This window comes from Carya illinoinensis, chromosome 15 (genome assembly GCF_018687715.1).
Source record: "Carya illinoinensis cultivar Pawnee chromosome 15, C.illinoinensisPawnee_v1, whole genome shotgun sequence".
Classification (NCBI taxonomy): Eukaryota; Viridiplantae; Streptophyta; class Magnoliopsida; order Fagales; family Juglandaceae; genus Carya; species Carya illinoinensis.
In genome coordinates this window covers 468415-612593 of record NC_056766.1, presented here as the reverse complement: position 1 = coordinate 612593, position 144179 = coordinate 468415, and the positions used below count along the sequence as shown (strand labels likewise).

The 144179-nt window shown below is 35.4% G+C and overlaps 10 protein-coding genes and 2 long non-coding RNA genes across 19 annotated transcripts in view; 5 read left to right on the top strand and 7 right to left on the bottom strand.

The window, feature by feature from the left end:
- Positions 1 to 4286, top strand: part of LOC122296449 (serine/threonine-protein kinase STN7, chloroplastic) — a 5016-nt gene extending 730 nt beyond the window's left edge. Inside the window, exons 3-10 of the mRNA XM_043106178.1 lie at positions 357 to 479; positions 628 to 726; positions 1449 to 1617; positions 1719 to 1812; positions 2804 to 2897; positions 3005 to 3061; positions 3397 to 3810; positions 3969 to 4286. Of these exons, the coding sequence (XP_042962112.1) occupies positions 357 to 479; positions 628 to 726; positions 1449 to 1617; positions 1719 to 1812; positions 2804 to 2897; positions 3005 to 3061; positions 3397 to 3810; positions 3969 to 4130 (1212 nt within the window). The 3' untranslated portion in view covers positions 4131 to 4286. The remainder of the gene's footprint in view (positions 1 to 356; positions 480 to 627; positions 727 to 1448; positions 1618 to 1718; positions 1813 to 2803; positions 2898 to 3004; positions 3062 to 3396; positions 3811 to 3968) is intronic.
- A 1108-nt stretch (positions 4287 to 5394) lies between these two features.
- Positions 5395 to 11250, bottom strand: LOC122296451. Its single transcript, XR_006238528.1, has 2 exons — positions 10875 to 11250; positions 5395 to 6528 (listed from the first exon to the last, which is right to left on the bottom strand). It is a non-coding gene; the product is annotated as an uncharacterized LOC122296451 (long non-coding RNA).
- Positions 7308 to 7870, top strand: LOC122296450 (small polypeptide DEVIL 4-like). Its single transcript, XM_043106179.1, has one exon. The coding sequence runs from the start codon at positions 7531 to 7533 to the stop codon at positions 7669 to 7671; it is 141 nt and encodes a 46-aa protein (XP_042962113.1). The 5' UTR covers positions 7308 to 7530; the 3' UTR covers positions 7672 to 7870.
- A 394-nt stretch (positions 11251 to 11644) lies between the features above and the next one.
- Positions 11645 to 16549, bottom strand: LOC122296512 (SUPPRESSOR OF GAMMA RESPONSE 1). Of its 2 annotated transcripts, none has more exons than XM_043106280.1 (6): positions 16267 to 16549; positions 14994 to 15135; positions 13452 to 13638; positions 12879 to 13381; positions 12099 to 12497; positions 11645 to 11990 (listed from the first exon to the last, which is right to left on the bottom strand). In XM_043106280.1, exons 1-6 carry the CDS (start codon positions 16272 to 16274, stop codon positions 11934 to 11936), a joined length of 1296 nt encoding a protein of 431 aa, XP_042962214.1. In that variant the 5' UTR covers positions 16275 to 16549; the 3' UTR covers positions 11645 to 11933. The 2 variants fall into 2 exon arrangements, with proteins under 2 accessions (XP_042962214.1, XP_042962213.1); XM_043106279.1 differs by lacking the exon at positions 16267 to 16549 and adding an exon at positions 15960 to 16018.
- A 39764-nt stretch (positions 16550 to 56313) lies between these two features.
- LOC122295621 (leucoanthocyanidin reductase-like) lies at positions 56314 to 60828 on the top strand. The gene is made up of 5 exons (XM_043104692.1): positions 56314 to 56739; positions 56867 to 57007; positions 57087 to 57324; positions 59823 to 60026; positions 60260 to 60828. Exons 1-5 carry the CDS (start codon positions 56530 to 56532, stop codon positions 60514 to 60516), a joined length of 1050 nt encoding a protein of 349 aa, XP_042960626.1. The 5' UTR covers positions 56314 to 56529; the 3' UTR covers positions 60517 to 60828.
- Positions 60829 to 61102: 274 nt separating this feature from the next.
- LOC122295620 lies at positions 61103 to 71159 on the bottom strand. 5 transcript variants are annotated; one of them, XM_043104691.1, is made up of 15 exons: positions 70797 to 70927; positions 69645 to 69729; positions 69403 to 69493; positions 69222 to 69306; positions 68783 to 68852; positions 68317 to 68386; positions 66785 to 66854; positions 65412 to 65457; positions 65084 to 65333; positions 64794 to 64999; positions 64615 to 64689; positions 63579 to 63639; positions 63315 to 63395; positions 62163 to 62242; positions 61103 to 61475 (listed from the first exon to the last, which is right to left on the bottom strand). In XM_043104691.1, the coding sequence occupies exons 4-15, from the start codon at positions 69283 to 69285 to the stop codon at positions 61397 to 61399; spliced, it is 1152 nt and encodes a 383-aa protein (XP_042960625.1). In that variant the 5' UTR covers positions 69286 to 69306; positions 69403 to 69493; positions 69645 to 69729; positions 70797 to 70927; the 3' UTR covers positions 61103 to 61396. The 5 variants fall into 5 exon arrangements, with proteins under 5 accessions (XP_042960625.1, XP_042960621.1, XP_042960622.1 ...); XM_043104687.1 differs by lacking the exon at positions 69645 to 69729 and having other exon boundaries at positions 70716 to 71157; XM_043104688.1 differs by lacking the exon at positions 69645 to 69729 and having other exon boundaries at positions 70797 to 71156.
- Positions 71160 to 76590: 5431 nt separating this feature from the next.
- LOC122295618 (transcription factor bHLH30-like) lies at positions 76591 to 79181 on the bottom strand. Of its 2 annotated transcripts, XM_043104686.1 has the most exons (3): positions 78921 to 79181; positions 78093 to 78795; positions 76591 to 77211 (listed from the first exon to the last, which is right to left on the bottom strand). In XM_043104686.1, the coding sequence occupies exons 2-3, from the start codon at positions 78660 to 78662 to the stop codon at positions 76738 to 76740; spliced, it is 1044 nt and encodes a 347-aa protein (XP_042960620.1). In that variant the 5' UTR covers positions 78663 to 78795; positions 78921 to 79181; the 3' UTR covers positions 76591 to 76737. The 2 variants fall into 2 exon arrangements, with proteins under 2 accessions (XP_042960620.1, XP_042960619.1); XM_043104685.1 differs by having other exon boundaries at positions 78093 to 79181.
- A 22316-nt stretch (positions 79182 to 101497) lies between these two features.
- LOC122295442 (aspartyl protease family protein 2) lies at positions 101498 to 103570 on the bottom strand. The gene has a single exon (XM_043104459.1). The coding sequence runs from the start codon at positions 103200 to 103202 to the stop codon at positions 101850 to 101852; it is 1353 nt and encodes a 450-aa protein (XP_042960393.1). The 5' UTR covers positions 103203 to 103570; the 3' UTR covers positions 101498 to 101849.
- A 461-nt stretch (positions 103571 to 104031) lies between these two features.
- Positions 104032 to 105041, top strand: LOC122297824. The gene is made up of 2 exons (XR_006238902.1): positions 104032 to 104177; positions 104700 to 105041. It is a non-coding gene; the product is annotated as an uncharacterized LOC122297824 (long non-coding RNA).
- An 8508-nt stretch (positions 105042 to 113549) lies between these two features.
- Positions 113550 to 115934, top strand: LOC122295816 (transcription factor TCP12). The gene is made up of 2 exons (XM_043105074.1): positions 113550 to 115190; positions 115559 to 115934. The coding sequence occupies exons 1-2, from the start codon at positions 113990 to 113992 to the stop codon at positions 115588 to 115590; spliced, it is 1233 nt and encodes a 410-aa protein (XP_042961008.1). The 5' UTR covers positions 113550 to 113989; the 3' UTR covers positions 115591 to 115934.
- Positions 115935 to 126718: 10784 nt separating this feature from the next.
- LOC122297667 (coiled-coil domain-containing protein 130) lies at positions 126719 to 130280 on the bottom strand. Its single transcript, XM_043107803.1, has 7 exons — positions 130262 to 130280; positions 129089 to 129151; positions 128920 to 128999; positions 128418 to 128526; positions 127935 to 128094; positions 127517 to 127680; positions 126719 to 127396 (listed from the first exon to the last, which is right to left on the bottom strand). Exons 1-7 carry the CDS (start codon positions 130262 to 130264, stop codon positions 127061 to 127063), a joined length of 915 nt encoding a protein of 304 aa, XP_042963737.1. The 5' UTR covers positions 130265 to 130280; the 3' UTR covers positions 126719 to 127060.
- Positions 130281 to 136681: 6401 nt separating this feature from the next.
- Positions 136682 to 142535, bottom strand: LOC122297171. 2 transcript variants are annotated; one of them, XM_043107123.1, is made up of 11 exons: positions 142089 to 142534; positions 141901 to 141987; positions 141423 to 141599; positions 141080 to 141168; positions 139992 to 140080; positions 139776 to 139879; positions 139597 to 139693; positions 139449 to 139524; positions 139135 to 139249; positions 137194 to 137725; positions 136682 to 137015 (listed from the first exon to the last, which is right to left on the bottom strand). In XM_043107123.1, exons 1-11 carry the CDS (start codon positions 142336 to 142338, stop codon positions 136922 to 136924), a joined length of 1710 nt encoding a protein of 569 aa, XP_042963057.1. In that variant the 5' UTR covers positions 142339 to 142534; the 3' UTR covers positions 136682 to 136921. The 2 variants fall into 2 exon arrangements, with proteins under 2 accessions (XP_042963057.1, XP_042963058.1); XM_043107124.1 differs by lacking the exon at positions 141901 to 141987 and having other exon boundaries at positions 142089 to 142535.
- Positions 142536 to 144179: the final 1644 nt, after the last annotated feature.

Below are 144179 nucleotides of genomic sequence, written 5' to 3'. Positions count from 1 at the left end.
ATTGTGTTTGATGTAATCCTCTGTCAAAACTTATTTTTTATCCTTTTTTTTATTTTTTTTAACTTGCCCTTCTATTTGTTTTACCACACAGATAAATTCAAGTCCAAAATAATTGAATTCCGCTGTTATTAATCACATAGTGTGAATCATGATTTGAGTGTGTAATTATGATCTTATCAGATAGTTGTGTCAACTTCTTTGCTTTATCAACAATAAGACATTAATGTGTTTGGCATTCTCTTATGAGGGGACACTTGAACTTGAACTTGAAATTTCATGGAATTGAATGCTGAATGTATATTAATGGCTTTTATTTGTCAATTTAAGGAAGATGACTTTTTTTTTCCCCTAAGCAGAAGGAAGGTGACTTGGTCTTGAAAAAAGCTACCGAATATGGTGCAGTGGAAATTTGGATGAATGAGCGTGTTCGAAGAGCTTGCGCAAATAGCTGTGCTGATTTTGTATACGGCTTTCTTGAGGTGTTGTTCTATTATGACTACTACTACCACCATATGAATTAAGGGTATCATTATCTTTATAAAATAAAAGATATACTTTCGAACCTCAATACTGCAGAAGCTGTTTTTGTTTAATCTTGTTATTGCTGTTGTCATGAAATTGTTCCAGAATTCTTCAAAAAAAGGAGGTGAGTATTGGCTTATATGGCGGTTTGAAGGGGAGGCCACACTTTCAGATTTGATGCAAAGTAAAGAGTTCCCCTATAATGTTGGTACTTTCTCTCATCAGCCATTTCATATTTGTATATTACACCCACTGTGCTAAGTTCGAGAATTTACTTTCTCATCAGACAAAGCCAAATGCCTGGGGTATTTATGTCACCTGTTAAAAGATTTTATGCAGAACAGAAAATGTGAAAAAGCTAGATCCTATTCTAGCTAGATTTAAACCCTTAAATCTTCAAGAGACTCCTTGAACCCATTAGGAACTTTTTATTGATAAGGCTTTAGAAAGTTCCATTTTGCATGCGAGAGACCAGTACACGGGAGACCAGTGTAAAGGCTCTGCAAAACTTGGTTTCAAAGTGAAAATATTATCCTAACTTATATGCTTTGATTCAACCGGGAAAGCCTAAAAACAATGAAAGAGTATAAAATATAAAAATCTGGAGTTTACATATACATATCATAACTTAGCAAAAGATTAGAACTAACCGTCCCCCATCAGGAATATACTAGAACATCAATTTAAGTCTGCAATCAGTGAGCAACAAACACTTACAAATATTCTTTCGTTTCCATAACTCGATGGTTTGATGGTCCATATATATATGTGTTCTTACATATCAATTCCTGGAAGCTTTTATTTAATGCTTAATGTGACTAAGATTAAGTAGCTTCTGAGTTTAACTTCAGAAATTCTTGTAGATTGTTTCTGTCCATTTTAGCTTTCCAATTCCCGTGTTTGTGATGGTTACATAAAAATGTCAGGTAGAAACTATGATTCTTGGAGAGGTCCAGGACATGCGTAAGGGTATAGAAAGGGAGAATAGAATCATACAAACAATCATGAGACAGCTCTTATTTGCATTGGATGGACTTCATTCAACTGGGATTGTGCATAGGGATATTAAGCCACAGAATGTTATTTTTTCTGAAGGTAATAGTTGCGTGCATTATTTTGCAATTAGTCAGTAAAAGGTTGGAAAAATTTCAGAGATAACATGTTCAATTTGGATGTTAACATTAAAACTTTAATAGGTTCTCGTACATTCAAAATAATTGATCTGGGAGCTGCAGCTGATTTGCGAGTGGGCATCAATTATATTCCAAAGGAGTTTCTTCTAGATCCAAGGTATCTTTGTTTCTGTCAATAAGCTACACATGTTACTTGTTTTATCTACCAAGAACTTTCCATGAACTTTACACTAGAAGTTGGTTATTGATAGTGCGGTTGATTCTGTGAGTGGAATGCGTTAAGCCCAAGGACAGAAACATGCACATCATTTCACAAAGGAACTGGTATTGATTTGTAGCAATTTACATTTAATTGACATTTTCATAGGAGGTAAGAACTTTACAAGGTGAAAACAACCTTATATTGACTCAAAGGTCATGGACTACTGGACTATTAGACAGACTTATTGTGTTTAATTTTCTAAAATTGAGTTTGTTAACTTGTTCAACCAAAACGAAGGTGCCTATTAATTAAAATGCAGTTTTATTTATTTAATCTTTTTTTCCCCGATATTTTTGAGATTTGGGGTGGAGGGAGGAGGGGCATACCATGAAAGGGGGTCATTTTTTGTTGTATATTGCACTTTGCAAATATTTCTAATAAGTATTCAAAGAAATACAGGAAACAGGTAACATATTAAATTGAAATTCCCGTATATTATCAGAGAGGGATGAAGATAAACTGATTGACTCAGTTAATTGCTTTTTAAAACGTGATCAAATTATTTCAAGCCCTATGGGAAAGATAAATTGGCAATAATGGCTTATTATATACGAATGGATGTCCAAATTCCCTGATAGTATGGGGATAAAATATTTCCAATTCGGTTGGCCAGTGAGGGCCGGACGACTGGTCTGAAAATTATTAGATGTTGTTAGAGTTGAGCAGCTTGAAAATCAAGTGAAAAATATCGGTTACTTTTCTCATCTTTTATTGTTTATGAGGAAACAAAACGAAATTAGGACTTTTGCTCTGCCTATACTTGCTGTCAATTAGGTTGTGACATGCTTGAAAAACTTAAAAACTCAGTCCAGAATTATTTAGAATGTTTACTTTGGTGTCTTTTTATTAAGTTAGCGACAAAGTTTTTTGGCTCTTTCATTTTCAGATATGCTGCGCCGGAGCAATACATCATGAGCACACAAACTCCATCTGCACCTTCAGCTCCAGTGGCAACTGCACTTTCCCCAGTCCTATGGCAGGTGCATACTAACTCTCAACGTCTCCAAAGTAATCTGTCATTTTACTGGCTTTCTTTCTGAGAGAATTGAGCTGTCTTTATTGGTTCTGATTATATGTCCTTGAACAGATGAATTTGCCTGATAGATTCGATATCTACAGTGCTGGTCTGATATTCCTCCAAATGGTGAGTAAAAAATACTGCTGAATATTCCCGGATTTGACTTGATACATAATAGTGGCCCATGATGAATAATAAATGGTTTGTGAAAAAGAGCAGCAGGGCCTTGCCTAATTGTGGCTTGTGACACTCGTGAATAACAGGCCATAGAGAGTGTTTTAAGGTTGCCTTCACCTTACACATCTAAAGGTAGCAGAATGCTTGTTCAATATTTTTCAAAGTCAGATATCCATCTATGGCATCTATCAACGACAACAATGACAATGTGACTAATTTCATCTACAAATATCATCATGAAGAGATTTTTAGCTGTCTGTTCTTTAACAGTTTTCATCTTGTAGGCATTCCCAGCATTGCGCTCTGATAGCGGCCTCATACAATTCAATCGCCAGTTAAAGAGATGTGACTATGATTTGGTTGGATGGAGAAAAAGTGTAGAGCCCCGTGCTAACTCTGAACTACGAAGGGGATTCGAGTTGTTGGATTTAGATGATGGTATAGGATGGGAACTTGTGACTTCAATGGTCAGATACAAAGCACGACAAAGAACCAGTGCAAAAGCTGCTTTAGCTCATCCCTACTTTGATAGGGAAGGGCTATTGGCTTTGTCGTTCATGCAGAAGCTGAGATTGCAATTCTTTCGTACAACACAACAAGACTACGGGGAAGCTGCCAAGTGGGTAATCGGGCTCATGGCAAAATCAGGGACGAAGCGGGATGGTGGCTTCACAGAAGCTCAGCTTCAAGAGCTCAAAGTCTGTACTGAAATTATATTGCTAGTAGAATTTACACACATTATCATCCACTGCGCACTCATTTTACAGAAAACTCAAAAAATATATTACACTTGCCAACACTTTTCAAGACATAATTAAGATATGCGGTATAAAGCTAACATTATTCTATTATGCAGAACATTGAGCCCAGGAAGAAGGCAAGTCCACAAAGGAATGCTCTTGCATCAGTTCTTCGACTCCAGAGGAAGATTATTAGAACATTGAATGAGAGCATGGATGAGCTTAACCAACGTAGGAAGAGCCTGTGGTGGAGCAGATGGATCCCCAGGGAGGAATGAAGTCTGCAAAAAAAAAAAAATATATATATATATATATAGTATTTTTTCCTTCTTTTGTACATCCGTACCGAATATCTTGTGGAATAGAGCGATATTTTACAATGAAAGAAATTAAATGGAATCTAATGAAAACATGTCTGGAATCTTTTGAACTCACATCTATTCACCTGCTCCATGGATCATAATTCTGCTGAACGTCATTCAATGCAGTACTGAAATAGCAAAGAAGCATCAAGCATGCTTGTCTTTTACATTAGTCGAGAAAAAAATTGACACGAAACTTGTGCCACATGCCTTGAGGTTCCAGTGGCCGGCTTTGGAGAATAACTTAAACTTTTCAATTTCATATTTGGAAGCTTTATTTTTTCTCCCAAGAATTGAATCATACTCTTTGCATTCAAAAACAGGAAAGTGTCCTTGATTATACATTTGAAGGAGAATAGAGGCTGTCTTCATCATTGAGAAGTGGCATTATTTTAATATTGACATTAGGCCTTTTTTTAACATTCTGATGAGCAAATTCCGACATTTCCTAACACGTTCAGTTGTGACTACTTCTAATCTTGGAATGAACATGTCAATTTCATTTCATTTTTCTTCATACAACCTGCAACTAAAGATCAGGGAATCATCATCGCCAGAACATGAGGATCGATCATAATGCATGTCAAAAATCGTTCAGAAGTTGATAACAATTAAAAATTTCTTCCAAAAAAAAAAAAAAAAGACGGTGCAACTTGGATGGCAAAATATCAGAAAGGCAATTGAGTTTCGATTTAGATACGAAAATCTTTTATAATCTCGTAAGTCATAACCAGCAATGCCATTGCTGGCTATATAGTCTTCTTTTTTTTTTAACCTCTTTCTGTTTGGATAAGTGCTAGTTATATGGTCAACGAGCAGATACAATCATATATATGTGCGCGCGCGCGTGCTAATTAACAAATTGTTCGTGCACTGATGAAGCTGTAATTAACTCATCATCCATGTTGCGGTTTATACAAGAAGATTCCTGTTAAGCAAAGGTTAGCTGTTACTAATATATGTTCATTAGTACAGTGATGAGGCTGTAATTAATCTGCTCATAATCCTATGTATGATCGACGCGTTGCGGATTATATAAGATTCCTGGTCAGCAAAAGTTGTCAAAGAGGCAAAGCTACTACGTGAGGAGGAAGTGGTGGAAGCAGCATGAATAAGCACAGCATGTGGGAAACGAAGTTCCTTGGTAAACAAAAGCCAACAGCAAGCATGGTGGAGAAGTTAATAAACTAATTGATTCAAAGCTTCCTGATGACATAAAAATAACAATTTGTATGCATTGAGTCTCTCACAGGCAATGGCATTGTAAACCACGAGACCTTCACGTGCAACTCTGACCTCCTTGTCCAGTACAACCAGACCATTTTTCAAAAGTATAAACAGTACAATAAACCCAGCATTAGACACTCCAAACTAAACCTGGGGACACACGTTCATCAAAGGGGCATTTCTTAGATTAACTTTATCACCCTTTGTCTCTAATCTAGTTGAGTTCCCAAAGCTTAGGGTGTCTCGCACTCTATTACACATATATTATTGTCTGCATTCTGTAAAAATAAAAAACAAAAAGGGTTTCGTGCAGATGCAGTAGCCTGGCATGCTTATGCCCCTTAACCAAAGAAAATTACACCAGTTTATGGAAATTGTGTTCGTATACTTGAGTGTGTGGTTCGATCATTTAGTCAACTTAATCATAATGGACTCAAATTCGGACAGACTAAAGCATATCATGATCTAATAAACTCAGGGACTTGAAAGATGAAATCAATCTTAGAAAGCAATATATCCTATAATTCAGAATCTACAAGACAACTAAGATCATGTGTATGTGTAATTAAGTTAACGAACACTACATATAGCATCTTAAAATCTTGTCTACTCTTTAAAAAAGGATGGAAGAGCAAACACTGGGTGCGCCTAATTCTATTTGACAGCTTAAAACCGTTCAAAGAGAGCATAGAAAACACAACTTCTTCTTTTTTCCCAATCAGAACAAGGATTAATGGAAGTTTGTGTCCTGATCAGTAAACGGGTGGAACACGAGACAAAGCAAGTGGGTGTTTGCTTGGATATTAGTTAAGTTGGATTTAACAGTATATAGTAATAGATCTGCGAAGCTAACTTCTTGTTTTAAAAATTAGTGTTACTGGTTTGGTCAGATTTTACCATATTGTTAACCCCAAGGCCCTGGAATACAAGTCGGAGAGAAAGACACAAAAGTTAAACATTGCTTGCCTGCAAACTTCAGTGCAGCCCGATTTAAACGCAAGCATTCAAACGTACAGGTATACTTACCACGCTTAATTCTGCTTGATATAACTATAAGAGAGCTTCCCAATCTCAGAAGGAACCATACCTATCAAAAACAAAAATCTCAGAAGGAACCATGAAAATGCAACTTCGGTAAAAAGCTACAAGTTCTACTCATAGATATCTAATGAATAATTGGATGAAGCTCAAAATTATTAATGAAGAATTCAAGCTTTTTCATTGGCATGATGTGTGCGCAGCCAAAATATCTAAATATAACACTTGTTTCTAAGACGTCAATCGCACCACAACCATAATTCTTATGTAAACACTTCGAATATGCTATCATATCCGGAATATGGTTCCAAAACAATATTATCCTAAAACCACTTAAACGACATTTTGTAGTAGAAACCTTGTCAAAAGCCTACTTCTTTGACCTCATATTAGTTTTTAAACTTTTCTGGAAACGGTTAACATCATTCTTATGTTGGATTCAACTGAGCCACGCATGCATCATACTGCCGTTTTAGGTGGATCCAACAAAATAAAATAAAGATAAATCAACAAAGAGAAGCACTAAAAAAGGGTAAGGTTTTTTCCTGTATCAAGAACAACAAAACATAATGCAGATATTGAAGGCAGCTAATAGACTACAGAAATTCGGTGCCTTGTAGAACCAAAATGGCCGACCCATTTTGCTGATGGGTAATGCCTACACTAACTAGGATATGAAGGAAAAAAAAATTAGGATGTGGAGTGTGATACTGTGACATAGCAAAGAGAGAGAGAGAGAGAGAGAGAGAGAGAGAGAGAAGGGGGGGTTGGGATTGTTTTGTATTTTCCTTGGTGTTGGGGTATGGATTCTCAAGTGGGGTTGGGGCCCATTTGGCATTGTCTAGTGGGTTTGGGGGCACTGCACGCCCTTTCATGCCCCATCGTTGGCTCTTTACTCGACCAACATGAGCCAAGACCACCTCCTCCACCCTATATAAGAACACCTTCCTGCACTTTGAGACCAACACACAGAAAAGTTGTTGCTCACTCTCAAAACAAAAAGGAAGAAAGAACTCCTCTGCGTTCAAAGAGAGACAGAAAAATCTAAGAGATGAAGATGAGCAGTGCGACCATTGGAGGATCCAAGAGAAGGCTATCTACTAGAGGACTTGGAGGGGTCCTCAGAGAGCAGAGGGCTAAGCTATACATAATCAGGAGATGTGTAGTTATGCTCCTTTGTTGGCATGATTGAAGTCCCCAGTCGGAAGGGCCATAAAGCTGACGAATTTTCTTTCTTCTTCTTCTTTTTCCTTATTTTCTTCTATGGTGGAGTGTAAATAGCAGCGGCGGATATTATGGGGAAGTTCAGCAAATTTTGTATCAGTTTGGCCTCAAGTGCTAGATGTATATCAGATAACATGAAAGAAGCTTAGATATTATATTTCAAGCAATATAGTTTGTGATGTTCTTTATTCTTTTCACCCTTCTTGTTATGTGCTTTCCCCTATATTTAGTATGGCAGATTAACAATGCGCTCACATGATCAATAGGAATATGGCCTCAAATTTGGTAGTTCTGCTCTTGAAGAGTTCTTATTGTTTCATTTCGACTGGGATTATGCCTAGACCGTGCCACTTTTATGCAATATTTGACCACTAAGAGTCCAAGACATGGTAGGATCCTTAATGCTTCCCTCAAAGATCAAAGCAAACTTATTTTTCTTAATGACCAGGGCCTTAAACTTGAAAGTTTTGCTCTTGAAAAGTTTTTCATCTTTTTAGTTTCATTTAGACTGCCTATGTCATGCCAATCATTGTAAGATTTGACCACTAAGCCATCATAGGATCCCTAAATCCAAAGCTCAAGGCAACTTATTCTTGGAGTTCTCTTTTTTCTCTTTATCCCACACTTTTATAATTTGTTTGAATCTTCTAAGAATTGTTCAGATTCGCAAAAGGAGTTTAGTGAAAAGTATTACCAACTGAACTCACAATCATAGAATGATTTTATCAGTCACCAGGACTGACAGAAACAGAGAAACTAGCCTCCGTGTTAGTGAAGGTTTTGTTGGGGGGACAATACTTATCTAATTGAAAGCTGTTGTTCTTTATTTCTAGGGCTTGAGAACTATACTACTGCGTGTGGAGATAAGGTATTTTCTGCCGGTGTCTTGTTAAGAAGTTTTTACACTAAAAATGCAGTGCATTAACCTTTACTAATGCCAATGAATATCTCAATTCTCTCTTCAAAGCTAAGAAGTAAAATGAACTGCATAAAATCACACACACACACACCAAAAGAAAAACGCAAATTTTCTGTTCGAGGGTCACAACCATTTATGATTTGATAAGTGATGTAGGCCCATTAATCATTTGAAGTGAGGTCTAGGTGTGATAATTGTACAATTCAAACTGCTCAAATGTAAAATCAAACTGTTTGTTTGCCTTTCTCTGGTACTGTTAGAAAGAATGGTCCAAAAAACGCTTAGACAAAGGAAAAGTATTATAGTTAGAGTACTTTGAAGTTGTATTCTAAGTATACTTAATGACAAAATTCCATCTAAAAGTGACCACTGACCATCCTATGTGTGTGTATATATATAGCTCTTTCAACTTCTTTTTCATTTCTCCAAGCTACCAAGAAGAAGTTTGCAAGAAACACAAACCTCGTCCAATTAGAGACAGACCGTTGGCCAATCACTATCATAAGCTTATCTTCGACCTTCTTGTCTTCAACCAGACAACATTAACTCATTTTCATATCATTATTTAACGCTAGCTAGGCACTGTCTTCCAGTTTTAAGGCGATTATTAATTTATTATTTAAAAAAAAAAAAAAAAGGAGTACTTATCTAAACACGCACCTTTGGTTGAGAGGGACAACTAGTTAACCTTAGTGGTCAAAACTCAATTTGTGGGGCGGTTGAATTATTGTCTACCGGACCCACATTCATGTGCGCCACCTGTACGGTCGAGATGGGCCTACATGCAAAACTATTCCCCTTTGTTTTGTTCCTGCTCTTTCGGCATGCACAGATGAGAAATCCATGGGGAAGAGGGCGGTGGAAATGGCACGTACTTTTGATTGTGGGTGAAAAAGTTGCAGCAGCTCTGCTCAATTACTCTGCTAGTACAAAACTGAAACGCAGAGGTGCGGTAGGTGGCTTCAGACGTGCCAAAATTGTGGCAATCTCTTAATGGGGGTCCTCTCTCAGCGTGTGATCACACGTTTCATCAATGATTCTCTCTTCTAAAGGAGTGTACAGAAATCTCAGATAGTTTGTATCTGCCTTCGGTTCAGTCATTTAGTACACAGTACAAGTTGATATTTTTATATTTATTGATAACATGGTCTGATAACTAGTCAATATCTGTAGCGTTTCCTTAAGCTTAATTTAGATTAGAAATGATGGAAAAGTGGAAAACAGAAACGGAGGTGAATGGTCAAAAAGGCAGCCTTATCATGCCCACGTGCGCCTCCTAATCCACAACCCCACCACATCGGTCAGATTCAATATCAGTCCAAACATTTGGGCCCCCACCTGACACACCCCTCTGTCCTCCAATAATGTACAGCATGAATGCTTTCTTCTCCTTCCCTAACCCCATCCACCTCACTGTTGAATATTGATTGGGATAACTCAATGTAAAGTCACTACTTTTTTCAAACACAACAACATGCATGGGCTTCATCAAAAAAAAAAAAAAAAAAACAACATGCATGGGCGACCATAAGAACTTCTTCTTCACTTAAAATATTACTTAAGGCTTATCATTTCATTTTTTTTTAACATAATTCTCATAGACCATGCTGTTGGTTTGGCCATTTGAGGTTAATTTAATGTTGTTTAAGTTTATTTTTTTAATAGCAGAATTGGTTTACACATCTCCTAATGAATGGGAGGATGATTTATAAGTATGTAATTTTAATAGATAGGATAAGATAGATATTGTTCTAATGTTCTTGTAGGATTGGTGGTGTTTCAAACCCCCAAGAACAGGACATGTGTTATCATATGTTGATAGAGAAAAAGTGAAGAGTTCAGATAAGATAACTATAATCATTGGTATTACTGTTCTGAAACTTCAAACCAAAACATTAGTATGGTATCGGCATAAACTTCGAAAAAGAAAAAGTCGAAGAATCAGAATGTCATTCACAACAAAAGAGTGAGAAGATATTTGCTGAGTTCAGTAAATTATGATTAGATTCATTGTTTGTGCCTGAATTCAATCGCATTTTAGTTAGAGCCAAACTGGCCAGGGTGTTGAGGTTCTTTTGTCTGTTCTTTAGTTGCATCATGGCATCCTTAGAAAGACCATGGCATTACTACTCGACGCTTTTAGAGCATACCATGGCCCTGGCTATGGTGCTGTTGCCATGGGACAAAGAACTTGAACCAGGACTTTTATGGCTTATACAACTAAAAGGGTACCCTACAGTGCCTATACTTACCTAGCAAAGCAGCAAGGGCACTCTCCTGCAACATGCTGCCAGGCTGCCAAGAAGGGCCCGATTTTCTGGTTACCAAGGACGGGTCTTCATCTTGGTTCCCCACAGGCAATCATGCTGCCCATGAACAATACACAAAGCACAGCACCCACAACCTCTGATAGACTGATAATCTGGCGAGCTATGTTGCCCTCTCAAGTCATTGTCAACACCAGCTCGTGTGGCCTGCCCTGCCCTGCCTCGTATGTCTATAGATAGTACTGTTTCAAATATCCGAAATCCAAGCTGTGCTGCTCATTGACTCATGCATGCTAATGTTTACTTTACTGTCAGAGTCAACACGCTCCAAGGTGGTCCACAGACTAGAGAAATATATTGAGCCCAAGAAAGAGGAAATAGTCAGCCGAAGTTGGACAAAAATATATGTCAAGCAAGCTTAGGAGTCTAGGCCCGAAAATAGACATCTAACATTCTGGTGGGCTGCACCGAAGACCTAAAATCCTTTCCTAACTCCAATTCATCCCTCCCAAAACAAAATGAGTTATAATATGACATAACCATCAATTCTCGTGCAAGTAGAGCTGACACTTACGTATTACCGCATATGGTCCCTGAGTAATCAAACCGTAATTTTGATCTGTACTGAAACATTATGTATTACTAGAGCAAAACGGTAGTCTTGCAACCATAGATTCAAAACGCTAGAAAAAGCTATATTATGAAAACTATTATAATCAAGCCTTGGAGCTAAATTTGAGAATAAAAGGAATCCAGATAGAACCACTGCAACTTTTATACCGTTTAAACAGAACAAGCATACCATACATTGATCCTTTCTCAAACACCGGTGTAATTACAGCGTGGGTTATATGACAGAAACTTCGGCCCCATGAATTACAACGCCATTTATCCAACCAAAAACCATACTTCGCCCACGAAAAAGATATACACTCCAACTTCTACAGCAAGGAATTATACTTCCGTCAAAAACATGTTTAAGGTGGAGTGTTAACAAAAAGTCGCCACAAAATTACAGTAAGATCAAAAATGCCCAAAGCATATTCAGTCAATCACCCTGCTCCCACCCCAAGCTAGAAAACTTTCTTGCGATCCAAATTCCTACAAAACCATTTGAAAAAAGCATTGACATCAAATTATGAGCAACCAAACATCATAATTTGACTATTTCAACAGAAAGCAAACGAGATGGCAGTGGAGACAACATACAAGCTGGCTCAGTCGAAATTCTGGAGGTGTATCAAGTTCTATGTTTGCGAGGGCAAGATTTTGGCACTCCTCTAGATCCTTCTTTAAATCCTCCGGTCCTAATTGAGCATAATCAGCTAGACGGGGCTTGCTCTTCCCTGCTCCATCATTCCAATTTCCATCCCTATTTGGAGACTGGCTCTGAAGTAGATCATCACAAAGAGACAGCCCTTCCACAAGTTGTTGAGAATCCAAAAGATTCTGCGACTCACTGTCCCACCATTTTGGATCTTCCTCAGCATAAACATCATTATTATCCACCACTTCATCAGCATGATTTTCTACCTTGTGTTGATCATCATAATCAGGCTTTTCATGTTCTGGTTGAACCTCATTTTCTATGCAAACAGTCTCAGCATGCTTCAATGAAATATTTTTTTTATAAGTAAATGCTTCAAAAAAAAATTAAAGATGGGAAACCAAGTAAACATCAGTACCTTGTTTTACATAGGCATTTGTGTTAAAAGGCAAAAGGTAAATATTTTCATCAACAGATTTATACTATAAGTTTGGTTGTGATCAATCGGTGCATTATCTCAATTCTTCCAGAAAGAATCTTTTTTTTAATTGCACGTATAGGGCCCAAAGTATAACTAAGATTGGTATCCACTGATAGAACACAAACAACTCTGACGCAATTGCGGAAAACATGAAGCAGCATATTTTCATGAATCATAACAAAAAGCAAATGTAAGTTCCATGCTGCTAGGAGAGGGAGAGAGTGAAAGTGGGGTGTTCTACCTGGGCATCAGGAACCGCACGAGTAACAGGAACATCCAGCCCAATGTCATAATCTGAACAACGCCTTTCAGCACGAGGAGGGTCAGGAGTCATGGACTTGGGTGTGACAGGATCCACTTTTCCAATCATTGACTCAATGCTTTCAGGGAAATCTTGGTCAGTTTTATCACCCTGCTTGACTTGCTGCTGTTGCTGATAAAATATTTTAGAGATAACATACTCCCCATCCTTTTCATCTTCACCAGTTCCCAAGTGATATTGATGCATAACCCAGTTAGTTTTCTCAGGTTTACCTCCTCTGACCATGCTCATGTACAGAACCATGATTTTCTTACACCCTCTTTGAACCCCATCCAAGATCACTGGTTTGGTTCTACCGGTCTTGTGCCAGCGGACATCACCAATATCATCACCATGAATCTTTCTACGCTTTCGGGTTCCCGTATTGTAGGCCTTGATCGCTCTATGAAAAAAATGACATACACTTCCATCTAGCTTGACACCTAATACATTTAAAAAAAAAAAAATTATAGATAATTAAATAGAAAACCAAGCAAAAATCAACCCACTGACCTGGTAAATTCTGCGGGTGGGTATAACAGATTCCATCATCTTCTTCAACAGTTGGGATAAACTCATCAATAAAAGGATGGGGCTTTACATCCCTGACTCCACCTTTTGCAAGTAAGTGCCAGATGATCTCTTGATCAGATGGATCAAACTTCACACCTCTAGGTAACCCAGGCCACTCTTGAACAACCTAAAAACAAACAGAATTCAAATTAAACAACAATCCTGCCTATATTGAAAAGTGTTGAAAATAATGTGAACCAAGTGAAATTCAGGTTGGGACAATCAAGTTGTATTCACAATAACATACAGTGACTAGTCAACACCAAGAAATTTCTCAGATGAAAGCAGCAGGAGAATGCCATGGGCACATAACAACTAAGCCAAACTTTTGGAAGAAAAAAAGGAAAGACTACAATATCAGCAAATACACGGGACAAATCTTGCAGCTTCTATCAATTTGCTATAATTGTCAGGTCGATGTTGGTCCAAGTTACTTAAGCTATGAGCATAATACTAGAAGGATGCACTTTATAATCCACTGTATACTAGTAGTAGACTTGCGCAATGTTTGGGGATCATTTAGTTATTAAAAGAAAACTAATATATGTAGTAGCTTAATGAAGACAAAATTATGAGTGATCAATACAGGAACCGACCATTACAACATTTATAGAGAGAAGATGGGAGAGAAATGGCTGATTGACATGGATGAATAATCATTAAATTCAAATGCATGTTTTGTTAGATAATGTAATAGCAAATGGGAAACGCTTAGACACATTAGAAATATTAAGAGAATGTCAGGAGAAGCACCAACCTCAAATCTATGAGAAATTACAAGCAAAGCAAATGTGAAACTAGTTCTCCACACCTACCTTGTGCATGGTTTGTAGATTGATAAACAGTACATACTTACCCTGTATATAGTTATCTGCCCAATTTGGCAATTTCTGTAGTTTCATGTGCAAAAGGTAAATGTTAAAAACAAATCTGCAAACGCACTTCAAATTCATACGTTACATATCAGTCCTATAGTTTTCTTTCTAGTCATTTTCTGAAGTGTTAATAAAACAGGCAAATACTACATAGTATTATTTCAATTGATTTGTAAACTTTCACCAACTAGACCTAAAAACTTTTATGGAACTTCGGAGTCGTCAAGCAATATTTCATTATCAATTATATTGCTGCATCCTAATCAGCCTGCATAATTAGATTGGAATTAGTTTCTAACATATGAGTAGGTGAATTAAGCAAAACAAGCTCGTGACTCATGGAAAAAAAATGTCGAAAAAGAAATAATGTTAACAATCCTTGTAAACAGCAGTAGGCACAGCATTCAATTAAATCGTTATATTTTCAACAAAACTGTAAAATAAAACTAAATAAATAGGATCTCGCTTTCAGCCTGCATCAATATCATATGACCCGTCCACATGAACTGCAATTACCAAGAACTAACTCCTAAAACTAACATCTTCTAGGAATTATCGATTAGAACTGATGATAACATTACATCACAAGAAAAAATAGAGATTATACATCACTGTTGTCAATTGTAAACTGGCAATTGGGACAAGCTCTTGCAGGGTTGCTCTTCCATGCAATTCTTTCAGGATGACAAGTTCCAGATGCACTCTTGATTTTTGTTGCAATTCTATTACTGTCCATCAACCATGATGGTCTTCATACATAACACAAATTAGTAAAACAAAATCATGACTTATTTCTAATCATAAAACTAGAAAATCTAAACAATACTCAAAGTGTCTTTGAATCCAGATCAATGTGAGATCAGCAATCCCTCAAGTCTATTTTTAAAGCACAATGAAGATAATAGTAGAGAAATAATCGATGGCAAAAGGAAAAGATCAAGAAGAAATAACAGCAATGAAAAAGAATGCCATTTTGTAACATTACCGGTTTCTGTCCACATGTTATCATCACTGTAACTATTTGCCAATCATTCAGAAACGCATATCAAAGTAGATCCAAAAATGCCCCATAACAAAACACCTCAAGATCACATTAGCAAAACTTGAGGCCCTCACAAAGGCAAACCAATATTTATCTACAATGAAAAGTATCGGTGTCTACAAGCAGTGGTATCAAAATTTTTGATATCCACAGAAGAACAAACCATCCATCTAAAAATAAGGGGCATAACACAAAATTCTGAAAGCACAAACATTGTGAACACAGGCGACATGACAGTAAGAAGTAAATAAAAATACGAAAATAAACAAAAGTGCCATGCTAAGGTAATTAGAATGATCATGAAGAAAAGATAGGCAACAACAATAACGTATGTTACATGGAAATATCCAGGCGCAAATGATTATAAAAATTTTTTTCCCAACCTTCAATTTTTTTTACTTTCTTATTTTTTCTCTAGTCGGTAGCCCCTAAACTTACCCCCAAAAAGGATTTCCGATAGTCAGCAGATATATTCATATGGGAAGGTAAAAAAGAAGGAGAAAATAGCATAGATTGAAATCAAATACCCACATATAAAAAATCGCACTTGTCCCTGGTGCCAAACACAACATCATTCCTATCTGTAGCTACTACGAGCAAATTGATATTAGAAACAAAAACCACCGTCAAGAGGAAAAGTTTAAATGTCCTGAATAGTGCCAAAATATAACATCCCCTGTAGGAATAACAGGTTAAACTAGGTAACTCGGACAAGAAAAGAAGTAAGAGCATGAGATTCAACCTTTGCAGACTGAATGCCACTCTTGTTAAGACTTATTTATGAGTTCAGAGTGTGTGTGTGTGTGAGAGAGAGAGAGAGAGAGAGAGAGAGAGATACCCTGCCATTGGAGTGCGGAGTGGAGTGGTGGTGATGAATCAAGCAACTAAAAGAGATCCAAAGACGATAGATTTCGCTCTTCTCCGCCTCCTGCCGATGAAAACTACAACTTCTGTAAATATAAATAGAGAGGAACTCACCTCCCACTTTCGTTACATACGTATTTATATCATCCCAAGTTTTCTACAAAGAATAATCTGGATTTTGAAATTCGAATTGAAACCATTTTTATTTTAAAAAAGCAACAGTGAATAATGAGGAAGACGGTGGAAATAATAGTTATAAATTAAAAAATAAAAAATAAAAAGAGAGAGTGCGCCACTTCGACTTCCGGTCGGAGTGGTCGTGGGGTATAACTCTATCGTACGGGGAAGACTTCTCTCTCTCTTTTTTTTTTGAATAAATTTAAGGTCAACATGTATACCTTTATTGAATGAAAAACTCTACTTTCCTAGAGGATTCACCGAATTTTTTTTTAATTTTTTAATTTAGTAATTAAGTAAGAATTTATAAATGAATATGTGCTCTTTTTTAAATTTAAATAGTGAAAAAAAGTTTTTAAAAAAATTCTTCAACTAATCGGTAGAGGATCTATGTAGAAATTCTCTATAAACGCAGCAATATCCTTATTGAATATATCAGAAAAATTAAGTTAATCAATACAATACTTTTCCCTAAGGCTAGTATTAGTAACATGTAAAGAACCTTCTTCTATCCATTCCCTTTTCTCTACCCCTGTTAGAGCAGTTTTGCAAGTCTATTGGCTATATTATTAGTCTCTCTATATACAAACTCTGTCAACACTACATCAGCACGATTCATTGCCTTCACTACAACTTGCGAGTTCCCTTCAAGCACAACCTTTTCCAAACTCAGCTCCAAACAAAGTATTGTAGCTCTTCGGAGAGCCAGAGCCTCTACTATACAAGCCACTTCCTAGTTCTCCTCAATAGAGCACAAACATGCCAGAATTTTCCCTTGATCATCCCTTACAATAACCCTAATCTCCACTCTCTTCATATTGGCATCTTCTGCATCATCCCAGTGTAATTTGACTTCACCTACTAATGGCTTCTCCCATTTTGTAGATTCCCTTCTCGAATTTTTGAAATTTACCCCCTTCTAAAGGCAACTGAAGTTTACATCCTTGTATTCCACTATCGCCTGCTTTGCAGCTTTTACTTATTGTCTTGGATCATCAAACCTATTCTAAAAAATCAAAGTATTTCTCCTCATCCAGATCCTTCTCATGATGTAAGCCACAAGTTCCACCTCATCCCTATCCAACTTCTATTGCATAATATTCCATAACTCATCAAAAGAAAGCACAATATTGCTCCATTTTTTCACTAGGCTCTCATTTTTTGCCCACACATCAATAGTAGCAAGGCACCTCCATGGTACATGGATGACTGTCTCAACCTCTATTTCACAAATAGGACATATCTTCGAGTCAATGATTTGTTTCTTAAACTAATTAGCCTTAGTGGGTAAGATTTCGTGCTCAACTTTTCATAGAAAAAACCTCACAACTCCCTGAACCTCCAAATCCCACATCTGCTTCCATAAACCAGTCGGTTCATTCTTCCTTGAGGCTTCCCCCACCACCCTCTTCACTCTCTTTACCAAGATAATAAACAGATTTAACTGAATATCTACCATTTTTCACTAGACCCCAAATCATCTTATCCTTCACCCCCTCCCTCCCCCCACCTACTCAAAGGTATACTACAAATCATTTCAGCTTCCACTTTGTCAAAAGTGTCATAAATCAAAAACCTATCCCAAGAGGCAGTATTAGAATCAATGAGTTGGTCTACACAAGTATCATAATGTAGATTCTTCAAAGGGGATTGGACCTTGAAAGAACTAGGGACAGGTAATGTAACAGCCCGCTAGAAATTCAATTGTGAAATTTTTATTAACTTTAGGAACCTCGTGAAAACCCTATAAGTTTTCACGAATCCATTAATCGTATAGGTTTTTGTCTAACTACATAGTTAGTGTTATTATTTACTATGGTATCAGAAGTGTGTTTTTGATTATTGGAGATAGTTAGAAGTGTCAAAATGTATTATGGTTTATGCCATTAGACTCGGAGGGCTATTTAAAGTCTTATGGCGCAATAACATTTTTTCATATTTTCGGACAAAACGTCTGTTCAAAACTGTAGATATTATTAGATAAAAAGAAATATCTTGAGGTAATTTTCATGAATATTATTGGGTAAAAATATTTTGAGTTGATTTTTATAGATATTATTAGATAAAAATATCTTAAGTTGATTTTTTGTAGATACTATTGGATAGAATATTATGAGATAATCTTTTATAGATATTTTGGGTAGGAGAAAACTACACTCAACTCTCAACTCCAGCCTCATCTCTTCCATATCTCATCCATAAGTATCTCCAGCCACCTCTCCCCACGAAAGTATCTTCATTTACACTTTCCATTGAAAGAATATCAAACACTCTCTCTCGGACAGCTTTTAGAAGGTATTTTGCACGCCAATTTCGAAGCTGTTGTAAGTGTTTTATCATAAAGTCTCCTTCATATAAGTTGTTCCTTTCTCCAGTCAAATATTGTATAAACTATAGAAAGGTCATTCTGGGAGGTAAACTGGAGAATATGTTATAATTTGGAGTTTTTGACCAAGCTAATGGATAGATATTGGTCCGAAATTTTTATGGAGTATTGTTAACATGTATATATGATTATTGGTTGAGGATTTTTGCATGATTAAAGGTTTTGATGAAAGATTTTCGTAGATTTAGAAACTTAGAAACTGGAAGAAGAAAAACAGTTTTTGTTTTGAGAAAGTTTAACTCTTTGGTGGTCTAAACCTATTCTAATGACTTTAATAATTTTATTGGAGGATTCTAAGTATCTTATATACATGTTATATTATTATTTTGAAGATATTTGATGTTAGTTTCAAAGATATGAAATTTTATGCAAAGAGATATTCAGATAAGCCAAAGTGTGGATATTCTTGGCTAAATTTATGTTTTGGTTAATTTCTAACCATGTGATCTTGAATTAGAAGCTTATATATGTTTTAGGACATCTTTTTAAACCATGTAATAGTTTGGTTTGAAGATCATATATTTATAAGTCATAGATCAAGAGATTTATCAAAACTAGTTGAGGAAAAAGTTTCTGTTTTTGGACTAAGTGTAAAACCAAAAACTCCAAATGTTATTTTGTGATTTTGGTGACTTTAGTTTGATGATTTAAAGCATGGTTGATGTTAGGATGATATTATGAATATGTTAGAAGTAAGATTTGATTTTTGAAATTCTTGGAGATGTTTTGATTTAAGGTCAAAACTTGTGATTCAAGTGCTTGGATCTTTTTTACAAAAAAGTTTGGTGTTGATTATTAGCTTTTTCTAAATGGATATTTTAAGTATGGTTTTGAACTTAGGATTGGAAGATGTTTGTTGCAAAATTTTGGTTTAAGCATGAGTTTTGAAGTTGGAAGGAATTGCAACAAAAATCAAGGGAAATGGCCTATGGATGTTTCGGCCATAGTGTGTTTTCCATAGTTGTGTTTTGTTTTAAATTTTTCTAAGTTGATATTTAAGTTTAGGACAAAATTTACATGAGGAATGTAAATTTTGAAAACTTTTGAAATTAGTATGCAAAATCCTTAAGTTATGGGTAAAACGGTCATTTTCCCACATGTAGAGAGTAAAATGAAAATTTTACTCTTTAAGTTAGTATTTTCCATATTTCAAATATTTAGTGATTTAGTTCTAACTTTTAGAATCACTAATTACAGTTCCTCGTGGTCGCACTTAAAGTTTTATAAGAAACGCGGAGATCGAGGTAAGTTAACTTTTAACTTACTAGCAGTCTACTGTGTATGTGTGCTAAGTAAAAGAACTACAGTGTATATATGTGTGTTATCATATATGTCATGCCATGCCAAATTATCACGTAATTGTCTATTATACAGAATTTATTCTGTCATCAATTTTTATCTGTTACATAATATATTCTGTCATGTATTACTGTACCTTACAAGTACGTCATACTAAGTATGTCATATATTACATGTATGTCAAGTCATGTAATATTCACTGTTGTAAGTATGTCATGTTAAATATGTTGTCTATTATATGTTATGTCATGTTACGAAATGTTTTTATCTTAAGTTGGTCATGTATTTCAAGTTATATTCAAGTCACGTTATGTTACGTCAGGGCTTCAGTCCTTTCATATTCCAGTCACGTTTCATCTTGATTACTTATGTATGGGGTCACAACAATTATGGCGCATACACTACGTGAGACACAGCATTTGTGACACGTAGAATACATGGGGCCACAACAACTGTGGAGTATGTATTTAAGCAGTTAAAGAATAAGTTTCCGTAGAATACATGGGGCCACAACAACTGTGGAGTATGTATTTACACGTAGAATACATGAGGCCACAACAACTGTGGAGTATGTATTTTTCATGTTAAGTCAAGTTTATGTAGAATACATGGGGCCACAACAACTGTGGAGTATGTATTTTTCATGTTAAGTCAAGTTTGTGTAGAATACATGGGGCCACAACAATTGTGGAGTATGTATTTACATGTAGAATACATGGGGCCACAACAACTGTGGAGTATGTATTTTTCATGTTAAGTCAAGTTTCAGATCAAGTTCATGTCAAGTCAAGTTCAGTTCATGTTTCAATTTAAGTTATGTCAATTATGCTATGTTGTACGCCAAGTTATGCTTTAATTACTTATGAATTTGATTATACATTTATGTTTTTACTGTCATGCATGCATCATTAGCTTGTGTGGAAGTTTTTTGTTAACTTATTGAGATTTGTAATCAAATCTCACTTTGGTAGTCCCAACTACCATTCCCCCCGAATGGTAGATCTTATTACAGGATCTGAAGGAGAATCAGGAGCTGATCAACTAGACACAGTTGACTAAGCGACGGTGCAACGTCAATGTTAATATAGTAGTTAACGTAAATTACTACTTGTACAATGGAGTTGCATCTTTAGTATTTTTTGGATCATAACTATTTTGGACTAGTGTTGTGATCTACTCAATAGGTCTTTATGTATGAAGTATGTTTTAAGCATTTAGGATATTTTCAATTTGGTGCTTAGTATTGCTAAAGAAAAAAATTATCCGCTGCGAATATTGCATAATGTTAGATGCATGTTAGGAACATTGCATCTTATATGTCATGAACGGGGGCAGGTAACCTTATGTTGCATATCTCGACGCTTCAAATGTTCGTCCGATCCCAAACGGAATTTGGGGGCGTCACAAGTAACCACCTATTTTGCAAGATTTTAATAGTCTTACCATCCCCTACTCTCCACAAAATACCATCTTTAAAAAGGTCTATAGCAAACCACTGGCTCCTCCAAATAAAGGAAGGGCCATAGCCCAGTTTTGCTTCAGTAAGCTTTCCCCTTTGAAAACACTTCTCCTTCATTATCTTTGCCACCAAAAGAGAGGAAGAATTAAGCATCCTCCAACACTGCTTTACTAACATTGCTATATTGAAGACTTCAATATCCCTAAACTCCAATCCCCCATCTCTTTTGGAATCCCCAATTTTCTTCTAACTTCTCAACTGCACTTTTTTCTCTTGCTTGTGCCCTAACCACAATTTAGCCATAAGTGATGAGATCTTTTGTTTGGTCAGCTTGAACACACTCATAGAAAAGGTTGGAATGGTTTGAACCATAGCTTTCAACAATACTTATTTTCCAGCTTGTGAAAGAAACAAGTTCTTCTAGTTATGTAACTTAGCCTAAACCCTTTCCTTAACAACTTTGAATGTATTATACTTTGACCTTTCAACCATAACAGGTAGGCCAAGGTATTTCTCATAAGATCCACACACAGGTACCCCTGCTAGACTTTGAATTTGTTGTCTCACAATTCTTACATTGTTGGAGCTGAAGAAAATAGTTGTTTTCTGCAGATTTAATTATTGTCCTGAGGCCTTGCCATATCTCTCCACTAAACCATGTATTTTGTGCCACTTATCCATTCTAGCTCTCCCAAAGATGACATAGTCATATGCAAACAGAAAATGACTTACCCGTGTTCCTCCTTTGGCAATTGCAATCCCTTTTATCTCCCTTTTATTTTCAGCCACATTAATCAATGAACTAAGTCCCTCTACATAAGGGGAAGTAGGGTCCCCTTGTCTAATTCCTCATGTAGGTTTTATTACCTTACCAGACTACCCATTCATAAGAACCGAGTAGGTGATAGAAAAAATACATTGCATAATCAAGCCAATCCACCTTTCACCAATCTCATTCTCCTTATCAAACTCTCCACAAACTTCCACTCAAGCCTGTCATATGCTTTTGCCATGTTCAGCTTTAAGGCCATACTCCCCATCCTCCCCTTTTGCCTAGTCTTCATCATGTGCAAAGCCTCATATGCAATCATCACATTATTGGTTATCAACTCCCTAGAATGAAAGCACTTTGACTGCTGGAAATTAGAACATGAAGCACTTTCTTGAGTCTATTTGTCAAAACCTTTGATGCCAACTTATAGATGATATTACAAAGGCTAATTGGCCTAAATTCACTAGCCAATAATGGGTTCTTAACCTTCAGAATCAAGGCTATATATGTGTAATTAATTCTGCTCCCCAATCCCTCTTCACCATTAAAAAAATAGAGAATAGTTTTACACACACTCTTCACGTACTGTGCTCTAATAGGCCTAGTAAAAACAGGCCCAATATCCATCAAGCTCTGGGGATTTCAATGGTGCCATTTACTTCAAGGCAACCTCAACTTCTTCCTTAGTAAAAACTCTTTGTAGCTCCTCATTCATGGCAGGTGTAACCCTCGGCATTAATTCTCTCAAACACTCATCAATGGCTTCCATAGTGGGACTAGCAGTTTCAAACATTTTTAGAAAATACCAGAAAAATACCTTTTCCATCTCGCCTTGCTCAAACACCACCCTGCCATTAACATCCTTAATTTTTTTCACCCTATTCTTATTTCTCCTTTGGCTAGCACATGAATGAAAGAATTTTGTATTCTTGTCCCCCTTTCGATTCCAATTCCTCTTGGCCCTCTGCTTCCATTTTAGATTTTCCCGTTCTAGTAGTAATCCCAGCTCCCTTTATAGGTCTTTAGTAGTTATAGCATTGTGAGGGGCCTCATTTTCTTGTTCCTCCTTCAACCTTTCTGTTATTTCTTTTATAAGTTTCTTTGCATTGTGACTCTTTTGAGAACTCCAATGCAGTAACTCTCTTTTACAACTTAATAGTTTTTGCTGCACTTGCCCCAACAAATTCTACTAAGCAATTCTCCTCCTCCACACATCTTCAATAACAGCCTCTCCATCTTCCTCAAGGATCCATTTAACTTCAAACTGAATATTCTTCTTCCTCTTTTATCCAGTACGCCACCCTTATTCATACTCGACAAAAGTGTCTTATGGTCAGATTGTCTTGCTGTTAATACTTCTACCTCTTTATTTTTAAACATCTCTGACCACCTGCAGTTAGTCACTGCATTGTCAAGCCTTTCCTTAGTGTGATCTTTTGAGGATCATTTCCGAATTGTTTGGGTATGGTAGGAACGAACCCACTCGACTTGAACTCGTAATTCAACTTCCAACCAAATATAAAAATCCCCTTTCCTTTAGAATATTGATGCTACCGCCACTACCATCACCATGAGCAATAGCAAATATAGTTGTAAAATATATCGAAAAATCAATTAACCAGGTTGAATCTATTGTCCAATACCAGTTCTCCTATTTAGCAAAACCAGTGTTAAAAATTGGTCTGGTTCTATTTTTGTTTTTAGAGCACCAATTTGAACCAAACCGGACCATTATATATATTATTTTTACTTTTTTATATTATATAAAAAAATTTATATAAATTTTATATTATATTATATGTTAAATTGCTAATTAATATAATATGAAATTCTAAAATCTTATTACTCATGTTTACTAATATTATAACATAAAATTAATATAACATTTGATTATGATATATAACATAAATTAATCTTATAAGTTTTAATATAACATTTGAATTTTGATATAACATATAAAATTTAATTTTATAACATAAAACTAATTTAACTTTACTAATAACATAAAATGAGAGATATGGGTCAATCACTTGCTAAAATTTTGTTGGAGTATGTTTTGTTTATCCATGAAACTTGAAAAACCAGACCGGACTAGATCGAAAATCAAAAGTTCTGGTTTGGTGGTAAATCGTTCTAGTATCAATTCTTAAATTTTTAAAATTGGTATATATTGGTTCGTAGGGGTGTAAACCGATACATTCAGTTATGTTTTGGTCAAAGACTAAAATTGAAACAGACTACTTTATACATGTTTAAAATCACTCGAACTGGCCGATTATGGGAGAGAAAACTGTTAGAATCGGTTTCGGCTAGTTTCTGGTTGATTCGCTGATTTCCAGTTGGTCACGCAACCACAAATATAATGTTACAAACCAAAAAAAAAACCAAGGTCCAAAACAATCAGTAGCATATTGCGATCCCTGATCGGTAACAAAAGCAACAAATATGGAAAACTTCAAAAATATACTACATATTCATTAATTTATATTGTAAAATTTCATAATAAACAAACTCAAAAAATCAAAATCATACCAACATACAGACATAGAGATTCACCAAGAGAGAGAGAAAGAGAGATCGAACGGGAGCTACAAAGATAACATTAGGCCGAGGTGGATCTCACCGGTGGCATGAAAGAGTAGAGAGGATGTGCGGTTGTCGGCTTGTGCATACCACATGTGTGTGTATGAGAGAGAGAGAGAGAGAGAGAGAGAGAGAGAGAGAGAGAGAGAGAGAGAGAGAGAGAGAGAGAGAGAGAGAGAGAGAGAGAGTCTAAAAGAGAAACTAGGAAAGAGAGAATCGAGAGAAAGAGAAGGAAGGGAGGGGGTAATAAATCCTAAATCCAAATGATATTGTTTGGTGTACTAAACCAAACGACATTGTTTCATATTATTATTTTTCTAAATCTCAAGTGTAAAATGATGTCGTTTAACTCACTTAAATTAAATGTCGTCGTTTTACATAAGATATTTATATGACTATATATATATATATATATATTTGCTATCGGCCGATTCGATGGTTTGACATTGTTTCAAACTAGGACTGAACCTACCAACGTTGGTTTTAGAAGATTCCTACCACCAGCTGATAGATTCTCCACCTATTTCAGCCAGTTCCTAACTCCGGCGAGCAATTCCCTCCACTGACAGTCAGCCCGATCAGTTCTTGTACACCCTTATCGATTCGATTCTTAAAAAAGTCTAAAATTGGATTGAATCAAACTAGTTACATCCTTAGTAGCAGATCTAAGAACTTTTGCCACTGACCTAGTAACGATCAAGAAGACAAGCAAAACAACAAAGTCAATGGCCCCACCACCACCATCAAGTTCACTTTGAAACCTAAGTCTACGAAGCTTCTCAACTTCGTAGACAACTAGGATGCTGAAACCCCCTCTCGCTCTTCCTCCTCCTCTTTAAAGCGCTCAAGCAAGCCTTCCTCCTCCTTTTTCTCTCACAGAGTAACCTCCCTCAAAGATTGCCTAGCCCACTCCATTCCCTCTGTCTCCAATGTCCAACCTAGGTCAGCACTTACACCAAAAAAACTCTCCTCAAGCTCCAAAAGTGCACCCGAAATCTCGCCCCCTATCGCTACACCTCCTCCTCTGAGCCCTCTATCGTTCTCAAAGGCTCGCTCAAACCCCCTTCATCCACAAACGACCCTCAATCTCTCAAACCCTTCCACAATCTAACGACCAACCAAAAAAGGATGATGAGTGAAAAGATGCATGACAGGCCCAGACTCTACTCACTTCCTTGGAAATCGAAAACTGATGGATTCACCCAAGTCCTTGTTGACTCTCAACAAGGCTACCATCAATGCCATCTGCACTAAGAGGAAGCGCCTTCGCTAATCGCGTGCAATTGTACCCAATTCTATATCTTTGGATGGTGGCAACAACCATGGTTAGGTTGAGGGCTTGAGCAATGAGGAATTTTGGAGCAAAATAGTCATGTTTGGGGGGGGAGAAGAAGAAGAAGAAGAACAAGGGTGTGTTCGAGAATGATGATGTCCTCGCGAGAGGGTATGTGTGTGAATTTCGCTAAGGATAGTGGCGGGGAGGACAATGATGGTGAGGAGGACAAGCAAGAAAATATATGGAAGTAAGAGCATTTTGTGAAGGTGTTAGGGAAGAGAATGGATGACAGAACTAGTAGAGACGTTGTGGGTGCTAGTGTTTCCATGGTTAAGAGTTTGCAGTGGTAGTAGCAGCACAAGTCTGCTTATCTGACAAAAATGCCAAGTGGTAGTAGGACCATATAATCGAACTTAAAAAAGTTGGAGACCATGATTCAAACAAACAGGTCCTTTAGAAATCAATGGGGCATTCTATGCCTCTAATTTTTCTGGGTTTCTTTCAATAAAGGCATGTGCATGTATGGACCTTCAATGTCAAGGAGGCAGTTGAGTTCCTCGTGCTCTCCCTCTTTGTGCGATAATAGCTTCATTTTGAGTTGTTGCCCATCATGCATATGGTTCCTTGGAATTTTGTAACTTGAGGCTAAATGTTTGAGCTTTTGCTATATTAATATCTTGTCTTTTCCTTCTTTCTTTGTTGGGACAAGGGCCGAGGTTGAGTGAATGTTGTAAAATTTGAGAAGTTGTAGTGTCATTCTTTTGATTGTATTACAAAATCGAAATGCAATCATCAACATAAAACAAGCGGATTTTCCTGATTAGTATAATGATTATCCCCTTAATCAGGCATTTCAACCAAGATCCAAGAGAGCTAACAAAGTTGTGCTTTGAAAATGATGGAATCTTTGATTTTTCCTCCGCATGAACCCTAAACTTCGTTTTATTTTTCAAGCAAGAATTTCTTGCATGTAGAGTGATAAAAAAGGATCACACTGACTATATACACTTTTTTTTTTTTTTTTTTGTGGTATTCATATATATTTCTCATTCTATTTAGTGGGGGATTCAGTGTTGTGGATTTGGCCTTCATGTGATATTCTTATATAGCCTCAATTTGCTTGTTATCAAAAGAGTCCAGATTGATGTACGAGTTTACAAGAACATACACTCGTAAACTTTGTTTTGAAGAATGCTTGATCTACAAAAAAAATTATAAAATTGAACTTACAAATTTGCATGGCTTGATATATACATTAGATTGTTAAGTTTTTTTCAAATTAAATGAAATCTAACTTATTACATCAAATCAAGTCAATTTCTAAATTTATTTTTATAAGATCTCTTTGTAGATATAGTATTTCCCATTTGGTTTCTACAATCACTTTTTAACTATAAATCCAAAACAAGACTATGCAGTTTGAAAGTAATTGGGTTGTCCTTATTGCAATTCTATTAATTTGTCACCAACTTAATTCGTGACTAAATATTTTGCATAGTTGATTGCATAGTTGTCGATGTGCATAAATATTTAGCGTTGTCAATTGTTTTTTAAGAAGATGGATGGTACCCCTAATTTTATTAATAGCCTTCCCTTATGGCAGAGGAATACCTTTTACAATCGGTATAAGAGTTTTGAATGTTATATAAATCTCAAAACCAAAGCTCTTGTAAAAACCTTTCATTCTAAGGGGGAAAAAAAAACTACTATTTACATTAATTGTTCCGAAGTATCTATATCAAAAATAAAGCAAATGTCCAAAGAAACTATTTCCATCTAAAATTTGGTAAACCATATTTATCAATAACAAAAATTCTATACAAATTTTTAGGTAATTATAAAATAGAAGAGAAAGACAAAGTAATACCAGAAGCTCCAAGATTAGCTAATCCGGCTACCACACCATGACCTTCTCTGTATGTATGTTGCACATCAAAACTTAAAAACTTGTTAAAGTCAAGTATATCCTCCCAAATAGTCACATACCTGTTGAGGGTTTTTTCCAATTTCTATACCAATTAACTATTAGCAATGTATCAGACTCAATAATGACATCATAAAAATGAAGTTGGTAACACAAAGAAATACTACTGTTAACTGCAAAACTCTCTGCAAAAATATCTGTGACAACCCCCAAATGAATGGAGAATCCATGTATAAACTGCGCACAGTGATCTCGAATAACACCACCACAGCCAACAAGTCCAAGATTGGCATTTGAGACCTCATCAATATTAAGTTTCATTCCACCAATAGGGGATTCAGCCAACGAATTAAACTAAAATTTTTTAATTTAGTCTTCAACAATGCAATTCTCAAGAAACTTAAAATAGAAACATCATCCAACCTTTTGATGCCCCTTGATGGTTTAATCATTATATTTAATTCAAGCAACTATTTTACAATTTTTCAAATAATGCTTTAAGTAGGCTTGATTATACCTTCATATTTGGCTAAGTTTCTTGCTAGCCACAATTCTTAAAGTATTAAATAGGGCACTGATTTAGCAATTATATGAATTTGATTTGTCCGATGGAAAACCAACTACCAAGTTTGCAATTTATCTCTCTACCCAAAGCTAAAAGATCTAAGACACCAAAAATCTATGAGAAGTAAGGGTGAGATTCAGCCAGTCTGGACTAAAAAAACTAACCGGATCGGCTTCTTTTGGACCGAATGAATTCGGTCTAGTCCCCAATCCAGGGGTTTTTCACCCTGGACTGGACCGAACTAGATCGAATGAAAATATAAAAAAAAATTATTTATATAAATAATTGTATATAATTAATTATTAATATATCACAATATTACATAAGTATTATATTCTTTAATGTATAACCATAATATATAGTACTAGTATATATTAATATATTAACATATCATAAGAGTTATAGTATATGTATAAATTTATAATAGTATTAGTATAGATAACTTAATATGTTAGTATTAAATCACTATAACTGTGACGCCCCCAAATTCCGTTTGGGATCGGACGGACATTTGAAGCGTCGAGACATGCAACACAAGGTTACCTGCCCCCGTTCATGACATATAAGATGCAATGTTCCTAACATGCATCTAACATTATGCAATATTCGCAGCGGATAATCTTTTTCTTTAGCAATATTATGCACCAAATTGAAAATATCCCAAATGCTTAAAACATACTTCATACATAAAGACCCATTGAATAGATCACAACACTAGTCCAAAATGGTTATGATCCAAAAAGTACTAAAGATGCAACTCCATTGTACAAGTAGTAATTTACGTTAACTACTATATTAACATTGACGTCGCACCGTCGCTTAGTCAACTGTGTCTAGTTGATCAGCTCTTGATTCTCCTTCAGGTCCTGTAACAAGATCTACCATTCGGGGGGAATGGTAGTTGGGACTACCAAAGTGAGATTTGATTACAAATCTCAGTAAGTTAACAAAAAACTTCCACACAAGCTAATGATGCATGGATGACAGTAAAAGTATAAATGTATAATCAAATTCATAAGTAATTAAAGCATAACTTGGCGTACAACATAACATAATTAACATAACTTAAATTGAAACATGAACTGAACTTGACTTGACATGAACTTGATCTGAAACTTGACTTAACATGAAAAATACATACTCCACAGTTGTTGTGGCCCCATGTATTCTACGTGTAAATACATACTCCACAGTTGTTGTGGCCCCATGTATTCTACACAAACTTGACTTAACATGAAAAATACATACTCCACAGTTGTTGTGGCCCCATGTATTCTACGTGTAAATACATACTCTACAATTGTTGTGGCCCCATGTATTCTACACAAACTTGATTTAACATGAAAAATACATACTCCACAGTTGTTGTGGCCCCATGTATTCTACGTGTAAATACATACTCCACAATTGTTGTAACCCCATGTATTCTACACAAACTTGACTTAACATGAAAAATACATACTCCACAGTTGTTGTGGCCCCATGTATTCTACGTGTAAATACATACTTCACAGTTGTTGTGGCCCCATGTATTCTACACAAACTGAATGTACTCAAGATGAAACGTGACTGGAAAACGAAAGGACTGAAGCCCTGACGTAACATAACGTGATTTGAACATAACTTGAAATACATGACCAACTTGAGATAGAAATATTTCTTAACATGGCATAACATATAATAGACAACATAATTAACATGACATACTTGTAATGTACAGTAATACATGACAGAATATATTATGTAACAGATAAAAATTGATGACAGAATAAATTCTGTATAATAGACAATTACGTGATAACTTGGCATGACATGACATATATGATAACATACATACATCCACTGTAGTTCATTTACTTAGCACACATACACAGTAGACTGCTAGTAAGTTAAAAGCTAACTTACCTCGATTTCCGCGTTTCTTATAAAACTTCAAGTGCGATCACGAGGAACTGTAATTAGTGATTCTAAAAGTTAGAACTAAATCACTAATAATTTGAAATATGGAAAATACTAACTTAAAGAGTAAAAGTTTCATTTTACTCTCTACATGTGGGAAAATGACCGTTTTACCCATAACTTAAGGATTTTGCATACTAACTCCAAAAGTTTTCAAAATTTACATTCCTCATGTAAATTTTGTCCTAAACTTAAATATCAACTCAGAAAAATTTAAAACAAAACACAACTATGAAGAACACACTATGGCCGAAACATCCATAGGCCATTTCCCTTGATTTTTGTTGCAATTCCTTCCAATTTCAAAACTCATGCTTAAACCAAAATTTTGCAACAAATATCTTCCAATCCTAAGTTCAAAACCATACTTAAAACATCCATTTAGAAAAAGCTAATAATTAACACCAAACTTTTTTGTAAAAAAATCCAAGCACTTGAATCACAAGTTTTGACCTTAAATCAAAACATCTCCAAGAGTTTCAAAAATCAAATCTTACTTCTAACATATTCATAATATCATCCTAACATCAACCATGCTTTAAATCATCAAACCAAAGTCACCAAAATCACAAAATAACATTTGGAGTTTTTGGTTTTACACTTAGTCCAAAAACAGAAACTTTTTCCTCAACTAGTTTTGATAAATCTCTTGATCTATGACTTATAAATATATGATCTTCAAACCAAACCATCACATGGTTTAAAAAGATGTCCTAAAACATATATAAGCTTCTAATTCAAAATCACATGGTTTGAAATTAACCAAAACATAAATTTAGTCAAGAATATCCACACTTTGGCTTATTTGAATATCTCTTTGCATAAAATTTCATATCTTTGAAACTAACATCAAATATCTTCAAAATAATAATATAACATGTATATAAGATACTTAGGATCTTCCAATAAAATTATTAAAGTCATTAGAATAGGTTTAGACCACCAAAGAGTTAAACTTTCTCAAAACAGAAACTGTTTTTCCTCTTCCAGTTTCTAAGTTTCTAAATCTAAGAAAATCTTTCATCAAAACCTTTAATCATGCAAAAATCCTCAACCAATAGTCATATATACATGTTAACAATACTCCATAAAAATTTCGGACCAATATCTATCCATTAGCTTGGTCAAAAACTCCAAACTATAACATACTCTCCAGATTCACGCCCAGAATGACCTTTCCATGGTTAAAAATACTTTTGACTGACCAAATGACCATGGAATGATACGAAAAATACATCTACAGAAACTAGACTCAAAGAGGAACAACTTATATGAAGGAGACTTTATGATAAAATACTTACAAAAGCTTAGAAATGGGTGTGCAAAAGAACTCCTAAAAGCTGTCTGAGAGAGAGTGTTTGGTATTCTTTCAATGGAAAGCATAAATGAAGATAATTTCGTGGGGAGGGGTGGCTGGAGATACTTGTGGATAAGATATGGAAGAGATGAGGCTGGAGTGAGAGTTAAGTGTAGGACTCTCTTACCCAAAGTGAGAGTTAAGTGTAGGACTCTCTTACTGGAGTGAGAGTGGAGTGTAGGACTCTCTTACCTAATAATATCTACAAAAATCAACTCAAGATATTTTTACCCAATAATATCCACGAAATTAGCTTAAAATATTTTCTAAATGTGGAGTAGACTTGGAAGAGTAAGGTGGTTAAAATCTTTCCATGTGTATTTTAAATCTATGTTCTTAAGATATTTTCCAAATGTGTATTTTGCTTAGGTGTCATGATCTCACACCTTGATTTCCTTCACAATTCCATCTAATGGTTTCTCTTTGTGCTAAGTATCTAATACTATTCATTATGTGTGGTTAAGATCTTGCCAAGTATCCAAATAAAATTTCGCTAACCTAATTTGGACATTTCACACTGTGATTTTGAAAACACTGCGTTTAGTACGTTTACCGAGATTACTATTCACTCCAAAAATAAACGTAATAAACTTAGTACTGAAAAATCTTAAATATTCAATTAAGCTTAGTGGTGTAGACTATAATGTATTCTGATACTTCTAACTATCTCAAATAATTAAAATCGCATTTCTGGCACCATAGTGAGTGATAACACTAACTATGTTGACAGGCTAAAACCTATGCGATTAGTCGATTCGTGTAAACTTACGGAATTTTCACGAGGTTCTTAAGGTCAAAAGAAATTCCACAATTGAATTTCTAGCGGGCTGTTACAATAACTACATAGAGTATTATTTAATATAGCATTACTAATTTATCACTAACATATAGTATATTAGTAATACTACTAGTATAGTTAATAGTTATAGTATTGGTACTAAGTCTATAACTATATATATTTAGAGCAATGTATTATTATATTCTTTAATGTATAATTATAATATATAGTACTGGTATATATTAATAATTGTATAATTTATTATGCAATTTTCATTTAATAAGTCATTTAATTTTAATTTAGTATTTTAAATAATTTTTTTATTAATCAATTAAAAAAATAGTTGGACCGACTGAACCGAACCGGTCCATAGGGATGTTCAGTCCGATCCGGGGAAAATGTGCTCACTCTTAATGAGAAGTGATGTCATACTATGATGCCTCCAACCTCTGCTTGAGATGGAACAAAGCCTTGGAGCGTCGGGATATACAACATAAGATTACATACCCCAATTCATGACAATTAATAAGCAATGCATCTTAGTATGCAACTAACGGTAAGCAACAATCGCAACGAAAAATAGGGTGACTTATAAAAATTTATGCCAAATTGAAATAAACATCCCAATAATATTAATAACATTAAATTCAAACTTAAGGATATGATTTCTTTAATACAAAATACTTAGTCCAAGTTCCATGATTAGATCAACTCTTTCATATGCTCTGAAGTATGAAGAGTCAATACTTATGAGCATCAAAATTATATCTAGTCTTCACTCAAGGTCTGGCTCCTCTTCAACCATCTGTATCCAATGGTCCATCTTGTTCATCCTCTACCAGTTTTTACATAACTTCTATCATTTCAGGGGAAATGATAGTGGGTTCATAAGGCTAAGATTTACTTGAAATCTCAGAAAGTTAAACAACTAAATTGCACAGAGATAAGATATGCATAGTTAACGATAAACGTCATGAGATGCATGCAATGATATGCTGAAAAAATCTGTATTTTGTCTCATATCTAGATTTCTCAACATTTTTCAGAAAAACTTTAATGCATATTTTCTTTTAGAGAACATTTTTCACTTTCTAATTTCAAAAATATGATATTTCAAAAGCAAACATTTCATACCTCATTGCTTTAAAAAACATAATATTTCATCATTATTAAAGTCATCATTAACATACGTATGGTAGCAACATGGTTCCCCATATGCACCATGAGCACCTATTGGTGACTATAGCACAACTCATATTGGCACTACGTCTTTGTCTGTAGACATCGTTCTCAATGCATTAATAATATAACATAACATCATAACATGTACACTTACCAACCTTAAGTGTCATAACATTTGATTTTGCTTCGGCATTCTTTAAAAAGAACACATTTAAAACATGTTGACTGTTCTTTGTTAACCTAAGGAATACCACTCCATTTTTACTCACTCCAAAATGGACAGAAGAGTTCCACTAGAATATTTCCCGATCCTAGCCTTTGGGGTCGTAACAAAATATTATTTTCATGCTATGCTTAAAAATTTTAGTTCATGACAGATGTATATGCAACAAGCTTTCATGTGAAAATGATATTTATATGCAATATGCTAAAGATGATAAAAATGTCATACGTCATGTAGGCAAGTAGTCTTATACTCAATGTATCATATAACATGATATTTTATGCTCAAAATGATAATTAGAACATAAATGCGGCATTTATTAATAAATCATAAATAACTTACCAAGATGTAAGTTAGAGGTCAACTTACAAATTTCTCGAATTTAGAGAATTAAAGCATCTGTAATCAAAGTTATGCTAAGTTATGATTTGAACCTCTAAAGAAGATGTTCAAAGTCAAAGAGTTCAAAAACTTAGTATTTATAAAACTACCCCTTATATTTAGCAAAATTATACTAAGATCCTAAATTTTCACTATTTGCATTTTGTCCCAAAATTCACCAAACCTCACAAACCTCAAAATTTCAAAAATTAAATTACAACTATGCCAAAACTCATCAACCCATGACATGCATCAATGTGGGTTTATTTGTGATTTCAAGCCTATAGCTTCTATCTATGCATGTGTACTCAAATTCATCAAACGCCAATAGTATTTATAACCTTGGGGATAATTAAAACTTATGCATTAGGTCATACAAATTCATTGCAACACTTGAACATGGCTTCAAGTCCTTAATCCTTACTAAACCATCCATTAACCATATGCATGATGTTTCTAGCTTTCCTTACCCAAAGATCTTTCAAAACTTAGTTAAATCATGCATTTACATTCTTATCCCAATCACAAGACTTTTCTAAATACACATTATTCAAGTTTAGGTAAAATAATCAAAACTCCATAAGTTCAACATAAAATAATCAAAACCGGAGCATGCTAGATGATTAACACAAGATAGAATTAAATTCTATTATGGCATGCTTCCAACCTCGAAATTAAACCTTCAAAATCATTCCAAGATATTAATGAATCATATAAAATCATATCAAGTCATGCCATGACTAAAAATTTAACCCAAAGTAATTTATTTCATCAAAACATCAAATTTGAGTCGGTTTGACATTAGCATGCTAAACCTTAATTAAAATCAATCAAAACCTCATTTCCATGCCATAAATTAAAGTCTAAGAGCATTGTTAATGGATTATGCAAATGCAAATAACATGGATAATTTGGTTAATAGAAGATGAAAATGACCTACATTGGATTATCCAAATGTAAACCAAGATGACTTTCAGCTAGAGTAAACTAGCTCTTGTGATTATATTTGATATTTATTGTAATTTAACCAAAACATTAAAAAATTATTTCTTTCTTCCATAAACACTCTCTCTCTTCCTCGATATTATTTCTTTCTTCCATAAACACTCTATCTCTTCCATATATTTGATATTTTATTATTATTTTGGTTAATAGATAAATAATCTAATGTGAAAAAAGGTTTGAAGTGGAATAATCAAATGTAAAATCATGTGATATTATGAAAATTATGAATTTACATTTGGATAATTTAATATGAATGATCTAATATATCATTCTAACACTTAACAAAATATAGGGCAAGATTACTTACAGAAATCGTAGCCCTTAAAGCTCCCAAAACAAGTTCAGTTAAGAACTCTTAAGAACTTCACTCAGTTTCACTGTATTGCTCACTGAGGGAGAAAAATGCTCTCAAGACTTAAGAGAATGATTGGAGGAGAGATGTGGAGAAATAAGGAAGTGAGTGAGGTATTTATAGGCTTCAAGAGGGGACATTGATTTTGGTTACAAGGAAGTGAATGTGAGTGATGGAGGTGGGAGGTGGAGTGCTTGAGTGCAAAATGCCAAGAGTGACAACACTTGGTTCAGTTCAATAGTGGTCTAAAGTATCATAATTCATGATGTAAGAGGGATAGAAGACGTCCATGGGTGCAGGGGTACTTCCTTGATTTAGATTTTTGAAATAAAAATCCACAAGACAAGCAAGCTAGCTATAGCCAACGGTTTTGGGTTTCCTTCAAATTTGTCCAAATTTCTTAACCTCTTTTGTCCCATTCTCTTGGTCTGATTTGAGAGCATTATGACCATAATTTGAAGGATTTTCTAAGTGAGGAAGAGAGGCATGAGTTGCTGCCATGTGATCATGCTTGAGCAAAAAATGAAATGGGCGAAATGAGTGATGGTTCAACCAAGTGATTGCAAGTGAGTGCCTCTCTTTGAGCAAATGATCGGTTGGGCTGCTTTGGGGAGATAATTGGGTAAGCTAGCACTTGAGTACTTTGAAGCACTTCCAAGGGACAAAAGAAAAGGGAGGTGGCGAGGGGCATTGACCAAAATAGGTATAGAAAATTGAATTGAAATCCAAGGCCACTCGATTTGGTTTCAACTAGGCTTGTAATGGAATTGGTTGGGTTTCTTGGAGCCAATTCATCTAATACTATAACTGAACTAAAAGGGTTAAGGTGAGGTGTAAATGATGAAATTGACCTTGAGTAATGGTGTAAAAGGCATGGGTAAGGGTGTAAAAAAAAATAGCGAACTAGTAAACTGGTAACCTGGACCGAACCGAACAGGTGGGTTTGGTCCGATATCGAATTTGGTTTGATATCGATACCGGAACCAAACCAGAACGGACCGGTTTATATATATATATTAATTTTTTATATTGTATATAATTTTTATATATAATATATAATTATACATAAAATAATTTTGTATTATATGATTAATTACTAATATTATATAGTGCATATTAATACACTATAATATATCATTATAGTTGTTGCCCAGATGACTAACACAATAGGGGGGTGAATTGAGTTGTATTAAAAAAATAACAATTATAAATCAAATATATAATATAAAATATAAAAAAAATATGAAATAGCAATAAATATAAAGAGTAAGGGTAAGAGAGAAGCAAACTCAGTATGTTAACGAGGTTCGGCCCCACTGCCTACGTCCTCGCCTCAAGCTACCCCTTGAGGATTCCCAAATTCAATATTTAACCTCCTTCAGGTGGAGATAGAAACCTATTACACCTTTAAACAACACCGCTACAAAGGATCCGTGTAGAACACCCTCTACACTTTCAATCACCTTACACGTGGTGATTCAACTATTTTCCGTGTAGAACACTTTCTACACGCACAAGGGTTATACACACCCTTTTTCTAATACAAGAGCTGATAGTTGGTATGTTATCAGAAAACAGTCCTCAATGAGTGAAATAAGAACAATACAGCGCAAACTATATCTCTCAAAATGAACAGGAATTAAGGCTCAAAACTTAGAAAAGAGAGAATGAAAGTTTTGAATGAATGTTGTATGCTCTGGATGTTGTAAATGTGAAACTCTCAAATGATCTATTTATAGGCATATGATGTAACAGCCCGCTAGAAATTCAATTGTGGAATTTCTTTTGACCTTAAGAACCTCGTGAAAATTCTGTAATTTTACACGAATCGACTAATTGCATAGGTTTTAGCCTGTCAACATAGTTAGTGTTATCACTCACTGTGGTGCCAGAAATGCGATTTTAATTATTTGAGATAGTTAGAAGTGTCAGAATACATTATAGTCTACACCACTAGGCTTAATTGAATATTTAGGATTTTTCAGTACTAAGTTTATTACGTTTATTTTTAGAGTGAATAGTAATCTCGGTAAACGTACTAAACGCAGTGTTTTCAAAATCACAGTATGAAATGTCCAAATTAGGTTAGCGAAATTTTATTTGGATACTTGGCAAGATCTTAACCACACATAATGAATAGTATTAGATACTTAGCACAAAGAGAAACCATTAGATGGAATTGTGAAGGAAATCAAGGTGTGAGATCATGACACCTAAGCAAAATACACATTTGGAAAATATCTTAAGAACATAGATTTAAAATACACATGGAAAGATTTTAACCACCTTACTCTTCCAAGTCTACTCCACATTTAGAAAATATTTTGAACTAATTTCGTGGATATTATTGGGTAAAAAATATCTTGAGTTGATTTTTGTAGATATTATTAGGTAAGAGAGTCCTACACTCCACTCTCACTCCGGTAAGAGAGTCCTACACTTAACTCTCACTTCGGGTAAGAGAGTCCTACACTTAACTCTCACTCCAGCCTCATCTCTTCCATATCTCATCCATAATTATCTCCAGCCACCTCTCCCCACGAAATTATCTTCAATTACACCTTCTAATAAAAGATTATCAAACACTCTCTCTCAGACAGCTTTTAGGAGGTATTTTGCACGCCAATTTCGAAGTTGTTGTAAGTGTTTTATCATAAAGTCTCCTTCATATAAGTTGTTCCTTTTTGAGTCTAGTTTACATGGATATCTTATTTGCTCCATTTGAAGATCATTTGGTCAGTCAAATATTATATAAACTATAGAAAAGTCATTCTGGGAGGTAAACTGGAGAATATGTTATAGTTTGGAGTTTTTGACCAAGTTAATGGATAGATATTGGTCCGAAATTTTTATGGAGTATTGTTAACATGTATATATGACTATTGGTTGAGGATTTTTGCATGATTAAAGGTTTTGATGAAAGATTTTCTTAGATTTAGAAACTTAGAAACTGGAAGAGGAAAAACAGTTTCTGTTTTGAGAAAGTTTAACTCTTTGGTGGTCTAAACCTATTCTAATGACTTTAATAATTTTATTGGAGGATCCTAAGTATCTTATATACATGTTATATTATTATTTTGAAGATATTTGATGTTAGTTTCAAAGATATGAAATTTTATGCAAAGAGATATTCAAATAAGCCAAAGTGTGGATATTCTTGGTTAAATTTATGTTTTGGTTAATTTCTAACCATGTGATCTTGAATTAGAAACTTATATATGTTTTAGGACATCTTTGTAAACCATGTGATGGTTTGGTTTGAAGATCATATATTTATAAGTCATAGATCAAGAGATTTATCAAAACTAGTTGAGGAAAAAGTTTCTGTTTTTGGACTAAGTGTAAAACCAAAAACTCCAAATGTTATTTTGTGATTTTGGTGACTTTAGTTTGATGATTTAAAGCATGGTTGATGTTAGGATGATATTATGAATATGTTAGAAGTAAGATTTGATTTTTGAAATTCTTGGAGATGTTTTGATTTAAGGTCAAAACTTGTGGTTCAAGTGCTTGGATCTTTTTACAAAAAAATTTGGTGTTGATTATTAGCTTTTTCTAAATGGATGTTTTAAGTATGGTTTTGAACTTAGGATTGGAAGATGTTTGTTGCAAAATTTTGGTTTAAGCATGAGTTTTGAAGTTGGAAGGAATTGCAACAAAAATAAAGGGAAATGACCTATGGATGTTTCAACCATAGTGTGTTCTTCATAGTTGTGTTTTGTTTTAAATTTTTCTGAGTTGATATTTAAGTTTAGGATAAAATTTACATGAGGAATGTAAATTTTAGAAACTTTTAGAGTTAGTATGCAAAATCCTTAAGTTATGGGTAAAACGGTCATTTTCCCACATGTAAAGACTAAAATGAAAATTTTACTCTTTAAGTTAGTATTTTCCATATTTCAAATTATTAGCGATTTAGTTCTAACTTTTAGAATCACTAATTACAGTTTCTCGTGATCGCACTTGAAGTTTTATAAGAAACGCGGAGATCGAGGTAAGTTAGTTTTTAACTTACTAGCAGTCTACTGTGTATGTGTGCTAAGTAAAAGAACTACAGTGTATGTATGTATGTTATCATATGTGTCATGCCATGTCAAGTTATCATGTAATTGTCTATTATACAGAATTTATTCTGTCATCAATTTTTATCTGTTACATAATATATTCTGTTATGTATTACTGTACATTACAAGTACGTCATGCTAAGTATGTCATCTATTACATGTAAGTCAAGTCATGTAATATTCACTGTTGCAAGTATGTCATGTTAAATATGTTGTCTATTATATGTTATGCCATGTTACGAAATGTTTCTATCTCAAGTTGGTCATGTATTCTAAGTTATGTTCAAGTCACGTTATGTTACGTCAGGACTTCAGTCCTTTCGTATTCCAGTCACATTTCATCTTGAGTACATTATGATGTGTAGAATACATGGGGCCACAACAACTGTGGAGTATGTATTTAACTACAATTGTGATGCGTAAAATACATGGGGTCACAACAACTGGGGAGTATGTATTTTTCATGTTAAGTCAAGTTTTTGTAGAATACATGGGGTCACAACAACTGTGGAGTATGTATTTTTAATGTTAAATCAAGTTTGTGTAGAATACATGGGGCCACAACAACTGTGGAGTATGTATTTAACTACAATTGTGATGCGTAAAATACATGGGGCCACAACAACTGTGGAGTATGTATTTTTCATGTTAAGTCAAGTTTTTGTAGAATACATGTGCCACAACAACTGTGGAGTATGTATTTTTAATGTTAAGTCAAGTTTGTGTAGAATACATGGGGCCACAACAACTGTGGAGTATGTATTTAACTACAATTGTGATGCGTAAAATACATGGGGCCACAACAACTGTGGAGTATGTATTTTTTATGTTAAGTCAAGTTTGTGTAGAATACATGGGGCCACAACAACTGTGGAGTATGTATTTAACTACAATTGTGATGCGTAAAATACATGGGGCCACAACAACTGTGGAGTATGTATTTTTTATGTTAAGTCAAGTTTGTGTAGAATACATGGGGCCACAACAACTGTGGAGTATGTATTTTTAATGTTAAGTCAAGTTTGTGTAGAATACATGGGGCCACAACAACTGTGGAGTATGTATTTACACGTAGAATACATGGGGCCACAACAACTGTGGAGTATGTATTTTTCATGTTAATTCAAGTTTCAGAGCAAGTTCATGCTAAGTCAAGTTCAGTTCATGATTCAATTTAAGCTATGTCAATTATGCTATGTTGTACGCTAAGTTATGCTTTAATTACTTATGAATTTGATTATGCATTTATGCTTTTACTGTCATACATGCATCATTAGTCTGTATGGAAGTTTTTTGTTAACTTACTGAGATTTGTAATCAAATCTCACTATGGTAGTTCCAACTACCATTCCCCCCGAATGGTAGATCTTGTTACAGGACCTGAAGGAGGATCAGGAGCTGACCAACTAGACACAGTCGACTGAACGACGGTGCGTCGTTAATGTTAATATAGTAGTTAAATTACTACTTGTATGATGGAGTTGCATCTCCAGTACTATTGGATCATAACTATTTTGGAATAGTGCTGTGATCTTAGTTATTCAATGGATCTTTATGTATGAAGTATGTTTCAAGTATTGGGATATTTTCAGTTTGGTGCATAGTATTGCTAAAGAAAAAAATTATCCGCTGCGAATATTGCATAATGTTAGATGCATGTTAGGATTATTGCATCTTATATGTCATGAACGGGGGCATGTAACCTTGTGTTGCATGTCTCGACGCTTCAAATGTCCGTCCGATCCCAAACGGAATTTGGGGGCGTCACATATGAGACTTCATATTCAAATTAAAAAAGATTCATATGTCAAAGACAACATCATTCACTTTTTCAAAAAATTCAAATAAAATGTTCTTCTTTTTCAATTGTCAAAGACAACATCATTCATTTTTCAAAAACTTCAAACCTAATATTTTACTTTTGGCATATGACAAAAGGAGCACACTTTTCTTTTCAAACAAATCAAACCTAATCTTTTACTTTTTGCATATGACAAAAGGAGCACACTTTACTTTTCAAAAAATTCAAACCTAATCTTTTACTTTTTGCATATGTCAAAAGGAGCACACTTTACTTTTTAAATATTTCAAACAAAACTATCTACCTTTTGCATAAGTCAAAAAAAGCATCAATCACTTTTGAAAATATTCAAACAAAACATGCACATGTGAAAGATGACAATCAATCATCTTTAATATTTTCAAAATTCAACCCTTTAATCAAGGTATGCACATGTGAAAGATGACAATCAATCATCTTTCAAAATTTTCAAATTTAATTTTCAAAATATTCATGCACATGTGGAAAATGTATTTTAATGCTTTATGATAAAATATTAATTTTGAACTTTAATCCTAATTTTGAATTTTTAAGAGATTTACAACATTACTCTATCACTTTAATGTGAACTTGTTCCCTTCTTGCTCATACTTGTTTCCTTCATGTGCTTGATTCCATTGTGTAGACAACTTGAGATTAAGACTCCTTTATTCTTTGAATTCATTTGTTATTATCAAAATCCATGTGTAGATATATAATTACACAAAACTTGAAATCTTGGGTTCAACAATAGTCTATAATACAATTATAATATATATTGTGATATACTATAGTATATTATCACTATAATATTATATACAATAATATACTATATTATATACATTATATAATATATAATATTGTATATTAAAACTGAAAAATTGGACTGAATTGAACTCGAACCAGTAAAATTGGAAGAACTAGTTTAGGGGGATAACGGGTGCTGAATCGATTCTTAAAAATGCAAAACCGGTTCATACTGATTAGGTCTCAAATTTTATCCAAAACCGGATCAAGCTAAATTGATTACACCCCTAGGTGTGGGCCAAGGAGTGATTTGGTGCAATGCACATGAAGGTGCACCTAGTTACCGATTGGTGATGACTTGGGCATTGACATGGCTTTGCTTCTATTAACATGTGTTGGATCAAGATTAAACTTCTAAATTAGTTTAAGAATAATGCAAATCAATAATAAAATCAATAAATTTCAGATAAAAAAAAAATGTGGGAAATGATTTGAAGAAAAATTATGCTTAAAATATGGTTTAGAGGTCTCTAATCATGTGTAAGTTTATTAATATCCTAAACTCAAGTTTGAAACTTAATTATGGTCAAATGGGAACCTTAGGGGTGTGTGACACTTCTTGGACTTAAAGGAAATCAATGGTATGGTGCATGTTGGCTTCAATTGGAAGAATGAAATAAAAGAAAATGCTTTGGGCTTCAAGGGTTGGACTTTTGTTAGGCCATTTGTGCAAGCCTTGGTTGTGGATTATTATATGGACCTTATGTCCAGATTTGTGGGGCCTATCTATGTCCTCAAAGGCCTACTAGGTTGGATCCTAATCTTTTTTGTCACTCCTTAACTGGGCCAAAGTCTTGAATCTTACTAAGTTAGGCCCAATGGCCTTATGCTTACTTGGTCCTAATATCTTGGGTCTAATAAGTTAGGCCCATAGTCTTGTATCTAATAAGTGAGGCCTAAAATCTTATGTCTTTAAAGTTGGGCCTAAGGCCTTCATTCTTACTAAATTAGGCCCAATGATTTTATGTCCTTTACATTGGGCCTATTTTCTAGCTAGTGTCTTCCAAGAAAAGCTTAAAATTTTATATTTCCCAAGTTGGGCCTAAGGCTTTAGTGTCTCTCCTAAGCTTTTATACCCAAAAAGCTTGCGCCCATAATAAACTAATTTCTTGGACCTTCTCTAAATCTATCAAATATTTAACTCAAATTACCTAGCTCAATAATGTGGCAAAATCTCCAATATACCACTTGTCATTCTAACATTGGCCTCTACATTTTCTCAAAATTAATTAAGTACTAAAAATTCTCCGAAATAATACTACTAAACCAATCAAGATCGAAAAATTTCAGTTTTTTCGAAATCAATATTGCACTAGAACCTTAATAATTCTAACTAAACCCAAAGTATACAATCATCTTGCTAACTCAAAAGCTCAAAAACGTTCTTATTCTCAAATGGCCCAACTCCTAATTAACTAGGATTAAGGCTACTAAGGTCAAGGCCTAATGAACGTTTTAGGCGAGGTGTTACACATACAAACGTAGCAAAATCACAATCAATAAAAACATGTAAATCAAACTCTACAACCTCACAGCCACAACTACACTTAGAAGCCAAACTTATGCCACATTTTTAAATATTTATGTCCAAAGCTACCCCATTATTCCACAATTTCCATACAAAAACAGAAATTTTCAATTGAAGATTCTTACTCCAAATATATTTAGCAACAGAAATCGAGAATGTTGAGTTCTAAGAATGTTCCACGCTGACTGAGTAGTGAATTTACCATCATTTGGATGCTTCTAATATCTATCATCATCATGACCACTTCATAGCTTCATTTGAAAACTAAGAACATGATGCATCAATATAGGATTTTGAAGAATTTCAAGCTTGTCTCTCTACCAACTAGCTGCAGAACATAAATCATTTAATCTTAGATTTGGTAAATTGACAAGAAAACCCAAGGTGCAATGGACCCATTACACATCCAGTTATCATGCCAAAAATCGATATTACCACTTCTAATATTCTACTAAATTTTAGATTGTATGAATATCAGATATACACATATATATCTCCAAATATGAGAATGCCATGGTCTTGCTGAAAATTCTAAAGGTACAGACTTAGAAAAATATTTTTACCTTATATAAACTTCCCAATGAGAGGTTGAACTTACTAGATTCCAAGCAAGTTTGCATTGTAAAGATTTTACAACATCATATAAATTCCATATGCTCATACCACCCTCTTCCAGAGGTCTACATATCTTTTTCCAAGAAACTCAATTTTTTATTAATGCCCTTCACTTTCTCCCCAAAAGAATGATGTAAAAGCTTGTTGAATTAAAGCCAACACCTTTTTTGGAGGACAAATTACATAAATAATATGAACAAGAATGGAAGACAATACTGCCTTAATTAAAGTTAACTTCCCTCCAACAGACAACAATCTACTTTTACAACCAGACACCTTTTTTTTTTTTGCTTTCTAATTTTAGCAAAAATAGGATCAAACAACTCGATAGTCAATCTTCCACAATAAAGAGTTGCTCCCAAATGGGTGATAGGAAAATTACCTTCCTTGAAACCAATGGCTCTAGCCACAATCTGCCTCCTGGCCCGAGTGCAGATTTGTGCATAAGAAATACACTTTTTTGTAGATTAATTCTCTACCTAGATATTTGCTCATATTTGGAGATAAACTCCATTAATGAATCTAAACTCCTTTTGGATCCGTTAGAAAAAATCAACAAATCATTAGCAAATAAAATATGAGATATGGCAAAACAACCTCTTGGAACCTTGCAAGGAATGAAAAAAAAAACTCGTGAAGCAACTATGACAGCCCGACCCTCTGCTTAAGACTTATTCACTTAAGATAAAAGAGTAAGGCGAGAGTGGATCCCCTTGCCTCAAATCTATGCTAGAATGGAAAAAACCTTCATAAGCTTCATTAAGAACAACAAAGAAAAATGGGTAATGCTGCAAAAGTGAAACCATAATGGAATTAAAACCAAGTTTCAAAAGAACTTTTGACAAAAAAGACCATTTAACATGATCAAAGGCCTTAGCCATATCCACTTTTAATATAACATTTCCCCCTCTAGATTTTTTTGACAAACTGTGAGTAAGTTCTTGGGCAAGAGCAATGCTTTTAGAAATAAGCTAGCCCTCAACAAAAGCACATTGCTATGGAGAGACAAGTCTAGGCATCAAAGCTCCAAGCTACCTAGTTGAATGAATTTTAGATATGATTTTGTATAAAACTTGGCAATGGTTTATTGGCTGAAAGTTAGCAGAAGTGACTCGATCATTTACTTTGGGAATCAAAGTAATGAAAGAATGCTGAAAAGTATTAAGAAGAGACCCTCTTCAAAAATCCACCACGGCATCCCAAACATTATAACCAACAATGACCCAACAACTAGAGGAAAAAATTGAGGTAATGTGAACAAATAACACATGAATTTGTATTAGTTTCATTTGACCATTCTCCTTGTCAATAATGGATACGTCAATTGATTTGATATGGATACATCAATTGATTTGATATCTTGCGCAATTGATATATTGAGTTTTAGGCTCAAATATCTTTCTTCTGTAATAAAATTATATCATACTGGTTGAGATCCACATTAAGTAAGATAATAACATATTAATTCTCTTAGTATACTTCTTGATTAGGATTTTCATCTTCTTAGTGTTGTGCCTCTAGTTTTGGGATATCATCATATAGATATGTAAGGGCATACTTTTATACCACTCAGCTATGTATTCCCAAACTTTGAATCATATAAGTAAAACACATGATTTGTCTTGCCAACCAATATAAAATGATTGTTCTCATACCATTTTCGACATGTATTAATAAGGATAAAATATCCACTACAAGAAAATGTGCTTTTCTCAGTGTTTTTTAATTGCTGCAAATAAATTCGCTGCTTATGATTGTTATCTACAACGATTTTTACATCGCTCCATATATTCAACGATAAATAGAAAGTTACGTAAAGGGAAATGGTATAATTTTTATTGTAGCGATTTCTCCTATAGTAGCGACAACTAATGGCGCTGCAAATAAAAAAAATTTATTATAGCGCTAGATTGGACGTCGGGATAAAGTCAGGTGCCAAAATGCTGTAATTTTACTTTATTTCCCCCAACACTTTTGCCCCAAACAATACCTTTACTTCCCAAATCATTCCCCCGACTCTTCTTCGGCAAAACCTTTTCTACCTACCCATCATATGCAAAACCTTCGGCAAAACCATCTGCAAATCCCCAACATTTTCCAGTGATTAACGCTTGGCTTGAAGGTTTCACAACGCACACACATTCACATAGTTCTTAGCCTTTTCAGAGTCTCATTTTCTCACCCCCTTCTCCCCCTAGTTCGTGTTTCTCGGCGGCTTTCTCACTTCAATTTCAAGTAGTTCAGACCCTTCACGAGTTTGGAAGAGAAAGTGTCTCTATATTCGGCTGGGAACTCACGGTGTTGGGCTCATTTTGGGGAATCGACTGAGGCGTATTTTCAGGGACAGGTTTTTTTTTTGTGAAGGTATAATGTTTTCTTCTCCCTTTAATTCATATAAAAGCTCCCCCTTCATGCATAAATTTTTGTTTTTCGAAGCTTGCCTGTTTGTTTGCACACTAAATTTTTTTCACTGTCAATCCGATTCCCATCTTCTTCCTTTCGCACCAATTTTAGTTTTTGTTGTGTACATGGTGGTCTAAGTTTTGGGTAGTAGCATAACACTAAATTTGTGTGACCTATGTTTGGAAAAGCAGAGCCTTTTCTGGGTAAAATTCATGGCCCTTTTCCGTAGCTATGTTATATGGAGTTAATTGATTTCTGTATAAAGTACCAATTTTCGTCACAGCAGCTACAAGCATTTGATATTTTCTATGAATTAATCCCCAAAAACTATTATGGAATGTATTATGTATCTTATTCTATTCGAGATAACCGAGAGCCCATGCACTGAGAAGTTCATACTGGGAAATCATGTATCTCGAGGCAAGGAGATCCCCTATTTCTACTACTTTCATACTTTACAACTAGAAGATCATGAAAGTAAAGTGGTGCATGCAGCTTACTCATGAAAAAAAGGTGTCAGGACCCATGTCAGGACCTAACACTCAGTAAATATAGCATTTTTCAGTGGGCAATTATATTTGACTAATGCTAGGAAGAAGCACTAAATGGACAAACTTTACACAAGCCATTTGTAAAATGGCAGACCCTACAAAGAAAGTAAATTTTTCACATTTTTTCATAGTGGGGTCTACTTCTTTTTAATATAAAATCTGTGTAAGATTTGTACATTTGGAATTTATATATATCATTATTCATTATATTTTTGCTGATATTGACATTTAGGGGTTAGTTTTCTTGCAAAAAATTGATGATGATCAAGAGATCAAGTGCTTAATTAGACAGTATGAAGAGTAGTATATATACTAGCATCGACATTTATGTTGCTGTTAGAGTAGCATATATACTAGCATTGACCTTTATGTCGCTGTTAGAAAGTGTCAAAAAAGAGAAAAAAAGGAATATATATATATACGAGCTGCTTTGGACCAAATATATATGTAATAATTGTACCAAACTTGAGTTGTGGTCCATGCGAAAGGAAAATGATTTCAAGTAAACATAAAAGTAGGAAAAGGTGAGAGTGAAAGCGAAAGAGATGATGAGAGTTCAGTTTGGACTTTAGGAAAATGGCTTGATCTAATATTGATGGAAAACCATAAATATATATTTTTTATGAAAAAGAAGAAAAGAAAAGAAATTAATTATTTTTTATGAAGCACCTTAGAGATATATACTAGGCATACTAAATATCATGCAGAAATATCACGGGTTGAGTAGTGCCACATGTATGTATAACTTTAAGTACAATATTATACGTATTGCGTATCTGCCTTATTTTATTAATTTTTTCTTCTATAAATTTAATTTCAAAATTTTCACCATTTCAATAGCTGACATGTCAACTGCTATGGTTATGTGCATAAAATTAGAATATCATATAACATTTTCTATCACAGATTATATATAGAGAAAACTAATATGATATTAACAGTGCTTACTTAACTTCTTCTATCTTCTTCTGCCAATGTTCTGATAATTGGGGAAGCTTTGGGAACTAATTAGAATGAATAATTAATGATTTGTACCAGATTTCAGTGGCCATTTTGAAATCTGGTACAAGAACTGGTTGCAGGCATATATTTGATAATCTGCCTAGATCTCAGTGGGGCAACAAACGAATGGTCCAAATTTGATGAAAAACAGGATAACTGTGACGCCCCCAAATTCCGTTTGGGATTGGACGGACATTTGAAGCGTTGAGACATGCAACACAAGGTTACCTGCCCCCGTTCATGACATATAAGATGCAATAATCCTAACATGCATCTAACATTATGCAATATTCGCAGCGGATAATTTTTTTCTTTAGCAATACTATGCACCAAACTGAAAATATCCCAAATACTTAAAACATACTTCATACATAAAGATCCATTGAATAACTAAGATCACAGCACTATTCCAAAATAGTTATGATCCAAAAGTACTGGAGATGCAACTCCATCGTACAAGTAGTAATTTAACTACTATATTAACATTAACGACGCACCGTCGTTCAGTCGACTGTGTCTAGTTGGTCAGCTCCTGATCCTCCTTCAGGTCCTGTAACAAGATCTACCATTCGGGGGGAATGGTAGTTGGGACTACCACAGTGAGATTTGATTACAAATCTCAGCAAGTTAACAAAAAACTTCCACACAGACTAATGATGCATGGATGACAGTAAAAACATAAATGCATAATCAAATTCATAAGTAATTGAAGAATAACTTAGCGTACAACATAGCATAATTGACATAACTTAAATTGAAACATGAACTGAACTTGACTTGACATGAACTTGATCTGAAACTTGACTTAGCATGAACTTGCTCTGAAACTTGAATTAACATGAAAAATACATACTCCACAGTTGTTGTGGCCCCATGTATTCTACATAAACTTGACTTAACATGAAAAATACATACTCCACAGTTGTTGTGGCTCCATGTATTCTACGTGTAAATACATACTCCATAGTTGTTGTGGCCCCATGTATTCTACATAAACTTGACTTAACATTAAAAATACATACTCCACAGTTGCTGTGGCCCCATGTATTCTACACATCACTATGCAGTTAAATACATACTCCACAGTTGTTGTGGCCCCATGTATTCTACGTGTAAATACATACTCCACAGTTGTTGTGGCCCCATGTATTCTACATAAACTTGACTTAACATGAAAAATACATACTCCATAGTTGTTGTGGCCCCATGTATTCTACACAAACTCAATGCAGTTAAATACATACTCCACAGTTGTTGTGGCCCCATGTATTCTACATAAAGTTGACTTGAACATAACTTGAAATACATGACCAACTTGAGAGAGAAACATTTCGTAACATGGCATAACATATAATAAACAACATATTTAACATGACATACTTGTAACAATGAATATTACATGACTTGACATACATGTAATAGATGGCATACTTAGCATGACGTACTTGTAACGTACAATAATACATGACAGAATATATTATGTAACAGATAAAAATTGATGACAGAATAAATTCTGTATAACAGACAATTACGTGATAACTTAGCATGACATGACATATATAATAACACATATACATATACTGTAGTTCTTTTACTTAGCACACATACACAGTAGACTGCTAGTAAGTTAAAAGCTAACTTACCTCGATCTCCGCGTTTCTTATAAAACCTTAAGCGCGATCACGAGGAACTGTAATTAGTGATTCTAAAAGTTAGCACTAAATTACTAATAATTTGAAATATGGAAAAATACTAACTTAAAGAATAAAATTTCCATTTTACTTTCTACATGTAGGAAAATGACCGTTTTACCCATAACTTAAGGATTTTGCATACTAACTCCAAAAGTCACCAAAATTTACATGCCTCATGTAAATTTTATCCTCAACTCAAATATCAATTTAGAAAAATTTAAAATTAATCACAACCATGGAAAACACACTATGGCAAAAAATCCATAGGCCATTTCCCTTGATTTTTGTTGCAATTCCTTCCAACTTCAAAACTCATGCTTAAATCAAAATTTTGCAACAAACATCTTCCAATCCTAAGTTCAAAACCATACTTAAAACATCCATTTAGAAAAAGCTAATAATCAACACCAAACTTTTTTGTAAAAAATATCCAAGCACTTGAATCACAAGTTTTGACCTTAAATCAAAACATCTCCAAAAATTTCAAAAATCAAATCTTACTTCTAACATATTCATAATATCATCCTAACATCAACTATGCTTTAAATCATCAAACTAAAGTCACCAAAATCACAAAATAACATTTGGAGTTTTTGGTTTTACACTTAGTCCAAAAACAGAAACTTTTTCCTCAACTAGTTTTGATAAATCTCTTGATCTATGACTTATAAATATATGATCTTCAAACCAAACCATCACCTGGTTTAAAAAGATATCCTAAAACATATATAAGCTTCTAATTCAAGATCACATGGTTAGAAATTAACCAAAATATAAATTTAGCCAAGAATATCCACACTTTGGCTTATCTGAATATCTCTTTGCATAAAATTTCATATCTTTAAAACTAACATCAAATATCTTCAAAATAATAATATAACATGTATATAAGATGCTTAGGATCTTCCAATAAAATTATCAAAGTCATTAGAATAGGTTTAGACCACCAAAGAGTTAAACTTTCTCAAAACAGAAGCTGTTTTTCTTCTTCCAGTTTCTAAGTTTCTAAATCTAAGTAAATCTTTCATCAAAACCTTTAATCATGCAAAAATCCTCAACCAATAGTCACATATACATGTTAACAATATTCCATAAAAATTTCGGACCAATATCTATCCATTAGCTTGGTCAAAAACTCCAAACTATAACATATTCTCCAGTTTATCTCCCAGAATGACCTTTCTATAGTTTATACAATATTTGACTGACCAAATGATCTTCAAATGGGGCAAATAAGATATCCATGTAAACTAGACTCAACAAGGAACAACTTATATGAAGGAGACTTTATGATAAAACACTTACAACAGTTTCGAAATGGGCATGCAAAAGACCTCCTAAAAGCTGTCCGAGAGAGAGTGTTTGATAATCTTTTATTGGAAGGTGTAATTAGATAATTTCGTGGGGAGAGGTGGCTGGAGATAATTATGGATGAGATATGGAAGAGATGAGGCTGGAGTTGAGAGTTGAGTGTAGGTTTCTCCTACCCAAAATATCTATAAAAGATTATCTCATAATATTTTATCTAATAATATCTATAAAAATCAACTCAAAATATTTTTACCCAATAATATTCACGAAAATTACCTCAAGATATTTCTTTTTATCCAATAATATCTACAGTTTTGAACAGACGTTTTGTCCGAAAATATGAAAAAATGTTATTGCGCCATAAGACTTTAAATAGCCCTCCGAGTCTAATGACACAAACCATAATACATTTTGACACTTCTAACTATCTCCAATAATTAAAAACACATTTCTGATACCATAGTAAATAATAACACTAACTATGTAGTTAGACAAAAACATATATGATTAATGGATTCGTGAAAACTTATGGGGTTTTCACGAGGTTCTTAAAGTTAATAGAAATTTCACAATTGAATTTCTAGCGGGCTGTTACAATAACTCTAAGCAATATGGCTGTCTAAAAATGTAGACCACTTTGTCGATCATTTGTCGTATTGGAGACTGTTTCTCAGAATGTTTGATGTTCCTTTTCCAACCTTTCTCTACATTTCAATTCTTTTCCCTTTACCCAAGTACCTTTACTTCCAAGTCTTGAGAGAAATCGTTTTAGCATCTTTTTGTAAACCAGGTTTTCAAACAGCAGGCTGTCTCAAATACACAATACATATGGTGATGGACTTGGTTCTCTGTTAAGATCACATATACTAATCATTCACTATTGTTACCAAAACCATATATTTTGAACTCCTCCATGGATCATGATATATAAGAGGAGTTATCTGCACAACTGTCCAAGTCCTCAAATCGGAAGAATACAATATATATAACTTCATAATTTTCACATCTAGTTTCTTAAATGGTATCAGAGGCTTCCTCTAGGCTCTAGTGTCATTTGTAACTCATTCACCTATTTGTATAACTAGAGATGGGTGCAGCTGTGCTGTAGATGTTCCAACCAACAAGGTGTTGAAGCTTCATGATCTCCACTTCCATTAACACCCTGAATCTGCTGGCCATTGTGTGTTTATTGAGAAAAGAACTCAGAAAAAATTTACATATGTATTTCCTGTAAGAGATTAGTTACTCAGGTTTATAGTACTTAAAATTCCCTTACATTAATGCACCAAGCCAATGTATTAATTACTAAAAGAATCAGCACAATGCTGTATTAGATTAATGAATTTATATTATTGGAAAATGGTATGGTTGTTAAATGGCAAAGTATTTTGTAAATATATTTCGGAAATATATGTTGTGGTCTGAGTTGGATTTGAAGGTACTCGAAAAATCATTCCAATTTACATACTGGGCATGTGTACAAAAAGCCAATTATCGGCGCTGCATCACTCTCTGGGAAAAAAATTTGATGTTCTAAAGTTATTTCCAGCGACTACTCACCGCTGATAGTAACATTTATATATACTAGAAGAAGTTTATTTCCAACGTTTTATAACGTTGGACATAAACTTTTTCTAGGTAATATCAAAACGCTGAAAATAAATAGTATTTCTAGCGTTATTAAACGCTGAAAATAAACTTATTGTCAACGTAATCTCAAAATGCTGAAAATAATACTGGAATATCTGCAGTGTTCTCACCATGCGTTGCAAATAATATAGATTATTTGTAGTGAATTTTTAGTTGTTGTCGACTATTATATTACGCTACAAAATTTTTTCTCAGTGATTTATAGCCCACATCAGAAGAATAACTGCGGCGATTGTTTTTATATTTACAGTGGTAACAACTGTTGGAAATATTAGAATATTTCTAACGATTTTGGCCTATCGCTAGATTAATTTATAAGTGAGTATATAATTGTGACTACCATCCAGCGCACAAAAAATTGTTGATTATATGTATTCCCAACTAATTTGGGGGTCTTTTGCGACTATTTTTGGCGCTGTAAAATGCGTATTTTCTTATAGTGATCCATCAATGCATATATATATATATATATATATATATATATATATGTATATACTCCTATTTAAAATTGCTTACATTCTACCAATAGAGCTTAAACGGATATATTAATGCATTTTCTTTCAAAATCGTTCAATCCAAATATATCACCGATAACCCATTGAACTCAATATTTTCCTTCTTGTGACTATATATTCGTGACAAATTATATATATCAACATGATCATTCCTCGATGGATCGCATGCCAAATTATATATATAGTAATTCATTGGACAAATCATTTGTCTTTTGTTCATAGCTACGTCTACCATTTATATTAACAGATATAAAATAGAAAGTGTATCATTGCAACAAAAACATGCTAATTAATAACTACAAGTTGGAATGGATATATACAAAATGTGTAGTGTTCTAGATCACATGATATGCTTAACTACAAGTTGGAATGTATACGAAATGCTAATTACCCATTTTTCAAAACCACCGTCAAACATGTGATCAATAGATGTATCTTTTATTATTAATTATATGATTGCTTCCATTCATTAAAGCATATAGAAATATTAGATAATAGTAATTAGCAATGCGTTTATATATAGGACTACTTGAATTTATAATGCTCGATCTACGTGCTTGTGTACGTATTACTTAACATGCGGTATATTTTATGGTTGCTTGCATTTATTAAAGCACATGTAGAAATGTATTAGTAATTAGTAATGTGCCTCTCTCTCTCTCTCTCTCTCTCTCTCTCTCTCTCTCTCTCTCTCTCTCTCTCTCTCTCTCTCTCTCTCTATATATATATATATATGCTACATGATCAACTGATGCTGTGTAGGTATGTGTGCATGATATATATATATATATACACATTAATTAACATGCAGTCAAAAGATATATCATATTTTATGATTGCTTGCATTTATGATTAATATAGTTATTAAATTGACAGCTGCTCCATGGAGCAAGCATCCGATCGAACTCTCTTAATTTACAATAGGAGAAAATCTATATATCAAACATGAAGATAGAAATTCTTTAAGATCCTAAGCCTTAACATCGTACACGTACATGCATGAACATAATTGATCGATCTTCGATCAGAGCGCGCAAAAGACAATTAACCCAATCATGCCCCATCTCATAAGGATAGCGCACATGCGCGCATTTGAGCTCATGGATGCATGCGTACCGAGATTGAGATTCGTGCTGTGGTCGTACGGATGTGCATGCAAATTAGCTAGATCAATGCAGGTGTCATCGTCACAAAGGTGCATGCAGATCAATGTACTGCTTGCTATAAACTTCAAAATATATATTAATTAGCATTATTTATAACAATTGGTTAGAATCCAGCTTCTTTTAGAAAAATAAAAATACGAAAAGGGAACTTTACGATCCACCCCTATAATTGCATTCCTGCTAATTGATTTGACGCTGAAATCATAATTATGATCACATTGTTCACGTTGCTTTCCATTTTACCTCTCAATTAATAAAACATACGTTGTAATTTTATGGGGAAAAAAAATAAGAAAGAAAATATCGTGCATACTACTCCATTTATAAGGCTTGTATTGCTGTGCCATAAACATGATGATCGTGAAATTACCCTTTGTTATATATATATAAGAGATAATAAACTTGTGCCAAATCATCACTTGACTTTTCAAATATGGTTATAAGTAGTCGTAGTACTTGATTTCCTAAGAAGTCAAAAAGTGGAACAAGTCCACATGAATATCCTGTAAAAAAAATGGCCAGCATCGAATTTCGATCTCCTTAAATCCTTCAGAACGTACCGCGAGTCCCTCATGTGGCCTAGAAGATATTGTAATCCTCAATTAATGGAACGTAATTTAGCCGGTTGCTCCAAAGTCTTCGACGAAATCCCGAAAAGGAGTACTTTAGATTTCAAACCAAATGCATGCTTTGAGCTGAAGAGACTAGGGAGGGGATATAAATTGAATTGTTCATGCATGCATGATATGAACCTTGTCAATTTTTTATGGGGTAGTACTTGGGAGACTTTGATCATGCTATCAATCGACGAATTAATGTTGCCATCAACGATTAATGTATTTTAGATGTGGCACGACGACTTGTACAACTTGAGAGCAAAATCGATCCAATGGGAATTAAAAGTGGCCGGGGATGTTAAAAAAAAGGCCTGTTATTGATTACTGGCCTACACGTGTTTCTTATCTACCAGTCTAAAAAAGTGATTGCCATTTAAGCTAAATGTCAACAAAGCGACCAAACGATGTCTTCCATGTCAGCTTTTGTAGAAAGGTCGCTGAAAATATCATACTTTGATGGATCATTAGAATTCCCATCACTCTGATATTCAATTATTTGTTTAATATTCTCTATAATCCGATCCATATATCCCTTCCTTATGTTTGTGTATATATAATTTTATACGTTCACACACGCATACAGATAGTGATCATCCCGTAACGTACTGTGGTCCAATTGGCAATATATAAGAATTACAAGTGTAGCTAGCTGCTGCCTAGTTATCAATCACCCTTTCCCTCCTATCCCCCTCCTTTCTTCCTTGCTCGATCTCTGTCCCTTTTGCATACTGCCAACGCAGAAAGCTTCTTCATTTTAAAAGAAAACAAAGGCTTTGATAAAAAGGGGTAAATTATACTTTGTACTGCAACCAGCAATATGACCGCGACATCCTTTGTTAATCCCGCAGCCAAGAGTACCTGCAGAGTTCTGATTGTCGGAGCAACAGGTTTCATGGGCCAGTTCGTCGCAGAAGCCAGCCTACTCACCGGCCGACCTACCTATCTTCTCGTCCGTCCGGGCTCCGTTTCCCCTTCCAAGGCAAAATCCATAAAAAATCTCCAAGACAAAGGCGCCATAATTTTGCATGTACGTAGTCAGTACTACCATTAGAATCTCTCCCTTTTTTCTGCAACATACATAAATAACACAAAATACCTCCGCGTATATGTTGATTTCTTCTTCTTCTTCTTCTTCGTTTGATATGTTATGGCAGGGACTGATTAATGATAAGGAAGTCATGGAGAAAATACTGAAAGAGCACGAGATTGATGTAGTCATATCAGCTGTGGGAGGTGCAAAAATACTGGACCAGCTGACTTTAATCGAGGCCATGAAAACTTCTGGTACTATTAAGGTAAAAACCTATATATGGCTCCGGGGAAACCGGCATGTACAACCTAGGAAATTAAAGATACATGGTGAATGTGTTGCAGAGATTTTTGCCGTCGGAGTTCGGGCACGACGTGGACAGAGCTGATCCGGTGGAGCCAGGGCGCGCCATGTACATAGACAAGAGAAGGGTCAGGCGTTCGATCGAGGCGTCCGGTATACCTTACACGTATATTTGTTGCAATTCCATTGCTTCCTGGCCTTACTACGACAACACTCACCCTTCCGAGGTTGTTCCTCCCTTGGATCAGTTCCAAATCTACGGTGATGGTACCGTCAAAGGTGAGACCGACCGACCGACGACATTATGCATACATCATATGCATGTTTGTTTCCTTCCATTAATAATTTATATATATTAAGCTTATTAATTTAGCGGTGATCTACATATCATGTTAGTTAATAACTAAGATGTTGAAAAATATGAATTATATATGTAGTTGTTGGAAAGACCGTTTTAGAACTCTTCATTTTGACACCTGTCTTTCCAACTCGATCGAGATTCGAAACTTTATATTTTATAAGAAGATTATTATAATATTAACCAAAATATTCTATCCTAGAATCAATGAGATTACAAAGCATATATATTTTTAAGAGAATTATTATATACATAAAAAAATTATATAAAATAAATTTATAAATTAACATGATTTTATAAAATTTATTAGATTTATTTTATAATCTGAAATATTATATTAAAATATTTCAGTTTGTAAATTTATTTTTATAATTTAATTTATAATTAAATTATTTTTCTATTTTTAATACAAAGATTATATATTGCTAGCTGTCGAAAGCTGCATGTAATTAAATGAAAGTGGCCAGTTTGTAGGTATTGGTACCATATCTTTTGTACGCTTCACTTAATTTAAAAGTGGGCGATATCGGACCATTCTTTGTTTCTGTTTTCAAAGAAAAGGTAGACAGGTAGCAGCTATCCAGCAATTCGAGGTGATGGACAGATTCTTTATATATATATATATGTATATATATATATATATATATATATATATATATATATATATATATATATATATATATATATATATATATATAAATGTGGTAGAAAACGATCGAGTAATTGTCTTTGTTGTTGCTCAAAGGTTGATGCCACATCACTATCCTGTGATTTTGACTCCAGTAATACTTGTTGTTACACGTCACGAATATATTAGAGCTTAATGCATAGCGCACTCACGGGTTCCATTAAAGTAATGTAAAAGCGCCAAAAGCATGAAAAATGGATCGTGGGGTTTGGGGGCACTTTGTAGGTACGTAGGAGAGGGTACCATAATTTATTAGGTATGCCTCAATCATGCATGGTTAGTTCATTGAAAAATGATAGATTACCAACCACTTAATAATTTATTTAATAGATTAAAGTAATATATTTTTTAAATTTTAATTTAACTTTTGTTTTGATTTGATAGATTTAAATATTAAAAAAATATTATATTATTAAGAATGATAAACGAATGGTGAATCGGTTGCAAGAGTATTACTTCTCAAGTTCATTTTAGTCTGTCATATTTGAATTTAGATAAAATATTAATTTATCGTACGTTAGTGGGTCACCCATCTATGAATTAATGTGAATCGAATAGGTTGGGGAACACGACTTTTCAAACGTGTTGACTAAGAGGTTTTTTATACGCTATTTGATGAATGACGTGATGCTAATACGATAAGACTCATCAATATTTATATGTCTACAGAGTCGGTACCACTTCACTACTCTTTTATTGGTGATCATCTGCAACTGTCTGTCATCCAAGCTCTTTTCCGAGCTAGCTATTTCTCTAAGACTATATCCCCTTGCATGCCTTCCACATCTCACAAAGAATATATATATCTGCTTTACTATTTGTAGGAATAAGATCATGGAATTTTGGTTCAAGTACATGATCTACAGGGAACATCTGCAACTTTCTCTCATCTAACCCTTTTTGTTAAAGAATATATTCCCTTGCCTGCCTTCTATAATAAGGTATTAATAGTTCTGTAATTATTTAGGCTCAGCTTCTATATATATATATATATATATATATATAAATAATATTTGTAATTATGGTTGTGCAAGCGGCGTGAAATCGTTTTGAAAAAAATGAATTAATATGGGACCCACATAAAAAAAATTAACTTTTTAATCATGGACCTTACTCTTTTTCAAAACGATTGCGCGGCATTTGTAATTTCACGATTGTATATAACATTACTCATATATATATATATATAGAAAAATTTGGTAGAAGAAAAAAATAAAAAGTATGGTGTGTAAGCCTATGTTTTAGAATTTTTCATAAAGAAAAGAAAAGGGCTTTGTCCGCTGGCTTTGAGAGTTCACTGTTGAACTTGTTCACAAGACTGTACCTAGGTAAACTGAATACCCCACAAAACAATCACTCCAGAACTATCTCTACAGAACTTACAAACCTAACAATGTTACTTAAAAGACACTGCATGCGTGTTTTATACGTAATCATATTGGGGGTGTTTGAGAAGGTCTAAAAGATGAAACTGATCTAGAACTAGGGCTGCTAACTCAGTTTCTCCTTGTCTTTCTCATTTATATCATTTCTCTTCTTTTCTTTTCCAAACCCTATCTCTTAAGAAAAATGAAAGATTTATATAATATCGTACATGAATATCGATGATCTGTTATTTATTCATTTTTATTTTTTTGTGTAAGCCGATGATCTGTAGTTGTTGTAACTTTTTTTTTTTTTTTGAAATGGTAGTTGTTGTAACTTGTACTTGTTTTGAGTTTACTATTGCAGCTTACTTTGTTGCTGGCACTGATATTGGAAAATTTACAATGAAAACTGTGGATGACATTCGAACCCTCAACAAGTGTGTGCATTTTCGACCCACCTGCAATCTCTACAACATCAATGAGCTTGCATCTTTGTGGGAGAAAAAGATTGGAAAGACACTCCCTCGAGTTACCGTCACTGAAAATGACCTACTAGCTGCGGCTGCAGGTCCTTTTTTTTTTTTTTTTTTTTTTTCTTTTCTTTCTTTTTTTAAAGAAAAAAGAAAAAAAAAATTATCACTCTTTATCCTTTTCTATTTCCAGATGACATTATATTTCAACTATTTTTTATGTTATAACGATGTTGGAATATTTTCAAAATATACTGCAGATGCTGGCCCTTTTTGCTTTATATTTTATCATAACTTTCTGACATTTTCGTTCTTTGTATATTATATGCAGAGAATCGCATACCTCAGAGTATTGTTGCATCATTTACCCATGATATATTCATAAAGGGCTGTCAAATCAATTTCCAAATCGATGGCCCTCAAGATGTTGAAGTGAGCATTCTCTACCCTGATGAAACTTTCATAACCTTGGACGAGTGCTTCAATGATTTTCTTGTCAAAGTGGACAGAAAGTCTATCAGTACCGATGAAATTACTACCACAAGTCCCATGGCTGAATCTATGGCAATCACTGCAACATGTGCTTGATCATTTCACAACTAGACCACGAGGGCAAAGTGTTACTCTTCCAAGATTGATTTTTTATTTTTTGTGGAAAATAATAGTACATAAATATGGAATTCAATTTGCTTACAATGATTTAACATGAATTCCGAGTGATTATTGGAATTGCACTTGTTTTGGCTGAAAAAACTGCTACTGATGTGAATGGGGTAGGGCAGTGGATTAAATTTTAGAGGCATGGGGTCTCAACCATAAGATGTACTCATTAGTCTTCAACATGTGCAATGCACAGGAAAGACTGATTTTATTAAATAAAGAATACTTTATGTTACTAAAGTCGGCATGTCTTGAGAGATCATATAATAAAATAAAGAATATGAAAGTTGAGCTTAATTAATTAATTATCCTACTCCACTTACATAAATATCATGTCCAGTCCACATCATATTAATCTTTTCCATATTTCTTTCAAAGAAAGTAGATGAACTTGCTTTTCATCCATTTTATGGTTTCCATTTATCAAGACTTGGATACATTTACAGTATGCATTTTTATTGTAAAGAGAGTAAACGATGGACGATTATGGTATCCTTAGTCCAAAGAAGAAAAGAAAATAGTTTGAATTTCACTATAATCATTGACCATAAAGCTAACACCCATTGTAACACTAAGATGTTAACAAGACATGCAAAACAGCAAGTGTTTCGATTAGTTGTGCACTACAAACTAGTATATATATATATATATATTATATACAGTTCCCGATGTGATCTATTACACTGACAAAAATGATCAAAATAACCATATTTGCCAGCTTCAAAGTGCTTGCTTAGTCAAAAACACAAGCAACAATGTATGGTTTTGGAGGAAGCCTTACCCTGGCGGCCTCCTATCTGAGCTGAAACTACACATCATAGACGGGCAAACGGTCTTCTATAGAAACGCGGCAGATAGGACACTTTTTACACTTTTCACAACAAGTGCTGAAAATGCAACAGGGAAAAAATCATTGCTTATGTAACTCAGGAAAGATAGCAAAATGGAGAGAAACATTGATATGATAGATCCTAACCAATATCATAGCAGAGGGCAGAACTCTGTTGTAATTTATATGGGAATAATGCACCTGCTGATGTGATACATTTTTTAAGTGATTTCATATACTTACCACGTATATGGACAGCCACTTGAAATGTGCCACAAAAGCATGTGTGATTGATAGTGACAATGGAAATTCTACATACTACATCATGAGGTACCATGCCCATTAACCTTTCAATTTCTATTTTTTTTTTAAATAATAAGAGATGATCCAAAGGTGATGGAAAGTGCCACATGTACAAAGTGGGATTGAAGTGGAATAGCAGTGCGGTTTGTAGCATTACTAGAATCATAAAATCTAAGATGAAGAACAAAATTTCTCTTTATATTAACTCATAATTAGATCTGAAAGTTGCACATCTAAATAGTTTGTCAAGGACAAGACCTGTATTCGAGTTTGCCTATTCACTTTTGTTAATTTTCCCTGCTTTCTATTGAAAGAAAGGGTGAACCCAAAAGGGTGGGAAATGATATGTTCATATTTACATTTGTGGTATAAAGAAAGCTGCTATACTCGTCTAACAGAGTAAATATGAGTTAGTAGTGTAAATAAGGGTGGACAGAAATACCTGCAAAGGACGTGATGCCTGCATGGCAGAAGAACTATATTAATCTGTTCTTCGAAGCATACTCTACATAGGATCTTTTCCTGATAGAATCATCAAATTAGTATGATATGCCATAGTAGATCCTAGCATGGTGGAATGAAGATTACTAGCACAAGAATTGACTAGAACATGAAAGAGCAAAAGCTTCCTACAGAATATTTAATAACACATATTAACCTGTTACATTTATAGCATGAGTAAACTTATTTTAGTGTAACCGAATCATTTTCATTTATATTCTGGGGTCACGTGTAATTGATAATTATTATCCACAAAACAAAGAGAACAATTTATTCAAAACGTAACAGAAAAAGGTAATGGAACAAGATCTGCAAGCTCTATTTGCAAGGAAATACAAGTCTAAAGGTTTCCATGTCATAGTCAATTCATCCAAATCATTGCATTAATAAGGCACAGTTCAACTTCCACATTTGAGAGCATGCAGTAAATCACTATTAATGTTGCATAGAGAGAAATTAAAAGAGAAGATAACTAAACTGATAATTTCCATACGAAGGAACGTCAAAAACCTTGTTCTGATTACTTAATCAGATCCGATGGTTTATTTATCTTAATGCGGCACCGATCATCAGCACTTTTTCAAAACTTACATTGTCAAGCACAAGTGGCAGGTTAAATTGTTAGGAGTGGTCAATTCATTTCTAGGATCTCAAAGGATATTCACCAACAAGGGGCCATTAACACAATGCCATTGTAAGCATGTAGATTCTGGAGATGCTCATTTTAGAGCTTGGTCTCTTACCAGTTCATCCAATGGTCATTGTTATTTTTCACTGGCTTAAAAGATTTCTACTCTCCTTATAATCTCTCTTTCTCTCTCTCTCTCTCTCTGTTCTGGAAATAGTTATAATTTTGGAATCATTTTAAGTCTCAACTGAACCTTATAATGCATTTGCCAAGAAATTACTGTTGCAGTTGCCAATTCTCAGCAGTAACTTCAATTGCCAATTCAATATCTTGACAAAGGACTACGAAGTTACTGTTGCAGTTTTAGTTGATAATTTTGAAACCAACACATTTTTATATAAGTATTTTGAAACCAATAGGTATAAATTCAGTGTTGAAAATATCAGTCAAGGTTCTCAATATTACATTTTGAAGCCTTTCGTACTCCTGCTGACTAAACTTTGTGACCTCCGTTTGCTCACTAAGTGCAGCTTGTAATCTCCATATCTGAAATTAAAAGAATTAAAAATATGATATTAAAAAAAAGCAACTGGTGTAAAATAGATTTAACACTTAGTGCAGATGTAATTAGAGCAAGTAACAGATATGCTACAAAGTGGAATAGATGATGGAAAAAGAGATTTAGAATTTTAGCCTGCATAATGGGTAAAGTAGATATATTGCAAGTACCTCCTCAACAAGATCTGATTTAGGCATTTTCTTCACAATATCAGGAGCAAAAGTATTGTACCTGAATGATGTGGGTCAAACAGAGATGAGAAGCTACCAAACCAAAAAGTTCAATAACGTATGTTAATAAAATGTATCTTCTTTCACAACTTTCCAATGGAAATAAAGTAACACCTGTCCTTGTGTGTCACATGTGAGCCCTAAAGCTCCGAAATCTGGAATGGGTTTTGGATTTTAGGCCGTCGGGCCAATTACTTTTCTGATCATTTATTTTTGTCTTAACTAATGAATTAATTAATTTTAGATATTTAAGTAGGTTAATTTTACAGGCTGACAGATCCGACTTTTGACTTGATCTGCTATAAAAGGAAAGCTTTCACCTTCATAACTAAACTTGCCTAAAATAGCCCCTAGACAGATAGGAAATTTGCAGTTGAGTTTTATTAATGATTTTTTTATACGTAGTTTTATTAATGAAATTTCAGAATGTTTCCTATGTTAATAGAATTATCTTATAAATGGCTCATGGAATGATAATGTGAGTAGCATCCCTAACCCTAGAGGAAGGGGGAGTTACATTGCGGTTGTGTGCCTTAGTGATGAAAACAACTATAAATGAAAGTATTTGCAAATTCTTCAATACAGAACCACAATATTTTTCTATTTTAGAACATTTGTTATAAATTTTTCCACTGACACATAGATAAGGATTTTCTTCCCAAAAGGCAAAGGTGAGAATTTGAATACCATACCAGCATGTTGGATCGTATAAACTATATGATGAAAAATTTCATGTTGGAAAATGCCTAGTCTAAAAGTTTTATTATACATGGCATGAACTTAAGCTCCAATACAAAACGTACGCGTGCACAAGGATGAGGCATCCACAAACCAATTTAGGTCATCAGAACCTCACATGGAAAGTGTAGCTCTCTAAGTTGCCATGATTAGCAAGCAGCTTAGTACAGAAAAAAGATTGGGTAAATGAAAATGTCCTATAAAAGGTAGTGAAACATAGTCTATACACTTAACTAACCCAGAAATCCCAGCATTATAGAGTCTAGCCTGTTCCTCTTGACTTCCTTCATCAATTGACCACCAACCAAGCAATCTGTTATCAAAAATGAACCACAAGTTACAAAAATTGCTAGAGGGTGGCTACTGTTTGATACAGGCCATTCAAAATTTACAGTTTATAGAATGTTAGACAATTACCTTGATCCATGTTGCAAAAACCCAAAAAAGTTGCAAGCTTTTGATGCTAAAGCAGCGTATGATCCAGAGACCACTCCAGTGTGCACTAAAAGAACAATTTTCTCCACCAATCTATATGCAGCAAATAAGACCCCAGCTCCTTGCAACAAAAACAGAGGAGCAAACAGAACTGGGAATGAGATATGTCTAGCACCAGGTGGAGTTCCCTGAAAATGAAACAAGACTGTAAATGAGAACTTAAATAACTTCAAAAATATCCACAAAGAGGAACTCCTCAACACCTATTATACCTCTAAGCGCATAAAAAGAAGGATCTGGAAACCAATAAATGGAACTTTCATAATATGTCCACCAACGTCCTGCAGGTTGCACATTCCAGTCTGGCGCTGGTCTTCATCTGAAGAAATCACTAAGCCTCCATTCCATTCAAGATATGTAATACTCATTGAAGATGAATGGGATTCTCTAATGTGAGACTGCCTATGAATTGCTGGATTATACCACCTTGTGCAAACAAGAAAGGCAAAGCACTCTGCAATGCTGTAAATGGACAAACAAAAATTATTTTGAGGTAGAGACAAAATATACCATCAAACTTTAAACAGAAATAAATCATACCCAAAGTTTATAAACAAGTCCCACCAGCCTAGAGCAGCAATGTCACCTGCATGTGGTTGTAGAGGAAGCCAGGAAAAAGAATGCATCATGAATCTTAGCACAATATTTGTTCCATTAAGCCTAAGAATATGTATGTCAAGTAATTGTTATGCAATAATATATTGTTATGAAGTTCTCCAAAGATTTCAGCTGATGCATCCACAATTTTGCATACAAGCATAATACAGAAACAGCACATACCAGATGCTAATTCATGTTTAGAGCCATGTGTTTCAGAGAGTCATCAATGAAGGTTTTGGTAATGGTTATATCTCCACAATAGAAACTACAAACATAGACCATGAGGGCTGTGACACAACCTTCATGCAGATATAGTTTTTTTTGATAAGTAAACGGTAGTATTCATGCAGATATAGTTTGGAGCCAGACCAGTAACAGCATAAGAATAGGTATGAAATAGCAAATAACTTTAATCCCCATTAAGAAAGTCATTTTGAAAAAAACGTCATCTAAAGGTTACTCAGATTTGTGGTCCATACCACCTTCCACTTTTCATGAATTCACAATGATATACTAAGCTTTCATGGAGATGCATCAAAATGCTGCAGTTAGGTATAATAGAAGTCAAAAATATTATGTAGCTACATTTACGGCTGATAGTACCATTTTCAGAATGGTTCAATATATACATAGCAAGGGAATTTTAACCTGTTTTGCTGTCATTCATGTTGTATGCAAATGTTGAATAACAAAAATCTATAATTTTCTAATACTCAATGGTTAAAAGGGTCAAACACCTAATATTGGTGCCCCAGATTGGCACCTATGGTGTAATTACTTAAATGCTTTCATGATGGCTATAGTGTTCTAGTCCTGAAACAATGTCTGTCTTGATTATGCAAGTATGCTCATACCGGACTTTTGTTTTGGCATATACAAAAGTCAAGTGATATTCTGAACAAGAGTTCCATCACAGCAAGTCTTTGGGATAATCAAATGAGAATTGGGAAAATTCTCAAGAGTAATTTTCTTGAACATGTTTACTGAACTCAGTTGGAAATAAAAATTAACCATGGCAAACAAGAAACAAATGAATTTCGGGTAATAACTATTTGGGTTTCATAAGAAAAGAAAATAGATAGTTATATAAGTAGAACTCATATAAAATCGGAATACACAGTCAAGTAAGATTTGCAAATATTGTTTGCTTTTATAACTTCTAAACACAGTCAATTTGTCATAACACTACACTGAAGTCTACCCATTTATACCATGGAAAGAAAGTGCACAAAGATTCAAGTAGAGAGGCCATTAACATATCAAGTTTAGCGAATACAACATAATCATTGCAGTTAAGAAACAGAAAAACTTACCGCATATCTTCAAAAGAGTGAATGTTGTTGCGGCAATAAAGAAGACCATAGAAATTGCAACCCAGAAGTGCTAGAAGCAAAATATTTTCAATTTCGTATCAAAACTATTAGAAATAAGAAATATCAAAGTAGTGCAAGAAAAATTCAATAACAATAAAGAAATTGTTGAACGTTAGTGTCTTGTCCAAATATCATGCAGTAATGAATGCTATTATCATAATAACTTTTTTTTTATTAGCACCAGGCATCCGAGAACAGCGTCCTAACTAATCCCGGGGGTGCCAAGGCCCTCGGCAATGAGTTTTCCACAAGTTTACCTACGGTAATTCAAGGGGAAAATCCCCCTGTCCGATGGCCCCTAGGAATTGTTTGCACCCAAGAGAATTCGAACCTTAAACCTGGAGAGAGCATACCACTAAGGCCAAGGACTTTACCACTTGAGCCAACCTCTAGGGGTTATAATAACGAGACTATAAAAACTAAAATCTATTGAAACGAGAAAGTATAGAAAGTCCAAAGAGAAAATATATGTGTTTTACAAATATATTAGAAAAGGCCAGGCACAAAGGATAAGACTGTGGACAGGAAACAGTATCCCAATCAGGTTTCTGGTACCATGCATTGGGCAGTACAGAAAGTCTGAAGTGGACTATAACCCCCCTCCCCTCCCCCCTTATAGTGGGACAACCTAAAAGGCATGGTCCAAGTACACAGGAAAAATACAAGAGGAACACCTAATTAGAAATAGAAAAAGATTCAAGGAAATCATAAAAATTCAGCCCATTAAAATCAAAAGGTTTCCACAACTCTAGGTAGATCTAAATGATCTTATGATTCCATCCCTAGCAGTTTTATTGCAGCTTGCAAAAGTGAATCACAAGCTCATAATGCCTAAAAGAGGAAGGATCATTAAATAAAGTATGTGAGACCATTTTCAGCTTGCATGTATGGAATATTTTTAATCTATTGTTTCTATTTACATTAATGCATTGCAACCGATAAAATTGAGGCACATCACAATTCCAAAAACTGCAAGCATATTATTGATTTATTTACTTTTTATGACGGGGGAACCACCCTACGACAGAGCCCTTAGGACTCACTCATGGAACCTAAACCCCTGGGGAGACTAGCACAGCAACCAACCGCCATGGCCTCCCGCTTAAATCGCAGTTTTATCACAGGGGGAATCGAAACTATGACATGGGGCTCATGCACACAAATTTGCCCTTACTACTTGGGCTACCCACGGGTGGGTAGTGTATTATTTTAGACAACCATCATGGATACTCTGTAGGTTTCATCTGATATCCCCATATAAGCAGCAGTTTCTCACAAATCGTAATGAAAATTGGTGATCCTTTAATTATATAAATAACAAGGTAGGGTGCCAGCAGAAAACAACAGGTACCTAATTCATTGCCACCACTCACATAGAACTAAGCACTGATACCTAGATAAGAAAAAACTAAGTAAATTACTGTAAAATATATAAACGATTCTTTAATTCAAAACGTAGTTACAGAACATACAGGAAGGGTCTCCCATATGGCTTCGTCAGTCATAGTTTCTTCATCTCCAGGCATTAAAGCTCTACACATCCTATATAAAATACAAACATTAATTACTTGTGTTAAAATGAACCAAAATTTGAATGACTGAAACTGACATAATCTTTTTCTTGATAGGTAAAAGTAACATAACCTTTTTATTCAAACATAAGCAATAAAATTTCGAGACTAGAGGTTGAGGATTGAAAATAGAAAATGTGGATATGGAAAATGTACTTTGATTAGTAGTTAGCCTATGGGCCAAGACACGAGCTGAAAAAAATGCTTGAAGCCCTAAATGGTGGGTGTGTGTGTGTCTGTGGAGTTAATCAGGATTCTGTTCCAGAATTTCTAGTAGAGTGGATAGCATACTATTGAAGAATATTAATTATGCTTTAAACAAATACTTATTAGTGAATAGAGCACAATAGAGGAGAAAGATAATTACCTGATATTATCAATCAAAATTGATATTTCAAATGTCAACAAGGGTAGAAAGACAATCTTCAAGTCTACAACTGCAGCAATTCAGTTTGCAAGAACATTGACAGATAAGTCATTTATTGAAAATGATGATAAACAAGAATTATAACCCATTTCTGTTCATCTAGACATTTAAAAAGTAAATGAACATGTTTCTTAATCAATATTGAGCCCGACAAATAGACATGTCATGGTCAATTCAAGTGATTTTTATTCAGAACAGGAAATTTGCATGTGTTAATGAAACATTGGACCAAAAAAATTGGTTGCCCCCATAGTATCTGTGATTATGTATTTTTTACTCATCCTGAGAAAATTGCATATGCTACTTCATATCCGAACAAATAAATTTTTTGGTCCACATAGTATCTGTATATGACTATTTCATGACAGAACTTCCGTACCATAAATACTCTCGAGATGTATACAAAGAAGCAGTTCAAAGGCAACAAGCAATGGCGTTGCCATGATGGAATGACAAGGTGCCCACTGTCCATAAAAAAAAAAAAAAGTGTTTACTTTTCTGTAAATTGCATCTCAATAAAAATGATATCCAAAGAAATCGTTGGAGACAGTATCTCATACATGGCGATCATGCGGCAGCGAAGGAGCAGGCAAGGAAAATCTGCCTCGTGCAACAACTACATGAAAGAGCCACAAAGGGGCAAATATGATCCTGCAGAATAAGAACAAAAGCAAACTGCCCTTAATGAAATGTAAAGAAAAAGTTAATAATGGCTTCATCATCCCACATACATGATATTGGAAGAATCTCCATCCAACCAAAAAGAAAAAGAAAAAAAAAATCCGTTCCTGCTTGAACATACTCTGCACGTGCATAAGTAACAATGTATTTAGAAGTTTGCGTCTATCTTGCATGGAATGACATTACAGTTCTCCCCTTCTTCATTGCTTGCATACAAAGCAGGAATGGTCAAATAGCGCACTTATTTGAATATTGTATGAAATGGACTACATTCCATCGACATAAATATATATTTAATGGATCATTTTGTAGTTTATAACTCCCAAGTGAATTTGCTAGACTTTTCTAGCCAAAGAATAGTCAGGAAATCAACATCAGAAAAATCCCCTCGCTACGGATATGAATAAGCTCAATTTGATGGACTTTCCCGTGTCTCAGACTCGTGATTTCAGGTTTAAATTCATTTATATTGATTTTACATGCAGCTATTATAGTTTCCACCCCTAGAAAAATTGGTCAAGGCAGCGTTTAGAGATAAATTTGAACGGACACATATGACAACTGGTAAGGTCTTTGGAGTTGAAGAAACAGAGCTCTTTTTGGGTCCATAGCATGGTCCTCGGATGTGACGACTGAATTGGAGGGAGAAGTTTATAGCAATAGAAAGAAAACATTCTCATTATACTCTTCTTTCCTTTCATTCTCTTTCTTTACACCTTTGTCCCGCTTTGTAGGTTTCGTATGATAGACTTACCTGCGAGTACATTTCCCAATTCCCACAACATTTTAGCAAAACTCAGTTCAACTGAAGTAGTGCCTAGAGAACTTGAAATTACAAGGATAAGAAAATATAACATTTAAAACTTCAAACTTCAAAAAATGAAGACATTGGAATTAAAGAAATAACCAAAATCATAGCATGCAAACTACAAGAAAATCTTACATTTTTACACGGGAACCCTGAGTCTTCACCTAAATTCTTAGACTATTTCCGGCCAATTCAAACATCAAAACATACACAAAGATTGAGCCCACCCATGAAACCAAAGAATTAATCACAAATCACAAAGTGGGTACCTTTTGGTCTCGCACAAAAAACGTAACAAAAAAGAAACAGGATAAATGTATTATATTGAGAATTCAAACGGGTTCTAAACTTCTAATAGCTGTCCCAAGTACGCAGATTTCCTACCTTTTCTTCCACTTTCTCAATTCATCCAAAACGAACATCCATAAAACGGGGAAAAAAACAATGAAAAAGGAAATCACGAACCACCACGAGCGAAGCACGGCATGTTGAAGCTTGAACGCAAGCAAGAGAGTGAAGGAGAAGAGCAAGCCATGTGCCACAAGAGCTTGAAAAGACTCGAACACCATCCTCCAGCTCATCACCCTCCTCTGGACCATAATTTCCCAGAAGCAAAAATTGAAGGAATTGCGGAAACTGTACGGGAACGAGCTGCAGAGAAGGAAGAATCCTTTTTCGGTAGTTTCAAGAGACTGACATAAGAACTAGAAGAAGAGAAGAATAGAGAGCAGTCCGAGGTACATTTACGTTTGGCGTTCTGACTTAGCTTTCACGCCAAAGAAAGGAAGAATCTAACAAAAACTTCCTTCTCCTTGTAATATAATTTGTTGCCAATAGACAGACGAAAATGCCCGTTTTATCCGTTCAAGTCTAGTCTAATTTTTCACAATTTCATTATTATTATTATTATTAAATCCTTTGAACAATTTATTATAATTACTTCATCATTAAAAAAAGGATTCGATTCATACTCATTCCTCAATGAACCGAATCATAAAAAGATGACATGAATTTTATGGTCTTAATATGAATTCATATTCTGCCAGTCACTCTCAAATGATTAATAATAGAGATATTGAAAGATTAATTACAAAAAAAAAAAATAATTACAAATATTATTAATGTCATGTTTCGCAGCCCGAACAGTTTCACGATAGCCAAACACATGAGGCTTGTGACAAGGAAAAAGAGTGGGGTCCAATAATATATAGGGTTTCACCGATGCCAAAATCAATAAAAATTATTTGCAGAAAAAAGTAAGAAAAAGTATTAACATGTATTTTCGTCAACAGATTAAAAGAGGAGAAGAATCACCCCCACGTGATGAGAGTGGCGCTTGGGCCTTGGTTGGGGATATGTGGGCCCTGTGGTGTTGGGCTTGGACAAGGTGATCTGGGCCCCCGGCTAGTTCAGTGCGGATATATGGAGTCCATGCATATGATCAGGATAGTGAACAGTAGATAAATATAAGGAAAATAAAGAGAATAAATATACAGATTTACGTGATTCAACACTAGACTTACGTCCAGAAGGGTTTAGAGATGAAAAAATCCACTATATAATCTTGATTTACATTCTCTCGAGGTCTCTCATCCTCACTATACAGTAGATTTATAAATTATTATTTTTAATTTAGACATTATCGCAGGATGCTGCGTCTAGAGGTTGAAAAAGTCTTCTCGAGAAGGCACACCGTGGGCTCTTCGACCGGGCCAGGCCAATGCTAGGATCTCTTTAGATGAGAAAGCGTGCCGTGGGCTCGGCACATGGTCTCCGTCTTGAGCCTCTGTTCTACCTTAAATTTGCCTGGGGCCTTCCGCTCCCCATGGCCTGATCCTGCTGTGCCTGCGCCTCTTCCCCTCACAAATACTTTATAAAATAAAATACCAATAATTATGAATGGTACGTAGGTGATTGCCCGTTTAATGTGGGGACAGTTATGGAATAAGGAGACGAAAGAGATGTTGAAAATGTCAATAATACACTTGTCCGAATGGATAAGGATATTTTGATCTGTTTCGTATTGGTGTGCATAAACATATATAATTGTTAACTCATGAATCTGAGTCGGACAGACATACGTACACAGCTTGCTCACCCACCCACCCACTCACTCTTATGTGTTTTATTCTTTTCTTTTCTTTTTTCTCGTCTTTCATAATTGCAGACGCAGATATATTTCATGTGTTTGGAGATTAAAAAAAAAAAAGGATGAACAAGATTTTAAGCATTGAAACAGATGACTCAAAATTACACGCCATCTATTTTATTTTAAGTAAAATCTGGGCCTTTTCTTTCTTAGGCATTATTGGGAGGATCGATGATCATAGGAAGGAAGCTTACGTTGTCACAATCCAATGTGGTTAAGCCATGAGAAAGTACAGATAGAGAGCAAATCATCGAAGCAAAGTGAATGTTCGACCCATCTCATCGATCTGGCACAAGTACTACTGAATTATTCTTGATGTCCATACTGACATCCTTACAATGCAAGTACACTACATATATGTAGAGATAGGGTTGGTTTTGCTGCCAAAACTGGGGGCCGGACGGTTACGTTGCATCAAACGATGGGGCCGGGGACTAGTGAGGGTCATGGGTTGCGCATGGTGGCTGCAGGAAGCTTAGCTACTATAGGGAGTACGTACAGATCTGAGAAATATAAGATACAAAAATGTAAGGAATTAAAAAGAGGACGTACAAATGAATTAGGAGAAGACATAAGAACGAACGTGTTCTGTACTCAACACTCTGTCGAAACTTGAAACATAACATATATGCTAGTTTCAAATAGTATGTCTACTTTGTTTGTGATGAGGCATTGGGCATTCGTACGTACTACTTACTGGGAATTCCTGCATGGGCCAATTTTTTCTTAGCCTACTTCACAGAGTTAAACGTCGGGCTAAGGGACGCCCTCTAACTCTCTGAAGCTTAAGCCCAATGTCCTTTATAGTTTTTTTTTTGTAAGAACAAAAGCCCAAAGATCACAAATTAATTAGCTACAAAAAACAAAAATCAAGCCTAGATAACAAAGCTTCTTTCGAGTTAATCTACCTACAGACCCCAAATGGAGATTACTTATAAAAATCTATATAATTATATTTAAAAAAAATTTAAAATTACAATAATATTTCTTTTATCCCAATTCATCAATGAAACTTTACACACAATTTCTAATAAAATATTATTTTTTAATATTATTATCATTTTGAGACTTGAAAAAGTTAAATTGTTTTTTATATATTTTATGAGAATTTAGAAATTTTTTAATGATGAGATGAAACGGTTCTTATATCCAAACGGGCCTAATTTTTATACGGGCCTAATTCATCTCAAAATTCTCATCTCATCCAATTTTCTTTCCAAACATAACTCAAAAACAAATATTTTTCAAACTAATTATCATTACAACTTTTCCAAACTTTTAAACAAAAAATAAAAAACAATTCAAAATTTTCAAATCTCCAAACAAGAATAATATTAAAAAACTATATTTTAACAATATTTTAACTTTACAATATTTTTTATTAAACTTGTCTTTCTCTCATTTCCCTAAATTCTATAAAATATTAATTCAAACTATTTTACTATTATTCACGAACTATCTTATTATTATTTATAAAATTTTTATCTCATCTCACTTTTCAAACTTATCGTTGAAGAAAACTGCTGAGGCTTGCTCGGGTAGGGAGAATATTCCAAATGGTTTTCTTGAGAAATAACTTGTGTGTATCATGGACTTTCAGTTTCCAGAGTTTCTTTAGTACAAGACTTGGAAAATTTTGTACGTAAGAGTTTTGATACTTTAGCTACAATGTGGTATGTTGTTTTCACATATACAGAAAATCTCCCCAATTGGTTTGGAGACCATATCAATGAGTCTTGCCTTTGAAGATTTTGGGAAATAGAGATTTTTTGGATTTCTGTCATACTTTCTTCGTTAAAAAGAGATTGTAATTTTTGGATATCCCATGCTCGAGAAGTTTGTGTAATCGAATCCGACACCTTTAAATGGGGGAAGATCTCTTCCATATATATTTTCTGAAACGGTTTAGGCGTAAAACTTTCCAGAGTGGGATCTAGGGTTCTGGCCAAATATTAACATATTGACGATTGAAAATTTAATATAGCTCACTTGTCTTTAGAATACCCTGCAAGACCAGGAGTCAGAAGGTTGAACAATCTAGAAACTTGAAGAGTTGCGACGAGGGTAGTGAGTGCCAGGCACCGGCCGTATGTGCTTGACTCATTTTCCAACCTGTTTTTGCTAGCATGACTATGTTAAAATGTTCCATTTCCCTTGAGCCCAGTGAAGCTTTTGGGTTGACAGATAGACTTCTATGATTTCACGATGAGGATCAGATTTTATTTCCGAGCTTTAAGAGAATATTGTTAGCTACTACGTACTATTTTGGGAACCATGGCCTCTCACAAGATGATCATGATCTACGATCAGTCACTACAAGCTGTAATATTCATCGGTTGATATCGATGATCTTTTATAATCAATTCTTCCTGTTTTCTAATCTTAAAAAAAATAAAAATAAACAAGATAATTCCTAGTGTGGTGCCTATGTATAATCGTATTCATTCGAGGCATTTTAAGACCACGATGATCATTAGATGCAGTGGCACAGTCACTGTATAGCAATGATGATGATGTATTATATATCAATATAGTATTTATATTAGGCATTTTGAGATCACGATGATGAGATGATGATATCGTTGGTACTGATGATGATGAATTGCAACTCTTTAATGATGTGACTAGCTAGCTACGATTTAAAACACATGATATATAGAGATTTGACATACATGATCCTTATTTTCCTGTATAAGGTGCATCATTCATGCATGCATTCCAATGATATAAATTTTTGCCTGTGCATTTCAAATTTTATGCATGGTTTGCACAACAAATTCACTGGCTAGCGATAAAAAACCAAAGAACAAGTGAGGATACGAGTTTAATTTACTGTTGTATATATCCTGATCTTTTGAATACTCATCCATGTGTGTGTGTATATGTGTATGCATGCATGTGTACGTGTTTTATATGTAGATTCAAAACATATGATCATATGTATATAGCTTGTATATATATATGAATGTCATGTGTCTATTTGTACATAAGTGTATATGTAACACACACACACATACACACATATAATATGTATATAGCTTGTATATATAGCTCTAATTATTACTATCATTGCCTAGTCCTTGATCAAGTAAGAATATTAGATGCATGCTGTGCACTTTCCCTTAAGAAAATTTAAAATATCTCTTTTGAACAGCTATCTCTTGATGTCATTACAATATACATAATGGAGCTATACATATATATACAGCTAGATCGGTGCATGCTGATGAAATATATATGACTTGTACAAATATGACAACATACTGATCATTTGATATGAAACTTGTACGTATCTAATTTCCAAGAACTAATAGATTAGAAATTAAGTCTAGTTAAGATATATTCCATATTATATAATAATAAACAAAAGGCTTCGAAAAGGAAAACAGAAGAAAGAAGACATGAAAGGACAAAAAGGTAACCACATAAATATTGTCTCATGTCTGTATATAAATTCCAAAAATGAGTCCATCACCCAGCACTAGTGACAGCGTGCATACCTCCTTGGTTTTTTTTTTTTTTTTTTTTTTTTCCCCTCTCTTTTCCCCCCTTATTCTTTACTGAAAACCAGTGCTTGGGTGGCCACAGAGATCGTTATACGGATGGAGGGAGGAGGTGGGGGTGGTAGCCATGTGGGGATGAAGCACATGACGAGAACTATATCATCACTATTGTAATAAATGATTATACTCCCACCAGTTCTCTGAAGAGAGATATCAGAGAGAGAGAGAGAGAGAGAGAGCCACTACAAACAAAACAAAACAACCAGACTGCATGTTTGAGTTGAAACCGGATCAGAGAGCCCACGACACATTTTCTATGTTAGGATTTAATATAAGGTTTCTCTCCCTACGAAAAAGATCCTTCACAGTTATTTCCATTCCTAACAAACCAAACCACGTCCGTCTTCTGATCAGTCTCTGTGTGTGTGTCTCTCTCTCTGAATGTACATGCGTCTGTGTGTGCAGTCTTCTAAACAGCCGAATTACTAACCACAAAAGAATGGAAAACCCATCAAGCATTAACTACGAAGGCTCTCTGCAGTCTCTCTCTCACGCACAGACACGCCCAGACGCAGACACACATTTCCCTTTTTTGAAGTGATGCAAGTACACAAAACATACGACTATCATTACCGATTTGTTCATGGTGGAAATAGTACATATATATATAATAAACACACCAAAAAACCACTCCCACAAGAAAGCAAAAGAAGAAGACGAAAGTGATCCCTAGAAGTGTACGGTCTTTGTAAAATCAAAGCGACCTATGTTCAAGAATATTGATATTAGTCCTTTGTCTCTTAACAGTCCCTGAAGAAGACTCGTCTCCTGTAGTCTTCTCCATCACTGCCTTAAGAGCTTCTTGAATTGAACTTATACAATATTGCTGTTGTTGTTGTTGCTGGTTTTGCTCGCCGCCGCTACTAGAATCCTCTTCCCCAGTAATGAACAGCACATTCTTTACACGTCCCCCAAGTGTTGTAATCTCAGCTTTTAAAGTTTTTAAACGTAAAGCTTTCAAGGTCTTGATGAGATCGGGTAAGAGATCAGACCTGTCCTCGCAGCAAAGTGAGGCTTTGATAACAAATTTACCGTCCTCGTCTGATGCATCAACGGTTAGCTCGTCCACTTCAGTGGGTACAGGACTCGTTTCTGCTATCAAAGAAGTCTGACGCTTAAGCTCTTTCACGTGCTGTATTACTTCAGCTAACAACGAAGCTTTGTCCGTCTGTATCAGAAGCAATAAGCCAAATAAGATTACAAAACGTATATAATCAAAGTTAGTGATATTGTCATTATAGAATGTCGATTGAACTCAAAAGGGAAGAGAAGAAAAGATATATTATATATTCATCTAATATATACACACAGAGATACATATATATGTACATATGTATACATATGAATGTGGTTGGAGTGTGTGAAAAGAAAAGGTGGGCTTTGAAGTTTTTCCTGCTTTGATCATTCATAATTGAAAGTGGGATTTTAATGGTGGGGTTTTAGAAGGTAAGGCATGGGTGCATAGTGTTACTGACAAGTATGCTAGTTTGTCTGGCTTTATTCTTTTTCCTTCTCTAACTTGGTCTGACTGATATCCGGCAAAAAAATTTTATGGGAAGCTTTTCAACTGCTCCGTGGTTCCTCTTTATCATGTCAGCTGAGCGACATTAACGCTCATTCCTTTTTTTCGTTTTTCCCCTCCTCGGAACTACCACAAGACTCGGAAAGAATAAGCCAAAAGAAAAACATCAATAAAGAGGGATCTTAACCAAATAAAAAGAAGAAGAAGAAAAAAAAAAAAGAGAGAGAAGAAGAAAAGCTAAGTGAAAAAAGAAAATGTGACTACACCTCATATCTAATGGTAGCTAGGTTTTGAAAGCACATTACAGACCAACCTGATCATAACTAGAATCTTAGGAAGATCTACACATAGATCTCTGATTGAAAAAGCTCATTAAGTAGTTATGATACGTGACAAAAAGTGTTAAAGAAAATTATAAAAGTATATGACACCATTAATATATATAAAATACATGTACGAGTGTAGATACATTTGTATATTTTTTTCCCAATTGAGTTTATGAATCTATAATGATTGTTTTTACTTACTTTGGTCGTGCTGGGTAATAAGCTGCGCAGCTTAGCAAGATGGTTGTTGATCCTCTCTCTTCTCCTCCTCTCGGCCTCACTGTGACTCTTCGAAGCTGCAAGAGCCTTGGCATCCATGATTTCTTGGGCAGTCATCTTTCCCAACTCGGCTTGAAGACCAAAAGGAGCCGAACCGGGTGGAACCACGGGCCCTAGAGTGTCAGATATGATTCGGAGATGGTCTGATGGTGAACCATCATAGGCAAACTGTAAGGAAGGTCTCCTGTTGAACAAACCCGCAAACGATGACGGTGGAGGGGCAAGAAATGGGTCGTGGTCTCGGACCTGATTTGTGGCAAAGTGGGCCGGGTCGAAGGCATGGACCGGAGGGAGAGACCATGGCTGCAAGATTGGTGAAACTTCTGGGAAAATCAATCCTCTTCCACCTCCATATATATCACTATTCTGTTGTTGATGTTGCTGCATCTGTTGCTGCTGTTGAAGAAACAACTGTTCTTGGAAGCTTTGTATGTTCATGTTATGGACAGTTTGAGAACACTCTCCTTGATCTTCTTCCTTCTTGCCGCACATCTCTCTCTCTCTCTCTCTCTCTCTCTCTCTCTCTCTCTCTCTCTCTCTCTCTCTCTCTCTCGTATATAATACAGAACAAGTAATTACAAATATATATAGAGCTTACGGCTGGTTACGTATTGATCATCACTTGCTTCCCAATTTGAATATGAAAAAGAGAATTCAAAGAGAAAGGTAAGGAATTTGTTTTACACTTCCTGTAAAGATTAGAGTGAAAGGGTATAAGGAGGAAATGCTAGAAAACAAAATAGGACAGACCTTCCTTGATATGTGATGGATGATCTTAGTCTTGCTCTGTCCTCTGTATCTCTCGTGAAGGTAGTAGGAGAAAAGGCCAAGGGCATAGACTTCTTTCAATCCCTCTCTTATATCTCTTTCACCTTGGTAGGTTTTTTCTGCCACTCCTCCCTTTGTGGGGGTGATGACCCTTTTTATCCTTTGCCTCAACAAAGCTTTTTCCTTTGCTTTGTTGGTATCTTTTTGCTTCCTTTGTTTTTTCTTGGCTCTTCTGCACCCTCCCACCACTCTAAATATATAGAGCCTGTCGAGTACTGGTAGTCTCCTTTCCTTTCTTCATACGGCATTCTCTATCTATTCCTGTAGCTTTCAGGGTGGGGTATAACCAGAAAGTATTCTACTCTGTACATAAATTAAAATAACATATGTTTGTTGCTTTGCAATTGGTTCAAAGTGTATGATTACACTCTCTGAGCGCAGTTGGGGAGAGAGAGAGAGAGAGAGAGAGGGAAGATGGGGGCGATGGGAAACACAAGCACAAACAGAGTGAACACACAACACACAGATTGTCGACCGACCAAAGACCAAAAAGGCTGAGAGTATCATCATGATAAAAGGCTTAGCTAACCCTTTTCTTTCTTTTGGGTTTTAATTTATTTCTATGTATCATCTTTTAGGCCTTTCCTCTCCTACCTCGGTCAAGCCCCCACGTTCTTCCATCCTCTTCGCTATCTCCACGCCATCCTTTCTGCTTCCCCAAGACCATGTAATCATTGTGTCTTGGAACACACTCCACCCCCTTCTTTTCTCTCTCTCTCTCTATGGTCTCCTCTTAAGTTTCTTGGTTTCAGTTGCATATGTATTCATGGCTCTTACCGGTCCTTTTGGAATTTATGTCCTTTCGAAGGTATGATCGATAAGGGTAGAGCATCTTTCCATGATTTAATATTACATGGGCAACTTTGCTTCTTTTTTTTTTTTTTTTTTAAAGATTAATTTATACCCGTTTATATGACTAATTAGAATATTAGAGCACTCACATCTCGTCTTCTTTATATGGTTATATATATTCTCTCATGCGTATTATATATAGTGAAATGAGTTCTAGTCTGAAAGTTCAGTTTCATGAACTAATCATGAGGTTGTACAAGCTAAAAGAAAATTTAGAAATCGCAAGCTCCTCTCCTCCTTCGTCTCTTTCATTTATTTTCTCCCTCTTTCTTTCTATTTCTGTCTTCTTCTTTCTTTCTTTTTTCCCTTTGACATCATGCATGCTCTAATATCATCGGAGTTGATAACCACGCACCCTCTATGTTTCAATTAGTCTTCGTCCAATCAAATCCGAGCAGCTAATTTATTGTCGGAAAAGAATAGTAGAGAACTATATGTAATGCTTGTTGACAGAATTTCTCCATCGAAACAGAAAAGAGAAGGCCACGACACCCATGGAATAATAGAGATATCCAATTACTTTTGATCAGATGGAGCACGGACCTCAAAGCTAGCTCCTCCGATCACTGTCGGCCTAGGCTAATTTCGTAACATATATATATATATAAGCTCTATTCCAATTGCTTTTATCCTCTAGCTTGTTGCTTTGGCCTAAAGAGGTTTTAATCTTCCTTTTAGTTCTCTCGTGTTTACCGTAAAAAAAACAAAAAAACACAAGAAAAAGGCTTTAGCTAGCCCTTGGTCGGCAAGGTCTGGTTAATTACACAGTTATTATAAGCAGCTAGCTAGCATGCATGGCTATCAAAAGAAAAACAAAAATCATTAACCCTACTTTCTTTTTGTTTCCCTTTTCAACTTAGTAAATTAATGTCTAGATCATAGACATGAATTAAAGGTCGATCCATCGACACAAATCTATCTTTCTTCTTCTTCTTTCTTTTTTTCTTGTACGTTTTGTCCTCTGATCAAAACTTTTCATTACAAGTTTGGAATTAGTTCTTGCAGATGATCTCTATTACCCATTTTGGAAGATTTATAAGATTGAGATAAAAGTAAGCTATATATATATATATATACTAATATTTATAGATCATGACGATCGATCATTAATTAATTAAATTAGTTTGTTTCTTTAAAATCAGTACTTCAATTTCATGATAATTATATTTAAATTTCTTTAATTAATAATTAGAGAAATTACTATTACGTACGTACCTACATCTTCACAATAGAATTAATATCTACCATAATCCCTCATATAACATTTTTCACCTAGCTTCTAATTAAGATCTTAATTAGATTCTTATATATGATTCTTATAAATGTATTAATAATTCAAGTAAGTAACTATATATATATATATGCATCAGATGCCAAGTACGTACCTACCCGCAATTAAGGTCATGGATTCTGATGGATGTCTCCTCCGGTGCACCACCTTCCTTATGCTTTTTGTACGGAGGTCTTCTTTAACTCAGTCACTATATATATATATATACATATATTGGCACTATTTTTTTTTTCTATATACTATTTTTTTTTCTTTAACATCCTTATAATTAGCTCTTATATATAATCATCATGTACGTTGGCCGTTTAATTCATTTTTATTTGTTTTTCTTCTGTACGTATTTTATATATATATATATATATATATATATATATATATATATATATATATCTTTTGCATGCTGCAGATCTAGGCCAGACCAGGCATGATGCATGGAAACTTAGAGAAGAATTTTGTCTTTTTTTTTTTTTTTTTAATTTTTTTTTTAAGCTGGACCTGACCCTTTTGTGGTCACACGCATGGCTGCTTTTTTGGTCCCCATGTTCTTTTACATTTATATATACATACATATATATATATATATATATGTGTGTGTGTGTATGGTACTCTATATATCTTTTACATTATTTTCATTTTAATTCTTTGGTTATATATATATATATATATAATAATTGCGTGTGTGGGTTTTTGTATATATATAGTAGCCTATTCAAACGTTTGATGATAGCTGCACTCCCACTACCATTACCTACAAGAAGCCATAATATTTTGGGTGGGACTTTGGATGACATCATTCCCACCCTGTCATGACGTTTGTTCCCTTATACCAAATTTAATTACTTCCTTATACGGCTCCTTCCTCTGCATCTTGCCCTAGCTACCATTCACAATCACCTAGCTACCTTTCGTTTTTAATGATCAGTACCACGTAAGTGGTATTTGATCAATTCTTTCCCCAATGCAGGGTACGTATATTATTATATATTATACGTACTTACTAAATTAGTTTCAATCCACACACACATTATATATATATATATAATCAAGCTCATGTAGCTTTGTATGTATATATACACGTATATATAATATGATCTGAAGGACGAAATATAAAACCCAAAGCTAGGCTAAATGTTCGCGCTTCGTTCCGGTTCTTCTGATCTCTCCAGCCGATTGAAATGCAGCTAGCTAGCTAGAGATCGATCACGTACGTTAGGTTTTTCGCCCATGTGTTTATATATAGTACTATTTCTTGAACACGTACGTATGTGTAGCAAAATCAATGGCCGATCGAGATATTGCATGTTTAGGTCGTCATGATCTTTTTCTATTGGCGATTCATTAGACATTAATTGCATGTTTCTTTGCCGACTAATCCAACAATATAAATCGAGAGTCATAAAGCCACATGATATCGATCGATGATCAGTACATTACTTTAGAAGGCGGAATGCTTTCCCTTCGAGTACACTAAAATTCTCACCATAGGCGCGCGCTGGAAACGGAGTCCTTAAGGTACTATCGAGTGCTCTTTTAGTTGAAAACAACTACAACGTCCAACGTCAATAATTACAACAGCATGCCTCAAGCAAAAATGTTATACAGAGTGCATGATCTCTCTAATATTTTGACAAGTAGCTGCTCGACAAGAAGCTAGCGTACTACAGCTCGCATATATATAAATATATATTTATATATATGCCTGCCATGAGGCATGAGGCCATTATCAATAAGCTAGCTAGTTTTCAAGCAAAATCATCCATCAGCCAACATTTCCAGCTTAATTATAAGTAAAAAGTAGCTAGGAGTATTTCTTGCCTAATTTTGTATTGCTCATGATCATGAATAGATCATCATATTATTCATGATGATCTACTGTTCAACGACCAAAATTAATACGTACGTACGCATTACTTATCATCATTCCCAACTAGCTAGCTAGCATGTGAAAATAAAATTAGCTACTGATCCAATTAAGCTGTTTCATGATCAGTTAAAGTTTCTCCGATGTCATTTATCTGGTTCAAGTTAAGGGAAAAAAGGCCTTAATATACTGCAAGCTGCAATATATATCTATATATGAAATATCGGTTTTAATGCATGCAGCAGGGACATGATTTTTCTTTCCGAGAAAAATTAGTAGAAACAAAGATCAATATTTACAAACTCAAACGTCGCATGCACTAGCTAGTAGATAGCTTGGTTCATGAAGGCGTAGTACGGTACGTATCAATTCCCGATCGAGCCCTGCAGCCTTCCAATGCAATTTAGGTTAAGTTTGAGTAACGAGGTGATCTTAGATATTTCGTTAATAGTAGGAAAAAAAATAATGATAAAATATTAAATAGTAATATATATAAAATAATAAAAAATAAGTAAAAAGTAATGATAAAATAATAAATACCAGAAACGGAACATGCTGAGAATACTTTACTATCCAAACTGCCCGGCCTTAATCTTTCGTACATATATAGTTATAATATTATTAATCTTATTTTGCTTCTAATTAAAAAATTTTATGTCTGCCCGTACCGAATTGATCAAGGGTTCTTCTGATTATATATGAAATCATTATTTATTCTAAAAGTTTAAACTAATGGAAAGAGATAAACTTTTTATATGGAATCCATCAATAATCGAGCTTTCACTTTAATTGTCACTATATACAATATTAATCGATCCTCAATGGCCGGGGGATTAATAATTAAACATATATAACTAGTAACTTTTTAGGAATCCATCAATAATCTATATATATAGCTTTCACTTTAATTGTCGGGTTGTAGTATTACGTCATGCATCGGCTATATATGTTCTATAATTACAAGATTAAACAAGCTGTACGTCATTAACAATATTAATATATTAATCATTAATTATTATTCCCACTAATTAATTTTTTGGTTGTATCTGCATCAACATTAATCTTTTCTTGAGTCATCATCAGCATGCATTCTCTCCCAACGAATCAAAACTATTGGGTATGCATATATATAATTATATATATATATATATTTATATATAGAAGCTGCATATATGTTTCAAACATTATTAGAAGATCTATATATTGACAACATTAATTTGTTTTTTTTTTCTCTAATTTGGATTGGGGTAAGTAGTTACGTACGTGGGACTGTTAATATGTTGGCTTTAGATTCAAGTCTTAGCAGGAAAAAGAAAGAAAGCGAAAAGTTTTGTAGGATCGATCCGTACACCCGCATGGTTTAAACTCATTGAGCATGAGTTCCACGAAAGATTTTTATCTTCTCTGCCACGCAAGATTGTCTTAATTAGTAATTACTATAATAATTGTCTTAGTAATTATTTGCATTTTCCCAATTTGCAATTTCTGGATAACAAAAGTGAAAGGCGACAGCTATATATAGCATATATAGAGTGTAAGTGCAGCAATTGCGGATCAAGTAATCTCAATTCTCATGGCCCGATGGCCATTATTATTTATAACACCTCAATTCATCTCTCTCTCTCTCTCTCTCTCTGTACATATATATTTGTCGTAATTTATAATATATATACATATGATATATACGTACGTACAAGTATATTAAACCAATTAAAGTCCATTTAAATTCACCCTCGATGGAAGCCATTATGGATCGAAGAATGTTCATGATTTGAATGCCTTTGAAGTTAAGAATAGTGGAATGAATATATACATACATATATATATACAAACCAAAATTGAAGGTTATCATGCACGAATAATATTTAACAAAAATTGACTCATGAACGTACGTTTACTTTCATATATATATATATATATGAACATGTTTTTCTTATATTGACGGCTCCCTACATATAATATGATCAGTACTATTCCATTAATACTGAGATATTTGAAAGTGGCACTATATATAAGATTTGGAGGATCCTTAGCTTTGAGGCAGCCAAGCCTAATATTTGGTCTTTGGCTTGATCTTCTCATGCGAAAGCCAATTCTGACCAGTCTTAATATATATCTCAGATTCATAGCCTATAGACAGTGGCCAGCTTGTACGTATTTTGTCAGTAAATAGAATCCATAGTCCAATATGTCAACTGGTTTAATGGAGGGTTAGAAATCATGATCTCTTGGCCGTTAGCTTTTGCATCTGGAAATCTCTTAGTGGGGTCGAATTCATCAAACTTAGCTTTCACCCAAATTCCACAGGATCAGATTATATCTGTCTTCGCAGAAAAGCAGCTAGCAGTACTACTAGTGGAGCAATATAATATGTATATATATATATGTTGACAGATCATGAGGTCGAGTTTCGCATTTCCTGCCGCCTTCCCAATCAATTTTAGGATCGATGAACAAAGTTATTTTTCTTTGTCCAATTGGTATTGCGCATACCATCGGTGCCCTTCATTTATTCCAAGAGTTAAAAAGAAAAGGCAAAGAAAATTAAAAAAGAAAGCATTAATTTGTAGATCAGTCAAAAAAACATACCAACCCAAAGTTTCCAACCAATGTGTCCCCAAAGTGGGACAGTGGGTTTCTGTTGATAATAATATTGATCTCAGCCCAACTCCTCCTTAAGTCGACGTCTCTTTCATGAAGTACCAAAAAAAAACAAAAAAAAAAAAAAAAAAAAGGAAGACAAAACAAAACAAAAGCTCGATCGATCTGAATATAATTCTTTTGTCCCGGCCGGGCCGAAAGTTAATTCCTCCTAACTTTGTCTCTAAATCATTAGCTAAGCGCGCTGATCATGAAACCTAAAGGTTATACGTACGTATGTACTACTCTAACCCTTAATTTTATATAATAATAATAATTATTATTATTGCAGATATTATAAATATTATAGATTTCTTGCATAATCTAGCTGATCTGGGCAGAGGGGACGTACGTACTCGTGGAAGTGAAGCACAAAAGAAATTAAGTGCAATGCCATATTGCACCCAACAAACTCATGAATTTCAGCTTTGCTTATATATATTATGCATGGATATGATATTGCCGCTGAACATGAATCTTAATTAGTACGAGAAACATGATGCATATATATAGGGAAGATCATGTAATTATTGTTGCCAATAACTTAAGACGCATGATAATTAAGAAAGTGAAAAGGGGCCGGCCGGGGGCTTAGTGCCTTAGATCAGGAGTAGTGGTAGTAGTGAGCTGCATGCTGCAGTTAGCTAGCTGTTGGGTGCAAAATGATGCATGCTTCGCCGGAAGGCCTCGAGCAGTTAGGCTTGCTTGCAATTGATCACATGTGCGCATCATTAATGTGAGTTACTCCATCTCTTATTGGAGAGTAATTATATATAATTCAAATCCTAATGGAATGCTAATCATGAACTATGATATGACAATGCCCCGGCCGGCCACTTAATTAACCCTAGCTAGCTAGCTAATTCATGTCAAACGCTCATTAATTCTTATACATATATATAAAACTGCAAATTATTAAGCATACATATATACTACTACTAATTAAAGAGTAAAGTGTGGTTGTTCTAATCATGATCGTACTGTTTAAAAGCATGCATAAAGCAACTAAATGAGACAAGGTCGCATACACCAGACAAAAAGGAGAAGTACAGTGATTCTTGTTGGCCGGGGATCAATGAATTATTAGAACATGTTAATGTTATTTGAAGGAAGGAAAGACTTTACGAGAAAGTTAGCTTTCAAATTATATATATATATATATAGAACTGCAAGCTAGCTTTGTCATCAAATAATTAGATATCATTTCATTATCATATCCAATAATCTAATTAATTAATCCCCACAATAAATAGTAAGATAAATTAATTAAAGCTTATTGAATTAATCAGCAAATAAAATCTCGAGCTCATGACATATATATATATATATCCTGATTAATTGAACTTATCCAAAAACAATACCCTTCATTTCTTTCCAACCAATATATAATTGGTACTGATGATCTTGACTAAGAAGTCGCAATCCCACTAAATCAATCTGCATAGCTCATTCTTCACTTTTCGCTGAGAGCATATTAATAAATAATATCTTGTTACGATAATGGTCAACCTAGCAAACTCTAGAGAAATTAAACTGCAGGCCAAATCGAGAGGTGACCCATCGGCCATCTCCTACTTAACAGCACATAAACGACAAATTAAGGTTTCTAAATGGGGCTTTCGAATTATAATGGGTCAGTACTTTATTATATCTGTGATTTAATTTCTAATGCATCTTTGATTGAGATTAGAGAGAGAGATATTTCCAAATGGAATAAATTATTGATCAACAAACTTATTAGCGGTATTAGAAGATATATATAAAATACGTGTCACATAGTGGTCCACTGAGTCAGCATAAATACATGTATTTGTACGTAGAAACAGATATAACAGATCAAAAGTAAAAAGATTTTGTCATCTTCTCCATTTGATATTCTCTCTCTTTCGTTCTTTTCTCAACTTTACCTCTTCCTCTTGATTTTTTCGATTGTCAAGTATGGAGACTTAGATTTTATCATGGTATCCGATTTTAACTCCGATCCAAGATTTAGATTTTTTGAAGAATTCTTGTTTTCTTGCCTAGAAATTTAGATTTTTGAGATTTCGTAATTTTTTTTTCAAGGAAAGTTGTATCTCTCTACCAACTCAAATCCTTGTGATGATTCATCTAGTCCTTATTTTCTTCATCATGGAGAAAGCCCAGGATCAATGCTGGTCACCTAGTTGCTTATCGATAACTATCATACATGGAAGAGGTCCACGTCAATGGCGATTAGTGCTAGAAATAAAACAGCCTTTGTGAATGGAAGCTTACCCAGACCTGCTGAAGGCGATCCTTGCTTTGTTGCCTGGATACAATGCAATGATATGGCAATTTCTTGACTTGTAAATTCTATTTCTATAGAAATAGCTTCTATAATTTTATTCATAGACACTGCTGTTGATATATGGAAAAGAGTTGAATATGAGTTTTGCTCAAAGTAATTGCCCTAGAATTTCTCAATTGAGAAAAGATCTCTTATATTCAACACAAGGAAATAATTTAGTCAGTATCTATTATTCTCAATTGAAGGGTTTGTGGGATGAACCATCCACTCTCAAATCATTAGGGTTAAGTAATTGTGCTCTAGTGTGTGTTTGCAATGCCACAAAGTCTTTAGTCGAAAAACAACAAGAAGAATATGTTCTTTAGTTTTTAATGGGTCTAAATGATAGTTATTCGTAATTTAGGGGGTAAATTTTGCTAATGGAACCGTTTCCTACCATTAGCAAAGTTTTTTCTCCGACTTTGCAAGAAGAGAAGCAGAGAGGTGTCTCTATGAGTAACACAACACCTCAGTACTTCTACTACACTTTCCACTAAAGTTAGCACTATTGTTCCTGTGTCCAAGAATGGAGGTAGACCACTTTCTCAAAAAGATAAGGTGATTTGCAATCATTGTGGCTACAACGGCCGCATTGTTGATAAATGTTACAAGATTCATGAATATCCACCTAGTTGGAAGTCTGTCAAAGCCAAGAATTTATCTTCTGGGATCATGAATCAAGTTAGTAGTTATGGCCTTGAAACTGGTTCAGATGATCCTTCACAACTTTCAACTTTACAAGAGCAGTGTCAAGAGTTGATTGCCTTACTTCAATGTACTTCAGATTCTAAATCTATATTGAATCAGTCAAATTTACTGTAATCTAGAGTTAATTAGGTTGATTTATTACCAACATTCATTTCAAATGTTCACAATAATGCTAATCTATCAAGTAAAGCTTCTACCTTTGATCATTCTCATATGCCTCTACCTTTTTCTTTCCAAGAATGGATCATCGATAGTGGGCCAACTAACCATATGGTCTATTCAACCCCTTTGCTCACCTTTGTTTCTTCATTTGCCAATCATATAGTCAAACTCCCTAATGGAGCTATTGGACATGTAATTGATATAGGTACCGTGCATCTTTTAGATTCCTTAGTACTAAAAAATGTACTGTGTTACTGCTTTTTCTTTGAACCTCATTTCAGTTCATAGACTATGTATAGATTCATCTTGTTGTCTCATATTTTTACCCAATATATGTCTTATCCAGGACCTACAATCTTGGAAGATGATTAGGATGGATGAGCAAAAAGTTGGTCTATACTACTTGCTGCAGGATTCTAAAGCTAGCTCGAAGATTGATATAATTTCTTCTTATTTGAAATCTAAAGTTGCCTCTATAAATTCCTTTTCTTTTGACTTGTGGTACTATAGGCTAGGTCACCTTTCCTTTCCTAGGTTACTTCTTCTTAATAAAATTATACCTGACGTAAAGTTGTCAAATGACAGTAACTCTCCTTATACAATCTGTCATCTAGCCAAACGACACAGACTTTCATTTCCTTCAAGTCAAAGTGTATCTCATTTTCCTTTTGAAATAATACACTATGATATACGGGGTCCTTTTTCCATATCTTCCATTGATGGCTCTAGGTATTTTCTCACTATTGTGGATGATTTCTCTAAGTGTACATGGGTCTATCTCATGCATCATAAAAGTCAAGCTAGGCATCTCTTACAATCCTTCTTTGCTTTAACAAAAAATCAGTTCAATAGAAAATTAAACGCATTCGGTCTAACAATGGCATTGAGTTTCATATGCCTAAGTTTTATGCTTCAAAGTGAGTTATACATCATAAGACTTGTGTAAAAATACCACAGCAAAATGGGGTAATAGAGAGGAAGCATCAACATTTATTAAATATAGCTAGATCTTTAAGGTTTCTGGCATCTCTAGCTCTCAAATTCTGGGGTGAGTGCATGCTAACAGCTACATACTTAATCAATAGAACTCCTATGACTCTTCTTTTCAATAAATCTCCATATGAAGTCTTGTTTTCTAAAGTACCTTCATACTCTGATTTAAGAGTCTTTGGATGTCTTTGTTTTATTTCCACTATATCTAGCCATAGACATAAGTTTGATCCTCGACCTAAGAATTGTATTTTCCTTGGATACCCTTTTAGTGTCAAAGGGTATAAAGTGTTTGATATAGACACTCAATCATTGCTTATCTCCAGAGATGTAATCTTTCATGAGAACATCTTTCCTTTTCAGCTTGATTTTTCTTCCTCTCATATTACTTCTTCTTCTTAAAATGGATCTCTTGTATTGCCACATCCGATTTCTGATATTTCTTCATCTGCTCCCATTCTTGTTAATTCTGATTCATCTCTAGATTCTATCATTCACACTGAAAATGTTCCTTCTGCACCTTTTTCTCAACCTTCTCAAATTATAAGACAATCTTCTAGAGCTTGTAAGCAGCCAACTTACTTGCAAGATTATCATTGCAAACTAGCCAATGCTTATGCTTTTTCCAATCCACCAAGCATAGGACATGGTAAGACAAGTTCAATTCCTTACTCTATTGCTTATGTTCTACAATATAATAAACTTTCTTCTTATAAGTCTCTAATCCTTTCAGTTGCTCTCATTCTGAACCCAAAACATCCAAACAAGCTGTCCAACATACCCATTGGCGTGAAGCCATGGCTGCAGGAATTAGTACCTTTGAAAATAATCATACTTGGACCCTTACTTCTTTACCTAATGGAAAGCAAGCTATAAGCTATAAATGGGTGTATAAAATAAAATACAAGTCTAATTGTAGCATTGAGAGATATAAGGCAAGGTTTGTAGATGCAGCCTACACACAAATTGAAGGCCTTGAATTCCAAGAAACCTTTTCTCCCGTCGCAAAGCTTGTGAGTGTTAGATGACTTTTGGCAGTTGCAGCTTCAAGGAACTGGTTTCTCTATCAGTTAAATGTTAATACTGCTTTTCATCATGGAGATTTAAATGAAGAAGTTTACATAGAATTACCTCTTAGTTTTTCTCGATAGGCGGAGCACAATGTTTATAGATTAAACAAATCCTTGTATGGCCTTAAACAGACATCTCAGCAATAGTTTGCCAAGTTGTCTTCAACTCTACTTTCTTGTGGTTTTATTCAATTTCAAGCAAACTACTTTTTCTTTACTCTCCAAACCTCAATACATTTTAGTGTTCTTCTAATTTATGTAGATGATATTATAGTTGTTGAAGATCAGTTATAGTCTATTTTGGATTTAAAAGTATTTCTTGATAAGAAATTCAAGATAAAAAATCTTGGAGATTTGAGGTTTTTTCTTGACCTGGAAGTAGCACATTTAGCAAAGGGAATTGTTTAAAACTAGAGAAAATATGTTCTTGTCAGTTTGGAAGAATTTGGCTTTCTTGTATCTAAACCTATTAGCTTTCCAATTCAGCAAAACTTCAGATTTACCAAAGATGATGGCCCTCTTTTGACATATGCTTCTCTTTATTGCAGGCTTAAAGATCGATTGATTTATTTGACCATCACTCAACCTGATCTAGCATATTCTATGTAGGTGCTCAGTCAGTTTATGGATAAACCTAGACAGCCCCATTTAGATGTTGTACATAGAGTTCTCATATATAGTAAATCATCTCCTGGTCAAGGCTTTTTTTTTTCCTTTCTTTTTTTCTTTTCTTTTTTTCCCATCATTCTTTTCTTTTTTTCCCATCATCTTCTTCTCTTCATCTTAAGCCTTTCACTTATTCGGAATGGGCAAGATATCCCGATTCTTGTAGATCTGTAACTGGATGTTCTGTTTTCTTCGAAGATGCTCTTGTCTCCTGGGAATTTAAGAAACAACTAACTGTTTCTCGTTCCTCTGCAAAAGCATAATACAGGGCCATGGCCTCAGCTACATGTGAATTAACTTGGCTACTTTCTCTACTAGTTGTTCTATGTATTCCTCACTCACAGCCTGCTCTTCTGTTATATGACAACTAGGCAGCCCTTCACATTACTTCAAATCCAAACTTTCATGAAAGAACTAAGCATATAGAGATCGATTGCCACCTGGTTCATGAGAAAATTCAAGTTGACACCATCAAAACTCTACATGTCTCAAGTTCTCATCAACTTAGTGATCTCCTTACTAAAGCTCTTGAATCAGTATAGTTTAATTTTTTATTTTCCAATATGGGTGTAATTGATCTATACACTCCATCTTGAGGGGGAGTATTAGTAGTATTAGGAGATATAAAATATGTTTTGCATAGTGGTCCACTGAGTCAATATAAATACATGTACTTGTACATAAAAACATATATAACAAAAAAGTAAAAAAAATTTGTCATCTTCTCCATTTGCTATTCTCTCTCTCTCTCTTCACCTTGATTTCTTCTATTGTCAAGTATGGAGACTCGGATTTTATCATCAAATTATTAACCACAATTCGTGATGATCTCCTTACATTTGCTAATTAGCTTTTTTATATACTTCCCCTAGTTTTGATCAAAATTAGATCATGCCTTGTCTGTGATCATTTTCATGTAATTAGTCATGCCCTCTTACAGTGCTATATATGGTTTGATCTTTAAGAAATCAAATAAGTGAAAGCAATACATACGACGTACTATAACAATGAGGAGGGATCGACAGATCCAAATTAGGCGCATACAATATTCCAAGAATCCAACTCATGTAATATTAGAGATATAAATCCAGTAGATGAAAACAGACGTACAGAGCGTGATGGTGTCATGTACAGCCAGCCATGTCAAGCAAGCAAGCAACTGTTGAGAGGTGTCGAAACCCGGAAGGGCCTTAATTAACAAAAATCGTTGGGCTATCAGAACGAAGTACTTACTCAATCGATAGTGATATGTTCTCTTGCGTGAATCCATGCATGCATGGGCTCTCTGATGGGCTGATTAGTTTGAGCCAGCTCCACCACCAACGACTTTATCTTGGGCCAGCCAGTACTGCCCCCTTAAAGGATGCCTTACATGTGCCCATACAGTCGCTGAGCATAAGTCCACAATTCTAAACCTCTCTATATGTAGATCAGGCCTTCTGGGCATTGATAACTAGTTTTCAAAGAAATTGAATCCCAGAGCGACTTTCCCAAGGAATAAACATAAATGTTGTGAGAGACGGCGACTTGGGTTAATGCTTAACCTGCACGCGTTTTCATCATCATGAGCTAGCGTGCCTTTTAAGTGCGATCGAGCATCTTATATATGCTGCATGGATAAAAAGGGCCCAATGTGACATTGTGATAAATGTTGCTGAAAGCTAATTACTCTTAGGTGCTTAGTAGATATGAGAAACTATAACCATTTTGAAATTTGTATAAATCATTTACCTTCGAAGGGATAGAGAGGTAGGTCATGGGCATTTTAGATTAAATGCCCATATATAGCCAGCTGTCAAGATGAGGGCAAACCTTGTGGTCTTCGATCACTAATGCCCAACACATGATTCTCTCGCTCTCTCCCGCAAACATGCCGCTCTTTATGTCTCTTTTTTACTGATTAGACCTCCATTTCTCTTGAAACGCAATAACTCTGAGATCTCTCTCACTCTCTCTGCCATGCATGTTAGGCTGTTAATTTATTAAGGCTGTCTCTGTGTGCCACACATGCAACTTAGGCTGTTAAAGCTGCAAGTGGGACTGCACCCAAGACTACGGTAATTGATCCAGCCAATATATAAGTGATGAAAATCCCCGTCCCATCCAATCCAATCCAAACTCGTGTGACATATATTATTCTTTTTGACGGATTTAGTGAGCAAAATAAGAGTTATTCATGGATGATTATAATTTATTATGATACGAGTTCTGTTATAAACAGACTGATCTTATATTTATATGAGGGTCCGTATATACATACATATATATATATGAACCTCGTGCAGCTACATAATTTTCTTATGATATATACTCGATATATGTTAGCTACGCAAGGACTCTGCATGGCACTTGGCAGTCCTGATCTCTTGCTGCCACATAAAACCAGAGCTCTACATGCATGATTTAAGTTTGTAGGACAGTAACAAGAGATTCATGCATGTGTTTAACTATATATCTTGTACCAAATAGGTCAAGAAACCAAAACGAAGAACACAGTGATTCAGATCATGATTAATTCATCGATCGGCCTCACGTCATTTATTTTGCATTAAATATGGGTAAGGTTCATGTTTGCCTTGTTGCAACTTTGTAAAATTAGGTATAAGAGCATCTAGAAACTTAATTTAGATTGGCTGCAGGAGATCATCATCATATACAATATATATTAATATAGAATTAAACACCCCCAACATAATCATGACCTACTGCATTCAGCTAACCATGAACCCAACAAGAACAACATAATTGATTTTGAATTACCAAAAAGAAATGCATGGGTACCGGTCAAAGATAGTCGTTGGCGGTCACTTCAGCTTCCGTCAAAAGGCTCTTGATATGACTATTTTAGATATCACCAAATGTACGTACATGTCAATTCTTTAAAAAATCAAAAAACAAAACAAAAATGTTCTTCTCCATGATCGTATGCCTATTCATGAGCTATGTTTGACCAAAAAAATAAATAATAATTAATTTAATTCCTTTCCAATAAAGTATTCACCAAATTTATTATTTTTTATAAAAAAATTAAATTTATTTCAATTTACTTCATACATTTCAACTTAATTAAACCAATCTCAAACTAAAAAATTTAAACAAATCTAAATAACTACAAAATACTATTATTCATAATTTAGCTCAACTCATCTCAATATCTAAATGTAGCCTAAAATTAACAAGTTCTCTATCTATTGAAAGGTAGAAAATTGTTAATCTGAACCTATTTTTTCTTTTTAAAAAAGTACAATTTTCTTTTTAAAAATTAAAAGAAGTAATTACCTCACTCTAGACATCTCTTGTTCATTGAAATAGTTCCCATCCGATCATTTGCATAGTTTTTCTTGGTTTAAAAAGTAAAAGATTTATTCAAAAGAAACAAGATTATCTGCTTGGCTTGGGTCTTAGAGAGAGAACCTCCGACTTCTCTCTAGAAACTTAGCCAAAGCAGAACCAACTCTGCGGGGGAGGGGGGGAATGAGGCTTCGGCTCCATCCTCATTTCCTTCCCTCCCTTCTCTTTCTTTTTCTTTTTTAGTGGCTATTTATTTAGGTTTGTTTTAGTTTTATTTTAAAATCTTGTTTTTGGTTTTTAGATAAGCTCTTGATGAAGGTCTGAAGAGGGGAATTGTATCGCCGTGACTCTTACGCTAAGGCCTTGCCTCGGCTTACCCCAAAACCCCTCTCTCTGATCGTATATGGCAACATGTTGTTGTTGAGCAGTGCGGAAGCGTACGCTGACCTGGCAGAGAGGATTCGGTGGTCAGAGGTTTGGCCTTGGGTCCTTTGGGGTGAGGGGCCGAGCGGTGGCTCTTGCGGACGTTTTGGCAGTTGCTTTGTTTCCAGGTTATAACAGGGACGGCGTGGGCTGGCTGTGGAGTGCAGAGGGCCATTGGCGTGGCTGTTGGTGCTGCTAGAACGTGGGGAGGTATCACCGGGGCACGATTGAGCAGAATGATCTTAGGGCGCGGCGTGGGCTGTCCTCAAAACCAACTTTGATGAGAGCATTGCAGGGCTGGGCAAGAGCCGGGCGGGGGAATATGCAGAGGCTAGAAGGGATGAAGATGGGCGGCGGCGGCAGAGTGTTGAGATAAAACCCTAACGGGTTGGGCCCCCATGTACCTATAGGCTGGGCCTTTAGCTCAGGCTGGGCCCATTTGCTTTATAGCCAATTATCAATTTTTTTGTATTTGTAGTTAGTCTGTTTTAGTTTTTATAAATAATAAAAATAGGCTAGTGTCACACTCCTCTTTTAGAGGAAGGTGGGTGTTTGTCCTACTCCTCTTTTGGAGGAAGGTAGGTATTAGTACTCTTCCTGTTTGGGAGGAGAGAGTGTGGTTGTACTCCTCCTCCTGCGGAGGATGGAGCGTGAGTGTACCTCTCTTCTTTGGAAGAAAGGTTGTTTTAGCTCTACTTTGACAAAGCGCTTTCTCTTTTGACTGCTATCAGGAGAGAGGGTGTAGAAGTTTAGACAATGTCCATCACAAAGAAATTTGTTAGCGGGGAAGCTCCTGAGCAGTTGCGTTAGTTGACTTATAGTCTGGTTCTCCTATATTGATAAGTCACAGTTGTAACTTCATTTATGAATGAATGCAATGAAGCATATTTTCATTAAAAAAAAAGTAAAAGATTTATTAAACTTAATAAAAAAAAAATCACACATTTTTTTATTATAATAATGGGCCTGACCCATTATTGAGTTTTATCCTATTGTTTAAAAAAGGCTTTATCATATTTCCTCTTCCGAACTAAATTTATAGCGGGTTTTCTTAAGACATGGAAAGTATAGAAAAGGAAATCCATGAAAAGTATAGAATATATATACTTAGGAATCACAATACCTTTTTTAAGCCTCGTTATTTTTTGCTCAACTCAAAGTGCTTTCACCCTTGAGTTTTCACATTTCTCGGTCCCCATTCATGCAAAGAAGTCCATTTGGTGAAATGGTATCCCCTTCTTTGGAGACCCTTAAATTAAATTTTGATGGTACTTTCAAAGGCAACCTGGGCCATTCTGATACTGGATATACTTAGTCTTCTAATTGTTTCATTATTCTTATTTTTTAGTGTGATACAAATATATTTGCAGAATTATCAACTTTGAAATTTGATCTTCCTATGAGTTAAGAGGAATTTCAACACCAGATGCAGGCTTGACTAATGCCACTGCATCTAGTCATGTAGCTCAGACATAGTTGGACAGCAACCTAAATTCTACATATATGGAAAGTCAAGCCCAAATCAATTATGCAATTACTTAATTTCCATTTTGCAAACTTTCCATTTTAATCTTTTGTAATCCTTTCAAATATGGGCATACTTTTTTTTTTTCATACATTTAGGAGAGATGGAGTTTCGAACTCCAGACCTCCATTTTGAAAGTTGGGGGTTATGCCAATCAAAGCACGGACCTTTGGCAATCATAGGCATATGTTAAGTACTCCTTATATATAACAATGTTGTATTGTAAAATGGATATAAAGAAATACACATCAATTTCTTCCATTGTCTTTCTTTTTATGGTATCAAAGTCCTTCAGTGGTTAACACCTACTTGATCCTTTGATACTTTTCTTTGATCACCATGTCGTTTTATGGTCACTCTTCTAGCTCCTCATCTTCCTCCACTTTGTCCTTCCTTAGTGTCACTTACTTTATCTCTATCTAGCTAGACAACAACAACCATCTCAACTAAGTATCACAACTTTTATCTATGTCGCGCAACCATGATCTCATGGGCATCGTTGAGGGCACTAAGCCATGCCCACCAAAATTCCTTCCTGATGATTCAGAAACTTATCCAAAAAAAATTAAACTCCAACTTTTTATTGTGCCAAAAGAATGATCAATACATTTTTAGTTGGTTCAACACCACTTAATCTAACAGCATCCTATCATCTGCCTATGGTCTGCATACCTCCAGGTAAGTGTGGACTTCTTTGGCAACTCGATTTGCCTCACAATCTAGGCCCATAGTGGCCTACCTAATGTGAGAGCTTTAGTTCCTGAGTCAAGGATCTCAAACCTACACTCAATACCTTGGTCAATCCAAGATCTTAGCTGATCAACTCACAACAACAGGAAAGGCAGTGGATGATGATGACCTCATCTCCTATATTTTGGGAGGACTCAACCCATATTACACAACTTTCATAACCTTCTTCCACTTTGCTACCTGAGACTCTGTGATATCCTTTGAAGATTTACAAGATAAATAATTAAACCATGAAATTCTCCTTGGGAACCAACACCACCAACAGTCCTCTGAGTTAGGCAACTTTGGCCTTTATTCTCAAAAGCCTAAGTCTTCCAATTACAAAGGAAAGAGCCTTGGATAGCAAAGAAATAACTATCAATCCAAGAAACTAGAAGGACATAGAACCAAAGGTGAAGAAAATCAATCTAATTTTCAGAAAGGACCCTGCAAAATCTGTGGGAAAACAGGTCACCAAGCCTTGGATTGCTACCATAGGATGAACTTCTCCTATCAAGGAAGGCATCCTCCCTCTCATTTGGCAGCAAAGGCTACAAGAACAAACTCAGTTGCTGTAGAATCTGATGAACAACCTTAGTTTGTTGACACTGGAGCCAATAATCATCTCATTGCTACTTTGGAGAATCTCACTCTCCAAGAGCCATTCAAGGGTGATGAAGAAGTAGCCATGGGAAATGGTTCGGGTTTATCAATTCTAAACACTGGTTCCTCAACCCTTTCACTCTCACAAATATTTCAAACTCAATCACATTTTTCAATGTCCAAATACAGCAGTCAACTTACTTTCAATTGATCAATAGTTTTATGCTGATAACAATTACTGGTTTAAGCTAACTGACACTCATTTTTTTGTAAAGGACAATCTTACAGGACAAATTCCTATGCAATAACAAAGTAGAGATGGACTCTATCATATCTTTCTTTCAAAGTCAGCAAATAAAGTCAACAAATGCCACACTTTTGTTGGAGTATCGGCCAATGCTACTGTATGGCAACGTAATTTAGGGCATCTAGCACCTCCGATATTAGAAAAGCTTAAAAAATATGCACATCTTCTTGTTAGTGAGTCCCTAAACATTTAATCATGTGTGAAGCTTGTCAATTGGCCAAGATCCAAACTCTTCCTTTTTTAGTTTCTAATAATGTAACCATGGAGCCATTGGAAATAATACATTCTAATTTTATGGACTTATCCTGTTACTTCTACCACTTGTTTCAAATATTATGTTGTGTTCATGGATAATTTATCAAGGTTCACTTGGATTTACCCTTTTAAAACCAAGTCTGAAACATTCGAGTGTTTTGTCAAATTCAAGCGCCTAGCAGAAAATCTATTGTCCAAGAAAATCAAAGCCTTTCGATGGTGGAGGTGAATTCCTTTCCACTCAGTTCAAAAGTTTTCTTACCTCTAATGGCATAATGCATCGCATCTCTTGTCCATACACTGCTCACCAAAATAATACCTTTATGTATGTCATAAATCGACTTCCCTATCCAATGTTAAACAACGATTCTCCCTACTTCAAGCTACTCAATAGGATCCCTGACTACTCCTCACTAAAGGTCTTTGGTTGTACCTGCTACCCTCTTGTTAAGACTTACTACACTCACAAACTCATGTACAGGTCCAAGAAATGTATTTTCTTAGGTTATTGCTCCAACTATCGAGGTTATAGGTGTCTTGGTCCAATAAATGGCAAAATTGTCACCAGTCAAAATATGATGTTTGATGAACATTCATTCCCAGCTCAAGATTAGAATTCATATCTACCAGTGTCCTCTGCAAGAGATCCACCTCCTCTATAGGTTAGTACTTTACAAACATTTGATGTCAGCTCACCTTTACACCATACTTCATCAACACAAGGTCCTGATACTTCACTCACAACCAGCCTACCTTCTGCTGCACCCACTTTTGGATAGTTTCATTTCCACTTAACTTCCCTACTTCAAGGGCTTCCTCAATCATGGCCTTTTTTTAACTCAAGGTTCCCTTACTCTTAATGCCTACAGTGACTCAGATTAGGCTGGAAATCCAAATAATAGAAGATCTAAAACTGGCTATGCCATCTACCTTGGGCCTTGCCTAATTAGCTGGAGTGCAAAAAAGCCATCGGCGATTTCCAAATCTAGTGCAGAAGCTGAATATCGCTCCCCCGCCCTCACCACTACTGAGTTATATTGGATCAGAATGCTCCTCCAAGAACTTCAAGTTCCCATAACCACTTCTCCTACACTATGGTATGACAATTTAGAAGCCCTATCATTAGCAACCAACCTGGTTTTTCATACCCGAGCCAAGCATATAGAGATTAACTACCATTTTATATGAGAAAAAGTTGTCAACCGAGATATCATCACTCGGTACATTTCCACCATTGACTGAGTGGCAGACATCTTCACCAAAGGCCTCACTTCAACTCAATTTTTGTTGCTAGGTAACAAGCTAATGGGTGACTGCAGGGAGATGTTAGAGGAGTTTTAGCACAAGATTCAGGCTTGACTAATGTCACTGCATCTCTTATCATGCAACTCAAACACAGCCGGACAACAGCCTCAATTCTACATATATGGAAAGTCAAACCAAGATCAATTATTCCATTACTTAATTAATTTCCTTTTTGCAAACTTTCCATTGTAATCTTTTGTAATCCCTTCAATCATGGGCATACGTTAAGTACTCTTTATATATAGTAATGTTGTTTTGTAAAATTGCAGGTTGATTTTCTTTAATGGTAAAATTGCACCTTAATTGATGCAGTTTTCAATTCGTACGAAAATATATATACACATGTTTAATAATTACAGTCGAAGATGTGGTGCATCTGTGACCTACCAAGATGTCGAATGAAGATGAGATAAAAATGAAATATGTTTTAATGTTTTATATGTTTGAAAAAAAAGTTGGATTAATTTTAACTGTAGACCGAAAATGAATTTAGTGTAGACAAAAAATACACCTATATATCCAAATATGCACTGAGAAACTGTGACATATGAAGTCATGATTATAATTCGTATCAAATCGTTCTTTATATCAATCAATTAGGAAAAAAAAACATTTAATTTAAAATTTAAGGACGATGCCTTGACACATATGTCGTGCTTAATATATAATTAGCCAAGCTTCAAATATATATGTAGTATATATAATTGGCATATACAGTTGTTAGCGGGTTTTCCTACCACATTATTTGCTTCCCAAGACAGGAAAGGAATACTTTCTCTCGCGCGTAATTATGAGGCGCACGAATCCGATGCAATCGCCATGCACTGTGCAGTCTGTACATCACGTGAATCGAAAAATGGGAATTTCATCATTATCATCATCGTCGTGCCCAAAAATATTACGACTCTATGCATACCGGCTTGTCTGCATATCCGTCACTTTTGTAAGGCTGTTTACCAAATAAGGGCAGCTAATGTCTTCTCTCCCAACTCTCTCCAGCGAATTTTGTGGCTGTATTCCATTTTTTGTCATAATTTTTAATATTTCGATTTCCTTATACAATATGCCCTTTACACTGCTGCAATAACACATTAGAATTAATATGATCTAGGGTTAAATCGAAAAAAGTAAGTCCTATAAAGGAAAGAATGAAAGGATAAGAAAAACTGGGTACACTTGCGTTCTGCGCATGCATTTATGGTTGGAATGATCAAAGCAAACATATAAATGCAAATAAATGTTAGAGATGTCTTTAACGAGGTAACAGATGGAAACAGCTTCAACCCGATGAGTCTGCCAATCATGGGGAGACTGATCTGTAGAATATTTTGCCACATTAAAACTGTAGTCTAAATTTAGATCTTACCCTACTTGAAGGATGGAGATATAGCTTACGATTTAGGTCTCTTTTAATTCTACAGAAACGCTTGATTAGTTCCATTTATGGGTTGTTTGGTTTTTTTGGGGGGGGGGGGGGGGGGGGGGGGGGGGGGGGGGGGTTTGTGGCGCTATGTTTTCTTAAACATGGTATATATGTTCGTAATACAATTTTTCCAATGAACTCTTGAAGGAAAACAAAAAAACAGACATAAATCGGAGCAAGGCCGCAGCAGCGGCAGACATGACAGAGCTAATTAAAAGAGATCGTAAAACTCTTTTACCAGCCTCTCACTTTCCTCAGTTCCTGTTCCTTAGCAGTCTTGAGAAAATCAAAAGGACGGCCATATCTTGGAGACAAAATTCACACGGTCATCGATAAATAATTGCTTCTACTGATTTCTGGTAATAAAACTTATTGAGGTTTTAAAAAATGAAAGCGAAAGCTGCTCGGGGATTTTAAATTACTGATTCCTTGATCAGCTCAGTCACCGTAAGGCGCAGCCATGACGTGAAAAACCGAGCCGCGATCTGTCTCTGTCAAACTCGAACAAAAACCCCTGTTGCATCAGATTCCCTATCACCGAGAATCCGGTTTCCGAACTCACGGGTTGAATCGCCAGGCACATGACTCGGTCCGCCGCTTCTATAAAGTAGTTCGTTGGGGGTGGCGACAACACCGAGTTCCCTAGAAGTTTGAAACTCATTTTCGGCAGACTCGGTCTCGGCACGCCCGACACGTTCACGCAGAGATCGAATCCAAGTGTGGGCATGATAGCAGGACTCGGCAGCCTCCTAACCCGCCGTTTCACAGAAGCTAAAACTTGACGGTAAGCCGGTTCCACCAGGAAGGTCAGTGTGGTACCGGAGTCTATGATCGTGCCACCGTTACCGAGCTCGTCAATGGACCATACGGAGGGGTTGATGTTTAACTTGGCACCGTTGACCGAGACGCTCTGGACCGCAATGTAGTAAAACGAGGGGGATAGAGGGTTCGCCAGCAAGGGAGTGAAGCTCATTTTAAAGGTTCGAGGAACGATATTTCCGATCGTCAAAAAGCTCGTCGGAGGAGGTGATATGGTGTAGTCCAGGAGACAGTACGAGAACTTGTTACCGAATCTGTGGCCCAGTTGGGAAGAGAAAGAAATGGGTCCTTTGCCCAGACCCATGACCCCTTGAGCTCCATTGAAGCTGGCACCAGTGACACTCGGACCCGAAATCCGGAACCCGCACCCGAAGGCGAGGTTGTTCAGTCTGGCCTCTCCCCCGAAGCTGGTGCGTAATGTGGCTGTTTCTTTAGAGAAGAAGCCGTTTGTAACGGAGCCGTCGGAGTAGGTGTACTCGTAGCGGCAAGGGGTGTGGAGGGGACGCTTCTTACAGTGTGAGTGAGACGGGTGGGGAAGGAGTCGACAATGCGAGTCGAAGCAGTGGTGAGGGGAGAATGTGGAGGAGTGGCGGGGGATGAAAGCAGAGTTGGTAGCAGCAGATGAACAGTTGGTACTGCAGGCAGAGCACTTGACCCAGATGAGATCGCTGCCGGTGTCTGCGACGAGGAGGATGGTTTGGGGCGGGGTACCAAGGCGTAGGGACACGAAGTACTGGCCGGAGCCTGAGGGGGCACCGGAGACCACTGGGGACTTGAGGGTTCGCCGATGGTGGAGGAGCGAGAGGCGGTGGGCGTCGGAGGACAGAAGCTCGGTTGGGGATGCCAATGGGTTCTTGCGAAGCAACGGTAGCTTCAAGTATTCAGCAGCAGTGGTGTTTTTGGAGTGGCAAAAGTTTATGAAGCTGAAGATGAAGAGGAGGAGGAGGCGGAGGGAGAGTGGGGAAAGGGGCGCCATTGTTGCGTGTTGTCCCCCGTGTACGTGTGCGGAACAGAGAGTCCGAGAAGAGGGCTATAAGGGTGAACAGATGGGAGTCGTAGAGAAGACGGGTGTGGTTGTAACTTGTATTGAGTTTGGAGAGATGGGGTACTGGGAGATCAGTATATGTGTAAGTACGGCCGTATGTGGTGGCCAGTTGCCATGGCCCATGGAGTAAGCGTATTGTGCAGAGGGAGTGGGGAAGTGAGTTACTACAGTTGCTTTTTTGGGTGCTTGAATATGTTTCTGTTCATTTTTACGTACGTAGTAGGACCTGACTCTTGAAAGTGGAGATAATTGCATTGTTTGGCGTGCTCTGTGTTTGCTCGGAGAGAGAGAGAGAGAGAGAGAGAGAGTTCAATGCCACCATTAGATTCCAGTATCCAATGATTCGGAAGCCCTTTCTCAACCAATGATTCCTGATCTCTCACATATATTAATTGTTCGAACTGCCAATGGCATCGACATTACAACTTTTATTATTGTTTGTATACATACAGTGCCTCCATTTATGGTTTGGTGGTAGATGTCTTCAATTTACTTTCTATCTGAGACTTATTGGTATGATATGTGTAATTTCTTAAACTCAATTTATATACTTTATTGACTAAGCTTAGATATTATAGTTGTACAAATACTGTCCATTTTTTTTTAAATGAGATTCATTATTAAAAAATTACTTCTTTTATATAGATTTAATATTTCATCACTTTCAAAATATTGGAGACAATCGAGTCATGTAAACGCTACATAAGCAGTTACTGATGTGGAAAAGAAATTAAAACACTTCGTTTTGAGCAACAAAGCCAATGTGCCCGAGACTTTCTTAAGTTTCTATTTGTTTTCCCTCTCTCTCTCTGTTTACTCTCACAATTCTTCCCACACAGATCCTTTGAATCATTGCTCTCCCTTGACGGCATGTCCCTCCACTCAGAGCTACCACCTGGCACCTAGGTTCTTCTCTCCCTCTCTCTGTTTACTATCTTTGTTTACGTATTTCCTCTCTCGATTTTTTCCATAGATCCTTCCCACACAGATCCTTCAAGCCTTCATCAACCTTCAAAACAACTCAGGAGAAAATTTTTTCTTCTTCAAGACTCCATCAACCTTCAAAATTGACTCTCTCCCGAAAACGATTGACACTCTCTCTTGTTTTAGTCACCTCAACCTTCCAGCCTCCATTCGAAAATGACTCTCCCTTGTTTCCATATTTGTGACCTATTAAACAAAGTTTCAATTTTACAATTCATAAAAGCACCAATTCTGCCAAAAAGAACTTGCCAAATAGTAAAGCAAGTAAGCAAAGACATTCAAAGTCCTCGTCAGGTTCCACAACGCATTAGCAAGCTGCAGCAAATAAAAATGAAAAAGTTAAAAACATTTTGAGTGGCTGCAGTTGACCCACCCAATTAATAATCTTATTGTCTGCCTAAAACAAAATGGGTCACATTTTTCCACTTTGATTTTGCTCCTCAGGTGGATCACGAAGAAGAAGGAATCCTAGGAAATTGTGTATTTACATTGGAAGACAGAACACAATTGCTGGAAATGGATCTCTTTTGTCTCGCGAATTGGATGTCGTTGCTGGACGAAGGTCTGATGGAGGGAAATGAGGGGCAGGCTTGTTTGGGTTGGGGGTTTTTGGATCTGAAGAGGAGAATGCAATCTCATTGTTTTGTTCTCTATTTCTGTTTTTTTTTTTATTATTATTAATACTAGTTGACGTCAGCTGATTGCACGACGACTATAGCCATCGACTGTACCTAGCAGAATTGTTACAACTTTTATGATTGTTTGTATACATACAGTGCCTCCATTTATGGTTTGGTGGTAGATGTGTCTTAAATTTACTTTCTATCTAAGACTTATTGATATGATATGTGTAATTTCTTAAATTCAATTTATATACTTTATTGAGTAAGCTTAGATATTATAGTTGTGCTTAGATATTATAGTTGTGCAAGTACTGTCCATTTTTTTAAAAAAAGAGTAAGATCCATTATTAAAAAATTAATTCTTTCATATGGATTTCATATTTATTCACTTAAAAAATGAGTATATTGTACTTACACAATCTATGATTATACATTTATCATACTTAATTTACAGTTCAATTCAATTTAGATGTTATACTTTACAGTACAAGTACATGATTGGACAAATATGACAAAATTGAAAAGATTGGAACATTAAAAAAATTTATCGATCCCAAAATTGATGTGCTCACTCTATGGCACAGTGTATAGCAACAAATTTAGCATTTGGTTACATACTCGTAGATAATGTATCTAGGTTTATTTTATGTATTGATAGTGGCAAGGACCCCTTACTATATTGTTGTAATACATGTGATGTGAAGTGAAGTGAATCAAGTCATATAAAAGAAAAGTACTAAGTACTCATAAAGTATAAGTATCAATGATGTGGTATTTTATCTTGCACAACAAATAATGTAACGCTCTGATTTCGGGTGCGTCAAAGAGTCACTTTTTCTCACTTAAAATCGTATCTCGTAGTACAAATATAAACTTCAATTTTTCAATTACACATAAATCTCGATGATTTAAACAAACTATTCCAAAATAATTAACCAAACACATCACAAAATCTTAATAAAAAAATTAATCTCTCAACATACCACGTCATCAAACCACGACAACTGTATTGAATAATATTCTCCAATAATAATGGCATTCTTTAATGCTTAATCCACTATATTTAAATAATCTCATCCATGCTCTCTAATCTTAGTTCTTAACTGAAACATTCAAATAATTTGAAAAATATTATAGAGATAGTTGAGTTATCAACAATTCAGTAAGTAGAGAACATATACTAGTATATAAACATGAGCATTTTCAGAGAATTCAAAATGTTAGAAACAAAATATTTCATTTTCAGAATGCATATCTAAAAAAAAAAAAACATGTTATCAAAACATTAGAGTGACATTTCAACTATTCATATTCAAAAATCAACTGTTCATATTCAAAAATCATTTTCAAATTGTTCATATTCACAAATCAATTGTTCAAATTCGAAGACCCTTTCGAATAACATGACTTAATATCTTATATTATCGTATCATATCGTATCATATCATATTATATACAATGTTTAACCTATGCTATCCCCGGTGGCCAAATCAGATAGTATTAGAATGTGAAACTTTTCCATATTTATTTTCGAAGCTGGACTGTGCACACAGAAAGGAACATGCAAAAAAGTCACTTTCTTTCCAAAGTGGGTGCATTTATATCAGATATGTTGGTACCAACTATATAACAAAATCAAAATCATCATCTTAGAACTAGAATCAGAAAGTCATGCCAAATGTTTTCATATGTACATCATATCAAACAGAATGTTGAACATATTAATATCATTTTCACATATTCAAAACAAATCCAGAACGTCTTCATATAACAACAAGTACAAATTTTCTAAATTTCATGTTCGCTGTTTTTGCACATATTAGATAACATGCTAAAATATTACTCATGTCTACCCTAGTCATATCAAGAAACATTTTCTCTTTCATACAGATTTCTATGAGTAATGCAGAAGACATAACTGAAGTTGTTTTCATATTTTTCTTTTAAAAAAATGTCATGCACATTTTCATAAACTAACCTTAGTTCAATTTTCTTTTTATACAAAGTCTAGTATAGAAATCCCGCTTACCTGGACTTTTTACTTTTTTTAAAATTTTCTCACAACAGTGCCAAGCATATATATAAATATATATATATATATATTAATCGTCACATATAAAATAGTCATGTAACTTCCGTAAATTTTCAATCAAACACATATTTCGATACTTAAACTTGAAATGCTAAATTAACTTATTTTCCTAAAATTATAAAATTCTCGTAATCCTAAAATATCATCATTTTCCAAATTCATCAATATCCATTAATATTTACTTAACCTAATTGTAACTCATCACAAGTCTCTAAAAAAATATAAAACCCAACCCACACAAGATACTATTGGTGTTTGGTTACAAATACAAATCGGCTCAATATTTGTCCAAAACCCACTTGAAAAAAATTAAAATAATTTGCCATCACTTCCAACAAAAGGGTAAAGATGTAATTAACATAAAAACTTAGAATCTTTCATAAGTTGTAGAACCTAACGGCTAAAACTTGAAGAAAATAAACTTCAGAATCTAAAATCAGGAACTACATCTTGGTGAGGGAGGCACTATGTGAGATACTCATCAAGAGAGTAGCTATGAAATGGCAGTGAGATGGCAAAGGCGGCGGCAGTGCACTATGGAAGTGAGATAGAAAGTAATGAGAGAGAGAGAGAGAGAGAGAGAGATTAAATCAACAGAGGTGCTGCAGAACGGTCGGTCTATTATAGATGGAAGAGCAGCCCTCCACTGAGACAATGACACGTAAGAAAAAACACAATAAACTAATTAGACTTCACCGCACAGAATCACCCTTTCATCTTCGTCTCCTACCTCCTGTCTGGGTCTCTTTACTAAGTTTACTTAGGTTTCCAAATCGGCCACACAACTGAGCCTTCAGTCCCATCACTTGCTACAAGTTTTAAGTCCCTCCAATCTTATTCATTTTTTATTCCTCATTCAATTTATTTCTCTTATTTTACTTGAAGTTCACGTTCCAAATCCCAACACCAACACCCACCATTTGTTCAAAAGTCAAAAACCCGCATCTACATACAGAAAACCACCATAAACACACACAGAGAGCTTAATTACCTCATAACAAAACCACCTGTATACATCATATAACCCCATTTTATACCAAAGACAAAACACACATCATCACCAACTAAATCAGCATCATCATCGAATTATTTTCACGTTTTGGAGTTATTTTGCAATACTGCAATTATTCTTCGCGGTGGCCTTCTCGGTAGTGCCTTTGACCCTGTACATCCCGCCGATCCGAAACCTAAATCTGTTCATGGAGACCGTTGAGGACCTTCTCTGCCAGACGACCGTCCTCACCCTCAGAGCCCACATCTGCATACCGTCACCATCTGGGTCGAGCTCCGATACCATTTGGGTCGAACTCCTTCCTTGCCACTGTCTGATCGAGCGCTGTCGGGGATGAGTGTGGGGTGGGATTTTGTTTGGATTGGGATGGAATGGAACACGAAGGAAAGAGAGGGGGACTGTACGGGTCTCTGATCAGGTGTATGCAAGTGCAAACTAAAACACTACAAATTACTTACATGGCGCACAATGATTGGAGGGCTGCTTAATGAAGGCTAGCAGCCAGACCGCTTTCCAGGATTTCTCTTAAATCAAACTTTGTATAGAGGCTACAACCCAACATCAACCAAAACAAATGTTTTGTTTAGTTTGCTCAAGGTTGCCCCAAAAACTAAGGCACAGACCTTCGAAAACTAGACACGTAAACTTGTTCTCAACTTTCTCCTTGAAATCCATTTCAGAACTTCCTAATTCTAAGGACCCACAATTTCTAACGGCAATAAGCATCATAAATCAGAGCTTCCTTCTTCAATTCTTCATCATATTTTTCTCAACTTGGCAGTGAGAACATGGTTTCATTCGAAGATCTGAAGGAATCCAGCAATGCAAACCATTTGCTTCTCAATATGTTTCTAGTCGTGCACCATACTCCTCGTCATTTTCCTAGAAAACTCTGCAATAATGTTTCCCACTCCAAACAGTTCCTACTCAAACTTGAGCACTAGAAAAATAATTCTTCTACATACACTCAGGTTATGCATCCGATGCGCAGTCGGGACGCCACGCCAGATAAAAAAAAAAAAAATACAATAGAAGCAAAATAGGGAAAGAAGCCCGCCAGAAATCGAAAGAAGAATTTAAGAAACAGAGCTCGGTCTTCATCTTCCCACTTGTATGGCATTTGGGTCTTTCAGTTGCGTGTGGTTCGTCAGCTTCATGTATAATGGTTGAAAGAAGAATTGAAGAAAAAACAGAGCTCGGCATTGTCTGGGTCTTCGTGTTCCCGCTCGTATGGCATCTGTTTCTTTCAGTTGCTTGTAATGGTTTCTTAGTCATCGGCATCATGTGTAATGGTTGCCTAGTCGTCGTCTTCCTGCTCATCTGATTTGGAGAATTGCTGTCCACATTGCTTCTGAGTCTTCATGTTCACCGTGGGTCTGTATTTTCTGTGGGTCTTCTCTATGGGTCTCCATTGGTAAAGTTTTTTCTTTTTCTTTTGTCAATCTAAAATATTATTTTCACTGCTCAATCTCTTCTCAATAGAGCTGATAGAGAAGAGACAAAGAGAGCACAAGTGTGTGTGATATCTTCGCAAGTGACTTTGGCTGCTTCTGTTTTCTTCGTTTTGGGGAATCAGCACTTGTTTATTTGTCTTAGGGAGAGAGGTCTTTGTCTTCGAGGGAGAGAAACACTGAGAGTCTTGGTGAAGGATAAATGGAAATCATCTTCGAGGGAGAGAAAAAAAAAGGGACGGAAACCGAAAGAGGTAGGGTAGACCTGGGGAAATGTTGAAAGGGAACCAAACTTGTTGAAACGGTGCGTTTTTATTTTGTCCATGTCAGACCCGTTTGTCCTACGGTTGCGCGAGACAATTGCAGCAAGCATGCATTTTTCCTGGAAAAATAAAGGGCTTCGTGAAGATTTCTCCTCTCCTACCTCTTCATTTCTCCTGTCAGGACGCTGAAACACACCGTTTTAATTCACAGCTGGCTATGCCAAGCTTTCTTTGTGCACAAAGGTGTGTGCAAATTCGCCTGCATCAAGCCTTTTCCAAAGTTTAAATCAAGTGAACCGGCAAGGCAGGCACGAGTGATTTTTACCTTACCAACTTGGTTATTGCTGATTTGGGCCAACTGTAAAGTGACATGGCGAACGTCCACGAGGTAAGTGGGGGCTTTAGATGTGAACGGGGGCCAAGACCATAAAACAATTATTAAAAAAATGAAAAAGAGAAGTATTTTAGTTTTTTTTTTTTTTTTTTTTTTTTTTAAGGTAAACAGAGCTGATGTAAATTATGAATAAAAAATTCAGAAAATGAAAACACAATTCATTATTTTTTAATTATTGTAAATTCATATCAATTGATTGACAGATCAATTTTCTAAATATTTGATGCGATCTCGAATTATGGTAAATTAGAATTTACTCGTTACTATTAGAATATGAATAGAAAAATAATTTTTATAAGTCTCATTAATTTTGAATGAAATTGCAACTAATGATAATATGAAAACATTGTATGTGTATTATAAGATTATATAATCATTAATTAGTCAAAAGAATGATAATTAAAGATACAATATATATAATATTGTAATTGATCTTAAAAAGAATATATATCAGAGCAGAAAATTGTTTATTTATTACTAATTATTCCTTTTAAAATAATTATTTTCTATCAAAAATAACTTTTATCATAAATAATTTGTTATAAATATTTATTTTATTATTCCTACGGATGGAAATAAGGACACGGTGAGATCACCCTAGCTAGCTGGCTGGCTTTGGTCCCCGTCCTGCCCGCCCTGTTTCTAAGCCATGCTAATCAACCATATATTTGACTGGTCGAACTGATAATATTCCTGTCTGAATAATCTCTCCACTTTCACACTCAGAAAACTGCAAACAAACAATATTCTGACAGCCATAAATTTATTTATTCATACACATAAGAAGACTAAAACCTAATAAGGTATCATATGGTTCCATGTGTGGATTAATTGCTGCACGTGCATCATGTAGGCGCGTACGTAAGTAGGCCATACATGCCAATAATTATAGAAAAATCTACCCAATTTCTTACTATTTTTACTCATTATATTTCTTTTAATTTGTTTCTTTTATCACATATTTTATATATGAATAATAGATAGAAGAATTTACTTAATTTTAAAAGATTAAATAAAAATAAATAAAAATATAATGCGTAGAAATTGGAGAGGATGATTAGCGTGGCTCATAATTATAAATTATGATTTTTAAAATTTTTATTAATAGCTCTCGCTTAAGTAAAAGAATACCGTAATTACAACCTGAATATCTCAGATTATATATGATCATAAAGTCTAAACTCAGGTGTAAAAACATTATTATTATCACTCTAAACATTACATGATAAAGATTTGCACTATCTATATTAATGACCAAATAAGAAAAACCAAAAAATATACCTACATATATAAAAATCAATCAATTCGGTTAAATTAAAGAAAAAACAAAACACAAGAAAGCAAATCTGTAGTGTTTGCGTCGAATAACTTGTAATCCAACTTGAAATACCTTGATTAGTTGATCTCAGCAGGCTAGCTATGGAGGAATCCATTGTTCGATGATTTCGTTGGTGCTGTTCTGCTATCTATATTTATAAATATTTAGGAAAAGTATGATCATGATTGATTGTTTTTAAGAAGACAATATATTATAAGTACTATTATTAATACATGACCATGATATGAGGTTGCATTGGTACTCTTTCTCACTTTGAAAGGGAGGAGGTGGCCCGTTTTGCCAAGTCGTATGCTTTCTTGTCTGCACTTCGTTGAACTTCATATGATACGTTCACAAATTAAGTGGGTATGAATTATATATTGATTTAGGACTTAATTAGGTAATCAACACGTACGTACGTACATTTCACATAATAAAAGTTCAGAATCCAGCTTGAACTGCTACCTTGATCTCATACCTCCAAGATATATATTATATATTATATATATCAGTAGTAATGATACAAGGATGATGCATGTTCAGACTCAATCAAATCCACACGCGCCATCAGTCTATAGGACTCAGCCATGCATATATTCATCTACAGATTTACTGGATCCTAATTGCGGCCCTAAATCTTATAACTCTTGAGACGTTGTTCTCAAGTCGAGGTACGTACGTACGTAAGTGTGGAAGATCAATCAAAAGCCACCTTCATGTGGTTCAAAATGCTTTTTTCCCAATGTTCGATCTTTGCCGTTACAGCTTGTTGTAGCAATCTCATGATTCTTTTCCGAAGTATGGACTCGGAAAGATCGTCCGGCATTGATATATATCTCCATGCCACATATATATATATATATATATATATATATATATATATAGAAAGTGGCAAATTTTAAAATGGTCGATTAGAGTGTCCGGCCTAATTTATCGATTGTTGATCTAGAATTCAACTCTACCACCCACTTGGTAGAGTACTGCAGCAAAAAATCTGTTCGCACTTACCAAGAAACTCGGGGACTTAAAAGTCTAAACATCAATTCACTGTCTTATATATATATATAATTAATGCATGCATGATGCAGTACTGCATTGATTGTTATGGGATTTTTGTCTTGTATTTGCCACCCCTAGCTTATATAATAACTCTTGTCCGATTGATTTTAAACAATGCATGGATGATTGCAAAAGAAAGAAGAAAAAATAGGTGAATTTAAAGTGACCAGCTGCAAAAAGATCAGTTGTGTGGGCCATTAATTATATTTATATGCCATTTGGCATGGGACCTTGAACTGATATGAACACCACTACTTATAAGGGCTTGTAGTAGTAGGTCTCTTGAATGTGTACGTTACGTATGGTAATTGAGTGTAAAAGTAAGTGGACTTTTTCCACGCTTCAAGGATACGGCTGCATGGTATGCATAAGTAGAACATGAACACATGCCATTTCCACGAAAGGCTTTGATTCGAACCATGAAATTTATTCCTAGGTGAAGGTTTAAAGAAGGTTCATGCATCTGTGCAAGTTTTTTCTTGGCTTTCTTTCTTTATGTGTACACGTGAGACAGATGGTGACTGGAGAGTACCGAGCTGAGAAAGAGAGAGAGAGTTTGCCTAGTGGCAGGTTATGGGAAAGAGAGAATCGCACTGCTAGTTTGGAACTTTGAAGGAACTTCTTTTGGAAAAATGTTTAGGAGATTAGGCAGGGATTAGAGGATAATAAAAGGACAAGAAGGAAAATAAGAGTTAACATCAATGCAGTTGTTCAGAGAAATGCAGTCAGGTAAAAAAAATTTGGTCGTCTACTCATAGAGGCGTATAGTCTTCCGATCGAGGCGGAAAAGTAGGCCAAATTTTGTACAGATGACTGTTCCATTCATCATATAATTGTCCTTTCTCTTTCTCACTGATCTCACTCTCTTTCTAGGGTTCCTAGAGGTGCATGGCCATTAAGCTTCATATAATATAGCTCTCCTGAGCTCTACCTTCTTCTCTCTGAAAGGTTGCTATCAAGCTCCCCACCACCTGCACCCACGTGAAGTGTCTTTATACTGAGTCGTGCTTAATCAGTAACTATCTCCGCACTTTCACTGCTCCATTGCGTAGTACCCCATGACCTATATATCTTTCGTCGAGTTTACAACCACAGTCCCACTCTCTCTCTCTCTCTCTCTCTCTCTCCATGCCTCAGTACCACACTTCACTTTTTGCAATGAAAGCTCATGGTGAAAGGAACGCTTTTGTCCACAGTAAACTCCTGTTTTCGATTTAATATATCCTCTGGCCTTCTTTCATCTTAATCATCCCAAAACAGTCATCTTCAATCTTCAACATCCTTACCCATTACCTCCCCAGGTTATAAAGAAAACATTCCAGGACTCTTCTAGCTACTTAAATTTATATATGTATATAACCCCATTTATAGCTCCACCATAGGATCTCAGAACATAGCTAGGAGGCTAATTGACCGCTTTCGTCTGCCCTTTTTCCTCCCCGAACTTTTTATTTTTCATTTTTGGAAGCACTAATTCCTAATTAGTAATCAATTTCCAAAAGCTTGGACTGTGCTAGAGGCCATGTTTCCTTGTAGCAGCGATCACAACCCTTTTACATACACCTGCCAATCCATCCTGGAGATCAAGCCCTTTGCAAATGATGAAAAGACAAGCTCGGGACAGGAAGAGCATCCCTCGTCTTATACACACCTGTCGGCAACTTTTCTTGAAGATGACGAACTATTTTTGAGTCATTTTCTTTCACAACAGAAGCTCTTTTTTGGCAGCACATCTCAAGCCGAGACTGAAAATAGTGTTGCGGCTTCAGACAAGGCAACAAATGACAAAAAGGAGGCGAGTGGCGACACTGTGGCTGAGCAGATTCCTTCGGAAAAACCACTTCCGAACAAGAAAAGTAGAGGTGGTTCAAAACAGACACTTCCCAGGAAGAGAACTGGGAAGAAGGACAGGCACAGCAAAATCTGTACAGCTCAAGGCCCGAGAGATCGCAGAATGAGGTTGTCCCTTCAGATTGCGCGTAAGTTCTTTGATCTTCAAGACATGTTAGGCTTTGATAAAGCGAGCAAAACTATTGAGTGGCTATTTTCTAAGTCGAAGACTGCAATCAAGGAACTCACGGAGAGCATCTCACAAGTGAAGCAAAGTTGCAGCAACGGTACTAAGAATGTGTCGGTTACATCCGATATCGAAGAGATTTCAGAAAACGTGGAGATTGTTGGTGATGATGGAGACCAAGGGGGTTTTGGTGCAGATGTTGAATCTTTCAATCCCATGGCCAGAGAGACAACAAACAGAAAATCATCTATTGTTGCAAGGGATTCCCGGGACAAGGCAAGAGCTAGAGCGAGGGAGAGAACAAGGAACAAAATGATGATCAGGGGGCTTGGGGTATCGAAACAAATGTCTGAAGGCGAAAACCCTAACAATTTGGGACGGTTATGTTCTTCTATCCCCCTTGAAGAAGCTGGTGAGGAATCATGTTTCCGCCGCCAAGAAAGGAAATCTTCTCTGGACCTGATGGCTGATCAAGTTGAAGAACCTATCAATCACTTACTAGAACATCAAATCGATTATTCTGTGAGCATTAATGAGAGATTTTTGGGCGTTGTTGGTGCACCAAGATCATCTTTGATTTTGAATCATTCACGCGGTGTGGCAGCCTCAAGTGGGGGGAATACCACGGACGAATTTCCTGGATTTCCTGTAAATTGGATCAACAACGATAATGCTAATATGCAGACAAGCATGAAGCCGTCCACAGGTAATGTCCAATTGAGAATCCCCGGGGTGCAATTCCCATGGGTACCTTCAAAACCTCATGAACTGAAGCATACTTACGATCGACTTTGATCACCACCTACAATTCCCAATTAAGAACAGATGCGTCATTCAAAATTCTCATGATAACTGCGCACCCCAAAAACCCAAGAGCAAAACCGTAGTTCAATTCCATCATCTCCTTGAATTCTCAACCGCAAAACCCTAGTACAAACCTTTTGGCCACCACAGATAATTATTGTAATCTCAATTTCTAGTGACTGGTTTTCTGGAAATCCTGAAATGGGTGGCAAGCATGGTTGTTTATCTTGATCAGATGCTCCTTTTTTTGTTTTGTTTTGTTTTTTTCAGTACATGAACGGGACAATCAAAGGTGTGGTTAGCCGTACGTCTTCAACTCCATGCTCATTGCTCTAATTAATTGATTGCTTGACCGGGTAAAACTAGGTAGTGATCATCGAAGTTGAATTTCTCACCTTCAAATTAATTTGCTTGATTTTTGAGCTTTGTTTGGTATGACACATCGTTGTCCGTACTGGATTGTGTCGATATTTGTATCAATGTTGAATCATTGATATCGTATTATATCATGGTGTGATGAGTAGTACTACTGCTATTCACTACAAATCTGAGTCCATTCGGTATAGAATAATTTTTGGGACATTTCTTTCTATTTTTGGTAAGATGGGAATATATATATATATAGCACTCCCAACTTATAATAGTAGTCAATTTTGTGCAAATTAATTAGGATATTAATCAAGTTAGCAATGCCGCGTTACAGTTCAAGAACTAGCGTTGGAAAATGATCATCAAGCACTAAAACAAACAACATATCTGCAGAATGATGAGTAAAATCAAATTGAAAGAAAAAGTAACAAAAACGAAAAAGAAAAATCGACATAGACAAGCTACTAGTGGATCTCGATCCAGTCGCTAGCTAGCTACTTCTGATGATCAATATTGTTTTGCCGAAGATATATATATATATATGCATGCAGCATGCATATTCTCTGGTTAAGCAGGTTAATTATAGACTGATCATGAGTGGTACTACTGCAACCAGCTCCATGTTCTTTTCCTTTCTGTTAGCTTGTATTCTATATAGATCATGGATATGGCAGTTATGTTATATCTTTATTCGAAAGCATCTTGCGGTATCATATGTATCACTGCATGCCTCACAGCTTAAAGAGCGATGTTCAGCTCAGATATGGTTGATACCATATTATAAGATCTTCCACACGGGGAGTTTCAAGCAAAACCACCAGACCATATACCGCTGCATGCTTTCAGAATTAAGTAGTACTTCCAGGTAAAGAACTATTTACTCGAATTATTGTGAACTCACAAATTCCATTACTGCAATAAATTCATGTACGTTGCAATCATAATGAAATAATGCAGTACTATATATATATATATGTAAGTAGAGACATACAGAGGAAATAAAATCAAATGGCAGAATTAGTACTTTCTCAGCATGAAAAACAAGTTCAATAGAAAATAATTAAAAAAATGGGTCAAAAACTACTAGCTGTGGGCCAGATATAGGTCAAATATCACCAAACAAACACAGTCCTATATAAATAATACCTAAAATCAGTCACTTGGTTCTGATCTCCTTAGGAAGAACTATACTTTATCCCTAATCAGACTATTACTCATTTTGCACCACAAACTGATCTACATTACAAAATATGTTGTCACTTAACCCCTAATTTGAGAATAGCTCTGATCAAAATGCTCTTTTGTTGATACCTGACAGTTAATATACATCACATAAGAACCAATGCTTAGCTTATTTAGGCAAATTCATTCTGTAGTAGTACTTCATGCATGTTAACTTTAATCCAAAAAGAAATAAGAAAAAAAATCGTTATCTAAAGGCCGTATTGTTTTGTGTTTAATTATCTGCAGTGGAAAAGCTTCAGGTGATCATTTTCTTTTTCTCTTAGAACATATATAAGTATCATGCAAACAACCAATTCTTACCTAGGTAAGCGTAGAATATTGCTATCAATCGAATTAGGGGCAAGACTACGTAATGTAAATCAAGCATGCTTGTACCAATGAAAATCTAGCAATAGTTTGGAAGAAGATCACAGCCTTTTATGTTGAAATTGCAGTGAAAAAGATACCAAAAAGCTTCATGTGGAACCCTCGATTAAGTTTCCAAAAGTACTCCTGATGCAGAATATAGTTTTCATGAGCAGTATATACTAGTCATTTTCTGGGTGTATATATATATATATATGCACGTTTAAGAGTTTTTCATGGATTAAATGATTTCTACTTACCAGGGTCCCGTTCCATTGGATGCTGAATGATGTCAGGTGCATCTACAGGGCAATAAATTCTATTCTAATGAGAACTCCGATCCGTGATTTAATTATCAATCCCGGATTTTCATGTCATGTTTGCTGGCTTTAACCTAAGATCAGCGCACAGTTAGCAAAGAAAAAGCAGTGTAGATGAACATGCGCGCATGATTCCATGTCTATGGTTAATTAACTACGTTAATAATCTTTTAGCTAGCAAACAAAATAAGGCAATGACCTAGTAAAGTAGCTATCTAATATAGATAATGCATGCAGAAGAAGAATAGCACAGATCGATCGAGAGCTTTACAACGAGTTATTGTCACATCAATCAAGGGAAAGATATGATATATACCAAGTGTGTTAATATAAGCCTGCTAGCAATGAACGCATTCAGTTCGATGATACATTTTTATTAGTTATATCAAATAATTTTGTACGTTCTCTTAAGTTTGTCGCTCGCTAGCTAGGCTCATACGATACCTTTCTGACTTCCTATTCATGTAGAAGCTAAAGCTGCATTACAAGCTATCCAAAGAAGCACCTTGCCTCTAACCGATAGAAACAATCCTTCCATTTTTTACTGGTGCATCATCACGACGTGCTTAATTCAGAATATGTATCTCATAATAGTCATCTGCTATAGATGCATGTACACACCTACATAGATGTACTGTCAATTCCTAATCCTCAGCACTTGAAACTGCTCCACGGGCCACTTCCCTTAGCTTGGCGGTATTAATCTGTCACAAAAACTAACCCATATATGCTGACCTATTCGGTGAAATAAACATGCAGTACTATATACACACCGGCCTCTGTTTAATTTAAGGGTTTACAATTTTAAATGTTAGCTGCTGCCTCTACATGACCTCCCTTTCTAATTAGATACCCTCGTCTTTAAGATAAAAAGCTACCAATGTGGATGGGAACTAACTAGCCTCTGATCTGCCTTCATTTGTTATGAAATGCATTAATTATCCAAAGCTCTCTGGTCTTTCCCTCGCTAACTACTGTCTGTCATCCTCTGCATATATATGTATATAACCACCATGCATGCATCAAAAAGTTGCAGAATGTCGCCTCTGTATATATATACCTTCATCATCCCTAGAATGGTCCCGCTTCGCACTCTTGATTAACATCATACTGGGACGTACGATGAGAGTCTTCAGTCTTCACAATATAGATTGACACCCTTAAAAAGGCAATCTCACCGAACCGACAAAATCAATTGGCTGTAACTTATTGATAACTGTTGGTATTAATCAGACTTTTACCAACCCCCTCCACCTATCGATTTGGGGAGCGATGTCCAGCACCACTAGTACTGGTACTTGAGTCGATACCAGTACTTAGTTTGAAGTTTGAACTGTAACAGTCAACTCGACCGAGTCAGTGCTATATACCCAAGGACTCTACATTTACTGACATTTAAAATACGAGAAAGCTCAGATTCACACATAAAAGTCCTAAATCTCATGATTAAAACATCGTGGAAGTTTATATGCTTGCAGGATGATGTACGTCCACAATCGATTAAACTAAACAATGTCGTCATGTTCGTTTTCTTAATATATATTAAAATAATTAGTTACCCAGGAAGAGATCCTACACCAAATCACTTTTTCAAGATGTTTGTGTCTGTATCAATTCATGAGAAAATTAAAGATATATACAGGTACGAAACCCTAGAGTTCCCTTATAAGTCTTAATGCTCAAATCAACTTATAAATCCGATCCTGTTGAAGGAGACAAAACTAGCATACTCCCCTTAAATAGCAGTCTAAAGTTTTAAGGGTTAAATTAATACCCTAAAGCGCGCAACATTACTGCAACTTACTCCACGATCTATTTGATGAGATAAACAGGAGACAGGCTCTAATAAAAGAGGACATGCATTCTCTTTATGCATGGGACAAGCATCAACCATGCACTTTGTGATATAAATTAGTATAAAAAGTTAATAATCAATAATTATAAGTAATATTATACACCACACTTTCAATCGATTTTCATCATATTAAATCAGATGTGGCACACTAATTCACCATCTTTAAATGATAAAGAAGTATATAATAAATGATTATTCAATAATAATAAATATGTCACATCTTACCTAATAAGATAAAAGTAAGATGGCAGTAAATAATTTCACATATATTAATCTTAAATAATTGACTAGAATTCTTCGCATGAAATTCACAAATGTAAGTACGTATACGGTAGTGGCACCAAGTCTTGAAATTCGCTAAGATACTTTTTATAGTTCTGAGAAAAGGGGTAAAACAGAGGTACATTAACGAGATGAGTATGTATTAATTCAATCAATACGCGGCAAGCCGCAGCTAAATCGCATCCCAGTGCACTAGAGGGTGAAGCGTGTGTTAATTTTACTAAAACAGTAAAACTACTAGAAACAAATGGTCGAAGGATTACGTACGCCTGCCTTGCCGGCCACTCTATATGTCCTGTCCATCGATCCTACCTATTCGGTGCGGATTTTCAAGTAAGACTGAGACGTACATGAGGGTGGAGGCCGGTAGATACATTTTTTTAAGCCAACAATCATAAATATTTACTTTACGTGGTCCCATGCACCCAGCCAATTTGTGGTCAAGCGGTAGGTTGGATCGATGGAACCAAAAGCATGCAACCCATATACAGTTGATAGTTGCAATAACAGTACTCCCTAATTAATTACTGTTTCACGGTCATTTTCGTCAGCTGTCTTTTTAACTTATCATGATCTCTCACCAGAAGTTTTATATTAAAACTTTTATTGAGTTTTGGTGCAAATCATGGCTAGATCATCAAGTACTAGTCATGTAGGTCGATAATATGATCAAGTACCAACTCATTCAAACCTTAATTGCGAATTATTGCATCAACTTGTTCGGATTGGTTACGTAATATCAAAAATTTCATCTCAATTCATTATTATAATTTTTTAAAATTTTTATATAAAATATTATTTATATAATTTAATTTTTTTAAATTTTAATACAAAATTAATATTAAAAAAATTATATTATAATAATATTTTATTCATTATTATTTAAAACATCTCATCTCATCTCATTTATATATTCAAACCGAAAAATTAGCTACTACTCTTATATTTGGATCAGCTCATTCATTCTAATTACAGTTTTAAACATTAATAATGGAGACAGAAAAATCTTACCCATCATCCCTATATTGCACGCTTCCTTTTATTTTTTATTATTTTATTTTTATTTTTAATAAATATGTAGTATATGACTAATAAATAGAAGAACTCACTTAATTTAATTAAAATAAAAAAATCATGTATGGTACTAGTGTGCGGTATAGGTAACTAGGTACATAGAAGGAAGATATATTGACTTGGATCTTCATGGCCTGGCCTCCTTGCTGGACATCTATATTCATCATAAATGCCTAAGACTATATATATATATATATATATTTGTCTTATATCTTAAGTTTCCGTAATACTAATTTAACGAAAATCATGTACATGGGAAGATACGTAGTCTTCTCAAATTACTACCCATAATTAGCAATCACCCTCTCAAATAATCAATTTCTAAAATCACTAAAATTACCAAACAATTGCAGTACTACCCTTATGTAAAGTAAAAAATTTGACACAAATATTTCATTCAAAATTAGAAAAATTAAAACCATGAGAAAAAAATGTTTAATTTTTTCTGTTGGATCACTTTTTCTTTTTCAATTTTATTTTTATAAGATTTTTTTTATTTATTTAATAGGATTATATTTCCTTTTTGGAAATTATTAGGGATAATTTGGACTAAAGCATCTTCATTGGAATTGATTGCAAATAGCCAAGTAAAATTATTCGTTTAGATAACTAAAAAAATATGAAAAAAGTATTAATGATACATTAATAATTAGCTCTAATAGTTGTATGAAAAATTATAAATATATTATATGTTTCATGAGTGGTTCAATTAAGTCGTTTTTAATAGGCTTCTTGGCTTTTCAATATATGTCTACGATAACTATGAGAAAATTGGATAGTTATTGTTACTTATTTTCTATAAAAATGACTATTTTTTGTTAAAACCAACTCATTTTAACAGAAAATAATAATTTGTTCACTGTTGTTCGGTGGCAAGGTTTCTTTTGTTTGCGGGTTAATAATTTGTTCAAGTTTCCTTTCCTTTGTTTTTGTGGTTTTGTTATGTTGACAGTGGAGTGGTTTGTGGCAGAGGAGCTCAAATCCTTATGGCGGAGGTAAGCAATTCGAGTTGCGCTGATTCATGGCTTAACTCAGTGTGGTGCTTTGATCTGCATGGAGTGCGTGCATGTTTGTGGTGGGAGGGGCAGGCTAGCTTTGAGCACCAATAGGCAATATATTCACGGAAATAGATATCTGCAGTGCGGTGCTTTATGGCAGTGAGAGGAAAGAGCTCATGCTTTTGTCAATATCGCTCGTGGTTGAGACTGAGAGGGCAATAATTTGTTGGGAAGTGACATGCAGGGTTTCACGGTATCAGGGTGGAGTTTGGGTCATCAATTGATCCACAACTTACAAGTAGACTAGATCTAATTCATACGTACAGTTATATAAAGAAATTTTCAATATTGATACTTTTTTTGTTTATTGACGTGCGTAGAAGGTTATCTGCTATATATATATATATGGTTAATGATTAATAGATTTATAAATAGATGGATGCTAGTGTTGGTAGTATTGGAAGAAGCTAGTTTGTTCTTGTGCAAGTATATGCATTTTTATTCCATTTGAGAGTTGAGAGATGGAAGATCATGATAATTCGTCTAGAAATCAAATGGACAAGCTGGAAGAAGCCAAGACAGAAACAATTAAGGAGATACTAATATATATATATATATAGCTGGTGATTGTACCCGGCAAGTTCTTTGGTGAAGGAGCTTCCCGAGGATAGGAATTCAGGGGCCCTTTCAGTATTGGCCGGCCATTTACCCCATACAACATATATATTCATCATGTACGTGGGAATAAGTCTCTGATTCGACCTACATCAAATATTGTACATTATAAATCAAACGTAGCAAGTACTTCAATCCGAGCCCATCTCTCATATCTACGTTACTTTAGCATGCAGATCCATCGTTTTTATCTATTTATATATATATATACACACACATATGGACTAATTTTAACACCTTTTACTGCTTTTAAGTCGAGCTAAATTAAAATCCGGGGGGAAAAGTACAGAAAGTTAATATATATATATATAATGGCAGAGGGCCAGTGTATTAATGAAAGCAACTGTAGTTTCATCAGATTTGAGTCATTGACGTTAAAAGTAAGGAAAGGATGCACGCAGCGACAGACACTACACCTGCATGAGTCTCGCTGCTAATCAAAAAGCAAGAACTTTAGTTGCCCGTTTAAATACTGATAGTATCGGTAACAACGAATGCAGAAGCCCCAGAACCTTTTATTATCGTTTACTTTTTGCAGACGAACAACCAGAGGAGATACATGATGATGCTTGATTGAAAAGATGAGGTAAAAAGAAAAGAAAAACAGAAAAAAGTCCCGTGGTCGTCGTGGGTCCAACTTTCCATGAAATAGGGTTAGCAAGATAAACTTTTCCAGGCTTGATAAGAATAAGGAATTCGAGAATGCAAAAATGCAACATGATCTACTATACAAAGCTTTTCCCAATAAACTTTGGTCTTTAAAGTTCTTTCTGAGAGTTAAGCATGTTTGCCTCGTACAAGACACAGCCTAGGCAATCTCTTAGGCAAGGAGAACCTATATATGCCGTATTCTGCTAAAATAAAACAAAAGATTGAGAAAACAATTATAATAAAGAAATGGAATCCCATGAATGAAGTTGAACGTCTGGCCTCCGAGAACTAGCTAGTAGGCCACTATTTGATGCTGACTCAAGGTACAATGCAGCAGAAGTTTGGCCACAGAGAGAAGATCAAAAGGGAGATATATTCAAATCGCAGTACTCAATCAAGACCTTTCTTCTGGTACCAGTGACTCTACCATAGGACACATACATGATAAGAGGAGGTGTGGGTCCCCGTGAGGGTACTTAAATGAGTTTTGGTCCAATCAGGTCGTCCGTTCGGTCCAAGTGTTGAAAAAACATGCATTTCTTGGTATCACTTTCATTTATTTTCAGGAAGTATACGCATGCAGGCATTATAAGAATAAAAGAAGTAGAAGAAACAACAAAGAAGAATAAAAGGGAAAAAAAAATCGGAAGAAACAAGCATGAAAATCATCATAACCACTAAGTTGTACGAACTAAGTGACAAAGCGAGATGATCAGCTTAAAATTAAGAAAGTAGGATGATTAGGCTGTAGTTACTGACCTAGATTGGTTGCTGTTATGATCTTTGGGGTGGAATCGCCGATTTTTCGTCGTCCAATCCGGAATATGAAGTACGAAGGTGCAGCCAGAGCTACAAACCCACAGAACCAAATACCAAAAACACTTAGTGAAGAAGACCATTCAGGGGACAGTATGTATGATAGAGCTAAAAGCCCGGAAAAGAGATACCTGTGTTACGTTCAAAAACTTAAAACCCGAGCCTTTGCACACACAGAGAGAGAGAGAGAGAGAGAGATGTTAACGTTGACAACTGAGAGGCAAGAGCACCCCAAATGATGACTCTTGTACTGGCAGTGAAGACCATATCTGAAAGGGGCTCTTGAATAGATAAATTAAAATAAGTTAGTTATTTGGATTTGATTTTCTTGTTTTGGCTCAATTGCGTGATCTTATTGCAGTGGTAGGTGTTTACAGGCTTTATAGGTGTACGGAGGAGCTATCCATGCTTCTTAAAAGTGAGGGGGAATCCAAGCAGAGAACAAGAAGATCGAAGAGTACATTTAATGTGATTATAATATCTTGCTGCTTTATCTTCTATAAATTGGATTTGAGAAGGTTACAGTCCGAAATTCAATTTTTTTTTTTTTGAAGAGCAATTAGTAATTACAATGGCGGAAACGGGGTTTAAGGGGGCATGTGCAAGTGGCCCGGTTGGAAGATACCTGGAGGAAGCCCTTCAGTAAATTGTGTCCAGCAAAATTAATACTTAAGTAAACTTTAACATTTGAGAAGTTTCGAATGTTGTAAAGAAAATGGTGGATGTTGTTAATGATATTTGAGAAGCTTTTCCAATGCAACAGCGATATTTTTCAGTTGGTATCGCAAATTGACATTCAAGGGACCTCTTAATTTCTATAAGCATGTTCTCTACCTAAAGATGCTTGTTGGCTATTGTTGTTGCGAGGAGTGCTGCTTAATTTGCTTTTGCATTTCCACTCAAATCGTGATATAGAATTGTCATTGTGAGTACTGATTCTGTTTTGACTAGCGATCGACCTTATTTGGTAGTGTTCATTTGGGAGTGTTGGAAGCGAATAAACTTTCTTACATCTTCATCTAATCATTATATACTTGTTCATAAACCTTGAACAAATCATTGAAGTCTTTGCTTTGTATTGAGCTATATATGTCACTGCAGTCTGCTGCTTAATTTGATTGTGTTATGCTATCACCATGCTATATATGGTCTTGTCCTGTAACTTTTTTTGTTAGGACCCTCTCTTGGTTAATGAGAATTTACCAACCCGGAAAGAGAGAGGACTAGAAATAACAATATTTTCAAAGATGAGAGAGTACGTTGGAAAGCGTTTAAAACTTAAGGGATCGATAAATTGCAATCCAAAATTGCGCTGCAGTACTACCATAGAGTTTCCCTGTTAGAGGTTCTTTCAGATCGCTACGAGTTCAAGAAGCCTTAATTTCTTTATAACTAACCATTGGTAGGGTTTTCTTAATCACCGACTGCTTATCTTGATCCAATATCGCATATAGCTCAAGGGCCAACGATTCATGTAGGGGTGTGCATAAATCTTTATAAACCGGTTGACCTGATTGACCCGATCAGATCCACCCGATAAAACTCGGGTTAAAATTGAAGCGGGTCATATGAAATGCTATGCGGGCGAAACCGCAGCTGAAGAAATCAACCCGTATCCCTCAGTCAGATTCCCATCTCCCTTCGTCTTCAACCCTAGCCCCCCTCCCTTCGTCATTATTGGATGGGTCCAAGGTTACGAGGCTGCTCATGTCGCGCATTTCCTCTGGTATGCAGCCGGTGATCCTGTTATGGGAAAGATTCAGAGTGCTGAGCACCGTCAACTTCGCAATGTCTTTCGGAATTTCCCCAAAGAGATTGTTTCGGCTGAAATCGGTGGAGTCAAGAGAAGTACAACGGGATATAGAAGTTGGGATCTCGCTGCTAATGTGCTTGTTGGCGCTGATGTTGATACTTGCCAAATTGGGTAAATCGAATAGTTCACTAGGAATCTCTCCTGAAAGTCTATTCAATTCCAGTGATAAAGTTCGCAGGTTTTTGAGATTACCAATAGTAGGAGGGATTTTCCTGGTAATTCTGTTGTTGAAAAGTTTGAGGATTCCAAGAGCGTCGCCTGAGATTTTGGGGGGAAGCTCACCGGAGAAATAGTTATCGTTGACTTCGACTACTTCTACCAAGGGCAAGTTAGAAATCCCAGCCGGGATCGTCTCGTTGAGTAAGTTTTTCGCGATTTGGATTTTTGTTAACGACTTGCAGACGCCGAGCTCCATGGGAATTGCTCCAGAAAAGAAATTTTCGATCAAAATCAGATTCTTCAACTTACCTCCCACACACAAAACCAGAGGAACCCTGCCGGTGAGTTGGTTCGTCGCTACATCAAGGAGTTTGAGTTTTCTTGTGATGGTCCTGGGTTGATACTTCTTTAAAAAAACCACAGATTTAACCGGACCCGAATCATTCGGGTCGGATCAGGTCATCCTGTGATGGACCTGAGTTGCGGGCCACAACGGGTCGGGCCAAATCTTTGATTGGGCGGACTGTTATTCAGGCCTAGATGCATGAGTCTGCAGACATCCCAACGACCACAAATAACAGGTTTGTTAAAAAAGTCATAAAAAAAAAAAAAGCATAATAATCATACGTAGGCTACTGCAAGACTGCGAGGGCATGAAGTTCTCTTTCCCGAGTGTTTGAACCTGTATGACCTTATACATATTTGATTCATTCCTATAATGTCTCATCCAGATGCTGTTTCCCAATACTTTTTTGGGATGAACACATCTGACGTTTATATGCTTGCCTTTTGCGGGAAACAAGGGGCAGAGAAATGGAAGCAGCGTACTCGAGTAGAAACAATGTCTCAAATACCAACACCACCAAACCTTCTGTTGTTTCATTCTTTTTCACATTACAAAAGATTAAAAAGCAACATTCTGAGTTGGAAGAGCTCGTAAATACAACACAATGAAACACTGAAATCTCAGCTAACTCCTAGACCCTGAAGTGTGAAAGATTATAACCAAGCAGTAGATCTAACAAATATATGTACACGCTCCATTGCCACCATGAACGGGAATATATGCTGAAAGCAAAATCAACACCAGATGGCTCTAAAGCTCACTTAAAAAAGGTCCCATTATTCTAGTAAACTGTCATCGATAATCGTCTTTGCTATTATTGAACTTCACCTGCGCCTCCGTGAAGTAACAGCACCCCGTGACCATGATGAAGGCTTATATACGCCAGCCAGCAAGTCAGATGCCACAGCTGCATTGATTTTCCTTCTCTTGGATTCTAATTCCATCTGTCTCTTAGTGGACATGGAAGACCCAGATGATCTGTGAAAGATTGGAGCAGCATTGATCAATGCTCGCTTATCCTTTGTGTTTTTGTCAAACTTGAAAGAAAACTTCACATGGGCTGCACTAGCAGCATCTTCTTCAGATGCTGGAAGCAGTCGTATGCCAAGGCCCCTTTTCCTCGAAACAGCCTCTTCTTCAGCAACTCTTTTCTTTTGATTCTGAGAAAATCAGAACGTAAGGAACAACTTCATTTACAGGTAGAAGAAACATGAAGATTATTTGATAAGTGGGTAGAGGAAACATGAAAATGAAGAGCTGTTATGAGCTCAGTAGTATACTCTAAGTTGCGCCCGAAGAGCCTTGTTGAGGGCATAGTCATCTGAATGCCTGGCATCAGATACTCTCTGGAGACGCACCAGCACCGGCTCAGCTTCTTTCTTCTTCTGTAAATCTTCTTCCTGGTGTTCAAGACGATAAAATGGATCTGCTAGTTTACCCCTTTCTGGGAAAGGAAAACTGTGTTAGAATTTTTCTCAATAAACCTTACAAACAGCATCCTAAATAGGGGCATAAATATGACATGATAACTAATTAAGCGCTTGTCTTTACATCAAGATTTTAAAAACCATTTATGGTCTACCTAGGAATCGGAAGTGCATAACAATGTGCTCCATAAAAATGCAATTTACTTCGAAGGCTTTATATAAAAAAAATAAAAAATAAAAAATAACAGGGAGAAAAAGATTCCAAACCAACCTTCATCTGCAGGAAGTTCAAAGGTCTCTGCATCCTCAATGTCGAAGTCCTCAGTCTTCTTTTGGGCCCCACTGATGATCACATACTCGCAATTTTTTGGATCTGTCTGAATAACAATCTCATGCTTACAGCATGCAGACTTCATTGCAAAGCTCCATATCTGAAAGACTCAAAAAGGATATCCAGTGTCAATTGAAAATATTCTAGGCGGAAACACCAAAAAATTAGCTTTCTTAGGAGCTTACATTGTGACCAGAAGATAGTGAACACTAATTCACAATAAAAAAAATAAACTTGCTTGTCGAGATAGATTAAATTGGACAAGATGCATATCAGTAGAATATGATGAAAAGTAATCATGTGTCTATTTGTTTGCTTTCATCTTCAAAATAAAATCCATCACTGAAAATAATCCTTAATCTGTTGACAGTCCTTGCATTCCTATATCTGAGAGAAGTACCCATGATCAATTGCAAAAGATACCTTTGTCGAATAATAATTTCCCACTTGCTTTTTCTCTGCATTGAACCGAACACCCTTAGCAATCATAGAATTGCATCCACCACACCATATATTAAAGGGCATCTCAAACCTGAAACCAAGGGAAAAAGCAATTGAGAGTTTGCAAAATAAAGAGAGAAGAAAAACAAAAAGATAAAACATTAAAATTTAACAAAGAGATGAAAAAGACAGAGATCAAGGAAAAAGAGCCCCAGTCTGATACAGAAAATCTTAAGCCTAGAAAGGCCTGCTAAGAGAACAGGGTGGGAGGCAAAACTCTTGTTGTCAAATTCCAGTTTCAAATAGAGGCTTAAGCCTAGAAAGACCTTTAAGAAAAGATGGTAGCAAGCAAATTCTAAGCTGTCGGGGTTTCCCCTTTTCCATTATCAGACAAAGTTTACAAGTCAGTAAATCATATACATATCTTTAAAAATTTAAGCTTTTGAGACAGGCATGCCATCGGAAACTTGAGAAAATGCATCACCTTATAATCAATATGCCTTGGTCTATTTTCCTTGCCCTCTCTCTCAATGCATGTTGACCATGAAACTTGTTCAAAGAACCCTGAAAGAAGAACAGTTGTGAGAATATAAATAACCCATGCATCAAAAGCTATCTAACAATGATATAGTGCAACCAATATTAAAGTATACCTGGTTTGGGGTCCATTCCGGAGGATAGTAAAAATTGTCAGCTCTAGCAGCTGCAAGTGAAGACTGCAGAAATCCAAGCAAAGCAAGTTTAGTACATTCAATGAATTGATAAGATGCTTGAGAAAAATTTTAAAAATACTCAGGAAACACCAAAGAATCATTTGCAGTCCAACAAATGACTGGAATTATGATATCCCAGAGCTTTGTTCAAAAGCAAAATTGACCATGGGAGTAAAGTTTCATGGGAAATAAAATTTGAGCAGCATTCCTGCTCCCATAAGAATGGGACGGAGGATGAGATCATGAGCTCCATATCTATTGGCTTTGTGTAAATTAACAAGTTAAGAGAGAGAGAGAGAGAGAGAGAGAGAGAGAGAGAGAGAGAGAGAGAGAAGCACTATACCACTCCAATATACATAGAGTGGAAAACTATCATGTAAGTGCCGCATAAAGTTCTATATGGAAAAGTAGAAAACAATTATAAATAACAAATTCTAACATCTATTCAAAGGTAATCGCTGTAAATAGTTCTAACATTACAATGGATCTTGCAAAAGTAAAGTCGGCTAATTGTAAATTTCTCTAAAACCATCACACACCTAAAGAAAAATCCTACTATATCTAAATTGCTTCCCATTTCATAAGATGAGTCTCGAAGGTCTATAGAATATTCCTGTATACATGGCTGTGAAATCAGAGGATCCAGAACATTCAGCGTACAAATAACACCGTAGCCCCAAGTGTGGTCTCAAGCATACATCTCGTGTAATTTACCCGATCATCTCCAATAGAAAGTTAGAAAATTCAAGTTACAGAACAAAAGTAAGGGGCTTATTGATTATAACTTTTTCCCAATCATTCGAGCTCTAATTAATCCGTATCAGATCGGCTAATCCCTTTTTGACTCATGAAAAAAAATCAAATCGTTCATTTATATTCAATTAAAGAAAAAATCAAAATTTCAAACAAATAAATGAAGAAAGCCCCAAAGGAAACGCATCTAAATCCAGAACCTAGGAGTCTTTGAAATAAATAAAAAACCCTAACATGTATTGTCATCGTGGAGAAGAATTTAATGAGAAACAACAACTGCTGCAACAAAATATATAAGAATCAAAAGAAACAACCTAAAAATATTAAATCTAAGAACATAGAGATACGAAATTTGCGTACCATCTTCGGTGCTGTTGTTTCTTCTTCTTCGAATGATCAGTTTTCTAAGAGATTTGGACTCCTTTTTCCTGATTTTATAGGATGACCGGCGTCTTATTTCCGTGTCAAATTATTGGGCCAAGCGTACGATTGGGCTGGGTTTGTTGGGGGGGGTGGTAAATGATTATTGGGCCGGGTCAAGCAAGATCAACCGAAATCTTTATGTGGACTGTGATGTGGAGTCTGGACCCTTCACCACCTTAGAAAGTTTCACCCTTTTTTTTTTGGAGGTAGGTAAAACGTTAGTTATATTTCTTTTATCCTAATTTTATTGATAAGGCTTCGCTATAACGAAAACATACCTTATATGAAAAGAAGTAAAGAGCTTATAGAATAAAATCAAGGGGTAGAAAATTATTATTAAGTCAATAAATAGTAAGAGAGCCAAATTCTACATGATAAGCTTAGTAACACTTAGGGTGTAAACTTTCTAGTCCGAATTGAAAACTTGTTTGGTCAGTTTTGATCTTCTATTTGTGAGACCGAATGGGTTTTGGTCTAGTTTTGGGGTGAGATTTTTTTAACTCGGAACAGCTGACTGAACGATAAATATATATTTTAATTTTTTTTTATAAATTATATATATTATTTTATATAGTAATTATATAAGTGAATTATGTAATTTTTAGCTAACCTATTATTATTGACAATATAAAATGTTAAATATATAATTATTAATTAACTAATATACAATTATCAATTTTGATAATTTGAACAACCTTTTTTAGGATATTTTAAGTAAAAAATGTACAAATAAAGTTAAATAGTTGTGTTATTCAAAATTATATTAAACATTGTAGGCTTTTTTATACTAATGGGTTGAAAATACAAATTGCAGCCTTTTTTTGTATACTTCAAGAATGATGGATTTTTTTGTATGATTATGCACCCATTTGAAACTAGTCTTGACCGATATAGACCGAGTAGACTAATAGCTAACGGTCCAATCCAGTCTATTACGAGTGATCAATCCGATCCGATTCAGTCTAGAAAAATAATGGATCGAAAGCTTCGGTCTGTCATCCCTCCAGACCAGACCAATTTACATCCCTAGTAACACTAGCATAAAGCAAGATCCATCTTTAGAGTAGATAATTCAGCAAAAATTTTAGTACCCAAACCTATAAAGTAAGATAACAGTTTATGATAATGTAAAACTCCCCCCACAAACTAGAGGCATAGGGTTGCCTTTAGAGACTCCATCAATATTCAACTTCAACAAACCGAGAGGGAGAGGAATCCAGTACTCGGCCAATGGCCCAATAAAAGCTTTTTAGACCAAACAATAATAACATGAATATAGATCGAAAGACTCCAAAATGGAGATTTTTGATCTGGAAACAAAAATCTTAGGTTCGGTTTGGATGTTAATAATATCTCAGATGATGTCAAAATTATAATAATGAAATAATAGTTAATAGTAGTAAATTATTTGTGAATAGTAATAAAATAGTCTAAAAATATATGAGAACCGTGCGTACCCCTGGCTTGACCTACATTTTGTTAATGCAATTCAGTCAACCAGTAATTATATAGAGCCATTCCTTGTACGTACGTACCCAATCATGCATCATATATATGTTGCAGTAGCTGTAGAGGGACAGAGAAAAAAATTCAAGAAGCTAATAATAAGCACAATCATACATAATTCAAGGTTTGACAATCGATATTAATTATGCCCCTCCCCCCCCCCCCCCCCCCCTCTCTCTCTTTCTTTTTTTTTTTTTTTTTTTTTTAGCTTCCTTTATTTCTAAGGAACTTTCATTGGAAACGGGTCTACATCTCTCTCTGTCTCTCTCAATAAATAAGCATAAAAAGGTTCTCTCAAGTTTCACATGGAAGGCAAAAATACACAGATTTCAACCCTGTCCTTCATATCTTATATCAGTACTTCATTACATTGATATTCAAGCTGTCAAACAACGAAAATATTCCATCTACTACTGCAAAGTACTCATCTCCCCTTATTTGAGTTTAATTTCCTCATTAATTCAATATTGCTAGCTAGCTATAGCTGCTCCATGCTTCCTCTCCTTATATACCCTGGCCTGATCTTCCTTCTTCTCCTCCTCCACCATGGCCTTGAAACTGCCTCAATTAATTCTCATTCTTCTCCGGTTCTCTCTCTTCTTCTTACTGTTTCATGAATTCTACCGCTTCAAGTACTCCAAGATCATCAACGACAAACACATGATCGCCACCAATATGAGCCAATATTCGTCATCATCGCAGCTCTCTCCTCACCCTTTGCTCAACAGCAGAAAAGTTCTAGCCAGCAAATTTGACTTCACGCCGTTCGTAAAACAACATCAACGACGACATGATGATCAGCAGCATGGGCACCACCGGAAACGTTCAACTAAGGCGCAACAGGAGCCAGCTGGTGAGAGCGAGATTGATCCGCGTTATGGGGTTGAAAAGCGTCATGTCCCCACCGGTCCGAACCCATTGCACCATTGATCATGATTTCCCAGGTAGTGACCACCTATGAGATCAGAAAAGAAATCAAATGGATATATAGTGGAAGCAGCTTTAATTCATTACTTGTATGATGATTTTAATTAAATCCTTTTGCTTTTCTTCTTCCTTTACGATCAGGAGAAACAAAGAAATTCAGTTTATTTATATATATGTATGGATAATATTCATCGTAAGTACGTGTATATATATGATAAAAGAGAATTAAGTTTGAGCTTTGTACATGTAATTTCATCATGTCATCATTATATATAGAAGATATATATGTGTTTCTAATTAAGTTAATTATAATTAGGATGATAATCATGCTAATTAAGTAAATTGAGCAGCAATATTATTGTAGTAATTGATGATGATTGTTTTTGTTAGGTTTCAAAGAAACATGAGTAGCTGCCGCATATTTTCAGCTGCAGCATAATTATCATGATATTTATTAATGATCATCAGGTTGATTAGCACTACTGTAGAAAAGCTTTTTGCTTTCTTAATCAATTCATCAAGATTAATAAAAAGATGCCAGTGTTCATTCATAACACGTGAAGGGCACGTGATCGCGATCATGAGTCCGGCCTGTTTTAAATTTGGTTGCACCGACACACACACACATATACATATATATATATATATATATATAAATTTATTTATAATTCACATATATGTATGCATGCATGCTAATTAATTAGAGGAGTTAAGTCTACGTACGTGCATGATGATGATGAAGAAGATGATCACATGATCGATCAGTGACGATTTCATTACATTATGTATTACATAAAGCATAATGCAGAGCTCTCTATCGATTATATATATATATATATATATATGTAAAGTGCGCCTTAATTTGTGATAAAGCAAGATGAGCTGGTTAATTGATGACAATTATTTGCCATTACATATACATGAGATCGATCGAGATGCATGCGAACATGGGTGAGGGAATTATCTGTGTCGTCTGTGATCAACACCATGCATGCATGATCTGATCTATATATCTGATCGAGGATGCTAGCTAGCTAGCAATATTCATGTTTACTAATCCACAGAAATTTAATTAAGTTATACGTACGTCAAAGTTGTTGTTTGTTTTTCCCCTCCTAGCTAGCTGCATGCATCAACACGTATGTTTTGATGTCAAACGTACTTACAACCTTAACCTTTTCGTGATCTGATCTAGCTAGCTCGATCGATCTTGCGCTTGAAAATCTGGACATTAATCAATTTTCTTTTCATGCTTTTGTATAAAATTAAATCGGTATGGGCGAGGCTAGCAAATGAGAAATCAAGGAAAGCCTAATTAAGCATTTAATTTGGAAGCGGCCTCAAATGACCAGTGAGTTACTTGGACACAAACTGCACCACATGCGCAGGATCGATGGTGAAGAAAATCATGTTCCCGGCCATCTCATGCGGTACGTACTAGAAAATGGGGCGCATTAGTCTTTTAATGCTAGGAAGAAAAAGGAGTACTACCTGATGATCTTTCTAGGCCGAGTACCATTATATATATATATATATATATATGTATATATATAGCTAATTAAGCCAAGCCATAGTTATATATGTCTCTATTACTTTCCCTTTAGGAATGCTTATACAACTTCCATAGCCATAGCTATAATTCTGTGTGGTTAATTTGGAAGTGAAAAAGATCCCAAGGAGATTGCTTCTGATCATGCAGGAGCGGGTACATTTTGTGGGGGCCGGGGGATAGGGTTAGGGTGTTGAATTTCATGACCCTGCTGCACTGAAACATCATTGTCTTCTAAGTGTTTACATGATGTGTATGTGAAACTTGTTTATAATTATAAAGAGATAGTGTCCATAATTCAAATATACGCACTTCAACCAACCAGCAAGCAAGCCATTTTTCCCCGTCGAGGAAAATAATAAGTGGGGGCTCAAAAGTTTACCTTTCCATAAACTCCATCATAGATTTTTTTTTTATATATATAGATATATAGCTCTTTAGGTATTCATATTATACTATTGAAATGACTCGATCTAGTGAGGCGCGTCATGCAAATCAAATATCCATCACATCAAACCCCACCAGCATCAAATAAACCAAGTTGGAATCCAGCCTCATTTAATTTGAGGATTGAGTTTATAATTAAATATTGCACTACAATTAGAATATCTTAAAATTGTAAAGATTTTCCTTTTTCAAACAACTTGAGGTTCCTTCTTAATTCCATTCATCACCTTCTTTCAAAGACATTCTACAAACACATGAGCACAAAATTTAATTTAAATTAATCAATTAAGAAGAATGAAAAAGTTATATATGATCAAATCATGACAAAGCGTTTAATTTGGAGCGAGCTTGAAGATGATGGATCCCTTTGATTAGATAGAGAGACAAAAACCTGCACACTTGTAGGGAAAATGAAATGTGCGAGATATCATGAGGGGGGGTGGCCGGCCGGCACACGTAATGCATGCTAGCTCCCCTAACAGCCATCCTCTTCTGGAAATAATTACTCTATTCCAACTACACAATGTGACGCACCAACTTAATTAATTAGTGCGATGGATGGATGCACTGCATATATATATAATTTGCAACTATCTCATGGATCTAAGCCTCCCAACCACTCCTGCATGCACCCTTTATAAGTTTATTATGAGCAAAGAAAACTAGCAAACATTACTGTATAGCCGTACCAAGAAGGGATTTGCCGACTTGATTATTTCTCGTCAATAATTATAAAATTTCGCTGCTGACATTTTTTGAAAGCATCATATGCATCATCAATGGGCAACATCAACCTAGCTAGTGCTGTCAAACTAAACTTAGGTAAACATCATCACAGTTCAAACGATTTTGATCAGAGAGAATAATTAAAGGTATTAAGTTAACTATCTGGGAATGGATGGATAGAAGGATGGGCCACCTTATAATATAATATAATATATACACACACACACATTGATGAATTGAATATGTGCACAACTTCACTTTTGGTTAATCTTGGAAGATATGCAAGCATCTTTACTCTAGCCAATATTTATTTGAAAAAAAAAGGTTCAAAGGGGGAAGGTGGGGCAACTAGAAGAGACTTTGGGTGATTACCACATAATTTTCCAAAGCACAAAAACTTTGTTCTTATTATTATTACTTCTCAAATGTGTTTTTATTATTATATAATATATCATAGAATTAAAATAATATTACTAGTTTTATTTAAACTTATTGTAATTACTACATGGGAAAGTAGATGGTGCTGTATTTGGTGAATGACGTTAAAAATGCTGGAACTTAAGCTCTCAGCAGCTTGTTTAATGGCTCGTTGTGGTCTTGCGTTTATCAGGTAGGACGAATGTATTATCATACGTTAACACTTTCTGAGTCATAAATTTTGAAGACTCCAGTGTCCCAATAGCAGCCAAGTATAACTAGTAATTTTGAAGCCAAGTTATTTTTATAAATAACTTTTTATAATTCATGTAGGTCCTCCTGAATATAAAATAATTTTTTTATAATTTTTTTTTATTCATTCCGTACAGCCGACTGCACGCCGACTGCGTTTCCCGACTGTATGTAGCAAAGCCCTTAGGTACAGCTGGATTCGAGAATGCAAATAGGAATAAAAAACAATAGGCAAACTTAAAAATATAATAGCTATTAAAAAAAAAAACATACCTTTTATTTTGGCCGAGCAACTAAAAAGAAGTCGGAAGTTCGATACACATAATAAACAGGATCCCCAACTAAAGAAGGTTAACCATCAAATTTAGAACCAACTTAATGTGATCGTTATTAACAAACAAGCGAGCTCACTCTAGGTGGGGGATCTAGGGTGACACAGTCGTGCAACCACAAGGGTTACATGAGACATAAAATTATGACAATACATTGCCTAATCATCAAAACAGCGAGACAACTAAAATGAAAATCCAACATCATAGAAAATGGAAACCAATTTCCTTGAGAGCACGACTGCTCCAAAAAATAAAGGCGAAAGTGATGTCTGGTATACTACAAACAATGGAAGAAAACAAAAATGCCCCATGCTAATCACATCAGACATTGTTAACGTTTTATAAAAATCTGGTTAACACGGCAAAATGAATCCCGCAAAGAACTCTGCTAATTATTTTTACAAGCAAACACGGATCTCTACACTCAAGGGACCAGGAAGATCAAGCTTGGTTGTCCCATTTCCACCTTCGACCAACCTCCTCAAGAACCTTAGCACGAGCTTGGCTTTTCCTCGCATCGTCCTCTACCCAAGATCTGCATTGAATGGTTCCATTAATGAGACCAGATGGCCACACCATGTTATGATACAATTTTACTCTACTCTTAGCATAAGGCGATCTTGAGTGGTATAATATTATTATGCTGTTTTGATAAAACAATGACAACAAGAACAACAACAACAACAACAAAAACCCTGCTGTTGCTTCATTACCTAAGAATGCGGAGAGCTTCTTTCTCGGCTTCAAGTATAGATTTTGTATCAAGCAGTCCTTCCTGCGTGATTTGTAAATCACTGAGCATATTATGTAAATCGTGCTGCTCAGTGATATATAGAGCCCTCTCAGATGCAAGCTTTTCTGACATCTCAGCAACCTCTTCCTTTAGACTGAGAACCAGTTGCCTCTGACAGTCCATAGCTGCCTTCTCCTTCAAAAACTCGGAAAAAAGTTTCTCTTGATCAATCTTCTCCTGCTCCAAATCTCTAGCATTAGCAAAATAAACCTTCTCCACCTGAAAACCCTGAGTTTTCGCCTCAATCATCTTCTCATCCCAAAACCTCTGTATATCCCCTCTATCAAGCAGCTCAGACCTAATATCTTCCATTTCAGCTTGCCTTGCAGAACTCTCAGCTTCTAGTCTTGCTAATTCATTATAAATTGCTTCTGTCATCCTTCCAGTTGTCAGTGCCACAGCAGCTTGTGCTTTTGTTGAAGGTTTGTTTGGTTGAAACCGCCTGCTGTGTCCTGCAAATAGAAAATTTGAGAGGGTTTTCTCATCTTTGATGTTAACCATATACTAAAAGGAGATTTGTGAAAGCCCCTGATTAAATCCGACTTAGCTAAGCCTGAATCCCAATCAAATTGTGAAAAAACCTTAAGCTGACTTTTACATTTTCTGTGTGGTAAGTGTTTATACTTCCTAATTGTTTTACCATTTCTGCGGGTTTACTTCAGCCAGTTTAAATTATGTAAATCAAAAGCTTAGGCAATGCATGGAAATGCTAGTCTACAGTATAATTGTGAATGTGGTCATTCAAAAATTATCCTCAAATTTACAAACTGAGAATAATTGAGTTTTGAAAAAATCTATTTATCATCCATTTTCTCATCATCCCATAATGTGACATTAGAATGTGACTTTGGGATATTAATTTTAGTAGGGCTGCACAAGATTGGGAATTAAGCATCTTCGCAGAATTTTATAGCCTCTTATACTCTATAAGACCAAGTAACCAGCAAGAGGATGTGTTGTGGTGGACTCTAACAGACAAAGGTAATTTTTCAGTTCGATCTTTCTATAAGGCCCTCACCAATGTGCCCACTTCCATATGTCCCTGGAGAAAAATCTGGAGAAATAAGGCTCCTCCAAAAGTATCATTCTTTGTTTGGACTGCTTCCCTGGGGAAGATACTCACTACAGATAACTTGAGGAAAAGGAGGATCATTATCGCCGACTAGTGTTGCATGTGCAGAAGAGGGGGAGAGTCGGTAGACCATCTCCTTTTACACTGTGATATGGTAAGGGTACTCTGGAATGAGGTATTATCGCGACTGGATATAGCTTGGGTGATGCCTAAAACAGTGGAGGCGGCGCTGGCCAGCTGGTCAAATATAAGGGGCAGAAAACCAATCAAAGATATTTGGAAGATGATCCCTCTATGCATTATGTGGTGCGTATGGCAGGAGCGAAATGAGAGGACCTTTGAGGATCAAGAAAGATCAGTGGAGGAGCTTAAACTGTTATTTTTTAGAACACTTTGTAGCTGGGCCATTGCTGTGGATTTTAATGGCATGGCCATGCATGATTTTCTTATCTCTAATGTGCCTACCTAGTTAGGGCGTTAGTGTTGTAATACTGGCTTTGCTATTGATCAATACAATTTGTTTATTTATCAAAAAAAAAAGGTTTCCAAGTGAAATATAATAAATAGCCTCCTATCATCTAATACCACATCATGGGAGAATGAGAGGATGATGATAATTGGAATGATTAGTAGCATTACTCTTTGAGTTTTATGTAGTTTGCTTGTAAGCATACATTTGCTAATGTAATTAATGGAAGACATTTTACAGGTGTCAATCAGCTTGAAAAGCCCTAATGTTGGACCATACAGAAAACAAAAGGAGATTCGAGGAAAAGTGGGAGGGAATACCAAACACTTTTCTGAGCATGCTCTTGTCCCCAGCCAACATGTCCATAAAAAGTTCTGCAGATGCATCTGAACTGATCTCCCTCATATCCAAAAAACCTAATTTTGCTCTTGATATCTGGACTGTAAATAAGTCAGGTTTTAAAAGCAAAGACAGACAAATGAAGTTTCCCTATGACTTTTTTTATAAGTAAAAAACCCACTATGATGAAGTTTCACTATGATGCATGTTCAAAAGATAAAACCAAAAGCAATATCTATTGAAGATCATTTGATTGGTAATATCTATTGAAGATCATACTAGAAACATTCTTTACCTGCTCAATTATTCCTGGCATGAATTCATACTCTAACTGGGCTTTCCAGTCAATGAGATCCTGTCGAGAGATAAACCTGCTACACCATTCATGTTTCATCAAGTGAAAAGGAAATTTAAAAACATTATAAGAAGTTTTACTATTGTACCTCTCAGGATAAAAATAAGTTTCTCGATGTTCTGAACCATCATCACTGGAGTTCTTTGGTGATAGCTTGCTGGGAGTGACACCAGACTCTGCTAGGGCTGAGTGACAAGTCAAGAGTGAATTCAGTACTAGCCAATTATCAAATACAAGTCCCCTGAGTCTACCCCTTCTATTTCGTACCTTGAATGGATGCAAAATCTGGGTCTTCCACATTTATATCATCAAATGCAGTATCTGTGGACCCTGAAAGTGAAATTTCGGGAATGACCCTGTGCTTGGGATTCCTATTAAATGCACACAAAACATTCTTAAGCCAAATATGCGAGAGCATTTACAGTGCTTTATATTTTTATATGCCAAATATCTTTAAATTTACAAGCATTGATCAGTTATTACCTTTCCAATAATGAATTTACTCGAATTAGCCATCTCGCATATTCCCTCCTAGTGCACAGTTCATCTGCCTTGATATCATCTTCAATTATCTGTATACCTTAATTTTCAGATATCTAAGCTCAGAACTGGACCCAAAGCTTCATCCACATTGTTATAAAATCTTTTCTTTTTTTTTTTTTTTGATAAGTACATTTTTATAAAATCTTATTGCTAAATGCTACAGAATAATGTCATGTAGAGAAATTTGAAGGTGGTCTAACAAACAAGTAACTATTGATACTGAGAAGCGATTCACAATCAAGGTTTTAGCAAAGCAAATATAGATCGGAAGTCCTGTTCTACTATAGGAGAATTGGTCTGTTTTTTATCCAATGATAATGCATTAGGTATTTATCAAATTAGTACTAATCTCGGACACATAGGCCAACATGAAAGCACAAATAAAATTAGTAAGGCAGTAATTTATCCTCCTCACTCATGATCGATAAAAAAAAAAAGTCTATCCTCCTCACTTATGAACAGTCAAAAACAAAAGTCTATCCTCCTCACATGGGTCCAAGCTTAGGGGATGGAGATTTAAAACATACGCTTAACAGAAGGCAGAGTATTGAGTATTCAAACAAGGACCATACGCTTTGATGCCATGAGAAACTACCACTCACCACAAAAGTCTGAGCTGATGAGAAGTAACAAATATAATCATTATATTTTTTATGACATGAAACCTCACCAAGATAGGATTCGAAGGATACATCACTCCACCCACCAAAACCAAGTATCCAGTAATCTAGGAGAACTACTAGTGTGGAATTGAACCTAGGATATCTAAATTCATAGCTCATCCCAAGCCCTCCCTTTGACCAACAGGCTTCACTCTGAATGAGAGCTTTTACATTTACGTGTTTTTAGGTTCTATCATCTTTGTTCCTCACTACCTCTAGAAAATAGTAAACATTTTGACTTCACAAGTCTTAAATGGCCGATGCCACTTCTATTTATTTTCTATAAATACATATGCCATTTTGGCCTCATTAAGGCATATAAACTACTTAACCAATTCAAATACAGCCATGCTTCAAGAAGCAAACCTTCAGTTTCTTCAAAACTGACAAAGCTTCCTGTTGAGTAGAATCCACAGCAGCTGGGATTATAATACGTTCAAGCTTTTCCATAGTTCCTGAGTGCAAGTTCAGAATTGGAACATAAACAAAGAGAGTACGTTGGCATGCTTCCCAAAAGATATGCATTTGATAAAAAGAACATATACTACTTCCATGAATAATCGGAAGACTGCAAAGCGATATTATTGTAAGAAAAAAGGCCACCACTATTGGGTGCCCAAACAGTTAAAAAAACATACAAATAAATTCTTTGAATCACTAAGACAGCAATACTTCGGAAAAGTGTTATGAAACTTTGATCTGAATTTACCTGAAGAAGCAGTGTCGCCAGTAGAATGCAGTATGTCTTCTAGGCTGGCATCAGGCACCTCAGTGGTCTCATCTGATACAGCACTGCTCGTAAGTTCACTTCGATCCCTTTTGGTTCCACTTGGATTTAATATCCCATGCAAAGCACGTAATGGACTACCGAACTGAAACCTATAACCTACAAAAAAAAATCCCACTGTGCTCAACTCCCGATTCAACAAAGCACCATCTCATATCCACTACAAAACAGTAATCCAACTATGCTCAACACCCAATTCACCAAAAGTTCATCAAAAATCCAATTAAAAGCCTTAACCTCAGTGTATCAATATATAACAAACAAAAAAAAATACAAAAGCACCAAAATTTGCAAAACCCCATAATCTGAAGAGGTGTAATAGTATTAATACTGAAAGAAAACAATGGTTGCAATGATTGCAAAATTAACTAGAACTTATAAAAAGATGCCAGTCAAAAACCTCTTCTTGATATTGAAAAGTAAGTAATGGTGGCGAGTAGAACAACCAGTGAGGTCCCAATTCCACCAATCAAAAACGGGGGCAAGCCTGCATATTTTAAATAGCTCAATCAAAGAACACGCACATAAGTTTTGAAAGAAATTACCTAAAGATATTTAGATATAAGAAGAAAATGAGTGGAATTTAACCTGTCTTCTTCTTATGAACCGGAGTGTCAACGATGGCCCAACCGCCGTACTTGTGGTTCGCAATCTGATCCGGAGAGGACCAGGAGATTTCGGCGTTGCTCTCGGCGAGGGACGCATGGAGGCGCCGGTTAGGTTTGATGATTGTGGGCCTGGGGTTGCCGAGAAGTGAGGCGGCAGCATGATGTCGTAGAAAGAGAGAGGGATTGTGAGTAGGAAAGCAGAGAAGGGAGGAAGAAGAAGAGGAGCACATTTGAGATTCTCTTGGATTATTTTCGATAAGAAGGAGAGATATAGGGTTAGGAATAGCGATTGTGGTGCTCAGAGGTGAGATCGGACATGGAAGTAGTATCTACTGAGGCTGAGGTTGGCACCTGCCATTGCGGAGGGGTTGGGTTGGAGAAAGCTCGGTGCTTTATTATGACCATAGAAAATAGTTTCTATTGCGACGAACTGAGTCTGGTAACGCACAAAATAATCGCCTTGTTAAATAGGTTCCGAAACAAATGATCCGCTCCGTTGTCAAGGCCCAAAACTCGTTTAGGAAGACCACAATAATGATTTATTTTTTATTTTTTATAAATAAGAAGACCTCAATAGCGATGCATAACAACATAACAAACTATGGATGAATATGTTAAAAAAGGAAAAAATTATGGATGAATATGTTAAAAAAAGATTTTGTTATGTACAAATAAAGTTACGTATTAATCTTTGTATTAATATTAATTCTTTTATATTCAAAATTTAAATTAGTATTATTTTTAATAAAGTCTATTTTTTGACCTATCTTATTAAATTGATGCACATATTAATATATAATTATGCTTACAATTACAATTTTCCGTCATAAAAATTTGGCAGAGAACATTATTGGTTGTATGATTGACGTCATTTTCTATTTCTTTCATTGCTTCATCCAACTTCTTGAGGTTAAAACTCTTAAGAGTTTCAAGTTTACCAACCTGTTGCCCAGATGACTAACACAAGATGGGGGGTGAATTGACTTGTATTAAAAAAATAACAATTATAAATCAAATATATAATATAAAATATAAACAAAATATGAAATAACAATAAATATAAAGAGTAAGGGTAAGAGAGAATCAAACTTAGTATGTTAACGAGATTCAGCCTCACTGCCTACGTCATCGCCTCAAGCTACCCCTTGAGGATTCCCAAATTCACTATTCAACATCTTTCAGGTGGAGATAGAAACCTATTACACCTTTAAACAATAACGCTACAAAGGATCCGTGTAGAACACCCTCTACACTTGCAATCACCTTACACGTGGTGATTCAACTATTCCCGTGTAGAATACTTTCTAAACGCACAAGGGTTATACACACCCTTTTTCTTATACAAAAGCTGATAGTGGGTAGGTTATCAGAAAACACTCCTCAATAAGTGAAATAAGAACAATACAGCGCAAACTATATCTCTCAAAATGAACAATGATTAATGTTCAATGCTTAGAGAAGAGAGAATGAAAGCTTTGAATGAATGTTGTATGCTCTTGGTATTGTGAATGTGAAGCTCTCAAATGATCTATTTATAGGCATATGAGACTTCATATTCAAATTTAAAAAGATTCACATGTCAAAGACAACATCATTCACTTTTTCAAAAAATTCAAATAAAAGGTTCTTCTTTTTCAATTGTCAAAGACAACATCATTCACTTTTTCAAAAAAATCAAACCTAATATTTTACTTTTGGCATATGACAAAATGAGCACACTTTCCTTTTCAAAAAATTCAAACCTAATCTTTTACTTTTTGCATATGACAAAATGAGCACACTTTCCTTTTCAAAAAATTCAAACCTAATCTTTTACTTTTTGTATATGACAAAATGAGCACATTTTACTTTTCAAATTTTTCAAATAAAATCATCTACCTTTTATATAAGTCTAAAAAGTATCAAACACTTTTGAAAATATTCAAATAAAACATGCACATGTGAAAGATGACAATCAATCATCTTTAATATTTTCAAAGTTCAACCCTTTAATCAAGGCATGCACATGCAAAAGATGATAATCAATCATCTTTCAAAATTTTCAAATTTAATTTTCAAAAATATTCATGCA

Excerpts from the sequence above, each read along its gene's own strand:
- LOC122296450 (XM_043106179.1), top strand. The coding sequence starts at position 7,531 with ATGAAGATGAGCAGTGCGACCATTGGAGGATCCAAGAGAAGGCTATCT.
- LOC122296512 (XM_043106279.1), bottom strand. The coding sequence starts at position 16,003 with ATGATGTTGTGTTTGGCACCAGGGACAAGTGCGATTTTTTATAT. Across the intron at positions 13,382-13,451 it reads CCACCCGCAGAATTTACCAG|GTGTCAAGCTAGATGGAAGT; the intron begins GTCAGTGGGTTG and ends TAAATGTATTAG. Across the intron at positions 12,498-12,878 it reads GTGCGGTTCCTGATGCCCAG|CATGCTGAGACTGTTTGCAT; the intron begins GTAGAACACCCC and ends ATTTCATTGAAG.
- LOC122295621 (XM_043104692.1), top strand. The coding sequence starts at position 56,530 with ATGACCGCGACATCCTTTGTTAATCCCGCAGCCAAGAGTACCTGCAGA. Across the intron at positions 57,008-57,086 it reads AAACTTCTGGTACTATTAAG|AGATTTTTGCCGTCGGAGTT; the intron begins GTAAAAACCTAT and ends AATGTGTTGCAG. Across the intron at positions 57,325-59,822 it reads CGGTGATGGTACCGTCAAAG|CTTACTTTGTTGCTGGCACT; the intron begins GTGAGACCGACC and ends TTACTATTGCAG.
- LOC122295620 (XM_043104687.1), bottom strand. The coding sequence starts at position 70,930 with ATGGTCCAGAGGAGGGTGATGAGCTGGAGGATGGTGTTCGAGTCTTTT. Across the intron at positions 69,494-70,715 it reads TTGAGAAAGTGGAAGAAAAG|GATCATATTTGCCCCTTTGT; the intron begins GTAGGAAATCTG and ends CTTATTCTGCAG. Across the intron at positions 64,690-64,793 it reads TTTTTGCAACATGGATCAAG|ATTGCTTGGTTGGTGGTCAA; the intron begins GTAATTGTCTAA and ends TTTTGATAACAG.
- LOC122295618 (XM_043104685.1), bottom strand. The coding sequence starts at position 78,662 with ATGTGCGGCAAGAAGGAAGAAGATCAAGGAGAGTGTTCTCAAACTGTC. Across the intron at positions 77,212-78,092 it reads TATTACCCAGCACGACCAAA|ACGGACAAAGCTTCGTTGTT; the intron begins GTAAGTAAAAAC and ends CTTCTGATACAG.
- LOC122295442 (XM_043104459.1), bottom strand. The coding sequence starts at position 103,202 with ATGGCGCCCCTTTCCCCACTCTCCCTCCGCCTCCTCCTCCTCTTCATC.
- LOC122295816 (XM_043105074.1), top strand. The coding sequence starts at position 113,990 with ATGTTTCCTTGTAGCAGCGATCACAACCCTTTTACATACACCTGCCAA. Across the intron at positions 115,191-115,558 it reads AAGCATGAAGCCGTCCACAG|TACATGAACGGGACAATCAA; the intron begins GTAATGTCCAAT and ends TGTTTTTTTCAG.
- LOC122297667 (XM_043107803.1), bottom strand. Across the intron at positions 129,000-129,088 it reads CGGAATGGACCCCAAACCAG|GGTTCTTTGAACAAGTTTCA; the intron begins GTATACTTTAAT and ends TTCTTCTTTCAG. Across the intron at positions 128,095-128,417 it reads GAAATTATTATTCGACAAAG|ATATGGAGCTTTGCAATGAA; the intron begins GTATCTTTTGCA and ends TGAGTCTTTCAG.
- LOC122297171 (XM_043107123.1), bottom strand. The coding sequence starts at position 142,338 with ATGTGCTCCTCTTCTTCTTCCTCCCTTCTCTGCTTTCCTACTCACAAT. Across the intron at positions 139,880-139,991 it reads GTAAATTCATTATTGGAAAG|GAATCCCAAGCACAGGGTCA; the intron begins GTAATAACTGAT and ends TGCATTTAATAG. Across the intron at positions 139,694-139,775 it reads AGATTTTGCATCCATTCAAG|CCCTAGCAGAGTCTGGTGTC; the intron begins GTACGAAATAGA and ends CTTGTCACTCAG.